The following is a 121895-nucleotide window of genomic DNA, read 5'->3' on the forward strand; positions in this document are numbered from 1 at the left end:
TTGGGCCAATAATATTCTTGCTGCTGTTATCGCATATAAAAAAAACTTACATTCTTTTCTATTTATATCACTTCCAACAATGGCCAATAGAAATGCTTCTGGTTTCTTTACAAATGTATATTTCAACATTTTTTTCAACTCATTATAAATCATCTCCCAGAAGCATTTCACCTTTTTACATTCCCACCACATGTGATAAAATGTTCCCTCTTTTTCTTTGCATTTCCAACATTTATTACTAACTTTATACATTTTCGCTAGCTTAACTGGTGTAATATACCATCTATACATCATTTTCATCACATTTTCTTTTAGGGCATTGTATGCAGTAAATTTTAAACCTTCCTTCCATAATTTAACCCATTCACTCACCTGTATATTATACCCAAAATCTTTGGCCCAGTGAATCATAACCGACTTTACCAGCACCAAAGTAATCTTCCATGGTGCACAAGGCTGGGCAGTGTGTGTGGAAGTCCTGGGCTGCCCAGATGACAAGGTTCCCTTCTGGGTCTCGCTGATGTGGTCCAAAGGAAAGCAGAGCAATACATTGAGCACCATCTTGACTGCAGGAGTTGCCAGGAGGAGGCGTACAAGGCCCCATCCAGCTGTTTTAGGGACTCCACTCCAGAATTGTGTAGGGTTTACTCCAGGGGTCAGCAACCTTTTTCAGCCGTGGGCCAGTCCACCGTCCCTCAGACCCTGTGGTGGGCTGGACTATATTTTGAAAAGAAAAAAAAAGAACGAATTCCTATGCCCCACAAATAACCCAGAGATACATTTTAAATAAAAGGACACATTCTACTCATGTAAAAACACACAGATTCCCGGGCTGTCTGCAGGCCGGATTGAGAAGATGATTGGGCTGCATCCGGCCCCCGGGCCTTAGGTTGCCTACCCCTGGTTTACTCCATAGCCTTTCCTTCTCCTGAAGATATCCCACAAGGCAGTAGAGGTTTAAGATCAAAGTTTTCCTTCTCCTAGATGGACTACCTTCCTAGGTTGATGAGCCCAATCTGAAAACACATAAAAACCATCTGAAAACAACAGGACAGCAGTCAGGTAAAATACATGCAATAACAAAAGATTTCTGGCTGGATAATGTAACTGGAAAGAAAAGAAAGGGACTTTCCAGAGGAGAAAATTCAATAGCAGGGGGCTGCTACTGGAAAGGTCCTGTTCTCTGTTTCATTTTTTTAGGACAGCATTTTCCAATCTGGTGCCCTCTAGATGTTGTTGGATTACAACGGAGCAATGGATCCAAACTACAAGAAAGAAGATTCCACCTAAACATTAGGAAGAACTTCCTGACAGTAAGAGCTGTTTGACAGTGGAATTTGCTGCCAAGGAGTGTGGTGGAGTCTCCTACTTTGGAGGTCAAGCAGAGGCTTGACAACCATATGCCAGGAGTGCTCTGATGGTGTTTCCTGCTTGGCAGGGGGTTGGACTCAATGGCCCTTGTGGTCTATTCCAACTCTATGATTCTATCTTGCATCATCCCTGGCCATTGGCTATGCTGGCTGGAGCTGATGGAGGTTACTGTCAATTAAAATGTGAAAGCCACATGCTTGGGGAAGGTTGGTCTAGGAACATATTCAAGATCACTTGATTTTTTAAATATGTTTTAATGGGGATCCTTCTGCTGCCCTGTAATCCGTAGTCCACTTTTCCAAATTACATACGACTGCTCTCCCAGCATTCACACAGGTGTGGTCCATGCAGCTGCCTTTGTAAATTTCTAAAGAGTCTCCTTCATAACTGGCTGTGACATTCTGTTCACCATCCTAAAATTGGTGCAGTACAAACAATAACCTTCTGCCAAATATGTTTAGTAGTATTCTAGATTTACCCAGCTCGACCATGTGCTGATTCATGTGTCCTACTTTGCAGAGGACAGTCCTCTGTTTCAAGGTATCTTTTATTTAAAAGCCTGTTGAGCCAAAGTCTGATTCAAAGGTAAAAATACCATTAGAAGGGAGAGCAGGGACCTTAAAGTTGCCCATGAGTTGTATGAACCTGGATAGCAGACTGAGCAAGCACACGGATTACCTAGTCAGTTTCCCCCACTGCAGTGAAATGCAATACAGTTCTATTTAGAGGCATTATTCCTACATTTGCAGGGATATGTATGAATTAGCATATGCAAATTTAATGCAAATCTTTACCTTATTTTGTCCTGCTTGTTAACTTTTCCCTTTTTTTGCAGAGCAAAAGTAGTCATTCCATAACTATGAAAAAAAGACACTGATGGTCTGGTCTGGCCTGGTCTTGTCTGTATAACCCCATTTTGATCTGCAGATATCAGCACATAGTGGTTTTTCATTTGCTGATTGTCTGCAGAACAGATTGTTTTGAAAGACAAGGAGCAGGGGCTAATAAAAGCTTCCATGGAGAAGCTGCTGCTAGCTTTCTGAACTATGGAAAAAAGTGGATGAAACCCACTATAGCTATAGAAGAGATCCTTGTGTCAGAGAGACCCTACAGTCTATATTGCAAAAGAATAGGAAATTAAACTCTCTGGGTGAAATAATTTTAATCCACATTGGTTGTGGGAAATTCAGACTTGGCAGTCATAGCTGTTCTGGATTACCATTCACCTTGTTAGCTAGGGGTGCTGGTGCCATTGGAATGCTCAAGAACAAGCGAACATAGCATGCACTGAAACAAGAAATTAAATTGTAATCAAGTTTAGGGGGTCACGGGTGGCGCTGTGGGTAAAACCTCAGCGCCTAGGACTTGCCGATCGTATGGTCAGCGGTTCGAATCCCCGCAGCGGGGTGAGCTCCCGTCGTTCAGTCCCAGCTCCTGCCCACCTAGCAGTTCAAAAGCACCCCTAAGTGCAAGTAGATAAATAGGGACAGCTTTATAGTGGGAAGGTAAACGGTGTTTTCATGTGCTGCGCTGGTGCTGGCTCGCCAGCTGCAGCTTCGTCACGCTGGCCACGTGACCCGGAAGTGTCTTTGGACGGCGCCGGCTCACGGCCTCTAGAGCGAGATGAGCACGCAACCCCAGAGTTGGACAAAACTGGCCAGTACGGGCAGGGGTACCTTTACCTTTTAAGCTTAGTTTGAATTACAAAAATATTAAAGATCATTAGACAGAAACCTATTATCAGTATACATCCAGGCATTTAAGAACTTACCGGTAATAGATTCAGGCATTTATAACCCTAACAGATTTGACATGTGGGCTTTCTGATTTCAAGTTTTGACAACTTTTGTAACATAGAAACAGATTGCTTTTAGACACAGATTGTGTATGGATAAATATATTTGGAATCCATTTATAAAATTATAATGTCTTGTTAATAATGTTGAATTTAATGGAATAATTCTATTATCTGTATGCCCATATACTCTATCATATCAGTTTCAATTTTGGGTGTTTTTTTTCCTCTTTTTCTTTTATTCTTTCATATTACTCCCTCACCGAAAACTTTTAATAAAAATATAAACCTTACAAGTTTTGATGGCATTGCTGATTCTCATTGTATCAATGTTGTACCACAGTGGTGTATTGCTATAATTAATCAAAATAATTATTTTACAAACTACCGTATACACAATTTCCTGTAGATTATATAAAAGTCCAGCATGCCACATCTTGGTATACACTGCCATCTGGTGATAGTATTTTATGCAGGGTTGCCTTTTAAAATTATTCTCTGTTAACAAGTAGCACTTAAATAAAAATTGGGTGTTTTTTTTAAAAAAAGGTAATTCAGAGTTTTAAAATTAACCTCCAATAATAGAGAATAAATTCCATAACAATTGCTTTCTTTTGCATTAATAAAGGTAATTTAGGCTTTTTTGCATGGCCTTTTTGAGCTATGTCTTCTCCTTTGTGCATCTCCCGCAGCAATAGTGCATTATCAATTCACTTGCATCCAACAGATGAGGGGAAAGCCTTGATTCAGGCACAGAGGATGGCACATTAGGGTAAATGGGCACTAAATGAGAAGCCTTAAGTCTACTGGCAACCACCTGCCCGCCGAGGGTGGCTCCACCTGTATATATTTACTTCATAACTATATCTCTTTGCATATCCTTTTGTATATCCATTGGCTTTCTATTTTAAGTTAGGTTTACAGTGACTGGCATTATATTTTAAGTTAGACTTTGCAGGGATTGTGAGATGTGAGAATGCCATTCTGCTTTCCTTATGGAATATTATGTCAGTTAATAAAGCTTCCTTCTGATACCCAACAGTCTGCTTGCCCTCCATTGATGGAGCTCCAAGGAACATTTTTGCTTGCTTGGTGGTTGCTACTGGCCAGATGACAACTAGCCGGCAAGACATATGCCCTGCCCCGCCTCAAAATCCTCGAAAACTCTTTAGAATCGAGTGTGAGCACAGACGCTTCACTTCTACATTATGTAAGAATGAGAGACCCAGGGTGTATACTTTTAATTAGTTACGTTTCAAATACTGGTGGCATTTAGCGTTCAGAAAGATAGCATGCATTGCTGAATAGTTTTTACGTGCGGTTCCTGTGTGCCTATTATTTTATAACCCCTGGGCCATATCCAAGAAACCCTATCCAACCCTGAAAGCGGTACAAAGGATGTTGTTCCAGTTAACATCGGAGTGCAAATCGAAACATATCCTCGAAGCTCCTGGGGAGATAGAAGCGAGGGAAGTGAGATAAAGGAAGGCATGTCAACATCCTACCCAAGGCCTAGTTGCGAGGCGATGAAAATGTGGCATTTGAGACCATAATTGCAAGGGATCAGAAAGCCATAAAGAGCCATACACCGGTTTACCAACCCATGACCTGCAACCTCTCTTGGTGTATGAAGGATGTTTAAGAATGATTTTTTTATGATGTGCTACGCCTATAAAAAAAGAAACCCTTGTTCTGATGCTCCTGGCGGCAGACCTTCTTTCTTAACTGGCTAGAACAAGCTCCTTAAGTCCCTCCTGGAATTTGCTGGAATTTAATTCATTTCCTTGGCTCCTTCCACGTAGTATATTCATCACCACCCCATTTCCTTTATGACTAAAACGAATCTTACTCTTTTATCAAATTTAATAAATAAAAATAGGGGCAACTGGCTTGCTTCATTTATTGGTTTGCTTTGGCTTGTTTTAGGACGTGGTGTGTGGTTTTTTTGCATTTCCGTGTTGCACTTTTACCCTTGTGAGCCGCCCTGTGCTACACACAAACCCCATATATAAAGGACGCCTGACAGTTGTCCAGTCACAGACAACTCTGGGGTTGCAGTGCTCATCTCGCTTTACAGGCTGAGGGAACCGGTGTTTGTCCGCAGTTTTTCCGGGTCATATATATATAATATAATTGTTGTTGTTGTTGTTTAGTCATTTAGTCGTGTGTGACTCGTGACCCCATGGACCAGAGCACACCAGGCACTCCTGTCTTCCACTGCCTCCTGCAGTTTGGTCAAACTCATGCTGGTAGCTTCGAGAACATGTCCAACCATCTCGTCCTCTGTCGTCCCCTTCTCCTTGTGCCCTCCATCTTTCCCAACATCAGGGTCTTTTCCAGGGAGTCTTCTCTTCTCATGAGGTGGCCAAAGTCTTGGAGCCTCAGCTTCAGGATCTGTCCTTCCAGTGAGCACTCAGGGCTGATTTCCTTCAGAATGGAGAGGTTTGATCTTCTTGCAGTCCATGGGACTCTCAAGAGTCTCCTCCAGCACCAGAATTCAAAAGCATCAATTCTTCGACGATCAGCCTTCTTGATGGTCCAGCTCTCACTTCCATTCATCACTACTGGGAAAACCATAGCTTTAACTATACAGACCTTTGTTAGCAAGGTGATATCTCTATTTTTTAAGATGCTGTCTAGGTTTGCCATTGCTTTTCTCCCAAGAAGCAGGCGTCTTTTAATTTCGTGGCTGCTGTCACCATCTGCAGTGATCATGGAGCCCAAGAAAGCAAAATCTCTCACTGCCTCCATTTCTTCCCCTTCTATTTGCCAGGAGGTGATGGGACCAGTGGCCATGATCTTCATTTTTTTTGATGTTGAGCTTCAGACCATATTTTGCGCTCTCCTCTTTCACCCTCATTAAGAGGTTCTTTAATTCCTCCTCACTTTCTGCCATCCAGGTTGTGTCATCTGAGAATACTGTCATACAATTCGGGTGCTTGGGCCTTCCCACCGTTGGGCGCCTAAAGCACTAGCAGCTTCCTTTCGCGTAGTATATTCACACACACACACCCTTTAAAAAAAATATTAGCAACTAAAATGAATTTATTGTACTCTCGGTGCCTGAAGCATCGGCTTCCCGCCATTATCCCCGCGGGGCCTCTGAGGCGTTTCTGAGGCGATTCCCCTCCCCCCTCCCCCCCCTTCGCTTTTCCTTTTCCCGCCGCGCCCTCCCCTTCGGGCGTTTCCGTGAGGGGCGGCTCGGCTCTTTCCGTGCGCCTGAGAGCGGGAGGGGGCGAGCGGGGGGGAGACGGAGCGAGGAGAGCCGAGGCAGGCTCGGCGGCGGCGGCGGCGGCGGCGGCGCTTGCTCTGTCTCTTTCTCTCTCTCTCAGAGTTCCCCCCTCCCTCTCTCTCTCTCCCTCCCTCTCCCTCTCTCTCTCCCTCAGTCGGCCGCTGCCCGCCCGCCCGCCTGCCTGTCGCCGGGGCTGGGAGAGCCTGGGAGAGAGCGAGCGCGCGCGTGTGTGTGTGTTATGTGAGTGACGCGGCGGAGGTGTAGTTTGACGCGGTGTGTTACGTGGGGGAGAGAATAAAACTGCGGCGAGAGCCTAGGCGCGAACGAAAGCAGTGACGGAGCAGCCTGCAGCCGGTAAGAGGAGAAAAGCAAAGGAAAGCCAGGAAGGGAAGAGAGAGAGAAAAAAAAGAGAGAGAGAGAGCAGGAGAGGAAAGAACCAAGAGGAGGAGGAGGAGGAAAAAAAACACAACCAACCCCCGCGCGCGCACACACAAGGAGGGGTGCCGGCCGAGGGGCGGCTGAGGCCGGGGCTGAGGCGGGCGGGAGTCGGTGGGACGGAGGGGAGCCCTCGGGCGGGAAGGCGGCCGGGAGAGAGAGAGAAGCCAGGCCTGGCCTCGCTCCGCGGGAGGGGCGCCCGCCTCTTCGCCGCCCTTATTTCTTTTTCCGTTTTGTTCCTCTCTGTCTCTCTCCCCCCCCCTCACTTCTCCGGCCCCATATGACTCGAGATGGAAGCGGGCCTTCTCGCGCCCTCTCCCCACAGATCGCCCCCCTCACGCGCCCTGCTGTTCCCGCCTTGCCGAACCCGGCCGCAACCGCCACGAACAAAGAATAATGGCGGATGGAGGCGGCCGGGCAAGGCTGGCGGCGGCGGCGGGAAAGACGGCGCCGCCGCCGCCACTGCGCTTCCACCTTGTGGGGGGGCAACATAAGACACCCCCCCCGACCTCTACTGCCGTTGGGGGTGGGGAGAAAGGGCCTCAGGAGAGCGTCCCCCCTCCATACACTTTTCGTTTTAGTAGGTAGCCCTCCCCGTTGTGGTGGTTCCCCCCCCCCCGGTGAGGTGCCTTAAGTCGTTATTTGGCAAAGGCGCGCAAAAAAAATTAAAACCGGATCGCCCCCCCCCTACAACAGGCATTCGTGAGGGATGGGGGGCGGCGGGGGGGGGGCAGACACGCGGCGCGCGCTTATTTCACAGCCCTACGGAAAATAGGGAAGCTCCCGCCGCCTGCTGCCTCCCTCCTTCCCCAGGCGCTTTTGCCCCTCTTCTGCCCCTGGGGCGGGCGAGGTAGACCTGAAGGGTGCGAAACACACACACACACGTGTTTTATTTTCCCTTTGTGGAGAGCAGACGGTGGTCCCGATGCCTCCCTCTTCCCTGGTTCCTCTCCTCTCTCAGCCTCCAGCTCAATATCTCCTGGGTCCCGCAACAGACACATTTTGCTTTCCCGCCCCTCCGTGGGCAAGGCAAGTTCCAGATGTTTGAACCCGCAGCCCTTGGGGGTCCAACCCGGGTTGCTCTCCACAGCTAGATAGCTGATTTGGCAGGACCGCCCTTTGAAAAAGGAAAAAAGAACGTTGTTGTTCTATTACGGAAAGCACCGCTTTAAAAGTTGTGCTTGAGCAGTGCTCTTGAGGTTGCAAGGCCTTCCGAGTTCCTTTTTAATAAAAGTATTTTGGATCAAAACTGTATTCCTGAACACTTTGTTTTCCTCTCAGCTCTGTGCCTAGAATGATACAATGAAAGCCTGGGCCCACTGAAAACAAAGTTCCTATCGGCTTTGGGGACACCGGGTTTAATCCTGGCGCCCCAATTCCACTGTTTTGCACTTCATTTGCTCAGTACTGTAATGCATGGTGACTGCTTATGAAGAGAGGTGTATAAATAAAGTTCTTATGGCATTAATAACTTATAAGTAGAGTAATACATACATTTTATTACAGCATCTGGTTGCAGGGCACTTGGCAAACTGATGGAAGACCAAGGGGTTGGTTATTTAAAATCTGGATTTTGAGCTGGGGTTTGAAGTTTTGAGACATTTGGGTGATACAAATATATGATGCATGACAGAGTAGGCCCAATTGGAATGTCTAAATTTTGCAGCAGTAATCTCCATCCTTATTGGTTTTCAGGGAAATGGACTTGATACTTGAAAATACCTTAAATGAGGCTGATATGACTTCATGAAAATGTAGGGAGGCTTGCATCACACTTATATACAGTTGTATATAACATTCTTTCCCATACTGAAAAGTGAATTTCATCGCAGGTGTTGAGTAGCAAGTCTTAATCTAGGTCTCACTGTGATGTTTGCAAGCATTGTCCCTGTTTGCACTCTCTAACATACTTCATACCCAGGCAACCGTATTTCAGTGACCACCTAGTGATTGGTTTTGTTTATTCTATTTCTTCCTTTTTTAAGTACAGAAATTCTGCATGTACTTATTTAGGTTCTTTAGTCTGTATCCAAATGCAACTATTTTGTATCTTGGGGAATAATATTAACTTGTATAATCAACAATAAGATCAATTTTTTAAAAAATGCAACCTAGAGTCTTTGTGGGTCTAAAAAAACCTAATAGTTATTACAACATACTATTTGTGAGCTAGAACCTACTTACATTAGATGCCATGGACTGTTGCCAGTGATGGAGTGAAAAGTTCATGCAAGTCAGGGCACATGATTTTCAATGAGCCCTGGAAGTTTGGGTCCCTCTGGAACAGAAAAGGATATGATACAGTAGTATAGGAAGCTGCCTTATACAGAGTTAAACCACTGGTGTATCTAGCTCTGTTCTGTCCATGCTTCCTTGCTATCAAAGGTTTCAGATGGGGGTTTCCCAATAATTTCAGGGGATTGCAGCTGGGATCTTCTGCATAGTAGATCCTGTACCACTGAGCTACAGCTACAGCTCAGTGGGAGGAAGAAGAGAAAACCAAGTGTCCCAATTTGTGTGTGCAGAAGCATTTCTACTAAAGTTAAGTCACCATTGGATGCAACTCATGAAGTGTTACCCTCAATTGACAACTGGATACATACCGGGGAGGGGGGGGACACCATATATAAACAGCCATGAAATGAAAGAGGTACAGTCACTGACTCTCTTAAGAAAAACAAACCTTATTTTCTCCTTTCCCTCCACAGTTTATGTCAGTCCCTTAGCGCTAAGGTAGAAATTTGTCGGAGGAAAATGTGCCAGTTGTTTTTTTAAAGAAATTAGGCACACAGTGTAACAGTAGGAAGAAACTACAGTGGTGCCTCGCAAGACGAAAAGAATCCGTTCTGTGATTCTCTTCGTCTAGCGGTTTTGTTTTTTCGTCTTGCGAAGCAAGCCCATTGACGGATTAGCGCTTTTAGCGGCTTATCTGCTGATCGGATCAGCTGATAAGCGGCTTAAAAAAGGGGGGGGGAGGGAAAAAACCAGCAGGAACTCGCAAGACATTGTCGTCTTGCGAAGCAAGCCCATAGGAAATTTGTTTTGTGAAGCACCTCCAAAACAGAAAACTCTTTCGTCTAGCGAGTTTTCTGTCTTGCGAGGCATTCGTCTTGCGGGGCACCACTGTACTTGACTGAGTGTCACCAAGAAAGGGGAGTTGGTTGTGTATCCATCATACAATTAAAGCACACACCCCAAAGAATCCTGGGAACTGCAGTTTACCAGAGCTACACTTCCCAGGATTTTTCCCAGGAAATTCCCAGGAATTTTGTTGTCCCCGAGAGAGGGCAATGACAATAAAGATATTATTATTATTATATTATTATTATTTTGGGGGGGGTGCTTTAGCTGTATGGTGTGTACACAGCCTTAGCTTGTCTTAGCTTTAGACCATGTGGTTCTTCTCTAAAGTAGATCTGTAAAGTATGCATGTCTTGGGGATTGCATCATTTATATCTAACCTGGCTTGCTTTGGTTCCGTTTGTAGGGATGGCTCATATACTAAGCACCATATACCCAGGATGCATTTAGTGACAGTATTCTTCACAATGCAAACCAATTCGTTTGTTTTCCATTCTTCCCTGATGAGATCCATGGAGAACTGGATTATGTGCTATGTCTAACAAGTATTTGACCCCCTAAACATGCATCTTAAACAATTTTGTTTGCCAGTATGGTAGTGATGTGAAGTCCTTCATATCACCTAGTTCTATACGTATCTCATCACAGAACGACCATTTCTTTGTGCAGTTGCTCATAGTGCTAATTTTTCATTGGATTTCCCCTTTTGCAAGCCATGAGTTGTCTTAAGTTTATTTTTACTGTAGGAAAACTAGCACTGAAAAGCCTTGGAAGGATAAGATGGGTGGGGAATTATATTCTGGGATATGAGGAATTACTGCAGAAAATGTGAACCGGTGTTATATTGCATCATTTCCCCTAGTGTTGCAGCAGGACTGTAATGGACCACTGGGTTTTCTCATCTTACAAATGAATGGAGCTCTTTTCACATCTTACGTTTATTTTGTCACATATTATGTAGCTGGTTAACACTTTTGCTTTCTGTGCAATATCAATGTGAAGTAATTATTAAATGTAGCACTTTAGTCATGCACAGCAATAGTTGCTCAACCTCTTGCTGGAAAACCTGATTTACGCACCCTTTGACTGCTTTATCTCCTAGTCTGGATCTCCAAGGTGTCTTAAAGGACTTCAGGGATCCCTTCTTTTGACTCATGCCACTTCCTACAAATCCCACTTGATGTCTGACAAATCCAGAATCCTTCCAAGGCACCCTTTTCAGTTTGGAATCAATCCATATTTGATGCACAATCCTAGTATAGTTCCATCTTTCTCCTCTTAACCTAAGGTGAACAAAAAGGGGTATTGCACTACTGGTGTGATCCCCTTGTGGGTTGATGAAGAGAACGGCTATAGTTCAGTGGTTTGCTGCCTTACAGAATCTGGGACATTGGAGGGTGTATTTTCTGTTCCTGTGAGATTCCAAATACACCTGTTAAGCTTCATGGTTGCCCTGCATAAATGGAATGCACCCTAGATTTCGTGTTTTTCTCAAGCTCCCCCCCCTGCATTTTTGCCTGTAAGACCACCCCTCCTGTTCCACAGCTTGGCATGCAGATAATCTTGTATATACAATAATGTATATGTAGCCTGCTGCTGTGAGCAAAAATCTGAATGGGAGCCTTTATCCAGCACTGAACTCTGATCTTCATAACACTGCATAAAAGGACAACGCAGTAGCTTTTTCAGATCAGGTTGGAATGATGAAGGAAGTGAGGGAGCAGAGACCCAACCCACAAATCAGGGCTATTCAGCTCACCTTTATCTTGGATGGTGGTGGGAAGGAGGTTTCACCTGCCTCAGGATCTTACTAGTTCCTGAAAATGTGAATATTCCTTCCAACTGTCCCACAATTTGAGCACCACTACTCTGTTGCAGTATAACACTAAAGGAAGATTAGTAATGCAGATTAATGCAGATTAAGATGTCTTTCAGGAAATATTCTTTGCTGAACTTGTTGAGAAATGCTTCGAGATTCCAAGAATTCTTAGGGTTCCCTGAAACATCAGTCAAAATCACTGCTCTTGTCAGTTCTTTTTAGTAGGGCTTACAGTTCTCCATACTGTAATCATGCTTATCTAATTGCATGTCTAAGCCTGTAATCTTATGATCACTTGGAAGTAAGCCTTATTAGATTCAGACTTGTTTCTCTGTAAAACGTACCTAGGACCATACATGTCAGAGTGAAAGTAGTCACACTCGTTTCCAAATAACTTCAGTTAGACTTACCTTCATTAGGGAGAAAAGGAAGAGCCATTATGTATTGCTGTTTATTCATCAATGGCCTTGTGGTATTCACTATATATTTTGAAGTATCTACAGATAAATTATTCCTTCGACCTTAAAATTACAGTGAATGTGAGCATCTTAATTTGTATGGTATATTTTGTGCCCTGGTTTTCAAGTTCCTGCAGACAACTGAGCTGGCATACTACAATAAAATGAATGCTGGAATTCTGAATGAATTAGCTTTCTGCATACCTGAAAAACAGCACATATTTTCCACTTAGCTTGCAGTTTCAGTATACGTAGGTTTTCATACGTGATGTCGAGGAAAGAAAGATACTTGCCCCATGACAAACTTTTCTTTTTATGACTTCCCCACTATACCTGCATATTCATCTTCATTCGGTTTTCTCAGTCTTATTTTCTTTTAGCCAGCAACTGGTGAAGAACTGAGTTTTAAGTTGCTCATGTTTTCATTGGCTATATTATATTCTATAGTGATCACCACTATAAAAGCAAGCAGGAAACTTCTGTAAATGGTTTAGCAACTTGTGCAACATCATTTTGCTTCATCTGCATAATCTCCTGTTCTTGTACACACAAATGCAACATTGAATGAGCTGCAGGATCATGATAGTTGCTCCATAGCAAATACCATGATTCTGGGGGCGTTTCTTCATCCTCCTGAGAACAGTGTTGAGGAACCTTTCTCACCCAAGTGCCACATGCCCTCATGGACTGCCTTCCATGGGCAAAACTCAAAAGAGGTTTCTGCACAAACACCACCACCCATGTTTTCACAGTTAATGGCACCTTCCAGCCAGGCAAAAGTACCAAAGGAGGACTAGACTGAGCTGGTGACAGGTATGGCCTGGAGAGAATCTTGAGGGTATTCTAGAGAGGCCCGCATCTGCCCCTTTGGCCTAAAATTCTGCATCCCTGCTTTAAGAGCATGAAAATTGCTTCTTTCCAATGACTGGGATTGCCCAGGGCCCACATTTGGGTATATGAGCATGTGTGCAGGAATGCCAACAAAATCTTGGAAGAAGCATAGTTCCTGTTCAAGTCATAGCCTATATCTGAGAATGCAAGCTTCTTCAGAACCAACGGTTGTATTGCAAACATGAAATAAATTTGATTACATTGGTATTTTGCATGTTTTAATAATGTACAATATTTATGTTTGGGGGAGTATCACTTAGATGGGTGTAGATGTCAAGCTACAGCTAGTAGGTGTTCAACCCTGCAATAATTCTACTGCTCTTGCTTATTCCAAGAGGAATACATCTGTTTCATAATGAAAATACTTTTCCTCAGAAATAGTGGAAACAGTTTTACCTGGCTTCTAATACTTATGTAGGATACATTAAATTCATATTTTCACCACCTTTAGAGCTGCAAACTTTAAATAACATGAAAGCTGGAGTACTAATTGTCCCAACAGCCCTGAAATGCTATCAGGCACTGAATTTGGCTGGCGAAACATTTGATGCTCATCCAGGCCTAGTGTCTGAGGTCCTCTAAGGATAACCGATAGTAGATCCTTAGCTAAGTAGGAAGGACTCTTTAAGGAGTAGGCTCATGTGTTTTACTGAAAGGCAGAAGGCTTACGCATTCCTTGCTTCTAATCTGATGTACAGGGGGGCAGCTACCAAGTTTATTCCTAAGTAACTGAAAGCCTCCTCCTAAGTACAGTGGTGCCTCGCAAGACGAAAAGAATCCGTTCTGTGATTCTCTTCGTCTAGCGGTTTTTTCGTCTTGCGAAGCAAGCCCATTGACGGATTAGTGCTATTAGCGGCTTTTAGCGGCTTATCAGATCAGCTGATAAGTGGCTTAGCGGCTTAGAAAAGGGGGGGAGGGGAAAAAACCCACAGGAACTCGCAAGACATTTTCGTCTTGCGAAGCAAGCCCATAGGAGATTTGTTTTGCAAAGCACCTCCAAAACGGAAAACTCTTTCGTCTAGCGAGTTTTCCATCTTGCGAGGCATTCATCTTGTGGGGCACCACTGTAGTGGCTAGAATTGAATAACCTCCCTCCAGTATAATTTAGGGGCGCTAGAAATTAGTTAATCCTCCCTTTAGCATACATAAGGATAGTTTTGTCCTTTGTGTTTCCTTGAACAGTTGAATATTAAATATGCTACAGAGGGGGGAAACCTCCCCTGACAAAGTAAGTGTTTTGCACCCAACTTAATTTTGTTGTTGACAGCAGCATCCTGTCTTGCAAATATTAGCTTGCAGAGGAGGAGCACCAAACCTGTGTTAATACCAATCATACCATTACAATTCTTTAAGAACTGAATAAATGGATTTTCATAGTCTTTGAAATTATTAGTATGTCTAAGTCTTGCTTGAATGTAGAACAAATAAAATGCAGAGGCAGCATTCAAATAGTTTTTAAGTATGCACGTGCTGTGTTGGGGAATATTTCAGAGTTTTCTGGGATTTTCCTACTTCTGTCCCATCCCAGTCCTACGAATTAGGCTTTCAGTTCCTTTTTTCATTTGACCCCTTTAAGTCAGGCTCAGCATTTTACCCATGTCTGGGGTTCAAAGTTGCTTTGCCAGTCTTTTCCTAGTGTCCCAAGTCCTGTTCAAACAATCCTTAACTCTCCTTCGGTGCATCGCAGGCACAAGTATCTACACACCTCTTTATTACAGATTTACACAAATTTACATTTATTAATGGAACCATAAAACTTGTAGCAAATAATACAGCCAGGTGTAAATCGCTTTAAAATTCTTTTGATTTAAATTTGAGAGTTAAGCACATGGTGACAAATAATTGCATCTCTGAAGCATGCCTTTTAATTACACCACACCCTGCATTGGCAATAGGAAGACAGTTGCATACACAGCAGATTTCATTAGTAACAACAAAGTCATTCCACTGTGATGCCGAAGATTGTTAAGAGCATGCATGCAAGCTACTGATTTGATTTCTCCACTGTATACCACTTTGCTAACTGACCAGTTTGAAAAAGGGTGTGTGTGGTTTTTCAGTCATGTTCAAGGAATGCTTATCTCATTGGCCTTGCACGTGGACCATGTTAACTGCTCTTGTTGAATTTGGAAATTTGATACAGCAAAGAGCGATACTAGTAGCACACAGTAACATTTGTCAATGAATTTCACTTAGATAACTATGCCAGTATTACGTAAGGTTGTCATATTTCAAAAGGACACCCGTAAATTGTTGAGTTTTTTAAAAAGGAAATTAAGATCCAGCACAAAGTGCTGCCTTTCGAAAATTCCACGTATGGCACCCCTAGCATTACAGAACAGATACCAACTATTAGGCAAGATTGGCAGTTTCAAAGTTTTTAGCTTTGTTAACTAAATGCAAGTAAAGCAAAGTATATTAAATCACTGTCTAGGGCATCAGAATGTACCCCAATGCAAATTACCCTAATCTGCAGTTTTAATCTGAAATCTTAGGTGCAGTACTGCGTCCAGAGCTCAGAAACTGCTCACACTAATGAAATTCCCTGTTGCAAAATGCACCTAGAACAATGGGAGTATCAAATACTGCCGTGATGCTTGGACAGACATCAGAGGAAGTGCTTTCCCTTTTCACAATGAACTGCTGCATTCAAATCCCAAAGCGGAGGAATATTAATCAGTGACTCCACCCAGGATTGGGTGCAAAGTTGCCCCAAGTGGTTTATAGAATAATGCTGCAAGTTTTTATTATGGAACGCTGCAAAGGCTTTTCCTGTTCTCCATGGTTTTTCATAGAATCATAGAATCATAGAGTTGGAAGAGACCACAAGGGCCATCGAGTCCAACCCCCTGCCAAGCAGGAAACACCATCAGAGCACTCCTGACATATGGTTGTCAAGCCTCTGCTTAAAGACCTCCAAAGTAGGAGACTCCACCACACTCCTTGGCAGCAAATTCCACTGTCGAACAGCTCTTACTGTCAGGAAGTTCTTCCTAATGATTAGGTGGAATCTTCTTTCTTGTAGTTTGGATCCATTGCTCCGTGTCCGCTTCTCCGGAGCAGCAGAAAACAACCTTTCTCCCTCCTCTATGTGACATCCTTTTATATATTTGAACATGGCTATCATATCACCCCTTAACCTCCTCTTCTCCAGGCTAAACATGCCCAGCTCCCTTAGCCGTTCCTCATAAGGCATCGTTTCCAGGCCCTTGACCATCTTGGTTGCCCTCCTCTGGACACGTTCCAGTTTGTCAGTGTCCTTCTTGAATTGTGGTGCCCAGAACTGGACACAGTACTCCAGGTGTGGTCTGACCAGAGCAGAATACAGTGGCACTATTACTTCCCTTGATCTAGATGCTATACTCCTATTGATGCAGCCCAGAATTGCATTGGCTTTTTTAGCTGCCGCGTCACACTGTTGGCTCATGTCAAGTTTGTGGTCAACCAAGACTCCTAGATCCTTTTCACATGTACTGCTCTCAAGCCAGGTGTCACCCATCTTGTATTTGTGCCTCTCATTTTTTTTGCCCAAGTGCAATACTTTACATTTCTCCCTGTTAAAATTCATCTTGTTTATTTTTGCCCAGTTCTCTAATCTGTCAAGGTCGTTTTGAAGTGTGATCCTGTCCTCTGGGGTGTTAGCCACCCCTCCCAGTTTGGTGTCATCTGCAAATTTGATCAGGATGCCCTTGAGTCCATCATCCAAGTCGTTGATAAAGATGTTGAATAAGACCGGGCCCAAGACAGAACCCTGTGGCACCCCACTAGTCACTCTTCTCCAGGATGAAGAGGAACCATTGATGAGCACCCTTTGGGTTCGGTCAGTCAGCCAGTTACAAATCCACTGAGTGGTAGCATAGTCAAGACCGCATTTTACCAGCTTCTTTACAAGAATATCATGGGGCACCTTGTCAAATGCCTTGCTGAAATCAAGGTAGGCTACATCCACTGCGTTCCCTTCATCTACCAGGCTTGTAATTCTGTCAAAAAACGAGATCAGGTTAGTCTGACATGACTTATTTTTCAGAAATCCATGCTGACTATTGGTGATCACAGCATTCCTTTCTAGGTGCTCACAGACTGTTTGCTTAATGATCTGCTCCAGAATCTTCCCTGCTATTGATGTCAGACTGACTGGGCGGTAATTATTTGGGTCCTCTCTTTTCCCCTTTTTGAAAATAGGGACAACATTTGCCCTCCTCCAGTCTGCCGGGACTTCGCCTGTTCTCCAGGAACTCTCAAAGATGACTGCCAGTGGTTCTGAGATCACATCTGCCAGTTCTTTTAATACTCTTGGATGCAGTTCATCTGGCCCTGGAGACTTGAATACATCTAAACTAGCCAAATATTCTTGTACTATCTCCTTAGTTATTCTGGGCTGTGTTTCCTTTGCTGAATCATTTGCTCCAAATTCTTCAGGTCGGGCATTGTTTTCTTTATCGGAGAAGACTGAGGCAAAGAAGGCATTGAGTAGTTCAGCCCTTTCTGTGTCCCCTGTTTGCATTTCACCATCTTCTCCTCTGAGTGACCCCACAGTTTCTTTGTTCTTCCTTTTGCTACGAACATACCCATAAAAGCCTTTTTTGTTGCTTTTAACCTCTCTAGCAAGCCTGAGTTCATTCTGTGCTTTAGCTTTTCTGACTTTGTGTCTACATGTGCTGGCTATTTGTTTGAATTCCTCTTTGGTGGTTTCCCCCCTTTTCCATTTTTTGTACACATCCTTTTTTAATCTTAATTCAGTTAAAAGTTCTTTAGATAGCCACCCTGGCTTCTTTAGGCACCTTCCATGTTTCCGTCTCATTGGTATTGCCTGACGTTGTGCTTTTAGTATCTCCCTCTTAACAAACTCCCAGCCATCATGAACTCCCTTTCCTTTTAGTATTGTTGTCCATGGGATCTCACCCAGCACTTCCCTAAGTTTTATGAAGTCGGCTTTCTTAAAGTCAAGAAATTGAGTCCTAGTATGCTTGGCTGCTCCTTTCCGCTGTATAGTAAACTTCAGAAGAGCATGATCACTCGCGCCTAATGATCCTTCCACTTCTACCCCACTAACCAGGTCATCAACATTGGTTAGGACCAGATCTAAAATGGCTGTTCCTCTTGTTGCTTCTCCCACTTTCTGGACAATGAAGTTGTCTGCAAGGCCAGTGAGGAATCTGTTTGACCTTATGCTCTTGGCTGAGTTTGACGTCCAACAAATATCCGGGTAATTGAAGTCCCCCATTACTACTATCTCCCTTCCTTTTGCATGCTTGGCCATCTGTTCCAGGAAGGCACCATCTATGTCCTCCGTTTGGCTTGGGGATCTATAGTAAACTCCCACAATGAGGTCTCTGTTATTCTTCTCTCCCTTAATTTTGACCCAAATGCTCTCACTTTGGCTTTGAGGATCTAAATCTTGGATCTCTTCACAGGTATACACATCCCTGACATATAACGCCACTCCTCCTCCTTTCTTGTCTGGTCTGTTTCTCTGAAATAGATTGTATCCCCCCATTATTACATTCCAATCGTGGGACTTATCCCACCAGGTTTCAGTGATGCCTATTATGTCATATTTAGTTTGCTGTACCAAGAGCTCAAGCTCATCTTGTTTATTTCCCATGCTTTGCGCATTAGTGTACAGACATTGAAGTCCATTAATCATTCCCCCGTGTCTCTTATTTAAGGATTTTTTCCTCCCACCACTAGGTCCGTGTGCTGTTTTCTCCATTTGGTCTATGACATTTGGATGATCATCTTCATTAATTGATAGGCTCCTACCTTCAGGAGCACTGTCTCCCTCCCCCACATTAGTCAGTTTAAAGCCCTCCTGATGAGGTTTCTGAGATTTTTGGCAAAAACATTTCTCCCAACCGTTGCTTTAATTAGAAGTGTATTCTTCATAGAAGGGGCTACTGACAAAATCCATTTCCCTCACGTCCTGAAGTCAGGTACGAATAAAGGGTGCACTACTGGACATTTATGGATTTGAATTCCAGTAGTAAAATTACTGACAGAATGACTTTATGCTACCATGGGTGACCTTGATAAAAACAGGAGAAAAGCATGTTTCTCAAAGAGGGATTGCCGTCTTATCACTAATAATGTCTGCAAGCAAAACAGTAATAGATCATACACTGTTAAGAGCTTTGACATCTAGATAGCAGCTTCCCATTGGCTGGCTTCCAGAGCAATCCTATGCTTGCTTACTTAGGAATAAGTCCCATTGAGTTCATAGGGTCTTGGGTCCAAACAAGTGTGCATAGGATTACATCCTCAGTTGTGTTAGATTTAAACAGGAAGTGGTTCATAAGAGAAGAGAGGCACACAAGTGAGCAGCTTCAGCATCACAATCATACTGTGCTAACCACATACTGTGGATATTGTGATCAGTATTCAGAATCTCCCAAGTGTGGATATTACTGGTCACAAAGGGTTAGCAGCACAGTGTTTTGAGTAACAACGAAAGCAAATCGACAGTAAACTGAAATCTGGGGTGAATGTAATTAGAACCCAAACCTGTTCTTAGCTGGCCAATTCCCTCTCTCAATTCCTGTCAACTGACCAAAGTTCCCACTACCACCCAATTATCTTATGCCCTTTTCAGCCTCCCCCTCCCCTTTTAACATTCTATACTCCCAATGGATTTCCTTTCCCTACCCTCAAAGCTCAAACTCAAAATATGGTTCATTACACCAGTTTTGGGCTATGCTGCCCTTGATAAGTTCCTGGCCTGTCTCCTGGACTGGCAGTGATCAGCACAGAAACTGATGCTGCCTGTGTGTGATTTATGGGTCTGTTTTGCATTCAGAGAAATCTCTGTCTGGAAACAAGATTAAACAGTATGTCAGAAGAGTAATAATGTGATGAACACTCCTTTAGCTTGTAGTGTATCACTGAAGGAGGATGTGAATGTTTCCGCCTGTACTCTGAACCTTAGAGGTGGGGAAGATTGAAGAGAAATTATTTATGTTTATTACTTTCCAATTCATCCATTAACGAGAATGGCTACTAACTTCTCATCAGGCTTGTAATCCAGTCATCTCATCTGCTCTTGGCCGGATTGAGACAGCAATTCTAGGTCTTCATTTTGCTTTTAATAATCAACAGTATAAACTAGGACCATGGTGTGCCATGGTGGTACCTATCAAAATGATGGCAGTGTGCTGCTAATGAGTAACCACGCTAGGATTATAAAACTGATTTATGAAAGTCAGTTCCCAACATTCTGTTCCACTTAAGTGTCACCAAGGGATGAATCCAGGTTCAAGGTGTGCAGATAGGAACAAGCTTTAATAATAGTTGGGGATACCAGCCCCCTATCCTAATGTTCTTGAATGTACCCTGACCATCTTCCACGTAATAGCTATTGTTCATTCCACAGGGACAGGTAAAGTTCTGCCATTGACATCCTGTAGCACTGCCTATTGCCCCTGATATTGGCTACAGCCAAGAAGATGAGGGGGAGCAATGTTTCTCCTGAGGTTCTGAGGGTAGGATGGCTTTTCCAGTGCCTTTCCCCACAGGAGACAAGTGGGAGTGGGGGTGAAGCAAAGCTGAATATTGTTTCCTTCCCCACCCAAATCCTGAACACAAGTCCTGGTTGGAGATGGGGGTAGTTTTTCCTCTTTGGCTTTCTTTGGTTGGTTAGTTTTCGTTTGGGGGAACAGCCAGGTTGGGAAAAGATGTGTCTAGGGCAGTTGCCTCGGTGATGAATGGGAGAAGAAGAATGGGGCTGGAATTATTTATTCTTCCCTGATCCTCTTCCACTGGGTAGTCAAAGAGGAAAGTGGTGACTCTGTCATACTTTAGCACAGGAATGGGGAACCTGTGTCCCCCCCCCCCCCGGTTTCCAACTCTTATCTTTATGCGCCCCCTTGCCCAGATTGTCCGGAGTTTTGGGCTGGGTTGTCATCAATATGCTGATGAGACCCAGCTTTATCTGTTGATGGACGGCCACCCTGACTTGGCCCCGGACACACTGACCAGATGCTTGGAAGCTGTGGCTGGATGGCTGCGTGGGAGCCGGTTGAAGTTAAGTCCTTCAAAGACAGAGGTCCTCTGGCTGAGTTGGGACGACATGGGGTTGAGGGGGCCAACTCCCATCTCTTGAGGGGGCTCAATTAGTGCCGGCACCTTCTGTCAAGAGGTTGGGTGTAACCTTCGACACCTCCCTTTCCATAAAGGCGCAGGTTGCAGCCACAGCAAAGGTGGCATTTTCCCATCTCTGCCATATCAAGTAGTTGGTCCCTTACCTTTCTCGCCCTGATCTGGCCACATTGATCAATGCGACAGTCACTTCCAGGCTTGATTATTGTAACTCACTCTATACGGGGTTGCCCTTGAAGCTGACCCAGAAACTCCAGTGGGTGCAGAATGCCGTGACGAGGCTCCTTATGGGGTCCTTGCCGCAGGATCACATTCATCCAATGTTTTACCAGCTGCACTGGCTCCTGGTGGAGTACAGGGTCAGGTTTAAGGTGCTGGTTTTGACCTTTAAAGCCTTATGCGGCCTAGGACCCTCGTACCTATGGGACCGCCTCTCCTGGTATGCCCCGCGGAGGACCTTAAGGTCCACAAATAACAACACTTTGGAGGTCCCGAGCTACAAGGTGGTTAAATTGGTCTCAACTAGGGCCAGGGCCCTTTCAGTACTTCACTTGGCTGCTCTGTAACCAGCTCTTAATCTTGGTTTCAAATCCTAGCTAAGGAGTGAGCCTTGTTTTACATTAACCCAGATATAACACTGCATTATATTTAAGGGCAGCCTTGGAAACAACACTGAGCTTCTGAACGTCGGGAGGAAGGCTTTGTCAATGCCTTCTTACCTTTTGCATTCGCTGCAGGCCAAATCTGACAGGTGAGCAGGGCTGCTCACCTGGCAGTCACCTGACATCACAATTGTGTCATCTAACCCATTTTTCTTTGTTGGTGAGATTTTAAATCAAACTAGGCAAAGGCTTAGCACTTTGCAAGCACCAAGAATCAGCTGATGGTTTGTGCGTGCCAAGCTGTGTATCTTTGCAAGCACTGCCATGATGGCTGTTCTTGCAAAGGCAGAAAGCTTTGCAGGCTCCAGCAATCAGCCTGTCATTGGCATTTGCAAAATGCTACGCACTTGTGAGCACCACCAATTAGGTGCAAACTCTGCTTTCAGCAGGGAGCCACATTTCTACTTGACCCGTCCCTGGTGTCAAATATGGCCAGGTGAACATGGCTTGCTGGAAACAGTCTTGTTGGTCCAATGGGGAGACCTGGCAGGTTCAATTAAACCTTCAGGGGGCCTCACACCTTGTTTAGAGACACAGAAAGATCATATCTGCTGTGGGAAGTTGTCAACCATAGAATGGCAACCCAGCTTCGTGGGTTGTCAATAGTTTTTCTTACTAAGAAAAAAACATAGCATGGCTTACGTAGCAACCAGGAAGTACACAAACTATAAAGATCAGAGAATCCAGAGACACAGTAGCTGGAGGAAAAGGGCAGGGCAGAGCACAAGTATAATGGAAAAAGAGATTAGGAAAGAAGAAGGGTCTGATAAAGTGAGATCTGTGGGGAAAGCTAGCATGGCCTACAGAAATGAGAATTTTATATTGTTGGCAGGAAGAGGAGAGGGGAGAGTGGTGAGCAGACAGGGAAGGCGAAGCAAGTGAGAGCTGATAGAGGTTAAGATACCAGAGAAAGTAGGAGCCTAAGGAAACAGTTGGTGATAAAACGATAGTCAGATAGTCGTCGGGGTGGGCAAGTAGGAGATGCGTGTGAAGCAAACAACACATAAGGCCTAGGGGATTTTTACAGCCTTTGAGGCTCCAGTACCTTTTCCCTGCGTGGGATGGAAAAGTATGCTTTTGCCCATCACAGCAGAAAAACCACGTTGGTGTAATTCTTCTGTGCAACTGCCAGAGGCATTCTCAGCGCATGGATCTTAAAACCCCAAAGGGGCAGCCGTCCTCTGACGCAGGGGAGACCAAGTGAGTGAGCAGAATTTCACAGATGTAGCTGAACTATTTATCGTTAGGAAAGAGATTCAAAAATAAAAATCTGCCCATATCATAACTATACAGTTCTGGTTGCCACACCTCAAAAAGTGGAGCTGGAAAAGTTGCATCACCTCAAAATTTTGGAAGGGTCAAATCCTGTGCCTCTTGTATAATGCCAACCTAGAAGTATGAAATAATCTGAAATGAAGTGATGGCAACAAACAACTTCCCCACAATATTTTTCCCCTGCATTTTTTTCCTCCCTCATTATCAGAGAATTGGGGGAAAATGAGCAATAACATATTCCAAATAATTTCAGAAGTAAAATGTTCTAGTGTTAATGCACATCATGCAGTAAAAAGTGTGTTAAACATATTTCAGGGTTTCCTTTTCTCATTAACATTTTTAGAACTTGCCTTGCCCAAGAATGTGTGGTTTCGAAATTCAGTTCTTGCGTTACAAAGGTAAGAACCATGTATTTGACTCTGGTGATCTGTCCTTAGTCTCTTGATCCAAGTGCAAATCAAAATTTATTTTAATTTATGAATTCACAGCCCACTTTTCAACCAACATTCTTAAACGAAATATAAGAATTACAAAATTAAAAAGTTAAAAAATAAACCATTAAGGAAATTACTGTTGCAATTTCCTCTTCAGCACAAATCATAGTTTGCCATGACATCTCAATTAGAAAACTAATTAAACTGTGGTTTCCATTTCTGGTTTGGAGGGATTAATGAATCATTGCATGGCCTTCCTAGTTTGCATTAAAAGTGAGGCAGTGTGCAGGACAGGGGAGCACGGTTTGGAGGTTTTCTGGAAAAGCCAGTGACAGCCTTTGCAAAAGATAACCAGACAAGGATTCAGAGTACATAGGCAGACTTGGTGAAAGGATACTCAGGGACTTAAATAGCTTTTTCTGTTCTAAGCACTTCATAGGGACGGAAGGTCAGGTTACACCAAGAGAAGGGTGGGCACAGGCAGGAATACATCCTTGTGGTGTTTTCATAATCCTTTGCAACCATGAGGGCTGAAAACATTTCTTATATGCAAGTTGAGTTTCTGAGATTTAAACAAGAGAATCAAAGATTTCCTCAACCCAGTGGATCATGTTCCCATTCACAGCCAGGTGGACTGGAGGTGGCCATCTGTGTGAGAGCAAGTTGAAGGAGCAGACATCATTCAGGAAAGTAAATCAAATGCCTTAGTTTGTATATTAATACTTGTGCGGCAGTCATTTCGCTTTTACATTTCAGGTGCAGCGCTAATACAAACACACAAAGTGAAATTCATATTGTATAAAGAATGCTTTGTGATCTATACGTTAGCCTAAGAGATAGATACATGGGGGGGAACATTCTCTTTTCCTTCATAAAAGTTGTTTTTATTTGAGGGACATGTTCTTCATTGTTCACGTAGGTGGAGCTTACAATCAAATAATAAGGTAGTATCAAGAAACTATAACACCGCCAGCAATATGCACTTTTTAATGTACTTTTCAACAAATTTCCTTGGTTAGCTGCTGATCACCTCAAATCTCAACATACTTTCAGTGAAAATGCTTCTTGCTAACTGGCAGAGATGTTTCTGACACCATTTCTCCCTCCCAAGTTTGGTTTCACTTTTATTTCAGGGGGAAACACTCTTAACATCTGGTTACTAGACCCACTCATCTTTCCTACAATGGCTAGTGTGCACAGTGAAATTCTGTTGTTTGTAGTGGACTAATGTACATTCCAGCTAGATCACAAACCTTTAAGTTTGCTAAATATTAAAAACAGTTCATCAAAACCACTTCCTATCTAATCCTGTGGTTCATAGATCATTCCATTTAATTTTGGGGTCCATCAGATATTGCATGAAGGTGGATGCTGTGAAAGGAGGCAAGCGCTTGTTAGGGATAGCCAACCAGTCATAGAGAATCATCGTTTCAGTTGTAAAGCTCAGGCCAGAAAGTCTTAAGCTGGCATTAGCATTAGCTGTAACTCAAACTTTCCAGATATATTTTTGCCATATATGCTGTAAAGTATTTTGGTACTTAACATTACTTCACTCTTTATTATGACCAGCCATGTTAAGTGTTCTGCTTTTGGGGAAACAATCTTAAACACACTTACTAGGGAGTAAACGTTGCTGGGTGTATTTCTGAGTAAAAGTGCGGAGTTGTATTACAGGGTGCTGTGAACGCATCTGGAAACCTGATAAACTTGGGTTCACCAAACACACATACAACCTAAACACATTCACTCCCCAACCGTGATATGTGATGTTTTCAGTGGCTAGGAGTTGCAGCTGGAGAGGTGAGAGCTAACCCTTCCCCAGCTGTGACCATCCCTGAAATAGCCCCCCACCCCACCCTCCTGCGCCACAATTAGCTTTGAGAAAAGCCTTCTGTGGGCTATAATACAGTGGTGCCTCGCAAGACGAAAAGAATCTGTTCTGTGATTCTCTTCGTCCAGCGTTTTTTTTGTCTTGCGAAGCAAGCCCATTGACGGATTAGCTCTATTAGCGGCTTTTAGTGGCTTATCTGCTGATCGGATCAGTTGATAAGCGGCTTAGAAAAAGGGGGGGGAGGAAAAAAACCAGCAGGAACTCGCAAGACATTGTCGTCTTGCGAAGCAAGCCCATAGGAAATTCATTTTGCGAAGCACCTCCAAAACGGAAAACTCTTTCGTCTAGCGAGTTTTCCATCTTGCGAGGCATTCATATATATATATATATCACACACACACACCTGCACTGCGGCAAAGGACAGAGTGAAGGAGAAAGGCCTTGGCAGATGTATGTTCCCCTGTGGATGCTGGGTTGGCAGCCCCTGTGCTATTGTTTGTACTTCCCGATTAGTTTGCATTATTTGCGACAAGAACTGTAATAATTATTACTTTCTGTAGAAAGCAATCATTATGTAAATGAGAGGGAACTTGCAGCATAACATAAGATTTCTGGCAGATAATCAGGAATTTATTGTGCAATACAAATTCTGTAATTGAAACTTAAATATGGCAAGAAGTACACCGGCCCTGTAATAGTAATGCAAATCATTACCGTTGTAGGTAACTAAATGACCATGGAATCTGGCGCAGAGAACCAACAGAGCGGCGATGCAGCTGTTACAGAGGCAGAAAACCAACAAATGACAGTACAGGCCCAGCCACAAATCGCAACGTTAGCGCAGGTACAAAGTTGTTCTCGACTGATCTGTTGTGTCCTTAAGCAAATGTTTATAAGAGTAACTTTAACATCTCTTACAGAATCTAAAAGGTTTAAAGGTTGTTATGATTTGTTACAACTATTGCAGCTAAGAAACACTGAGGAGCCACAAAAGAGAATCATGGTTTTTTTACCTCTACATGCATCCCTGTCTCTCTTCCCTTCGTGGTAGACCGCAATTAAACCTGGAAGTCTCCTGCTTCATCCAAAAGAGAAAACTGTGTTTATTCACTACAGAACAAGCTAAACACAGCTTGTTCCAAAGCTGGCAACTGTAAGTTTCTCAGTTTGGATAGAACAGGAAACCATTATTCATTGGCAGCTTCTGAATTTAATTGCTGCATGACACAAAGGGAGATGAGAAGGAGCTGCATGCTTGAGCAAAAAGCTTGATCTTAAGCAGCCTTTAATTAACGTATGCTTTGGTTGGAGAACAAAAAAGATCCTATTTAAAACCACCAGTATCAACTAAATCAGGTTTTTTATAAACAAATCCAACTTATTAATAGAATTATGAATTTGTTATTACACAGCTGTGTAATAACTGTGGTTTGCTGTTAACAAAGCTGTGGTTTGTTAACTGTGAGTTGTCTCACAGACGCCCCAACAAACTGTGGTTTGTTTCATTAATGTTTGGTTTCTTTGCCATCAGTTCTTTCATTGGGCTTTTGTAGCTTAATAAGCATTAGATAGGTGGCCAAAAAAACAATGGTTAAGGAAGGTTCCTGGGTTTGCACCTAACAGCAAGCCATAGTTAATATAAGTCAAGGCTCATAAGTCAACAATAAGTTGTTCCTGCAGATAGTGGCCTCTTGTCAGTAAATAAATCATAGTTAAGCCACTGGACAGGGTTCAGACACTCAAACAAACCATGGTTTAATGAAAAATAATTTGTTAGTACATAAATTCCCATTATACATGGGAGTGCCTCTGAAGAAGGTTCAGAAATTTCAGCTAGTGCAGAATTCAGCAGCCAGGTTGCTCACTGAGCACATAACACTGATCCTGTCCCAACTGCAGTGGCTGCCAATTAGCTTCCAGGCCCAAGTGCTGGTTTTGACCTATAAAACCTTCAGTGGTTCAGGGCTGCAGTACTTCAAAGGCTGTCTCTCCCCGTGTGAATTGACCCAGACTCTGCGATCATCATCTAAGGCCCTTCTCTGTATTCCTCCGCAAGAGGTCCACAAGGGGACAACACAAGAATGGGCCTTTTCTGCGGAGGCTCCCCATAAGGCTCACCTGGCGCCTTCATTACCTATCTTTAGGTGTCAGACAGGTATTGCTTTAGTTTGTTACTTTGTTATGTATTTTTATATTGTAAACTGCCCTGTGATCCTTGGAAGAAGGGTTGTATGGAAAATAAATAAATAAATATTAATGTGAAATCTGTAATCATGTAAGTTCATTATTTGTCATAAATACTTAAGATGAAAAACGTGAAAGAGGTGTATAAAGTAAGTGTAGTCATTTATTCTTCATTAGTACCTGATTCTTGTGTTGAAAAGGTTTGTTAACTCTGTTAGTACATAATAGGGAGGAATGAAGGATTTAAGACATTAGTTCTGTGGTTTTAGCATAATGATTCCTTCTTTCTTTCCTAGGTATCTATGCCAGCAGCTCACGCAACATCATCTGCTCCCACCGTGACCTTAGTACAGCTGCCTAATGGGCAAACAGTTCAAGTCCATGGTGTTATCCAGGCAGCCCAGCCCTCAGTTATTCAGTCCCCACAAGTCCAGACAGTTCAGGTACGTGAAAATGCCTTTCAAATAACCATGTTATTTCCTGAAAAACAGAAACATTGCCTAAACTGTTGTACAGTGGTGCCCCGCAAGACGGAAAACTCGCAAGACGGAAAACTCGCTAGACGAAAGAGTTTTCCGTTTTGGAGGTGCTTCGCAAAACGAATTTCCTATGGGCTTGCTTCGCAAGACGAAAATGTCTTGCGAGTTCCTGCGGGGGTTTTTTCCTCCCCCCCTTTTTTCTAAGCCGCTTATCAGCTGATCCGATAAGCCGCTAAAAGCCGCTGATAAGCGCTAATCCACTAATCCGTCAATGGGCTTGCTTTGCAAGACAAAAAAACCGCTAGACGAAGAGAATCACAGAACGGATTCTTTTCGTCTTGCGAGGCACCACTGTATCCTGAGCTTTATTATCAGCATGCACCGTTTTAAGTTTCTGCAAAGAAATTCTAAACAATACCAATTTGCCTTTGCCATTTCATAGTTTATAGGTAGTTCATGCTATGCAAGATGAAAAAATGACTTCAAAACTGCTATGTTCAGGACAGGACTAAAAAGTTCAAACAGGCTCTCTCACCATTTCCATCTCTTCCGTTTAAAGTCGCTGCACTCTCGTTTTTGTTCTTTTCCACCTCCACTGATACAGCAACAAAAATTTGGTTTCTGCTGGACATAGGCATGGTCTGGCCTGAGCCACAACAGTATTTCTTGAGATAACTATTATAGCAAGAAAAGGCTGCTTGCTGAAGGATACCCAGAAGCTGTTTGGTTAGCCTTGTAAAGGAGATGTTGAAAATGTATGTATGAGGGGAAAGAGTGTTCAGGGTAGACTCCAGTTTAGTTCCAAGGAGCATCTAATCTGGCCCGTCCGAATGACCATGAAAAACCCTAAAGCCTAGCCAGTGAAGGACGCAAGGCCTTAGTGGAGCTCCTGCAGCAGCAGCACCGCAGGTTTGGCAGAGATGGGAACTGCAGACTGATCTCTATGAGGATGTCTTCTGACTTGGCAAGAGCCACATCCTTCATGGAAGGGAGCATGTACAGCCAGCACAGCCAGCCTTTGAGACCTGGGAGGCATCAGCTGAGGAGGATTCCCCTGTGGGTCAGTTATGGGGCCTGGCTTTATAACTCCTCCTTTTCATATCTGAAGCCTTCCAAGGGGAAGGGGGCAGCTGGAAAATAAACGCTCTTAAGTTTTCATTCTGAAGCAGTCCACCATATCAGAAGAATAGCAGTTTATTTAGTTTCTGCTGAAGGGGGGGGGGTGTTTAGGTGACTGGAAGACCTGCACATACATAGGTGTTGTCTTGAAAGAGGTGTTCATATTCTGATGTGAATCAGTAACCGATTTAGAACAGCTAGTGTATCCTCTACAGCAGAAAGCAGCTGCCCACCCTTGGCTTAGAATAAAAGACTTAAGCAGTTCATTATGCTGCTTAATTAGTGGTATTTAATATGGTTCTTTCCCTAAGCAGGTTCCAGAGTACTCTCAAAATCATTTGCTATTAAGCATGGCAATAGGAGGGGAAGCGGGTGGCGCTGTGGGTAAAACCTCAGCGCCTAGGACTTGCCGATCGCATGGTTGGCGGTTCGAATCCCTGCGGCGGGGTGAGCTCCTGTCGTTCGGTCCCAGCTCTTGCCCACCTAGCAGTTCGAAAGCACCCCCTAAGTGCAAGTAGATAAATAGGTACCGCTTTATAGCAGGAAGGTAACAGCGTTTCCGTGCGCTGCGCTGGTGCTGGCTCGCCAGAGCAGCTTCGTCACGCTGGCCACGTGACCCGGAAGTGTCTCCAGACAGCGCTGGCTCCCGGCCTCTTAAGCGAGATGAGCACGCAACCCTAGAGTCGGTCACGACTGGCCCGTACGGGCAGGGGTACCTTTACCTATGGCAATAGGAACAATTTAGATTGCCCTGGTGTGTTCTTCCTACAAGCATGTAGCTGGCAATTCTTGGAAACAGAATGCCGAACTAGTTGGAACTTCGGTCTGATCCAGAAGGGCCCTTCTTATGTTCTTAAAAATGTGAGACAAATGTAGGATGCAGCCCTAAGGTCACCAAGGTGGCGTCCCATAGGCCGTAGGCTAGATGGGATCTACCTCTGTGACAGATCCTTCAAAGCCCTAGCCCAGCAAACATTGGAATTCTGAAGTCAGCTGGGCGAAAAAAAGAGATAGCAGCTTTGATCCAGAGACATCCTGGTCGTGTGACTTACCCTCAAATGAGGGAGAAATTTAGTCACACGCCTAAGCAGAACTAAATCTTTCCTCCTATTGTTTCCAGTGGTATGGAAATATTTTTTTAAAAAAACAAAACAGTCAAAGGGATACCAGGGTTTTCCTCTGCCTTGTACTCCTGCCTTCCACCTTGAGCCATTGTGCATCCACCCAGGATTGCAGTTTCAGAGATTTCTTATTAAGAATCAATATTCAGCAGATAGACTTCATAAGTCTGTTTATACGGTTGTGTAAGCGGTACTAGGTTTTTTAGATCATCTTGATAAGGATTCCTGTTTGCTGCTTTACAAGTTCTGTCGTTTTTTCTGCCTATACTTCCAGTCACTAAAGCTAGGTTTATGCTGTTTGTCATGTAAAACCCTTCAGAGTACAGATGACACACAGGAATTTCTAACCATAGTGAAACAAGATAAGAAACTGATAACAAAAGTGCTTGGAATTTAGGAGGACAAGATTAAAGGCAAGAATGCAGTAGGAATGCTGAAATATTAAGAAGTGTTTCACAATCCTGAAATCCTGGTTATGCTGAATGTTGACGGCGTACCTATAGATCTTTGAGCAATTTATGTTCCACAAGTGAAGGCACCTGATAGCCTTGCCAATATCTACACATGTTTGGTTTTTGCTTGTTTGTTTTTTAAATTTAAAAACATTATTTTCTTTTTGGGGGAAACAGACTTTTACTTGCTTTTTCTTTATTGTGTTTTCATATTCACCAGTCAACCAGGTTAGCAAGTGCTAGCCAGATACCACCTATGGATCCCATAACTGCCTTCTGCTACCAAGAGCGTCAATGACATCTCCTTTTTTGCAGAGGCCAGGTTTTATAAAGTTCCATGTTCCTCTGAGCATGTTTGTTCAGAGTAGATAGGAGACCACAGTTTCTTACACTACTTGGGTCTTCAGATTTTCATGTATAGAAGAGGACATCATGGTGTGGTTTTGCTGATCATATTCTCACCTTTACATCTGTTTTTACTTATGTTTGTTTAAAACGGTAACATTACTGTGCTCTTATACCTAGATCTCCACTATTGCAGAAAGTGAAGATTCACAGGAATCCGTGGACAGTGTCACAGACTCCCAGAAACGCAGAGAGATTCTTTCCAGACGACCTTCTTACAGGTAGGAATTTAATTTCTCTTACACACATGCAGCAAATCAGCTTCTTATAATTACTGTGTAGTAAGTGACATAATAAAAAAATTCCTTCCAGTAGCACCTTAAAGACCAACTAAGTTAGTTCTTGGTATGAGCTTTCATGTGCATGCACACTTCTTCAGATACACTGAAACAGAAGTTGCCAGATCCTTCTATATAGTGAGAAGGTGGGGAGGGGTATTACTCAGAAGGGTGGTGGGAATGGGAGATTGGCAGGTAGCTGAGATGAGCCTGTTGACAAAAAACAAAAAACAGCTCAGCTACCTGCCAATCTCCCATTCCCACCACCCTTCTGAGTAATACCCCTCCCCACCTTCTCACTATATAGAAGGATCTGGCAACTTCTGTTTCAGTGTATCTGAAGAAGTGTGCATGCACACAAAAGCTCATACCATGAACTAACTTAGTTGGTCTTTAAGGTGCTACTGGAAGGAATTTTTTTATTTTGACTATGGCAGACCAACACGGCTACCTATCTGTAACTGTGTAGTGACATGTCAGACAAAAGTCATTTAGCTTTCAGTTTTCTTAACAACCAGTTTCTTTGTTGTTCTACAAACTCCAGTACAAGTTATAGTCATACTGCATAACTATAATGTGTTCCAGATGTTTGGCATGAGGCTTCTCCTGACCCGGTTTGAAGAGAGGAAGTGAAATCTTGTTAGGCTCTCACAATGATTTGGTTCAATACGGCCCAGTGCACCTAAATCAGTTGGATTATCCCAAACTGTACCATAGGGACAGAAATCCTTTTTGACTTCAGCATACAGTTTGTTGCTAAGAGATGTTAATCTTGAAGTGTTGTGTTCAAATCCTTGGGTATCCATAGGTCAAGTCCTGCTGAGGAAGTAAGAGCCATATTCAGAGGCATTTCACATCTGCATACCTGTTGCTATAGGAGCACATGGTAGATGAGGCTTCATGCTCCTAGCTAACCACTATAGGGAACAGGATACTGGAATGGATCTGATCCAGCCAGGCTTTCCTTAGGTTCTTACCCTGCCAGTGTGACAGCCTGGGCATTCCGTCTCTGCCCTTCCAGTTATACCAATTCTCCTGCCCAAAAATACAGAAGCTACGAGAACCTGGTGAGATTTCTACAATATTCTTCCCTTTTCAGAAAAATCTTGAACGACTTGTCCTCAGATGCCCCAGGAGTGCCAAGGATTGAAGAAGAGAAGTCTGAAGAGGAAGCAACAGCACCTGCCATCACGACTGTCACGGTGCCAACACCAATTTACCAGACAAGCAGTGGGCAATACAGTATGTTGCTTGTGTTTCTCATCTGATAAGTGGAGAGGCAGAATACTTCAGAGATTTGGTTTTTAAAAGATGGCAAGAATGCTTAGTATTTATATTATGAATTTTTCCCAAGTGCTCAAAACGCGAAGCCCCACATTTGCCACTCCCAAGTTTTGAAATTGTGGTGTCAGAAATGCTGGAAGGAGAGAAACAGGAAATACGTGGGAAGAGGCCAAAAGGTAATACAGACAGGACACAGTGCTATTTTTCTAGAAAAAGAGAACCCGCCATGAGCTCCTTCCTCGTTCTCTTAAAATGGCAATGGCACCTACCTGAGAGGTGCTGGAACCCACCTGAGAGGTGCCGGGACTGAGTTCCTGTGAGTTTCCCCTGGGGGGGGGAGTGCCCTTTGGACGCAAAGGTTCCTACTTTCACCAAAGGCCAGCTTCCTGATCTGGCAAAATAAAGAACACTTCCTTGATGCAATGGATCGGTAGAACAGGGGGTTTCTTGAGCAGCACACAATTTGAAGTGAGCACAGCCAACAAAGTCTGTTTATATACAATTCTGAAGGTCTTTTTTTCAGCCCAAACACCCTTCCCTTGTCCTAGCTGAAGGTATATTATTGGCGGGTAGGGGGGGGTTGCCCGTACATAGAATAGCTTTGTCACCTTGTGCCATTATGACTACGAGGGACGAGCTGACTCAAGCAGTTGAGGTGGTAGTTTATCAAGTGATAAGGTGATTGTATTCCAGTTTAACTCCTATTGACGCTGGCTCTGTGATCATTGCTTTGCAGTAGCTATTGCATGCAAGCATGCTTCCATGTTCCAGTTGAAGTTTTCATGTGAGAAGCATTGCCATGTGGATTGTCCTTACTCAGTAAACTTTCAGGGCTGGAGTGGGGGGTGGGGCAGATGAAGAGCATGGTGCTTGCAACTGTTTTTTTGCCCTGGTCCCCAGTGTGGTCCTGATTTTCTTTTAGGGACTGGTGTTGCTGATATCAACCATCAATATGGCAATGCTCTGCATGCAGGTATTGTCTGCATGAATGGACTTGTGTAAATGTGGAGGAGCTGAGGAGCCTTGTGCTAGAAGCGCTGAATGAGGGGGCCGTGTGTGAACGGTATTTGTGCTTCCGTCTGGATGAGGTGGAACAGACCGAGGGACTTCATGAAAGAGAATAGACTCATGAAATAAAAACCAGAAGAGAAACTGTATGTGAAGAACGAAAAGGAACTGAGATAAAGAGACGGAGGAATGCTAGAATGGAGATCTGAGAAAGGGGTGTAGATTAAAGCCTAACCGTGCATGGTAGAGAAGAGGGGGAAACAAAATGAAAAAACAAAAAACCTTAATCATTAGAATGGGCAGAGCTTGATAGAGGCATGTCAGAAGTAGATTGATAACTTGGATGAGCTTTATGTCATTCGTTATTTGTAACTAATATTCTGTTGACCTACACATTTTTTCATATTACTGAAAATCTCACATAGTAAATACCTCATGATCACCAAGATCAATATTTAGAGGGTCTCATTGTTACTCTTGAAATGTAAGTTGTAAATATTTATTTTGCCCATAAAGTAGATATTTTCACTCTGCAGGAGGAAATTATTATCTAAATTAGGTTGTTTAAAAAACAAACCATGGTTTCAAGGAACAGAAACATGTTGATGACAGTTTTTTAACATTGGCCTGTGTGGTGATTGCAGTCCCAGGTGCTGGGGTTTCAGTCTCAGGGCAGTATCTCCCTGGACTGACAACGGTAATGGCGCCACATCCATAAAAAACAAGAGTCTTGAAACGGACTTAATTCTCAAATTGTTGTTTTGACTAAAGGACTGAGGACAGTTGTGTGTATGGCACTGAGGAGGTCAATATTCTCATATGCTGACTCGCATCTGCCTGCTTTCAGTTGCCATCACCCAGGGAGGTGCAATCCAGCTGGCTAATAATGGCACCGATGGAGTCCAAGGCCTGCAGACGCTCACCATGACCAACGCCGCGGCAACCCAGCCTGGTACCACCATTTTACAGTATGCACAGACCACGGATGGACAGCAGATTCTCGTGCCCAGCAACCAAGTTGTTGTACAAGGTAAAGAAGAGCAGTTTTAAGCAATTTGCTCAAGTTTAGCACTAGATACATGCCGTGTGTGGAATTTTTCCCCCCATAAGGAATCACTGTGCACATGTAATATTTGTGAAGCACCATACTTTTAAGCAAATACCTGTTTCTAAGAAAGCTGCAATACACTCTGCTGTTCTAGCGATAGCGGGCAATAGACTAAAGTAGTTAGTAATGGGCCAGAATTCTGAATGCTAATCGCTAAACAAAAGCATAGTTTTGTTTTTGGTTTTTTAAAAGTGTCCTTCCTTCAAGGTTTTGTTTCTGGTGCTGCCAAGTAATCTTTGGCAACAGTAACCTATCAAAGGTGGGGACATTATTTAATTTTGGAGCAAAGAGCTATCCAAAAGCTAATTTGTTAGGTGGGGGTGCCCAAACTAGAGTTTACTCTTCTTGCTCCTTGAAAGTCCGTAGGGTTACTTTTAAGTTTAATTGAACATGACTGTTCACTAACCCACACAAAAACAATTATGTGCCTGGCCAAGCCTGATGAAAAAAAAGAGCAATGGGTTTGAAGAATAATATGTGGAAAATAAGGAGTCAGGGAGAAACACAGGAGGAAACAGCTGTGCGCGGCAGAAGCCTATAATTTGACAAAGGTTCTGGGCAGGAGGAGCAGTAGCAATGGCTTCAGATAGGGATGGTGGAGACTGGGAAAGGGTTGATTGTGAAGAGTCAGGAGAGGCCGTTTGGAAGAAGCAGTGCCGGCAGCCTGTAAGTGGGGTGTGATCTATTGAATTGGAGAAGGGTCTGGGCTAGAGAAGTAGAAGAGAGAGCTAGGGTGCGAGGAGGCCATATGAAACAGGATCAGAAAGTAAGAACGGGCAGGGATGAGCAAAGCAGCAGAGGCAAGTAAGATGGGGAGAAAGAGGCAGACGCATCATGGACACGTTACGTAAATATGTACATTTAGCCCAGCCACACAGGCAGAAGCTTTACACGTTTGCAGCACAGCACGGAAGCAACACAAAGGTGTCATCAACCCTGCAGCTTCAGGTAATGCGGGGAGAGGTTCTTCGTTTGAAATGACAGGTCCCCATTCCCCCCAGTGTAGGCTTCCAGAGCTGCCAGACCTAATACCCCTGCATTCCCTGATGCTTTTTTCCCCCCTCTTAGCTGCCTCAGGAGATGTCCAGACCTACCAAATTCGCACAGCACCTACAAGCACCATTGCACCTGGTGTCGTGATGGCATCCTCCCCAGCACTTCCCACCCAGCCAGCAGAGGAAGCAGCGCGGAAGAGAGAAGTCCGCCTAATGAAGAACAGGTTTGTGTGCTCTGGAGGACCAGCAGACCCACCCCCCAACCCTACCCAGCTCCCCATAGTCCTGCAGAAGGATTTGTTACCAGGTGGAACTGAGGGTGTGGCAGAAATTTGGCTGTGCCTGAAAAATAAAATAAGCAGAAATGTGGCTCCGAAAGGTAGCTTCAGTACACACCAGTCTTTATCCCTCAGCATGAAGGGCAAGACAAGTTGTGGTGTGTAGTACCTTCCTCCTCTCACCACACCCCAAAATTACCTAGCTAAAAAATCAGTCCAAAAAGGAAAATAACACCAAATGCAAATATTCCTAACAATTTGAATTTAAGCCAGAGTCCATGCAAAAAGGGAAAATAACATCAAATGCAAAATATGTACCATACAGTTGAATGGCATATGTGAAATTACCTCCCATTGCTTCAGAAGGTTCCTGATATGTTAGGCAAGCAATAGTGATTTGCCACTGCCACAAGGAAGCCTGTTGCTCTCCTGTCTGTAAAGAAGAATTGTGTTTATTCTACTCCCAAACAAACAAAAAATATTATGCTATTCAGTTAGTTCTGCCTCAGTTTTATCAGTTTAAAATCAGTGAACATATTGACTTGAGCTTTAATATTCTGTTTTGCCTACAGGGAAGCAGCGCGCGAGTGCCGCAGGAAGAAAAAGGAATATGTCAAATGTCTAGAAAACAGAGTGGCTGTGCTTGAAAACCAAAACAAGACATTGATTGAAGAGCTAAAAGCACTTAAGGACCTTTATTGCCACAAATCGGATTAATTTTAGATCCCCATTTTTGGTTTGTTAATGTCAGAGAAAGACTGCTTTGGTGACTGCCAGAAAGACAAAGTGGACTTTTTATTTTCTAAACATTTCTCTCTCTTTTTTTTTTCTACGCGCAAAACTGCCTGAAAGCAACTGCAGAATTTTATCCGTCTGTGCTTTGCATTAAACTGTGAATGTTGAAACACCTGCCTCCACTTCTCCCCCACCTTCCCTCTCCCTTCCCCCGAATTATTTTCACCACACTGCATCCTGGTTGAGAAGAAAGAGAAGAGACTTCCTCATCTCCCATCTTCTTCAAGGAATAATAACGTTCACTTCTGAAGCTGGGTTTTGTTTTTTGTGTGCGCGCGCAGCAGGGGGTTATTTCATAATGCTTTCAAGAATTAAAACACAGAGCTCGTCTGAATCCCTCAGAGATGGTTATCCCGAGGCTCTGCCCTGAAGTATTATGTGGGCTGGAATGCGTACCCAAGGTATGCTCTGAGGAAGCTATGGTTGCCAAATTGTTGCATGGTTTCAAACCTCCATTATCAAACATTACAGTTGCAGCTACGTGGTAGAATGATGCCAAAAGACATGTACTTCAGGTATGTAGGTATGTACACAGTAGGAATTAAATAAGCATATAGAGAAGGGTTGGGGAGAAGGTGGGATAGTCACCTGTAACCTCCATCTGTTTTTTAGATAGTTTTCTATATGATAAAAGATGATTCCATTGATTTCCTGGTTTTTTTATATAAAAAAAGGAGATTTCATGTGTTCAGTCTTTTGGTTGCCTGTAAAGAAATCATCTAACGCTTATGATATCCTAAGGGGACATGGACTCCTAGCAAGCAGTAGAGCAGGAACGGTAACGTTCTGCTTTAGCTTAGAAGTCCATGAGATTATCATAAAGAATAATTCATTAAAACACCATTTTTGTTTTGCATTATCCAGAGGCGATGTTATACAAGGCAACCGCTAGCAGTGCATACTTTAGTGAAGAAAGGAGTGAATGTTAACTTTTTCAAGCAGGTAGAGATTTTTTTCCCCCTAAATCTCCCTATTGTGCACACAGATGGTGTGAAATTGAACTTTGCTGACTTGTTGAACCTACGTCATCAGCCAGACCTGCATCCTAGTTAAGCTATCTGATTTCAGTAGGACTGTGTGTCATTTAGGGATCTAAGTAAAAGTTTCTCATCTGCAGACATTCAAACCCTAAGGAGTAAAAAGAAAAAAACTTCCCCTAAAGTATGTTGCAGGAATCAGTAATGTGATTAATCTGTATAATATGATTTAAGGCAGCAAATAAGCCGTTCAACATTAGAAATTCCTTTGTTCAAGCTACTTTGGCTACGTAGAGGTGGAATCAGTTCTCCGGAGGCAAAATGGACTTATTTAAGAGAACATGAAGTTATTTTGAATCTCTAATCCCAGCAGTTATTTTGATCCTCACCTATAAAAGCCTGCACATAAAATAAGACTGCTCCTGAAAGAATATTAGTGCACAGATCTTCTTAAAGGTGATAAAACCAACATGGCCTATTGCAATGTTTTATCAGTTAAATCTAACACCTGTAGCAATAATTTAGCTAGTAATTTTACTTAATAGTGCATTTGTTTTTTATGAAAATAAGTGCAAATCTTTATAATTTACCCTTTTATCAGATGAAGACAAAATTTGTTTGTAAGGCATGTCACAAAATCTTTAGAATTAAAGAATACAAAAAGCCTCATATTTTAAGCAGCTTATTTTTATTTGCAAGGCAAACTTTTCCTCCTGCTATTGGATAAAATAATACAGACATTCTGAACAAAAATAAGTTCTGCCATTTTAGAAACCCTTCAATTCTCACATCATAATACATTTTTTTTAAAAAAACAAAAGCAGATTCCTACAAAGAAACGGGATGATAGATTATGGAGAACTCAGATCCACTTGTGAGGTTTGTTCCCCTTACCCCCCGAAATTTTGGTAGAATCATGATCTCTGCTGATTTTCTCGAATTGCTAACCTCATTGAAAACCATTGCATGTGTTGATCTTGGTTTGAGAAAGCCTCTTTCAAAGCTAGCTGTGGATGTGTCAGGTAATCTGTTTAAACATTATGTAATCATCTAAAATTCGTTCATCAGGAAAGCAACCACCAAAACTCTCTGCTTGCTGTGTTCTTGGCATCTCCGGCAATTAGCTGAGAGAGTTGCATTTCAGCAAGAGAGCTCAGCAGACAAATGGGTTGTGGTGGGGCTGACCCTACGCTTAATTTCAGCCTTTCCCAGGTTCCATTCGGTCAAAGGAGGCTCAACATGAACTGCTTGCAGAATCTAGTGTGGCTCGTCTATAGGTCAATTCAGGGTTTTCATTCTGGAATCTTTCACCAGCAATAAAATAACATCTGTCAGTTTTTACTTACCCAATACCGAGATATCTGGCATTTCTTATGAAATGCAACAATTTCCTATTTCTTATGTTTTCGGTAACCCAAGTTCAGACTTTACTGGTATGTCCTTTGTAATTCTGACAGCCAAAAGGAACTGAAGAGAATGCGAAAAACAAGCAAACCCTTATTTTGTATATTGCTAATTTATTGAACAAACAGCAAGATTGTCTTACCTTGTTGTTTTGCATTTGGCCCCTTTGCTGCTCAACAGAAATTTTGCTAAAATACTAAGCTGGTTGCCAGGCTTAATTGGGGAAGAAAAAGGTGTAGAAAGGGCTAGCTCCATTGTAGTCATCATACATAGGTCTGGTTTCAAGTACAGTTTCTATCTTTTACAAAATAAAAGGTACCATGTAGGCAATTGAAATATTGCCCAGGGTGCTCTTCTAACAGATATTCTTGGAAAATGCGTATGTATAAAATATGTACATATATAAAATATATATACACAGTATATAATCTATAGCTCTGAGAGCTTTTAAGTCAGGAATGCTGAGTATTATAGTATATTGAGGTCAGAAAAAAGTTTTACTCTGTGTGTGTGAGAGAGAGAATGTGCATGCGTGTTAATATACACGCTTCAGCCTCTTGTTTGAGCTACATTCTTCTGGCGCTTATTGATATGTTGTACTGTTGTTCACTTACCCATATTTAGTGATTTTATTTCACTGCAATTTGTATTTTTTTAGAAAGTGAATTATGGAATTATGTCAGCCGTTTTAAGCTCCTCTCTTCCCCCAGATTGTTCACTTTGTGCTTTGTCTCTTCGGCAGCTATACATTAAGGCAAAAAAATAAAATAAAAGGAAAAGATTTGCTTTATACAAAGGGAACTAATCACCCACCCACCCACCCCTTTTTTTTGGTGAGAAAAATATTTTTCCAGTTTTCTTGCTTTTGTGTGGTTTCTAGTATCTTATTCCAGCATTGCTTGAGTGTGAAAGCACACGTCCGTCTAAACAAGCCTGGTGGTTCTATAGTGTCTCTATTTCAGAAACAATTATCTGAAGCTAAATAATTCCCAGTAAGGTGAGAACTTTTGTGGTATGACCAAAATCAGTTTTGGTAATGAGCTCAAATATATGACCTGCAGCCTTGGGTGCTGTTGAAGGCTAGAATGTACAACTACATGCTTCAGGTGGAGATTGAATGTTTGATTGTGCTCCCACATGTATTTTTAAAAATCCTGCCCATAAAAAACTAGTGTTATGGAGAAGGGTATACTATAGCCTTCCACTGACATCTTAGTTTTTAATGTTTGGGCAAACATTTCAATTGCCATCTGCAGTGTGAAGTGGCAGTACAGTTCAAATTTTGCCTTTGAGGGTATTGATCATGCAGCTTGGCTCTTAATCTGAAGAGCGTCTAGCATATTTATTGTGGTCCTGCTATTTGTATATATCTCATTACTTTTAGCTAATCCACTGACTCTCAGGATAAACTTTAAAAGAGGCAATTCTTGCGGGGGGGATCTGCAGTGCAGGACCAAAAATCTACAGTCTAGTGGAAGTTAGGAAGATTACAGTCCTTTTAATGACATTAGAAATGTGGCAGAGGATTGTATTTAATTATTGGAACAATCATATGAGAAAAGGGGAAACTAAATTTTGGTGATACTAAATTCATTTTGTAGTTTGTGAATAGGACTGGACATTTCAAGGATAGAGTCCTGATGAAAAAAATGTAAGATGCATGGATTTGTTTTCCTTAAAGAGTGAAGCTATACATAACACACCCAGATTTATCAGAAAGCACAACTCCTGAGTATTTCCTGCTGGCAATTAAGATGAGTTGATGTAAAGTTAAAGACTCTTAAAATGGGTTTATTTTTATATACTATAAACCCATGGTTGCATACTTTATGCCTATGGATAGATTTTATCAAGTCTTCTAAATTTTCCAGATATAAAGTACACCAACCTCTGTTCTGAGCTCATTGAGAAGCACAGCCAGCTGGGAACTGTTAAATATATGGTGCTGAAATTTTAGCAGTGCATTGTCTTGTGATACGTTCATCTTCCATGCTGACTATAGCTTAAGAATTATTGCATGGCTTCACTGCAAGATGAGAAATCGGTAGACGGCATATCAGAATGCAATCCCAAATATTTCATTCTGATATATTTGCATCCTGAAACATTGGAACCTCAAAATGTATGTAAACCATAGTCGTAGGTGAACGGACAGGCTTTTTTTTTTTTAATAGCACAAATGTATTTTTGGTACTGCAAATGCAGGTCCCTGCTAGCTTGAAGTGAGCGGTCGTACATTTTAAAGTCATGTTTACAGAGTCAGAAATGATGAGGGTTTGTTCAGGATTGTTATTTTGAATCCTGCTTATCCTTGCTTATACCTGCAAGGAATCTCACCGCATCTTACTGTACCCTTTTACTCACTTTCTCAGGGTTTGTGCGCACACATACGTTTTCACCGATGCAGCATTTATTTCCGAGATGCTTGGTGTCAAGGTGTAGCTTACCCCAGTGTAATGAGACAACTAAGAACCACTACGCTGGGATTTAGCTCGTTAATTTATGGATACGTGGCTGCAAAAATTAAGCACCGAGGTCCTATGGTTGCCATTCTTTTGCAGCGCTTTCTGAATATGACCCAGTCGTCACTGCCTACCACAATAACTATGCTGTATTGTTTACATGCGGCCTCTTAGCCTCACATTGAACCCAAGGCACATCAAACCTCTCTAATTATCTGGAGGTTCTCCTCCTCACTTGAATTTCTCCTCCCGATTGACCTGTTGATAATGGAATCAAGTTAGAGATTGGTGCAATTTAAAAACAACCATTGGCTGTGTCATTCTAAGCAAGATACTACTGTATCAGTCAGTCACTTGAGCCGTGGCTGCAAATTGATTTGATGGACAATCTGAGGCAGGAAGAAAGAGGAGAGGAGACCTAAAACAGTTTGATGGTATTCAATAAGGTCATGATAAGTAATTGGGAGATTGTTTTTAAAATGTTTTCTACCGGTTGCACTTGAGCCAGATACCACTCCATATCTGTGTAATAGAATTATTTCTGTTTTGAAATAAGAAGAAACTAAATGCTAGACCTTCAGTTCTATTTACGACCCTACTACTTTATGTATGACCATTCTGCTTGCAAGAACACACAGAGAGAAAGTTGTGCAAGTGAAGCACCTTCTCTAAAGCTCCTTCGTTACGTTTGGAAGGCAGTTTACACATGAAGAAATCACAATGCAAAATTTCACATTTCTGGAATGGGGATGGCTATGCTATTTTTATTTAAGAGAAACTAAAATTCACCCCCATTTCTGATTCTTCACCCAAAACAATCAGCACAAAACAGGGTATTGAACTTTGAAAAAAAGTTTCCTCTTGAAATTAAATTGCTGAGCAAAGAAATATGAACTGGGGGTGGGTTAATTTCATTTGAGAATCCTCTATTTCCTAGAAACACCCCTGTTTTAATTTTGTAATTATTGTTTTGTGCGTTTATTCCCCCCCACCCCACGTACTGAGTTACACTGCTTTTTATTAACATTGTGTACATACTAACTGCTTTGTGTTTCAGAATGCTAGTAATTGCTTTGTATATTAAAGTGATCCTTGTGAATTTGTGAATTGTCATAAAAGTGCTTTTTCTTACTGTAAAGTTTGTGGTATAAACTGTCATAACACCCTTTTTACACATTTATGTGCAGACACATAAACATGCTTTTAAAATCATCTTGAAGTCTCTTTTCTTCAGAGAAGGAGGGTCATTTATCTTGATGCCGTTGACATCACCAATACCTGCTGCTTGACCACATAAAACAGTAAAATAGAAATGTTCTGAGGGCCCAGTCATATGTATACTTTCTGGCGAGGGACCCTAGGATGCAGACTAAGGGCTGCTTTGGGGGCAAAGACAGATATGCTAGCAGGAGGGTTTATGCCACCAGATGTACTTCAGAACATCTGTGGAAAGCTCCCTTAATATAGATGTATCAGGGGCCCAACGGGACATGGGGAATGGTAGAGATGGGCACAAAAGTGCCACATCTAATTCCCATTCATGTCCCTGGCACACCCACACAAATGATGTTACCTTTCATTATTAATGGGAAGGGAGGAAATGGGGGGGGGAGCTGCTCCTTTGACGAGGAAATGGGGAGGCTGGGCTGAAGAAATTTGTAGAAACCATAGCAACGGCTCCTCCTAACTTCCCAGCTCCACATTTTGCACCAGAATAATAGCACAGATCGCTTGTGCCACTTTCCTCAAAATGGCACTGATAATGCCAAGGTTGCAGGCTTTTCCCCGCATAAAAGGACGGCTACATATTCCTGCGTTGCAGGCGGTTGGACTAGATGATCCTGGAGGTCCCTTCTGATTCTACGATTCTACACAAGCTTCCAGGGGTAGATGCTTATTGTCTCTGCCAGGGTGGGGTGGGGCAGGTCATTAGGGTTTTTCAGCGCGTGCTCTGCTCAACCTTAGATCCAGCTCAAACTGAGCATGTGCCCTAGGATGGACTGTCGAATCCTACAGCACAAAAGTGCTCCACAGGTTACAGGTTGCAATGGAATGGATTTACTTAGGCTGGAAAAGCTGAAGACTGAATTTGTGAACTGATTCAGTTCTAAATCCCAGAAAGAGCTCTTTCAAAAAAAAAACCTTGTTACTTTAAACAGCTGCTTTTATTGCTGTTAGGTAGTGCCTGAACCGAATAGGACACAGGTGGCGCTGTGGTCTAAACCACAGAGTCCAGGGCTTGCCGATCAGAAGGTCGGCGGTTTGAATCCCCGCAGCAGGGTGAGCTCCCGTTGCTTGGTCCCTGCTCCTGCCAACCTAGCAGTTCGAAAGCACATCAAAGTGCAAGTAGATAAATAGGTACCACTCCAGCGGGAAGGTAAAGTGTTTCCGTGCGCAGCTCTGGTTCGCCAGAAGCGGCTTCGTCATGCTGGCCACATGACCCGGAAGCTGTCTGCGGAAAAACGTCAGCTCCCTCAGCCAATAAAGTGAGATGAGTGCTGCAACCCCAGAGTCGTCCATGACTGGACTTAATGGTCCGGGGTCCCTTTACTTAGTGCCTGAACCGTAGGAACCAAAGAATGGTGCAGCTTAAAAATGAGATTGTGAAGATCTTTAAAGATTTGTTCACCTTTGTTACATTTGCACAGTTGATTTCAAGATTGTGCTTCCCACTTTTTAGGAAGTTTTGGGAGTCCCAAAGCATCTTGTTACACGCAGGACGGGAGTTGTTTTGTGTTCAGCTAGGGACACTCTTGTGCCTCTTGGATGGTTTTGGTCCAAATGTTCTCTTCTACTGCTGCACATGGAATCACGAGGACTGCTGCAGAACCTCCCAACTAGAGAATTGCTCTTCTGCTCCCACTGCACATGCAGCTCTTTTCAGTTTGCTCACAGTACTTGGGATCCACTCCAAGGAACCACAACGCAATTGTGAAAATTCTGGCTTTCTGGTTAAAAGTTGGACTCTGCTGATTGGGATGGAATTTGGCAACTCACTCTGGAGGCATGTTTAAGTGGAGGAGTTCAGATTCAGAAGTCACGTGAGATTACCCGTATTTTTCGCTCTATAACACGCACCCGACCATAACACGCACGTAGTTTTTAGAGGAGGAAAATCCGTAGGCATGCCACCCATAGGCATTCCCTCCATAACACGCACAGACATTTCCCCATTACTTTCTAGGAGGAAAAAAGTGAGTGTTATGGTGCAAAAATACGGTACCTCTTGAGTACACCTGCCTGGTTGTATCCTTCTGTTGAAAAACTAGCCAAACATGGGACATTTCTTTGCGAAACATCAAACATTTTAATTGACTTTCTACTTCTGTGGAATGATTTACAACTATCAAGTATTGCTATCTCTATCAGGCAGTAACAACTTATTTGTAAGAACTTCTTCCACATGAGAGTAAGAATATTGGAACTTTGCACCAGAATTTTACAAGTCACTAAGCAGATAGTGCACTTTATCAATCAGATCACTTTCCAATTGCGATGATAGACAATGGACGACACACTCACTTTCTGCTCTCTTCATCACATGATGTTTGGGTAAGAAATGGATTCATCGTTTTCTTTTGATAATTTCAGGAGTAAATCTAATCTCATGGAAAGCTTTCGAGGGAAGGGTCTATTTTTGAATTGCAACAGAAAGCATCGTGACTTTAAATTACACCTTAACTAATTCCAAATTTCGAGACAAACTTTAATATAAGACAAACTTACATGTTATATATATATGTGTGTGTGAATCTAATTGTGGACACAGATAAGTTTACTGGGAACAGAACTTTAATTGGATATAGACACCCATAGACTTTCTGGCCATTTAAAAAACTATTCAAAGAAGATCTTACTGTATACGTACTTGATGACCTTGGAATTACGTTTGAAAAAGACTTCAGTTATTAGTTGACTTCTGGCTTATTTATGATATCACGGTTTTTACTGTATTTGGACTTGCATACTGATAACTGATGCTGGATTGGGGGGTGGTTCTGATTCTACATTGACAGATTTGAATTAGCAGAGGGGAAACATTAAATGTAGATTAGTGATTTACTTAACTAATGTATTACAATTTTACTTTTCGATAAAATAGTAGGGATCCACTTAAGAGACTTGATAAATAAAATTATTGGACAGCTTGAATGCGCACTGATGAATTATAAATTACAAACTTGATTACTGAAAAACAACTAATGAAGCATATTTGTGAACATATTACAGAGTGAATTTCTAAGGAACTGGGCAACTCTAAATAATAATGAATGAATGATGTTAGACTAATTAGTTTCATGCGAAATATCTAGAAGAATTTAAACATTTTATTAGGAATGCAAATCAATAACTCCCCTTATGTTTTGGTATATTATTTCTCTATTGCATGATTGATCATTGTTCCAGTTAGCATGATAGAAAATTGCTAACTGAGCCATTCTCTCTAAGCACACAAACAGTAAAAACTGGTTTGTTTTTACATAATATAGCCAAATATTTCCCTGTGGATATCACATCCCCACCCCCCAATGCACTGCATAATTCATATTTGCTGTTCAATTGGAGGAAGTGCCCTGAGATGTAGTTCTGAGCAGCATAGCTTAACACCAGTGGGAAACAGAGGTAAACTGTTACTATTATTAATCTAATTGGATTTTTCCATTTACTTGAAGCCAGCAGGTCCTACGTTTCCTCAATGGCAGGCTTGGCCCTTGCACACTAATAATTCATTGGTCCATGTATAATTTGGTTGGATTATCTGAGTTACCATGATCGGGATGGGAAAAAACAGGAGAAATGGCTGGACGAAAGGCCTAAATTAAGTTGTTTGGTCCAGGAATGATTGCAAGTGGCGGGAATGAGCATACAAGAGTTCACAAACTAATCACAGATCTGCTTTCTGGGCTTTCCTCTGTGCTCTGAATATATGCACATCGTTACTAGGGTCATAGTGCACCTCGTATACTGAAAACCGCTCCTCCAACATCTTCAGGAACTTGTGGTCTCGCTCGTAACGGAGGCGGCATGATAGCAGGATCACCGTCTGTTCAGAGCAGAGATGGTCCAGCGTTTCAAGGAGATCGGCAAACGTTTCTTCCAGGTAAACAATGTCTGCTCCCAAGATAAAGTCATATACTCCTGAAGAGAAGCTCCCCAAGTCTCGGCCCCAAGTCAGTTCCTTTACTGCTGTCCTTGGCCGGATCTCAGCAGGTAAATTAGCTTGGACGTTTGACTCCAGTAGAGCCAAGGTGGCCTTCCTGTCTGTGATTGTCACTTGAGCCCCTAACGTGCCAAAAAGGAGGAGGAGGAGGAAGAGAAGAAGGAGAAATCAAATGCACGAAGACAAATTGCCATGTGGCTCCCTAAAGTGAAAGTGGTAAGATCACTTGCCAACTACTTGATAGAACTGACGGAGCCCAACTTGAGAAGAGCGTTTGCTATGGCCCGTTTCCATTCTATACCCACGACCTTCCTTCAGAGGATTTACTCTAAGACCCCTATTACTTAGGGTCTATGTCCATGCACAATGAATGAAGTAGAGGACTTCATACATTTCTTTTTCTACTGCCCTATGAGCCAATAAGATCTAAGCTCCTCCTCTTGATCCCGTCCACCATTACGTCTAAGGAAGACTGTTTGAAATTGCTTCTTGTGGAAGCAAATCCCCAAATTTCACGTGGGGTGGTAATCTTCATAGTGCAGGCTCTGAAACTCAGGGCTACTCTGACTGGGTAGTGAGTCCTAGACCTGGACCTGTTTTAATTCTTTTTATTACATTTTATTATTTAACTCAATGCGCCGAGCTTATTTTGGGACCATTTTATGCTTTATATATATTCGCATATTAGATTTTTGGCGCTGGCAACTAAATCTTTGTCTTAGGGTAATTTAAATGTCATTACGCCAGCAATATTGCCTTGAATTTTGCTTGGTTGCTTGTCTCTAGTATTTTTGTATTGTCTTATTTTGCTATGGCTGTATGCTAATGCAATAAAGGTTTGAGTGACTCCAGTAGAGCCAAGGCGGCCTTCCTGTCTGTGATTGTCACTTGAGCCCCTAACGTGCCAAAAAGGAGGAGGAGGAGGAAGAGAAGAAGGAGAAATCAAATGCATGAAGACAAATTGCCGGTGTCCAGCACAACTTTCAAAACACAGGTTTATTTCCCCAAACAACAAAACCATTTCTCGGGTTGATTCCTATGTAAACTCATGTTCGGAATTATTATTATTAACGTTCAGTATGGCCCAGTCATGTCATTCAGCCAAGCTATCAGACCAAGAGAGTGTTCTAATGCTCAATAAAAGAACATTGTACTACCATCTTTCTATCACTGCATTGCTATGCTAATCCATTATCAGCAAGTCCCTGTTAATAACCTTGCAGCCCCATTTTGGGTCAGCTGAAGTTTCTAGATCATTTTCAAGGCAGCCTCACAAACGCCATGCAGCCGTAATTCAAGTGGTTGCTATTCAAGAGTTGAAAGGTTATCTTGGTTTAGAGTCATAAATGGTATGTCAACTGAAGATGAGTTGGACTGGACTTGCACCCAGATATGTGTATATAGGATTGCAGTCTGTAAAGGCAAAATCTTGGGATGGCTGCAAAATAGACATGTCTGGTATAATCCCCTAACACCCCCCCCAAAACAGAAAACACAATAAAAAGGGATTTGTGCTCTGCAGTGAACAGCACCCAAGGAAAACAATGTAACTCAGAATTACTGTCAGATGAACTTAATAGGCCACATCAGTCCCAGTTTCTGCAAAGAGAAACTTACCAAGCAGTGCAGCTACAATTCCCAGCAAGCCTGTTCCGGCTCCTAACTCAATCACCAAGCGTCCTTGTAGATCAATGCCTCCCATCTCCAAGAAAGTACACAAAACCACAGCCTGGGCACCCGAAAGGGGGAAAAAATCTAATTAAAAAGAATGCTTATTTAGGTTAATGCCTAATCACAGCATTGCTCATGTGGGTCCCATGACAAGCTTGCAGAAAAGTTGAGGGCAACAAACCGCTGTGAAGTGAGGGCAGACCAGAATATTATTATTCTTTGGACCTAAATACTCAGGGGGACTGGGGAGGTTAAAACTGGAAGTCTGGGTGTCCCTGCCTAAAATGAGGATTTAACTGCAAATTATTAATTTCTAGTGACGTTACTCTGCTCAGTGGATTGTGAGCAATTTAAAACTGTACTTTTTGACAAATATACACTAAAGAGAAGAATTCAGTCTCCTTGAGGCCTGTACTAATGACCTATTTTTTTGGCTACTCATAAATTTTTCTTCTTCAGGTAGGAGGTGAAAACTGATTTTTTTGAAAGAAGGTGAGATTTCCAGTGAGATTTCACATCCCTGAACAGATCACACCTTGTTAAGAGATGATGAAAGAACTAATCTTTCTGTTGTGTACAATAAAATGAGGACAGCTTACAACAAGAACGTTTTTCCAGCACTCAACAGAAAAACAAGAAATATCAGGGTTTTATTTTTATTTTTTTAATGGGGCATCACCAATGGTTCATTCCGTAAAAAGACTGTACCATCAGCACCCAAACAGACGGCAGTGTGATCCTATACATGTCTATTTAGAAACAGGTTCTGTTGAGTTCAACATGACTTACTCTCAGGTAAGAGTGTCTATGACTACAGTGAAGTATACTGTCATCTGAAACTATGCCAAAACATTAAGAACACAGTATACAGTGCATGATAAATGTGTAAAGTGTTTCTTTAAACATTTACAGTATGACTTTCATCCTCCATGGTCTCTTTTGAAATGTGTGGCTTTGAAGATCAACAGTTCAGTGTGCAGAGAACATCCATATCAGATTTTATCAGTTTCTCTGCTACCCAAATAATAGTTTAAGCAACACCACAACTACAGATAAGATTCCAGTTACAGATAGGTAGCCGTGTTGGTCTGCCATAGTCAAAATAAAAAAATTCCTTCCAGTAGCACCTTAAAGACCAACTAAGTTAGTTCTTGGTATGAGCTTTCGTGTGCATGCACACGAAAAGAAGTGTGAAGAAGTGTGCATGCACACGAAAGCTCATACCAAGAACTAACTTAGTTGGTCTTTAAGGTGCTACTGGAAGGAATTTTTTTATTTTTACAGATAAGATTATTAGGACAACTAGATTAGACCATTGTTACTATGGCAGGACTACTATACAATAATTTGGAGGTAAATCCTACTATATCCATTATTAGTAAGCACGCACAGGATCAGGCTACAAAAGCATTGAAGAACTACTGATTTAGGAATTGGAGTGGGGTGGGGGGCTGGAAAAGTGACTATTAATGCCCACCTTTAAACAGCAAAGGATCATCTTTAAACAGCAACAGTGTCAGAAAATGAGTAAGTGCAAAATGATACGGACCGCATCCCACACAACAGCTGCAACACCCAGCTGCTTCCAGTTCTGCTGGATCTCGATGGTGTGGTTGGCAAAACAGTATGTAGAGGAAGACTTGTGCAACTTCTGCATCCCCCAAGCAGCCGTGTCATCGTAAGGAACCAAGGCCATCTTTTCGTCTATCAAACCAAATGGAAGTATAGCATTAGGGGGAAAGTTTGTACAAAAGGCTCTTCGTACTTCTTCAAATTCCATTGGCAAAGGTTGACTCAAGTTTTGCCCCACTCCACAATTCACTTATTCTGATTTTACACTCACTCCATGCCAAACCTTGGTAACTGAAACGTAAAATATTCACACTGGGAATTTATCTCTGAGTTTTACTTCAGTTGTGGAAAGCAGACTACCGGTGCTTCCGGAAGATGCCAAGAATTCTTCTCTATAGGCAACCTCCTTACACTTGCTTGATGCTTAGCTAGCAGTCAGATCTATTTTCATTTTATCTTCATCTTCCCATGCCAAATTAAATCAAAGAAAAATAAAATGTATTTCATGACTTTGATCTTATGAATTTCTATCAAGGGATTATTATTGACAATACTTGGCATACATGGATACAGTATTTCTGTCCCAAAACGTTAAGTATTAGAAGTCTCCTTTAACAAGTGAATTTTTAAAGCCTGTCTGAAGAGAGGGAGCCTGATGGATCTCACCAGAGAAGGAATGTCAAACCACTGTGCCACCACTAAAAAGGGCCATGAAACCACGCTTTTAATTTCTACTAATGATGGCACATAGAAAAGGTTCTGAAGCTGAGCTCATGGCTTGATCAGTTTCATATGGGAGAAAGTTGGGTCAACAAAGGCTCTAAACAGCTTAATAGCAACATTTTGAAATTCAGCCTTTTAAAAAAAGGAAACTGGTAGAGATGAAGTAAGATCAGAGGTATACGTTCTGACGTTCCAGCCAGTTGAATTTTGGACCAATTGCAATTGAATGAGCCTCATGGAAAGAGGTCATACAACCTGGAAGATTGCATGAGTGATTACGCTCAGGTCCAAATTCCCTAAGAAAGGTTACGGCTAAGCAAACTAACCTGTAAAAATGACTCTCGTCCATCACTTCTACTGGATATCCAGGATCGCTACCCTAAGCTGCATATCTGATCTTGCAGAAGGAGTACAACTCCATCCAGAACAGGGTTGTATACCTACCATATTTTTCGCCCTATAGGGCACACCAGCCCATAGGGCGCACCTAGGGTTTTTTTTGGTGGGGGGAATAAAGAAAATTTTTGTTATTTCCTCCCAGGCACGGGGCTGGGGAGGGGGAAGCCCGAGCTTCCCCAGCCCCCAGAACAGGCTGCTATCCGCAAGCCTTGGGAGCCCGGCGGGAGTTCGCAAGCTTGTGGTCAGCTGTCCAAAGCCCGGGGTGCACAGCGCTGCGCTCCCCGGGCTTCAGGCTGCAGGCAGCTGTGCGCAAACCTGCGGAGCCTGGCGGGAACTCCCGCCGGGCTCCCAAGGCTTGTGGATAGCTTCCTTAAGCCTGGAGAGCAAGAGGGGTTGGTGCGCACTGACCCCTCTCGCTTTCCAGGCTTCAGCGAAAGCCTGCATTCGCCCCATAGGACACACACACATTTCCCCTTCATTTTTGGAGGGGGAAAAGTGCGTCCTATAGGGTGAAAAATACGATAATTCCTGGTTGGCAGAATTCCTGACCGAAAGGACATCAGCTTCAGGCGATTATTTGTCACCAACCATTCCTGAACTGACACTGGGCACTGGTTTAGAGTTTCCATCACCTCAAAGGGATCAGAAGGTGAGAAAGAAAGGGAAAGCAGTATGTCCTCAGCACACTCATGATCTCAGACAGCAGTTTCATGTATCGTGTGAGCTCCTGCGCTGAAGAGCGGTATAGAACTCTTAATAAATAATTGCATGTGCATGTTTAAAAGGACGAGAGACAGGCTAGTATCCTTTGGCACCCCACAAACCAAATCCTAATTGGCAGGACAGCAGTCCCCCAATTATTATTGTGCGATTCCACTTATGCACATGGGGGCCTGGAACGTAGCTCCTCCCTATAAGTGAGGAGTCGTCTATATTTTGCACACAACCACCCTGTGAGGTGGGTTGTCAAAAGTTCAGTTTTCACAGATGCGGGGGCCCTGGAGGCAGGCAGTGTGCCACCTTACCTGGTTCTTTTACACATTGATGGGATGGAGATGGGCACATACCTCATGTTTTCCTTTCCCACTGGAGGTTGGATAGATAGATGATAGATGATAGATTAGATAGATGATAGATAGATGATAGATAGATAGATAGATAGATAGATGATAGATAGATGATAGATAGATAGATAGATGATAGATAGATATAGATAGATAGATAGAGATACAGATAGAGAGATAGATAGATAGATAGAGATGATAGATAGATAGATAGATAGATAGATAGATGATAGATAGATGATAAATGATAGATAGATAGATAGATAGATGATAGATAGATAGATAGAGATAGATATAGATAGATAGATAGATAGATAGATAGATAGATAGATAGATGATAGATAGATGATAAATGATAGATAGATAGATAGATAGATAGATAAGATAGATAGATGATAGATAGATGATAGATAGATAGAGATAGATAGATAGATAGATATAGATAGACAGATAGATAGATAGATATAGATAGATAGATAGATAGATAGATAGATAGATAGATAGATAGATAGATGATAGAGATAGATAGATAGATAATAGATAGATAGATAGATAGATAGATAGATAGATAGATATAGATAGATAATAGATAGAAAAATAGATACATAGATAGATAGATAGATAGATATAGATAGAATTGTAGAGTTCGAAGGGACCCTAAGGATCATTTAGTCCAAGCCCCTTCAATGCAGGAATATGCATCTGTCCCTTGGCATTATTGGCACCACACTCTAACCAACTGAGCTGTGTGTTGTGTGCGATCCAATGAAAAAGGCTTTTTGTGTATTTCTCTTATTAACTGTAGCCCAGAGAAACCTTAGCCTATTTAATGAAAGGGCCGATGCCGTGCTGTTTGCATTGCAATTATTTGTATGGCTTTAACAGATCTTACATATGAGCAGCGTTGTCACGCTGGCCACGTGACCCGGAAGTGTCTGCGGACAGCGCTGGCCCCCGGCCAATAGATGTGAGATGGGCGCACAAACCCCAGAGTCTGGCAAGACTGGCCCGTTCGGGCAGGGGTACCTTTACCTTTACCTTTACATATGAGAGAGAGAGAGAGAGAGAGGTTTTTAATTCCATCCATGTTTCACGGTTTCTTGGGTGTTTCTGCTCACCCCCCCGTTTTTAGCTGTCCTTATTTTTATCTGTAAGCTGCCCTGCCAAGGAAACGGGCAGGGTTAATAAAAATAAAGACAATAGATTCTCTGTAGCTCATGCATCTTTTCTTGGCTTGGTGATTTAACTTTGCCATTAGACGAAGCGTGTCTGTGCTTTGCTAACAGCATGTCTGTTATTCTGAATAAAAATTATATTATTTGGAATTGAAGAACAAAAACGTCTAGCTCGTTCATTTTCTATGCTCGCCCTCCCCGCCCTCCCCTTAGTTTATTATTATTATTATTAAATAATAATAATAATAATAATAATAATAATAATAATAATAATATATTGGTTAACCTTCAGGAGAGGGGTACCTGGCCCCCTCCCTCCTTGTTGCTAGGGAACCCAAATCTCCTCCCCCCACTGACCCTCCTTTGCTCACGTGACGCGGGGTCTACGGAGACCTTCCACTTGTCCCGGGAACCAACTTTCGGCGGCGCGGGAGCACCGAGCATGCGCACAGCAGCCAGCACGGCCGGACTACAGGCATAGAAGGAAAAACGTGTAGAGGTATGCACTCGGCTTTAACTTCCGGCTACGATTTCTTTCCTTTCTTTTTTTCAATGGAGTCATCATTCTGTCCCTTCCTGCGTTTCCAATATTCTGAATCTGCATGGACTCAAACCGGAAGAGTTACACAGAGAGCTTTAACTGCCGGTTGCAATGTCTTCTCCGCTTTTTTAAAAAAGCAAAGGCGCCAATTATTCTTATTTACTGTACTTTGCAGCAGGAGCAATCGCGCCCTGGTTTTTTTCCCTTTTTAATAATCAGTTTTGCAATTATGCAATTAAAGAAAAACTGCATTGGCTGCGAAGTAGAAGCATGGAAGGTTCCCCAAAGCACCCTCTTTGCAAAGATCTCGTAACTTTTTGAGCTCTGCAGTCTCTCTGCGCGCAAGTAGCATAGGATGCCCGGCGCGTTCCTGCAGTTGCACTCAGGTCCAACGTGGGGAAAGGGTGCCTGGGGCGTGTCAGACAAGGCACAGGGATGCCTGCCTCTTAATTACAGCATCGCTTGAATGTTCTTGGAGGTCAGATCCACGCACGTGCCTCCCGCCTGCCCTCCAATGTTTCCTCTAAAAATGCCTCTTGCTGAATTGGAGGTACAGTGGTACCTCGGGTTACATACGCTTCAGGTTACAGACTTCGCTAACCCAGAAATAGCGCTTCATGTTAAGAACTTTGATTCAGGATGAGAACAGAAATCGGGCTCCGGCGGCACGGCAGTAGCAAGAGGCCTGTTACGGTAAAATCTGGGTGCAAGACTGCTCTGCCACCCAGCTCGTCGGACTAAGTCCGCGGGTCCCTGTGGAGGAAAATGAGCTCAGCCGGAGACAGGAGCAAACTGCAGAAGATCCAAGTTTATTGCGCAACAGGTTCAAGGCGAGATTGAACCGCGAGAAAGGGGTGACATGAACTTTTGAAATTTCCCTCCATATCCCAGAATACAGTGCAAAATACATCCCAGTTAATACATTAAGGTTGGGTTACACAGATTACATCACGAATACATTAGGAATAGGTTGGGTTACACCGGATTAACATAGGGAGGGGGGAATATGCAGAGCTGGAGATATGCGCAGATAAGCACATTCTGAGAAGACAATGGTCCATGTATGCATAGTCTGTCACCTGGCATCGCCCGGAGGAAGGGCTTGGCAGAGCGATTTGACCGGATTAGGGTCTTGACACCTTGCTTGAGGGATTATGGAGGACAGGGGAGGTGTCATGGGGTCCTAGAGAAATTGAGCAAATTGGCACGTTGATTTTCTATGAATTTTATAGATTTTAGTCCCTTTCGACATTGACAATTGGAAATAAATGGATATATTGTAGCGAAGAAGGAGGTGAAGAAGACATGCCCCCCCCCTTCCGTATCAAGGCCCCATTAGCTAAAGTGGTGCTTCAGGTTAAGAACAGTTTCAGGTTAAGTACAGACCTCCGGAACAAATTAAGTACTTAACCCGAGGTACCACTGTACTGTTGGTCTCCTTCCTTCTCTCAGGGGAGACATCATTTTGTGGTACTCTCTCTTCACTAAACACTCTCTTCTCCACCTTTCTCCTCAAAGCTGCAGTTCCTCCCTCCACACAACTTCAGATCTTCAAATATCCCAAGGGCTGCCTCATGGAGGATGGTGCAAGCTTGGGGTTTTTTCCTCCCGCTCCAGAGGGCAGGACTCGAACCCATGGCCTCAAGTTACCAGAAGGGAGATTCTGACTAGACATCAATAAGAACGTTAGGATGGTAAAAACCGCTCCATAGTGGAGAGGTGGTGGACGATCTCCTTCCTTGGAGCTTTCGAAGCAGAAGTTGGATAACCATCTGTCATTGATGCTGCAGCTGAGATTCCTTCATTGTAAGGGGTTGGACTAGATGACCCTTGGGGGCCCTTCTAACTCTACAATATGAATCATTGATGCCTATAATTCTTGGGCTCTGTGATCTCTGCAGATGGTGACAGCAGCCACGAAATTAAAAGAGGCCCGCTTCTTGGGAGAAAAGCAATGACAAACCTAGACAGCATCTTAAAAAGCAGAGACATCACCTTGCCAAACAAAGGTCCGTATAGTTAAAGCTATGGTTTTCCCAGTAGTGACATATGGAAGTGAGAGCTGGACCATAAAGAAGGCTGATCGCCAAAGAATTGATGCTTTTGAATTAAGGTGCTGGAGGAGACTCTTGAGAGTCCCATGGACTGCAAGAAGATCAAACCTCTCCATTCTGAAGGAAATCAGCCCTGAGTGCACACTGGAAGGACAGATCCTGAAGCTGAGCCTCCAATATTTTGGCCATCTCATGAGAAGAGAAGACTCCTTGGAAAAGACCCTGATGTTGGGAAAAATGGAGGGCACAAGGAGAAGGGGGCGACAGAGGACGAGATGGTGGGACAGTGTTCTCGAAGCTACAAACATGAGTCTGACTAAACTGCGGGAGGCAGTGGAAGACAGGAGTGCCTGGCGTGCTCTGGTTCATGGGGTCACGAAGAGTCGGCCACGACTAAACGACTAAACAACAACAACATAATTCATGCCCATCAGGGGCTCACTTCCTCAAAGCTCACTGGAATTCCTCCCCTCTTCCATTTAGTGAGTTCTGGTTGGTGCTGATGCTTATGAAGGACCTGTGATCTTCGCCTGGGAAATTTCGCATTCCACAGGTGAATATTAAAGAGCAAATTAGTCCTGAGCCAGACAACACGGGCTGCCACCACGAGCCCCACCCTCCTCCGCGGAGGACTGAAGCCAAAGTCAGAAGGGAAGGAATGTCAGGGCTGGGAGGGCGGGGCTTAGGCATCAGGGTGGGGCTATGCAAATAGAGGCGGGTTTCTTTTAAAAAACAAACCGGAGAAAATCACAGAGATAGAAACGTTTAGAGCAGTGTAAGCCTCAACTGAATTCTGAGTCTAAATAGTTTAGACTAGCTTTCCCGCTTGATACGAAATTGGAAAAGGGTTCTCAGCACACAGACCTGCCTCCCTGAGCACAGGAAGAACCGGAGGTAGGTGGTTGGAGTCGTGTGTGTGTCTGTGTATTATTTATACACATATTTGTGTGTGTGTGTGTATGGTTTTGTGTGTGTGTGCATATATATATATATATATATATATATATATAGTTGTTGTTGTTTAGTCGTGTCAGACTCTTTGTGACCCCATGGTCCAGAGCACGCCAGGCACTCCTGTCTTCCACTGGGTCCCACAGTTTCGTCAAACTCATGCTGGTAGCTTCAAGAACACCGTCCACCCATCTCGTCCTCTGTCGTCCCCTTCTCCTTGTGCCCTCCATCTTTCCCAGCATCAGGGTCTTTTCCAGGGAGTCTTCTCTTCTCATGAGGTGGCCAAAGTCTTGGAGCCTCAGCTTCAGGATCTGTCCTTCCAGTGAGCACTCAGGGCTGATTTCCTTATGAATGGATTGGTCTGATCTTCTTGCAGTCCATGGGACTCTCAAGAGTCTACTCCAGCACCATAATTCAAAAGCATCAATTCTTCGGCGATCAGCCTTCTTTATGGTCCAGCTCTCACTTCCATCCATCACTACTGGGAAAACCAGAGCTTTAACTATACGGACCTTTGTTGGCAAGGTGATGTCTCTGCCTTTTAAGATGCTGTCTAGGTTTGTCTTTGCTTTTCTCCCAAGAAGCAATACTTATATATGTGTGTGTGTGTGTGAGAGAGAGAGAGAGAGAGAGAGAGAGTGTGCGCGTGTGCCTATGTATGTATGTGCATAAATATGTGTGCGTGCATATATATTTTTGTGTGTGTGCATGTGCATCTAACTGTGTGTACATATGTGTGCCTATGCCTGGTGCATATATTTATGTGCGCCCGCGCGTATCCGCTTCTCGACCCCGCCCCCATCACGTGGTCCGGTTCCTGCCGCCCGACCCCTCGCCCCCCCCCCTTTAGCCTTCAGATGCTGCGTCGCTGGCGCGCGCGCGGGGTTTGTCACGTGGGGGCGTGGAGCGCGGCTGGCGGTTGGCTGGCGCGTGCGCAAGGGCGTCGCCGCCGCCGCTCCCTCCTCCTCCTCCTCCGCCGCGGGGACCGTTGGGAAAGCGGCTTCTTCCCGGGTCTTCCGGCTGCGGCTGCTGAGGGGGCGGCGGCGGCGGGAGCGGCTTGGTGGCGAGCGGGGCCGGGAAGCGAAGGCGCAGGGCGGCAACGGCGGCGGCGGCGTGACAATGAGGCGACGCTGCTGCTGCTGCTGCTGCTGGCGTCGCCGAGGCCTTCTATAGCCGGGCTCGGGCCCAGCCCAGGCGGCGGCGGCTGCTCTCCCGCTCCGCCATGGGGAACACCGTCACCTGCTGCGTCTCTCCCGGCGCCAGCCCCAAGCTCGGCCGGGTCCGCGGCTCGGCGCTGAGAGCGGCGTCCGCCGGAGGGGGCGGCGGCGGGAGCGGGGCGGCGGCGGCGGCCGTGGGGCTCGAGCGGAGGGCGGGCAACTACCGGGAGGTCACTGAGGCCGAGTCGGGGGACTCGGATCCCGGCGGGGGCGGACCCCACCTGCAGCACATCAGCGACCGCGAGTTCCCGGATGGTGAGTGCGGGGGGGGGTGAGGACCCCCGGGGGGGGCTGAGGAAGTGCCGCTTCCCCCGGAGTGAAGCGTCTTTCGTTCCGTGGCTCCCCTGGAGCCTTCAGAATGACCCTTACTCGGAAGTAGGTCCAGCTTTGATCAGCAAGGCTGTTATTTCCAAATCCCCGCTGGGTGAGATCCCTACAGCCTTTCTCAAACTCTGCTCCCCAGATGTGTTGGGACTACAACTCCCATCAGCCCTAAGGATGGCTCGCAAAATTTAAGTTGGAAGAGACCTCAGGGTCAATCTGATCACCAGCCTTCTGGTTAGTAGCCAGATTATCCCATCATGCAAGGAAGGGGGCACAAAGGTTTCAAGTGCCTGTGATAGCATAGTTCTTGCGCCCAGTGTTTGAAATTAGCGGAGCGCATTTTGCACCTGACTAATTGGTCACTTGCGACGAAGTGAAGATGCCAGGATGGCGCCTGGCATGCCAGGGGATCATTGGATCTGGACTGTTTTCACACATTAAAATCACATCCTGTAGAATACTAACCGCTATATTTTATCTGTACAATCAGAATGAATTTCAGGAAGCAAAATGCTTTTTTCTGTGCAGCCTGCGTAGGAGCAGTGAACAATGTTGTAGTTAATTGTTGTAGCTTGTCTTCAGTTACCCCACAGTTGTGAAAAATATTCCTACATTATGAATGATCTGTGTCACCATTAAGAAAAAGAGGTAGGAATAGACCAATATATAGGTGGACTGTTCCTGGATCAAGTGACTTCTCTTCTTTAAGTTCTCAAAGTTCTTAACCTAGCTCAAGGTTGTAATCACAGAGTGTTTGTTGTGGGGGAGGAAGGGAAAGGAGAATGTTACCCGCTTTGAGACTCCTTTGGGTAGTGATAAAGCGGGATATCAAATCCAAAAATCTGAACTAGCGAGATGTTTAACTGATAATCAATCACAGCCTGTCCATCCTTTGAAAATAAGGCTTTAGACCCATCTTGCTCCAAAATGGCAACAAGACATTTTGTTTTGGCAACGGCAACCTTGGATTTAGGAGCCATTTGGCACCTAGTTTATACAACTGAGTTTCTGACACTGGTCACAAAGGGTTAACAGCACAATGTTTATTTGAGTAACAATGAAAGCAAATTCACAGTAAACTGAAATCTGGGGTGAATGTAATTAGAACTAGTAATCTCCCAAACCTATTCCTAACTGGCTAATTCCCTCTCTCATTTCCTGTCAACTGACCAAAGTTCCCACTACCACCCAATTATCATCCTATGCCCTTTTCAGCCTCCCCCTCCCCTTTTAACATTCTATACTCCCAATGGATTTCCTTCCCTTACCCTCAAAGCTCAAACCCAAAATATGGTTCATTTATACCAGTTTTGGACTATGCTGCCCTTGATAAGTTCCTGGCCTGCCTTCTGGACTGGCAGTGATCAGCACAGAAACTGATGCTGCCTGTGTGTGATTTATGGGTCTGTTTTGCATTCAGAGAAATCTCTGTCTGGAAACAAGATTAAACAGTACGTCAGAAGAGTAATAATGTGATGAACACTCCTTTAGCTTGTAGTGTATCACTGAAGGAGGATGTGAATGTTTCCGCCTGTACTTTGAACCTTAGAGGTGGGGAAGTTTAAAGAGAAATTATTTATGTTTATTACTTTCCAATTAGTCCATTAACCAGAATGGCTACTAACTTTTCATCAGGCTTGTAATCCAGTCATTTCATGTGCTCTTGGCCGGATTGAGACAGCAATTCTAGGTCTTCATTTTGCTTTTAATAATCATCAGTATAAACTAGGACCATGGTGCACCATCAAGTTCCCAACATTCTGTTCCACTTAAGTGTCACCAAGGGATGAATCCAGGTTCAAGGTGTACAGATAGGAGCACTGTTTGTGCCTACTTGAAGACTTGGAGTCTAAATGCAAAGCTGAGAAGGAGTAGCTTAATTCCAAGTGAGAAGTGGGAATGCAGAATAGCTCAGAAGTGGAGTACTTCACTGCTGAATTTAATGGGAATGCTACTTGGGGGGAAATGGGTGTGGATAACCCTTCTGTTTCCCTTAGAACAGGGGTCTGCAACCTTTAAGACAAAAAGAGCCACTTGGACCCGTTTCCGAAGGAAAAAAAACTGGGAACCACAAAACCATTGTGACATTTAAAACAAATATATCTCCGGAGCCGCGATCTGACGGCAGGCGGGAAGGCGGTGTCGGGACGGTGCGTGACTAACGCATGCACCGCCCCCATGCGACATCACAGCCAGTACAGCGCCCGCCACAGTGAGGAGTGTCGGGGCGCACAATGCGCCTCCTCCCCTCGCTAGTATCCGCCCTGGAGCCGCGGCAAAGGTGTAAAAGAGCCACATGCGGCTCCGGAGCCGCGGGTTGCAGACCCCTGCCTTAGAAGATAGGCAGTAGTTGCTGAAGAAGAACAATGGAAAAGATTGATAATAAAAGTGCCTGCAGAAGAAGAGATGACCTGGTGGGTTGGTCTTGAAGTCCTTGTTCTTGTTGTGTTTCCTTCTGGTAGCAGGTCCCAATTACAGGAGTGCCATCCCTACTTACGGTACTTATTTTTTTAAATATATGATGTTTGTTTACTTCATTAAAACCATTGTGGGTTTATTATGTAGGGTCCCTGGCCTTCTCCCCTATAATTCCAGAACTGGTAGTAGATAGCTGTGTTTTGAAAGCTTTTCTTGCTGTCTTTCTTAGTATCAGCCATTGTTTTTCATCGTCTTCATGGAGATTTTTTGCTGCGTCTGATAGGTTGAAACAGTACCTTTTCCAATACTGGGGCTGTTTAGAAAAGCTAAATGGCAGCAGCTCTCATTGCACACAGGCTGCATAGTGTTGCTGCTTGTCTTTCAAACGTCCAGTTTATGGTCATCTGTTCTTCTTTCTTCCAAAAACTATCTTATAGAGAGAGCTGCAATCCAGCCTCAAAGTTAGTGTTCACACTTCTCTCATGGTCTTCTAGTAAGTGATGCATTGAGAGCAGTTGGATAATTTTTATACAGTATACAACCATATAGTATAACATGGCCCCAGATGAGCATCAGCTGTCCATTAAAAATGGGAACAAGCACAACTTTTCCAGAGTGATCTGACCATTTTGTGGAGTATATACTTCCACTTCGTGACATATAATATTTGGGGGGGGTAGACTTTAACATTTGTGTATATCTTACTAATCTGGCAAAGCATCTTTGGACTACATTGAAGTAGTTTGTACTCCAGTATGAAAGAAGGGATTCAGATCTCAACTAAAGAATCTGGGCAACTCTTGGAGAAATCTAACCCTTCTCCCCTACTTCCCTGGCAATTCCTTTGAATGTGACTTGTTTACTTTAACAAGAAACTGCCATTGATTTAAGAACTGGAACTGTAGTTGTGATGGCATCTTCCTATAATGATGTTTGGAAGCAAAATATGCAGTGTAAGCAAATACATTCCATCTTAAATTTGTATAATGCATACCAATCCCAGAACTTATTTCTTGATGGGGACACTTGATACCTTTTTAAAACCAAGACATGCTGCTTGTAATAACTAATATGTAGTTATGAATTGTGATACAAAAGTTATGTTCAGAGTGCAGGTGGCAAGGCAAGTTTGAGTGACTTAACCATTGAATTTTCTATGTGTTTATTGGAAGGAAGGAAAAGGGTGGTGGAACAATGGAATTCTGGAGGCTAACTTAAAAATGACATAATATAGCTGGACAATGGCAAGCTATATCCAGACCAACAGGAAGTTAAGTTACAGCAGTAAAGTCAGACATCAGCAACCCACTCCCACCCAGCTCTTTTTCCATGCAGGTTTCCTGGAAAAAAAACCTTAAGTTATGTTTGCTTCCTGAACCAAAGGAATAATACTAAAATTAGTTGTACCTATCAAAGAGTACTTTGACATGGGAAAATATTTAGCAGTCTTACTCAGTTTTAGCAGCTTTCTGATTTGTGAACAATCTTATTGGTTAATCTTCTTGATTGATTGGTTGGAAATCTAGTAAGTGAAGAATGATAAATGTGGCCAAATTCTTCAAATGATGGCTAGCCATCTGTGTGGTTGCCTTGCTGTATGAGTTTTTTGACTGTCATAATGGCACAAACAATAATTTCTAAAAAAGTGCAGTGGGGGCTTCAGTAAATTTTTATTGATACTTAGGTCAATTTAGTTTCACACTAAATAATAACATTAAAAACCAATAATCAGGAGAATCGTAATATACAGTTGGCAACATAAAATTCCATAAATACCTGCATAGTAAAAATTACAGGCTCAGAAACTTCTAAATGCAGTAATAATAGCAGCAGAAAAAAGCAGGAGCAATAAAAACAGATAAAATTAAACTACAATATTGTTAGAAAAGGGAAAGCGCTCCTTGTTAAAATTTGCAAGTGTACAACTCTGGAAAACAGTATGGGTGAAGAAAGGGGAAGCAAACCTAGCACTTCACAGTTACCTTCAAAGTATTCAGAAGGGTTAATGCTTAGTGCTGAGCAGCTTTTTCTTCTGGAGTAGCTGTGACAAGTCTAGGAGCGAAACAGGCTACAGCTTGCTCTTGCAACAGAGCAGACGTGAACAAACACCAGGCCTTTCTCACAAGGCGCCTCTCAGAGGAAAGGATCTGCAATACTATCAGTTCCAGCTCGAAAATATAAAATTACATGTGGGCTTTAGGCCCAGTTTTAGAAGGGTTGTCCTGTGGGATGAAATATGTGGTAGTAGTAAGGAGCAAGAGGAATATAACTGTGTTGATTCCTTTGGACCTCTCTAGGCAGCTTTCAACATTGGCATCCTTCTGGTTAGACTATTTTGAGTTGGAAGAATTGCATTGCGGTGGCTCCACTCCTGCTTGGATGGTTAAGACCCTGGTGGCGTTGACGGGGTTATTGCTCTGTTCCTTGGCAAGTATATTATGGGGTCCCACAGGGTTCTTACATTATCTCCCATACTGTTTAATATCTACATGTAATTGCTTAGAGAATTCATCCACAAATTTAACACTGGTGTTGTCAGTAGACACAGATGATACCCAGCTCTATCTCTCCTTTTCATCTTTCACCAGTGCCTAGGTACAGTAATGCCCAAATCTAGATAAGATGATGGTTCTGTTACGTGGTGGTTCACCTGCCCGGTGGATGACTTTAACTTGTTCTGGATGGTGTTGCATCCACTGTAAGGATCGGATTCACAGTAGATCATAGGTCTGGTGTTATCCCTGTCAATGCAAGTAGCCTCAGTGACATGAAGTGCCCTTTATCAGCTTTGGTTGATCTATCAGCTGTAGCCCTCTCTGGACAAAGATAACCTTGCTACAGTTACCTATGTTCGTTCTTATAACCTACTGCTTGGAGTAATGTGATATACCAGTGTTAGAAACTGAGATATGAAAGCTAGGAGCTAAATGGTACCTTAAACCTAGTTTATGGGTGCATGGTTTTTTAATACCAAGAATACAAAGCTGAAAATGAATGAACTGCAGCTAAAATATTACGTTCATTTTTCACATGGTCTAGTCCTTCCCTGGCCCACCCCCCTAATATTCTGAAGAGGGTCTCTTCTCCAGTCTACAGAGAATAACTGGAAGTGGGGAGGCAGAAAAAGGTCCTCCTTTCCTTCCAATCTGCAGTTTGAATCTGAAATCTTAGGCACAGTACTGCGCCCAGAGCTCAGAATCTGTTCGTGCTAATGGACTTCCCTATTGCAAATTGTGCCTAGAACAAGTTTTGAACACTGTATTATACACAAGGTTGCCTCTGAAAAAGATCTGGAAGCAACATCAAACATCTGGAAACAACCCAATCCTAAACAAGGCAGCAGGGTATCGGGGACCCAGCAATCTGGTCATATTACTGTGGTGTTTTCCCACCTGCACTGGCTGCTATCCTTCTCTGAGTTCCGCTGCTTCATGGGGTGTGTCAGATGGCTACTGGGGAGAGAATATTTTTGGTACTGGTGCCCTGGTTATGGAATGCCCTCAGAGGTGTACCACCAGCCCCTGCCAGGGGTGCAGGCCTCGAGGGGCACAAAATCACCTATCAAGACTAGGGAACGTATGAGGTATGTGTGCTTGGCGACACTGTGTGGCAATACACTGCAGCACAAAGGCGTGCAATTTTTTCCATCCTCCTCAGTCCGGACACTTCAAGTACTCGGGATGCATAGCATGTAGCAGTTGGGTTGTGCAAAATGTTATTTCTAATGTGGCTATTGTAAAGTGATTCCCCCACCCCCTGGTGATGGCAGGTGGGGCCCTAGGTACGCCTCTGGCCCTCCTCAGAGAGACTTGCCTGCGCAAGTGCTCAAGTCATCCTTTTGATGCCAGGGTTTATATTTTCCTTTATATTTTTATACAAAATTAATTCGATCTTTTATTGTGCTTTAATGCTAGTTTTACGGCTTGCTGCCGGTGGTTTATCACTTCTTTTACTGTGATTATTTGTCTTTGTCTTGTTGCTTGTTTTTAATTAATATTTGGGCAGAGGCTATTATTTAAAGAAGCTGATCTTCCTACAATCCTACACACATTAAAGTAAATCCTACTGAAGCCAGTGAGACTTGCTGATGAATTATGCATAAAATCCAACTGTAAGAGACTTAGGGAAAGACAGACAAAACGGAAATGGCAGGGAATACAATACATTTTCCTTGTTCATGAGAATGATGGGCAACTAAACTTACAATATACAGGCATAGCTCACTTCATTGCGCCTTGCGGATATTGTTACCTTATGAGGACACAGGTGCAGCTGCAGGCAGCCTTACCATTCCCAGGGGAAGGAAGCCCCCTACCACCACTGCCCCTCTTCTGGTTATGAAGGTGGAGCCGGCTTGGGCTGGAGCCAGGGTTTTGCCCTCCCACCCATGCAGCCAAGGTGGCCTGGCTTACTAGACTACTACAGTATAGTGTAAACAGAACTTTTATATGTACTGGGAAACAAAAATATATATGGTATGACTCACTTTATTGCGATACTTGCTTTATTATGGTGTTCTGCTACCAAACCCCCAATATCTCTGATGTACAGTATGCCTGTACAGTGGTGCCTCGCAAGACAAAAAGAATCCGTTCTGTGATTCTCTTCGTCTAGCGGTTTTTTCGTCTTGTCAAGCAAGCCCATTGAAGGATTAGCGGATTAGCGCTATTAGTGGCTTATCTGCTGATCGGATCAGCTGATAAGCGGCTTAGCATCTTAGAAAAAAGGGGGGGAAAGGAAAAACCAGCAGGAACTCGCAAGACATTGTCGTCTTGCGAAGCAAGCCCATAGGAAATTCGTTTTGCGAAGCACCTCCAAAACGGAAAACTCTTTCGTCTAGCTAGTTTTCCGTCTTGCGAGGCATTCGTCTTGCGGGGCACCACTGTATAAGCATTTAATCTCGGTTGGGTTGCCATTTCACTTTGCTGTCTTCCTGTAAGTCATGGGGCTCAAGCTGGTCCAAAGCAAAGGACAGCTAGCTTTGCATATTCTGTAAAAGTTAGTCTACAATATCTAATAGGAAAAGCAACTGGTCTTTTGAGTTATATCTGAGTCATTTAAGACGGCTTTTAAAGTCCACAACCAATTCTGAAAAATAGTTCAGACAGTTTTAGCCATCTAAATCAGGGATCAGCAACCTTTTTCAGCCGTGGACCAGTCCACCGTCCCTCAGACCATGTGGTGGGCCAGATTACATTTTGAAAAGAAAAAAAGAACGAATTCATATGGCCCGCAAATAACCCAGTGATCCATTTTAAATAAAAGCACACATTCTACTCATGTAAAAACACCAGGCAGGCCCCACAAATAACCCAGAGATGCATTTTAAATAAAAGGGCACATTCTATTCATGTAAAAACACCCTGATTCCTGGACTGTCCGCGGGCCGGATTGAGAAGGCGATTGGGCCGCATCCGGCCTCCGGTCCGTAGGTTGCCTACCCCTGATCTAAATGTTTTTGGAAAGCGCAGCTGGGTTTTTGATTCAGTGGACCTTTTTTTTTCATTCGGTTTTGCTTTCTTCCTTAGGTCTAGGAAATATGTGCCTGAAGTTTATAATGTATTTAGAATTTGGGAGCTATTACTCCAGAGCATCTAAGGGACGCGGGTGGCGCTGTGGGTAAAAGCCTCAGCGCCTAGGGCTTGCCGATCGAAAGGTCGGCGGTTCGAATCCCCGCGGCGGGGTGCGCTCCCGCTGCTCGGTCCCAGCGCCTGCCAACCTAGCAGTTCGAAAGCACCCCCGGGTGCAAGTAGATAAATAGGTACCGCTTACCAGCGGGAAGGTAAACGGCGTTCCGTGTGCTGCGCTGGCTCGCCAGATGCAGCTTTGCCACGCTGGCCACGTGACCCAGAAGTGTCTCCGGACAGCGCTGGCCCCCGGCCTATAGATGTGAGATGGGCGCACAAACCCCAGAGTCTGTCAAGACTGGCCCGCTCGGGCAGGGGTACCTTTACCTTTACCTTACTCCAGAGCATGGATAGAAATCATTGGCTTGTCTTAAATTTTGGTTACAAAACAGTGGGAAAAGGCATGCATGTTTGGGTCAAGCATTAGGCATGCATGTTTGGGTCAAGCATTATAAATGTCATAATAGGTGATGTGTTGTTTAATGGCAAATCATGAATACTTATGACTCTATGAACCAAACATTTTGGATGCTTCTTCAGTGAGATCGAAAGTAAATGGCTTTTGTTGCGTAACTTCTACCCCAGTTTCCAGAAAGTTAGGGTGCTTAGGACAGGATTATAAAATGGGCTTGAACACATCCAGTGGCTTGATTTAAATCTGTGGTTTTAACTTGCTTAAGTAAAGATTAATTTAAATCAATTTCCCCATTGTCTAAAACATACTTCCTGAACAGCCATACCCACTACTTGGTTGCTATGGCAGTTAAAACACTTCAATTAAATAAAGCCTTTATACTACCTACAAGCATAATCCGAAACCTTTGGTCATGCAGCATGCATTCTTTGTACACTCCACAATTGTATCTCTTTTAAAAACAAGGGAAGTGATTGTGAAGCTACTGGATTTTTGTCTGGCTGTGTTCACATGGCAGCATCACTCACCTGAAGACAAGAGCCACAATCCAGTACAGAATTAAATACATTAGATTGTGGCCTAGGTCTTCAGAATTTTCCAGAAGAAACCGGACCAGTGTTCTTGCACGTTAGATAGAAAGTGGATGTCTTTCTTTTTAGTTGATAGTTACAAATGTCAATCATTTCTTCAACAATAAATGTGTTCCATTGTATCATAATTATAAGGTGTCAGATTTTTTCCAGGCAATATTTATTTTCACACTGATTCTGTAAGTGTTTGTGAGTGTGCATCATAATTGGGCTTTAAGAACTGTAGAATTTAACATGCTTTATTACATTACAGATTTTATTTCAAATCAAGCTACCTTCAGAAGTGAAACAACATTATTTAAAATTACAAATCCATCTTAAAACAGAAATGCAGTGAAATAAATGGGTTTGGCACCCTATGGCAAGCCTTTTAGAAGCTTTTTATTATAAAATGTCATAAGATTTGGCAGCAGCTTACGACAGCAGATGCTGCATTGGAACTAAGAAAAGTAATTCAGGAGAGTCGTTAAAAACCGACCAACTTTAAAATATTAGTATTTGTTATGTAGAACAGTGTTTCCCAACCTTTTTTGGGCAAAGGCACACTTGTTTGATGAAAAAAATCTCGCGGCACACCACCATTACAGCCCCGTGACGTCAGCGCGCAGCGTCACGCCGGGAGGGACGCACGAAAGTGAAAGTTTTCAAATTTTTTCCCTCCCCCTTGCCGGGGAACCTCCAAGCTTTGGGGGTGGGGGGGGAGGAGGCAGCAAAGCGAGGGACTGAGGGACCCTAACCCTAACCCTAACCCTCACCGATCACCCGGGAAAGCATGCGAACGAGGAGCCCCCGTGTCCTGCTCCCGGCAGCGGACGGCACAAAGCGAGGAGGCCTGGACAAGGCAGCACGCTCCCCGCTCTCACTGCATCGGGGCTTTTCTCCTCCAGGCCGCTTTCGAAGTCCCCTTCTCCGCTCCCAAGAGCCGGAGCCGCTGCTTCCAGGCCCTGTCCGAGCCCCGACTTGTGGCCTCACTTCGAGGAGCGCCTGTTGCTGGGGACAGGGCTGCATCCCCCTCAGCCGCCGCCTCGCTTCCTTCCAGGAGACCCGGCGGCTCCCCCTCTCCCGCTCGCCCTCCTGCGCCCGCAGCAGACCGAGACCTCCCCGCCCCCGCCCGGCTCGGCCCTACCTGGGCACCTCCAAGCCCAGCCGGCTCCGCGTCGCGCTCCACGCCGGGCAGCTGCAGCGGGGGCGCGCGGCGGCCCGGCTGAGCGCGCCCCAGAACCGCCGCGCCGTCGCTCGCGAGTCCCTCCGAGAGCCCTCAGGACTGACTCCGGAGTCGCAAGGCGGCGCGTCGCCCAGGGAAGGGGCGGCTTCCCACAAGTCCTCCAGGAAGCAAACGCCCTCGCCCGCCTCCCTCCAGGCAACATCTCGCGGCACACCAGGCAACATCTCACGGCACACTTGTGTGCCGCGGAACACCGGTTGGGAAACACTGATGTAGAACCTCTATAATCTGAGCTGGTTCACATGGTATGCTAAGCTATGAAGTACAGGCAATACCTGATCCGGTCATGACAGCCAGATAGGTGGCTCTGCAACAAACTTTAGCTGCAGCTCATGGTTAGTGAGGACCTGCTTACCTGAAGGAAACCCCATTAAATTCAGTAGGACTTCTGAGTCAATATCATTATGTTGTTAATGTCCTTGCATATCTGCATGGAGCGAAATGGAAATTAACTTCTACATATGTGCAGTCCACCTTCTGAGCTTACACATGCTACGAACTGATCTTCCTTTAAGTTTCATAGTAATAATTATGTGTGTTTTCATGTCCAAATCTGTGTTTTTCTGTACAGTACTCTTAAAAAATCAAGTTCCTGTAAATCGTGAATTGCATGAGGTATGCAGGCTGTATCAGTAGAGGTTTGGGATTTAGCTTCTACTTCATTGTAAATCAAAATTACTCTGATGTAATTGTATACTAACCAAATGAGTGAATGGAAAGCTTGACTTAAACCAATAACTGTTTCCTCTTTTTTGGTGTCTTAAATTAATTTCCTAACCCTCACCCCCATTCTGATGGGAGGTTTGATGTAGAACTTTCAATATTTTAATGACTGTTTCTACACATGACCTCTTTTTAATTCAGGTGTAAGGCAGCAGTGCCATTTCATCTGTTCCCTGAAGGACTATGTAGATTAGCAAACTGTCTGAAAGTATTTCACCGTTACTGGTACTTATAAGTGCTTTTGCCCTTACTTTGCATGGACAATGGAGTCATCCATCAGTGTCCTGCTGAATGGCCAGGGAGGAAATCTAAGTCAATCCAAAGCAGATGATTATATGAAGTAATAGCTTGCTTTTGTGCTGCATGAGATTGTTAGTCAGGATGGAGAAGGCAATACTTTAGTTCCCTATTGTAATAGGACTTTGCTTGTTATGAGACATTCAGGAACCTGATGTTCAAGGACCTACCATTTGTGGTCAGTTCAGAGACAGAAGAATTAAAGAGATGGAGCTTTTCCTGAAACATACCACTTCAGGTGGTGCAGTTGCATATTTCAGTGCCCCCTTTCTCTACCATTCACTGAGGCCCAACTTAAATAGGATGCAGGACATAGGTTTAGCACTTGCGTGTCTCCAATCACGCCAGTCATTTTCAGATCGTTGGCTTGTTAACGTGTTACATTAGCAGGTCAATGATTAGCGGCCAAACAAACATGCTGCGTGTGTGGAAACATGACAGGGTGTGTGGGGAATGTTCCAACTCTACAATGCTAGGACAGAAATGTAACAATGCCATTCATGCATTTGGTATCCAACTTCAGCTCAGAACTCTATGATTTATGATTATAGCCATGTTAGTATGTCAAAGAGTGAACCTGCAGTGCCTTAGAGAGGAAATTGTCTCATTGCAGCATAAACTTTCACTGTCAGCCGTCCAAAGGCATACCAGTATGTCTACAATTTAAATCCCTTGGAGCAGCTGTTCCTCCTTGGCAGAGACTTGGGCCATGCTGCTGAAGATTCCCCTCTGGTAAACTGCAGTGTATTCTGTTAATCTGCAGCACATGTGGTTCCTTTGTATTTAAGTCCGTCTGTAAAATTACTGCTGAAGTACAAGTGAATCCTGTGTCTATATAGCATAGGTCATTTTGTGGCCAACTATCTTTGCAAGCGTGCCAGAAATCAAGACCCAAGTGCGAGAGTCACTCTGGCAGACAGTATAACACATAAAACAGCTGCTACACATTTGTGGTATGTTTTTGCCTCTAGTGAACTGGGCTGGGGGAAAGGCAGCTAGGTAGAATAGGAAAGGTACTTATATATTATATATATTTATATAATTATATATAATTATAATTTATATATATATTATATTTTAAAAAGCTACAATAGTGTATTCATTATTTTTTAAAGTTAAGTAATCCTGACCTGAGATGACCTCATAGCATCGAAAATGCCTTGTGGTTGGGTTCTCCCCAACTCAGTATCCTTTATGTGAATTTCTTAACAGTTTCAGTATTTACAAGCTTTCTGGTGACTCATGTCTCTTAGAAGTAAATCCAACTTCAATGATCTAAGTGTGAAATAATGTGTTTTAATGTGTGTTTCCCATTCATACTTGGAAAGTGTTCTTAACCAACTTCTTGAAATTCTTGGGGACTGCCTGTAGAATTTTAAAGATTTGGCATAATTAAAGCTACTTTCTTTGTTTACTCAGAGAGGAAAACTAAACTACTGATGGACAGCTGGATGCTTTTAGGAAGCCATCTAGCATTAGTCTAGCTTGTCCACACTATGTACTTGAAACAGCCAATCTAGCATGGCAATATTAGAAATTCAAATACATAATCTAATCGCCAAATGGCACTTTAAACCTAGGTTTCACTCGCCACAACAGAATGTCTAGGTGCTCTTTTTTTCAGCAATGGGATTTATTATTAACACATTCAGTCTCCAAGGAAGATATATCAGAAGTGACATTTTGCTTTAAACAGCCACCAACTTGGTATCCAGAGATCTCCACGTGGTGGCTATTGGACCTGCACCAGTCACAAAATGCACCTGGCTAATTTCTAACACTGGGCAATATTATATATGGGCAGTGTTATATATGTAATGAGGGCTGCTCATGCAGAAGAGCTGAGGCAGTATCGATGGTCTAGCACATGGTGTCAGTATGGTATCACATGATTGACAGGTGGATTGCCCCATCCACATGTCAAAATCCCTTGCACTTGTGCAAGGGATTTCACAATGCTCTTTGCAGTAGTCTCTTCCCATCTCTTTTAAAGATTGCTACAGCAGTCTTCAAAGGCGCAGGGGAGACTGCTGCAAAGAATGTGCAGCACATGCTTTCCAGCAGTCTCTTGCCCCCCACTTTAAAGATTGCTCTGGTGCTCTTTAAAGTGGGGGGAGCGCTTTCAAAGAGTGCTGCAAAGCAAGTGCCTGCTTCTTCATCGCTGCATGACAGAACGCTTTCTGTCAGAGCCTGTATCTAAAGCAGACATTGGTTCTAGCAATGAAAATTGCATGCTGGTTTTTTTTTTTTATACCCCCTCCCCAAAATATGTTGATCTTCTTCAAAGGTTGAAACAGCCGGCATGGAGCAGACTTTCCAAGAACATCCTGTCCGTTAGTTGATGGCACCAGTGACATCAGCTGATGGGCAGGTGGTTTAGAGAAATGGCAGGCACAGATTGGCCCATTGGCCAGAGTTCCCCACCCCTGATCTATTCAGAGCAGGCTGATGACTCGGACTTCAAATCCAACTGAATGGGGTAAATACCAGTTCAGTATGCTCAACGTTAGTGTGGTAGCACCCTGTTGATTATTATGAACTACTGTATGAATCTTTTTTTTTATTATTATTCTAAGATATGGTTCTAGTGTTTGAATGTATGAAAATGTACTATATAGATACTAATTATGTAACTGTTGGGAAGTATGGGATAGGTAGGATGTCTAGGAGTAAGTTCACTTTTCTTGGAATATAGATGTGTTTCCCAAAATAAATCCAAACCTAGGAATAGCATCCCTTCTGTTTCTTTGTTTCAGATTTAGCATTGGAGTCAAATCCATCTGACCATCCTAGAGCAAGCACAATTTTCTTGAGCAAATCCCAAACAGATGGTAAGCTATCTTTTGCTCTCTTAAAACGAAGGAGAGGAGGATATGATAGAGTGGATGGATTTTGATTGAGAAATGCCGCTGTCTCCTTCCACTTCCGTCAAAATACTGACTCTACATCAACATTTTTAGCTGCTCTTCATAGCCATTTTCCAAGGCATTTAAAAATAAGCTTTTAATTCATCCATTCTTTTGAAACACTTGCCACTCATTAGAATGAATAGGAATGATTGCATTTCTTATTTAGGAATGGTTTAGGATGGTTGTCCTATGACCAGTGCTTGGGGAAAAAATCTACTTAGGTTTATCCTGGCAGAGTGTGTGCCTTGTAGCTTGAAGCTCGGTAGCTTTAGATAACACAGCTCGTACCAGCATTTATTTTTGTAATCACATGTTCTTCGTGGTATAAAATTTCAGTGCAGTTGGATTAGCTCAAACTTAGCAAGTAAATGCTTAAAGCAGTGCTCTCTAGTGATGAAATACCAAGAGTCTTGAATGCATTTTCCCTCATAGGATGAACTGCTGCAATAACTCCCTAGTCTTTGCAGAGCAGAAGGTTCTGTTGCTTTGAGTGGCACTAACTCTGTGTCAACCTTTCTTGTATTGGGAGTAAATGTTAGGTTTCCCAAAAAAAGCAGCATAAAGTTTCGTTGACACACCCTGGAAGTAATAAACTGTCCTCAACTGAAAACTAATTTATTGTCAGATAAACCTTGGGTGGTATTTGTTGGCTTTGAATGTTTACTCCTAGCAATTAAACAGATTTCATTCTAAAATACAGAATGCATTTAGAAGTTGAAGCATTCATTAATAAAAGTGTTCACTCCCTTTTCAGTGAGAGAGAAGAGGAAAAGCAACCACATCAACCATGTAAGTACATCTAGTAAATGAAGAAAGGTGTAAGCAAAAGCCCAGCTAGTTACATGCAGGAAATGGCAGCAGTGAGCTTAAGAGTTTCACTCCTTGCTATTCCAACAGCTTACTTCAAACGTCTAAACCATTCACTGCATATTTAAGTTCCTGCATTTGCAGGGGATTGGACTAGATGACCCTTGGGGGCATTTCCAGCTCTGCAATTCTATGATTCTCAAGTTTCCTTTTTCCATAGCACAGTAGAACACAATCCTAGCTGGTGTTGTTGACTGCACAATATCTCAGTCTAAGCACTCACGTGATATAATTGTTTCAAGTGCAAAAGCATATTTAATAAGTGAGCATGAAATTTGTCTCCCACATGGCTAATGCTGTGATGAAGAAGGAGCATTAATGTGTGCTTCAGTGGGAGCTGCAGAAGAGGGTCACCTGTGACTAATGGGATTAGTGGTGATTAATCCGTTCAGCATGTCACTTCCATATTTTTTTGCCTGCCAACACTTGATAGAACAAGTGCTCTGTGCTCTGTGCTTCTGTTTCAGAAACACTTTGCAGCCAAAGTAGAATTTCCGTTGAGCAGCCTGTTAACTGCCAGTTGCTGGAATTCCTGCGGATTACAGGACTGGGTGGGCCTCAGCCTGAACATTGCATCTTCAGGAACAGTAGATTTTTTCTGAATTACTTAAAACAGATTAGTTATATTTTAAATGTTAAGATCCTGAGGATGTGCTTTGTTTGTTTAAACAACCCACAGGGATTCTAGTACAGTAACAACAAAATATTCTGCAAAACACAGTTCATCCCTGCCTTAAGATACCTGCTACCAACTTTCACACACTTTCCTAGAATTGTTTGGTGGGATGAGTAGCTTTTTGATGTTCATAGCTTATAACTGTTGAAGTATAATATTGATGGCACATGGTTGTGTAATGTAATGTGCTCATGCTCACTCTCCTAGGGTTGCCATATTCCCAAAAGTGAAAATCCAGACAGAGTTGTTGAGCTTTAGTTGCTGTTTTTTCCCTGATTCCGCAAAAATTTTTTCCCTAAAATGCCTGGATGTATCCAGGAAAATCTGGTTGTATGGCAGCCCTAGGCTCTTTTCCCAAAAAACTAAACACAATTAATCATTGGCTTTAAATGGGGGAATATCTGTAGCCTAAGTAACCCAGAATACCTTCCTTGAGCTTCAGCAGAGTCGTTTAGCTTCTCTATGACACACTGCTGGCACATGTTCTCAACTTTAAACATGTCATTTCTTGTTTATTCTCCTCTGCTATTTACAATAGTAGCCACAAGGGAGTCCAGACCTGGAGAAGGACTTGCGATGGGCGGCTGGTGTGTGTGTGTGTGTGTGTGAGAGAGAGAGAGAGAGAGAGAGAGAGAGATTTTCTATGCCATTCAAGTATTTTTATCTAATGTATCTTTGCTTTCTTTAATAGAATTTTAATGCTTAATTCTTAAATATGTAGGTTTGGATATGGGTGCTTACTGTAAACCCATAAATAGCTGTATTGGAAACCATTTTTAAGAACACTGCTACTTTCCCCTCCTCCTTACAGGTTTCTCCAGGGCAGCTTACAAAAAAGTATAGTTCATGTTCAACAATATTTATTGATGACAGCACAGTAAGCCAGCCTAATCTTAGGAGCACAATAAAATGGTAAGTACCACTGAGTCTTTAGGGAGAAGGTACACTAATGAACCATGTTCACCTCCTCTGGAGAGATCAGAGGAGTCAGTATTCTTTCTAGTGAAAGTGATTGATTCTGATTTTTATAAGTTGAGCAGGAAAGTTTTCTTTGCCCCCAAAGTACACAAAGTAAAATGCAGCAGTTTTATGAAACCTTTGCTCTGGTAACATTCTGTATAAAACGCAGAGTAAATTGTAGCCTCTTGGGTTGGCCTGCCATCTAGTGGCATGAAATTATTCCTTAACCACAGTACTTGATTCCAGAATTCTTTGATTCAGGGAAAAGTTACCTAATAGTTAAACTTTTTTTGTATCTTCATCTTTCTTGATTCTCTTATGTAGACTCCAGAGCTCTCATACTCCAGTTTCTATTTTTGCCCTCTCAGAGAATTGGGTATAAAATTAGCTTGTAACTTTAAAATGTTTAGCTGATAAAATATTGGAGTGCTTGAGACAATACAGTAATTAGGAATTAGGAACACAAAGCCCAGATTTGCCATAGATTGGCTCATGTAAGTCACACAGTGTGTTTAGGCCATAGAGAGCTGCAGGAGGAAGTTGGATTCGCAGCTGAAGCTGAGAAGTAGTGGAGATTTTAAGTACAACATCATGCATCATTTCAGATTGGGTCCCTTGACTCAGGGTTGCCAGAATAGCAGCAATGAGGGGAAGAGTGTTGGAAGTACCCTTCATTTTCCCCCTTGAAAATTTATTTCCCCTTACAATTAATTTCCTATACTGTTGTTTGGCTCATCGACTTATTTTTATCCCTGTCTTATAATGAAATTATACTATAGCTTAAAAGTAGAATGGGGGGCACGCTATAAATGGAAAAGAGGTTTATTAAAGAGGACTGTATACTGTTGAAACTCTCCAGCATTGTAGGGTGAGCTGCTTAAAATACAGGGCAAGCTGCTTAAGGGATGATTCCATGCAAATGGATTTAGCCCATTTATAGGTGTGGCCTCTTAGAAGTGGAGCCACCACCACCCCGACACAGTTTCCTCCACCTCTGTAATAGACTCTGTGCACCATGAGCATAAATATTCTCAGGGCTTTCAGACTGGAGCGAGTGAAGAGTTGATCTTGCACAGTGGATGTAGGAGGTCAGACCTTCCCCCTCCGATTCCTCAGCTGGGCTGTGTGGTGTGGTAAGCCTAAGGAGCCATGGGCGATGGTGTTCTTTTTTTTATAAGATATTTATTTTAAAAAATTGGATATAAGAAAAAAATAAAAAATAAACATACAAAATAATAAACAATTAAAAACACACATTAATTTTCAATGACATAACTTCCATACCCTTATTTCCTCCGACCTCCTAATACTTCCCTTCTTTGTATTCCAGTTCAATTTGTTAGTTCAGCAAATCCTTACCATTAAACTTTTACCCATTTATAATCCTTTTTTCATGTCTCCTAAAGCATTACAGCTGGAAACCACTTAGTTTCTGTCCAACATCTTTCTAACATTCATTCATTTTACAATATTTCTTTAAATAGTCCTTAAATTTCTTCCAGTCTTCTTTCACCGACTCTTTTCCCTGGTCTCGGATTCTGCCAGTCATCTCAGCCAATTCCATGTAGTCAATCACCTTCATCTGCCACATGGGCGATGGTGTTCTGTATCTGTCAGAGCATCAGCCTCTTTTGTCTAATGAACCTTTCCCCACCTCCCACCAGCTGAATGCAGCGAGGACAACATCTCAATCTCTGCACTGGCAGCATCAAGATGTGACCACAGGTCTGCCTAGAGAGAGCAGCGTCCAGTTGCTTGGAAAAGGAGGAGGCACAGTCACCAACTAACCCACCTATCTTATCTTACAGCAAAAAAAAGATAAATGGCCAGAAGATTTTAGCCTACAACATCAGTGTGGTGATACCCTGTATCCCTCCTAATATTCAGTGTTATTCAATAGTCCCCCCTCTGGTGATATTGGTGTACCGCTTGGGGTCTCTTGGCCAAGTCATCTAGACAAGCTAATTTTGTTGGTCATTTTCTTACTAAATAGATTACAGGTTTAATCCAGATGCTCCATTATACGATCCAGTTCCTGGCATTATAAAGATTTTTTAGTCTTAGTTCAGGCAACCTTGTATTAGAGCATGTTGAATTTCAACACGTATATCTTTAAATGAGTTCAGTTGAAAAAGGGAAAGAAGAAGAGGCAAAAGTTTCTAATGTGGTTTTTGTCATAAAATCTCTTTTTGTCTCGTAACAGCAATCTTGTATCAAAATTAAACTTGCAGAACCACTAACAGTGAAATGACTTTTCTCTCTCCTCACAGTGTTACATTAGCAATATACTATCACATAAAGAACAGGTGAGCACCATTTAAAACTCTTGTTTTGCAAGTCGTTGCATTGATGATGACTACAGCTAGCCATTGGTTACTGAGGTAGCTGTAGCTTGTGTGTTTTATTAATTGGGGCTCTCATGTTGGAGAGGCAATGCTGTTAAGAATCAAAAATTTGTTGCGTGAATATGAAATAGCAAGACTTTAAAACGGGCAGGTATTAGCCACATTTTTCATACCTAAGAAATTGCTGGTGGCTGTAAAGAGCCCTGGGGAACTGAGAGAGAGAAACAGATGCACACACAAACTTACCAAATTAAGGTCTTGGAAACAAAAATCAAAGTGCAACAGATGCGAGTTTTGCATTCAGTAACTTAATTTTTATGCCACCTTCTGTTCATAATGACTTCATAGATAGGGCTGGGCTGCAAATGCGTGCTCCTTGTCTCCCCACTTTCTATGGCTGATGATGAGCTACTTCACTGCAGGAGATTAATGTTAAATATAGCTCTCTGGGGATGAAGGGAGTCTCTTTGAAGACAGGAGCCACAGTAACAGTCATAACACAAGCTTTGTATGGGCTTCTTTGAGGTTTTGCATCCCTTGCAATATATGCATATTGTAATTTATGGCTAGGGGCTCAAAATGTGTTTGCAGGAGGGATGTGTCTTTGCTCCATATGGTTTCTTTAGCACCCCAGGTTGTAACCAGAGTTGTCAAATGGAAGTCTGCTAATGCAAGGTGTCCATTGCCCAATTTTCACTTAGTCCTCCTTTGCACTCCAACACTTGGTACCACATCCCACCCCATTCAGGAGAGTCCTCCGATTTTTCTGGGGGCACAGGAGGCTATAGCGAGGAAGAGATAGGAAAGCTGTGTTCTACTCACACTACTCAAGATCCAGCCACTGAATCCGCACACACAAACACACACCCTTCGGACCATATGCTTACTATTACTCATTTGTCCAGACATCTTGTCTCACCTTAATGCAAGTGCTTGCTAAAAACTTCAAATTTGGCTCATGCTGAGTATCTTGGCATTGGAAACAAGTCTACAAAAGTTATTGATTTAGGGGGGGGTGTTTGTTTGTTGGGTGTAGATGTTTTGCTTGTTTTGTTTGATGACATTGCCAGTTTTGTTCCGTGAAAGGGGTATATTGTGGTTCCCAGGACAGTTTCTTAGATTTCCAACAACTGCAAAGCATACTGTAATGCTGCTGTTAAAAGTTTATTCCAGTCATACCGTGGTTGCCGAATGCCTTGGAACTCATACGTATTGGCTCCCGGACAAACGAAAGCCGTGTCTTGGTTTTCGAACAGTTCCGGAAGTCGAATGGACTCCCAGAACGCATTCTGTTCGAGAACCAAGGTACGACTGTATATAGTTTTATAGCATTTTTGAGTTAGCATTTAGTGCACAACATGGAGGGGAGAGAGCGGGCAAAGGAGATAAAGAACAGGGTATTGCCATATTACCAATTACATGGGTAGTCCTCCTCATCTTATGATGTATTAAAATGCTTCTTAAAGGAATGCAAATGAAAGCTTTACTAACAGCAGTAACATACATTCTCCTGTGTTGCAGGGATTCTGATAGATCACTGGATATTTTTGATGAGAAATCACATCCACTCACGGTAAATTTGATTACCTTAGTTTGACTTGATTGCTTGAGTGCATCCCATATGAACAGGAATAAACCCTGATACCTAGGAAACTGGTGTCTATTTCAGCTTGCTTATAAGGAAAGCCAGATTTTCAGGAAAATAAGAGAGATTTCTTGTCTCTTAGCTTCTGTGCAAAGAAACATTTCAGCCTATACAAAACTAGATTGCTATTTGGCTTCTTATACTTTAAAAAGTGATGCTGCAGAGTGTAATCCCTGGCCAATTGGTCCCGTTCTACATTCTGGCTGTGGTGCAAGACAGCTGATACAGTTTTTGTTTTGTTGGAAGAGCAGTGTTGGACTTCTATAGCTTTGAGCTGGAATCCAAAGAGGGGTATTTATGAAAAATATTTACCCATGCTCATGAATCAGTTTCTCCCTTCTGGTGGTAGCTTCTTGAGTCCCCATAGAATATAGTTCTAGATTGTGTCCCCTATTTTTGAGAGAAGCTAGGGGGCTCCAGTAGGGAGAGGCCTTTAAGGAACTCCTGTGAGCACTCAGCCATTTGGATTCCAGCCTTTGCATATAACCCACTGACCTATTCATGCAGGATATTTTCACAGTACTAACAGCATGATCCTGTGCATGTTTGCTCAGAAATAAGTCCCGCTGTGTTCAGCTTAACTTTTAAATTACTTCTGAACTGTGTCCTGTTTCAGCGTGAAGAGGTTCCAGATGACTACTTTAAACATGACCCTGATCACAAGCACATCTATCGCTTTGTACGTACCCTGTTTAGTGCAGCGCAGCTGACGGCCGAATGTGCAATAGTGACACTGGTAAGCCTTGGTGGTAAGCCCAGTTACCACCATCTTGCATTTATTTATTTTTTTTAATCGGGTTTTGTGAGTTAGATTCATAAGAGTCATAGGACTGTAGAGTAGGAAGGGACCCAAAGGGCATTCGAACTAAACTCCCTGCAATGCAGGAATCAGAGATGGAATAAAGTATGTCTCACGTAATGACTCCTTGTCATTTTTACCTTGCAGCAGTCAGAACTTGATACAAGAAATCCACTAGGTTGATTGCAGCAGTGTCAATAAGCTTGCACCTAAGCTGCCTGTTTGATAACTGTTAGACAAATCCATTGCAGAGGTCGGGGGGCCTGTTGCCTTCCAGGTGTTGTTGGACTTTGACTGTCCATTCAGCATGCCAATGGGAATTGGAGTCCAATCACATGTGAGGCTACTTGATTCCCGCATCCCTTCAGTTCTCTTGTGCTGCAGAAATAGAGGGTAAACGCATTGGGCTACATCTTCTGAATTTGGAATACTTGTGCAGGTAAGTAGCTGTCCTGTAGCCAGTAAGTCTGTCATGACTCGGAACTGAGGCCCTGTTTCAGTGTAAGATTTGCCTCCTCTGCTGTGTTTTTGGAATGGTTCCTGTGAAGGGCTGCAGGTGAAAAATTCCACACAACCTTCAGGAATCTTTCAGTAAACTAGAACTGCCAGAAATGGAATATTCTGCTTCCAGTGCTTTTCTGTATTGAAACAATTCCTGACAGCGCTACGCGTGTGTAAGACTCTAGGAATTTTTCTGAAAGCATTCTGTCGTGTAAGAAAGCAACCGTTAAAAAATTTGGTCACTTAAACATTAAAAAGTTCATCTGCCACTAGTTGGCACTGTTTCACCATGGAAAGGAGCAAAAGTTTTCAGTCAGTTGGGAGTTACCTTTCCCGCCTTCTGTACATGATCTTGAAGCTGAAAATATGGCAGTGCTGTGAGGTTGCTTGATTCTAATGTGTTTTAGCTAATGGAGTTCATTTTAAATTGGTGAATAAAATGTATATGTAGATGTGTATCATGAATGTACAGTGAGTGTAAACTCTCAAACACTCGTGAATAGGGAGCATATCAGTAATTAAGTTAGCAGTGATGTTGAGTACCGTATTTTTCGCCCTATAGGACGCACCGTCCCATAAGGCGCACCTAGTTTTTTTGGGGGGGGGAAATAAAGGGGGGGAATTATTTCCCCCCCAGGCGCGGGGCTGGGGCGGGGGAAGCTTCCCCCAACCCCAACCCACAAACAGGCAGCTCTCTGCAAGCCGTGGGAGCCCAGCGCTGGCTCTCGCTGCTTGCTGAGAGGTCCGCAAAGCCTGGACGCGCTGAGCTCAGCACGCGCAGGCTTCAGCATGCAGGCAACTCTCCGCAAGCAGCGGGAGCCCAGCGCTGGGCTCCCGCTGCTTGCGGAGAGGTGCGCAAAGCCTGGAGAGCGAGAGGGGTTGGTGCGCACCGACCCCTCTCGCTCTCCAGGCTTCAGCGAAAGCCTGCATTCGCCCCATAGGACGCACACACATTTCCCCTTCATTTTTGGAGGGGGAAAAGTGTGTCCTGTAGGGCAAAAAATACGGTAGTTTTGATTAGTCTTGGTTAAGAAAAATGCAAATTCTTAAAATGTGCAATACTTTTTTTATTCATCTTCACTTTACAATACCACCCTTCATAGTGAGTGCAATATGTTTGGTCTGCTTGAAAACAAAAACATTTCTGGTGATGTAGATGGAAGAAGTTGCAGGAAATCAGACTAAAACTACTCCTTCAAGTGTTTGACTACATCATAGATTTTACTTGATTGAAACATTTACTGTGCATGCTTTATTAGCCCTATTCTGGTGTCCTTTACTCCTGTGTTCAACAACATGGAAGCAAGGATCAAGATCACGCCAAGTAGCCCTGCCCTGGGTTTTGTGTGTTTCTGCTTTGACGGCTTTCTGCTCAGTGCAAACATCAGTAGCAAGGGGAACCTCACACATACAGTGGTGCCTCGCAAGAATCCGTTCTGTGATTCTCTTCGTCTAGCGGTTTTTTCGTCTTGCGAAGCAAGACCATTGAAGGATTAGTGGATTAGCGCTATTAGCGGCTTTTAGCGGCTTATCTGCTGATCGGATCAGCTGATAAGCGGCTTAGCGGCTTAGAAAAAGGGGGGGAGGAAAAAACCAGCAGGAACTCGCAAGACATTGTCGTCTTGCGAAGCAAGCCCATAGGAAATTCGTTTTGCGAAGCACCTCCAAAACGGAAAACTCTTTTGTCTAGCGAGTTTTCCGTCTTGCGAGGCATTCGTCTTGCGGGGCACCACTGTATAACCCTGAACTATTACAAATTCTGGGGATTCAAGCATAGTTGTGAAACCTCTTTGCTACAGATGTTAATGCTGTGTGCATGGACATCAGAGGAGACATGCACAATGTTGAGGGCAAAGGGCTAATCTAAGCAGCCCCGCTTCTCATTTCCAAGTTGCTCAATATGGGAGCAAAGAACACCCAAAGAGGACTCTTGGGTCATTACAATCTTAAGAACAGTTTTCTTCATCTGCAGGTTTACTTGGAAAGGCTCTTAACCTATGCAGAGATTGACATTTGCCCAAGTAACTGGAAGAGAATAGTTCTAGGTGCTATTCTGCTAGCTTCTAAGGTGTGGGATGATCAGGCCGTGTGGAATGTGGATTACTGCCAAATACTGAAGGATATTACAGTTGAAGACATGTAAGTTGCAAGCTTTAGTTAAATTTGCTCATCTGTGTCTTAGCCCAGATAGTTTGAAAATACACCTTTACTCCATGATATATTTAGTATGTAATATGCCTTCAACTAATTCAAATCAGGTTTTGAATGGTGTGCATGTGACTTCTTGTGGTTTTCTTTGTGTAACAGTAGTTTGTGAGCACAATTTTTATCAGACCCTGCAAGTTGCAATGAGCAGTTTGACCCGGGCCTAGTAATATGGTGCTTGTTCCTTAATACTTTTGCGGGGGGGGGGGGGGGCGGAGAGACACAAATCCAAACTTGTTTGGTTTTCACTTTAATAGAGCTCTGGTCTTGGGAAAAAAGGACTTCTGCTTGCTATTCACTAACTTAGGCTGAACAGTGTGGAATTTCATTGGTCTTGTTTATCCGAATGAGCCACTGGTACATAGTGCTGGGGAGGATTCGGTGTTCATGGTGCATGTTGGCACCAATGACATGGGCAAATGACATCCTGGAAGCTAAATTTAAGTTGCTAGGTTGGATGCTGATAGCCTGGACCTCCTTTGGCATCCAAGGGTCCAACCATCTCTCTAGACTGTTTCCTGCTACTGATACATTTAAAGAATTTCTTCTTGTTGGTCTTAATGTTTTCAGCCATGTGTTCCTCAAATAATTTTTTGAAAATTCCTTACTATCTGCTTGCATTTGGGGGAGGGGGTTTCGCGTTCCTTTTTGTTTCCTTCATTTGGACAAGGCTTGAAGGAAGCCGCCTTGCCTCCAATAGCTTCTTGAACCCTTGCTTGTTAAACAGAACTGGCCATGATGGACCAGGAATGAGACCTTCACAATAGATAGCTTGATGAAGATGTTGCAGCAGCCATGAAAAAGGCAAATTCCCTGCTAGGGATCATTAGGAAAGGAATTGAAAATAAAGCTGCGGGTATCATAATGCCACTATAGAAATCTATGGTGCGACTGCATTTAGAATACTTTGTACAGTTCTTGTCACCTCATATCAAAAAGGATATTGTGTAGTGGGAAAAGGTTGAAATGAGGGCCTCCAAAATGACCAAGGGGATGGAGCGACTCCCCTGTGAAGAAAGGTTGCCGTGAATTGAAGTTGCAGGCATCTGTGAGAACAGAATGTTAGACTAGATGGGCTATTGGCTTGATCCAGAAGGCTCCTCTTAGGGTCTTAAAGTGCCTCATGCCCAAGTCTGTCACCCATCTCCTCCAGTGCAGCAGCTGAATTTTGCTTACATTATGTCAGGGAACTGACATCGGAGCAAGAGGCGGAGGGAAGGCTCTCTCTCTGTGTCCAGTTCTGGGCACCACAGTTCAAGAAGGACACTGACAAACTGGAACGTGTCCAGAGGAGGGCAACCAAAATGGTCAAAGACCTGGAAACGATTCCTTATGAGGAACGGCTAAGGGAGCTGGGCATGTTTAGCCTGGAGAAGAGGAGGTTAAGGGGTGATATGATAGCCATGTTCAAATATATAAAAGGATGTCATATAGAGGAGGGAGAAAGGTTGTTTTCTGCTGCTCCAGAGAAGCGGACACGGAGCAATGGATCCAAACTACAAGAAAGAAGATTCCACCTAAACATTAGGAAGAACTTCCTGACAGTAAGAGCTGTTCGACAGTGGAATTTGCTGCCAAGGAGTGTGGTGGGGTCTCCTTCTTTGGAGGTCTTTAAGCAGAGGCTTGACAACCATATGTCAGGAGTGCTCTGATGGTGTTTCCTGCTTGGCAGGGGGTTGGACTCGATGGCCCTTGATTCTATGAAATGATGCTGGAGAAGGGCCCAGCAGGGAGAGAGGCAGCTCCGCAGATGGGGAAGCAAATCAGCGCAACACCAGGGATATAGAGGGGCTGATGGGGGAATCGGCGAGAGGGCTCCAGGACTCTTCACTGGACACCAGCGGGGAGAGCACGGGTCCTCCGCTACCCACGCCCACCCTGCGCAGAAGACTTCCGCGCAGAGAGAGTAGGAGGAGACTGGGTGTCAAATAACTTTTATGTTGGAAAAGATTTAAGAAACGCCCACTGACGGATTCTGCTAGCGACTGAGGCAGCCACGAAGTGAAGGGCTGCCCAGACTGAAAGGTTTAGCAAGGCAACAAAGCCTGGAGAGGCGGCAACTTACGCATGAGCAACCCATACACATTATAGATTAAGCACAGCTTGTTGTGTTGTCCAAACCTTGGCAAATTGTGGCCAACCTTAACTATGGCTTCTTAAAACAATCCAGGTTCAAACTTTTTGTTGATCTTAAAATGGAAGTAGAAACTTCTGCATCCTTTGTGACTACAGCACCATATTCACTTAGCTATGGTTTAGCGTTATTGTGTTGTGTCTGAAATGAATTCTCAAACTTGTAAAAACAGAACATAAAATATTCAGAGGTGACCCCCAAAGCGAAATGTATTTTTGCTTTTTAAAAAACTATTTTTTACCTTGTACTTGTAAATGTTAACTCTGAATCTTGAGACAAGCATCTAGGAAGGAGTTGTCCAGCCGCAGCAAGTTGTCCTTTTTCTAGAGCGTGCATTGAGAAGCATGACTTTTAATTTGTGATAAGATGATTAATGAAAAAGAGAAGTGTTCTAGGCAGATGAGGGAGTTAATTGGGTTTCTTAAAAGATCTGCCTCTTAGTTTGGGGGGGGGGAGATGTATAAAGCTGGCCAACAGAATAATGCATCAGAATTTTCCTTGCACTGCACTTCTGATTCTGTAACAAGAAATCTGAAATGAGGAAAAGGGAAAATGTTGTTTGTTGAAACCCTTTGCCATATAAATAGCTGCTTTAATGGAGTGTCTTAATAAGAGTGGGAAAAACCTCTAGCCACGCAGCTGCTAATCCTGTAGATTACAGTGTGCATAAAAGAGGGGACATGCTGTTCATTCTTGGGCTACATGTGATAGTAAATAAAGCAACACAAACACATGGGGCCTTTTTGCCTTTCCTAGCTTCTAAACCCTTATTAATAGACTTGTTAATCCGGCAAAGTATTGTAATTTTTACACAATTAAAATGTATTAGCGAGCTCTGTACAAAAGGGGCAAATGAAGCCCTGATCAGCTGATCATCCAAACATTATCTGATTTACATTTCTATAAGCTTTATGACCATATGAGCAGGAAATTAATTCTGGCAGGGGGCTTAATGGTCCTCCTGTCCATCCTGCTCGAAGCAGACCACACAAAGCTCCTATTCTCATTGAGACTTGCCATCTAGATGATACATTCCTCTTTGTTTTCTGTCTCTTCAACTAAAATGCCAATATAAAAAAAGAATGATACTTCTCCTCATCTCCCCCCACCCTGCAAATCTTTGTGAGTGAGGAAGAGTTAACAAGAAATTGAAAATTTGACATGCAATTGTGAGTTATGCAGTTCCCGTTTTTTATGGGGAAAACTCTGTTGTCTTGGGTTGATAGGCGGCTTTTGATTTGCTCAGAGTTAATGGAGGTGGGGTGGGTTTTTTGTTTTTGTTTTAACCAGATTTGCTTGAAACTGGTTTAAATATAGTGATAAATATGGGCTGTCGGCAGTGTCATAAGGCAGCAACTGTTGTCACTGGGATGTGCCTCTGGGCCTGAAGTTTCGCGCCTCCTCTCCTTTCTACACCTTTGCCTTGCACTTCCCATCCTCTCTTGGATCTCTGTGGGGAGTACCAGCATATTTCAGAAGTACTAGAAAGCCCAGTGCTTTGTTCTGGTTTCTTACGCAGCAAACACTTTGGGCATAGCTTTTTAAAACATTTTGTCGGTCACATGAAAATCAGCCCTTGTTAATGTTGACATTTCATGTGTTCGGGTTTGAAGACATTTCTTCCCATCCTTGTGACTATGCTAATTTGGGCTAGGGAATTATTCTATATTTCATTAGGAGATGAGCAAATGAGTTTAGTGTGCTAATAGGGTCTTAACACTGTATTTTAAATGTAAATGCGTAATAGTGGAAAAAGCACACAATTCCACTGCTTTTGAATTGGCAAAAAAAATAGGCGCATTCAAATAAATGCAACGTACCGCACATTGTAAATCTGTATTCGACCGAAAGTAGAACCATGCCTTTTGACGTTTGGACCGATGGAGATGTTGCTATGTATCAGCTCATAGTAAGATTCTGTTTGGGATATGAAGCAAGTATTACTTTTGAGACCCATTACCGGTTCTGATTTTTTGCAAGTACTCTTCTAACCATTCTGAAGAGGTGCTGCCCCGCACCTGAATCCATAGGATAGATTTCAGTAAAATAGCATGTAAGGCAGCCTTTAAAGAATTCCTCCTCCTGTCTTGTGCTGATATATATCCTCCCGGGAGTCTCGGGGCGAAGAACTCCTTCGCCTACCTAATGCTGCTTGCTTGCTTATTTATTTATTGCTGGAGATGAATCCATGTTGCCTCAAGAGGCTTTTTACTCCCAGATAATAGCAGCAGCAGCTCTTCAGAGATCCATTTGTTGCCGTGGTGATATGCCTACTTCTTTTGTTGGTCCGCCTCTACTTCAACAAACCCCCTTCCTGTTATCAACCTGGTGAAAATGTCTGCAAGTTCTTCAGAGCTAATCAACAGCACACATCATTCTTTTCATCTGATAACTATAGCGCAGGGTCTTGTAAGAATGAGAATGGAGTATGAATTGTGTACAGCTGTGCTAATGGAACTCTAAAGGACAGCGCTTCTAAGTCAGCAAAGTGAGTGCATGACAGAACATAACCTTTTCTCCCGAGCTGGAGGTCCCAGAATTCAAATTGCATCTAACATGATGAGCACATTCACTTTGTCCCATTAAAAAAAATAAAAATGCTTCAGATGCAATCAACATTCATTTTCGGGGGGGGGGGTTGCTTGCAACACTGAATAATATTAAGATGCTTATTTTGTCTGTTTCTGTCATCACTTTTACCCTAGGAATGAAATGGAAAGACACTTCTTGGAGCTACTGCAGTTCAATATCAATGTTCCTGCCAGTGTTTACGCCAAATACTACTTTGACCTTCGCTCCTTAGCAGATGACAACAACCTGAACTTTCTGCTGGAGCCCCTTAGTAAAGAGCGAGCACAGAAACTAGAGGTAATGGTCTGAGACTTGGTGTGCTGGGTACTTGGTTTGCGTTACAACAGCTTCTGTCCCTTCTTAATCACATTAGTGTGGCTTGCTAAGCTTTTTTGGTTTTGTTTCATTGGAGGGTTTAACCTCTTAGTTGCAGGAATCCTTCTTTTAAAGGTAATCCTTTCTTAGGAAAAGAGTAAGAAAGAATAGAAAGGTCAAGAAACCAGACAGAGTTGATTAAGACAATTATGACTCTGTGTGCTGACCAACGCATTCTGTTCATAATTGTACATTACAACATACATTCTATAAAAAAGGTAAAGGGACCCCTGACCATTAGGTCCAGTCATGACCAACTCTGGGGTTGCAGCACTCATCTCGTCTATTGGCCGAGGGAGCCAGCATACAGCTTCTGCACAGAAACGCCTTTTACCTTCCCGCTGGAGCGGTACCTATTTATCTACTTGCACTTTGACGTGCTTTCGAACTGCTACATTGGCAGGAGCAGGGACCAAGCAACAGGAGCTCACTCCGTCGTGGGGATTCGAACCGCCGACCTTCTGATCCACAAGCCCTAGGCTCTGTGGTTTAACCCACAGCGCCACCCGCGTCCCGTTTACATACAGGCTTTAAGGTGTCACTAATGATACCTGAAGAAAGCATGGCAAAGCCTCTTCTTGATCACTTCACTTTGTTAACTTAGGGAAGAAAAGGACACGTGAATTACGTTAACTCACACCCATCTGCAGGTTCCATAACTTGTGTGTGTGCGCGCGCACGCCCAGTCCAGTCCAATGCATGTCTGAAGTAAGTCCCACTGGGTTCTGCTGGGCTTATTTCCCGGTAAGTGGATATAGGATTGCAGTCTCAGTGAACTTTAGTTATCTGCTTCCCAAAGGTGACTTGGCTTTGAGCCTCGAAGAAGAAAGGGTCAACCTGTTGGAATAATTTCTGTGTTCCCTTATACTTGTTCCTGATGCTATACATCTCTCTCTCTCTCTCTCTCTCTCTCTCTCTCTCTCTCTCTCTCTCAGCTGTTTCACTTATTGTGAGAGAAAAAATACAATTCCATCTTAGAAAGACATGCATGAATTGTAAGGACTGAAGTGTGTAGTGCACGTTTTTTTCTCAGCTGCAATTATACAAATTGAATGTGGTGCAGTGGTTATGCTAAGGCTCAGGACATCTTGGTTATGTGGGGCATATCCTACCTGGAGGGCTCTCTGTGCAAACAGTGTGCAGAATAATCTTGAGCTGGAGGGAAAGAGGAGATCCCTTCACATATCCAGAACAATGTGAGCCAGTTTGGAAGTCAAGTAGAAGTTCTGATGGAGTGGTGTGGCTTCTCATGTCAAGATATATGTTATCAAAACAAGAACCTGAAAGGTGTTGAATATAGTCCCTGCCAACATAGCGGAATGCCCATTGTTTCTCCTGAAGTTGTGAAAAAGATATGTAATGAACTTGGCAAGACAGACTGAACCACAGTGCTGCTTTGGGTGCTAAAAATCACCTATACAGATTAAGCAAATGTTTCAAAGGGAGTCTGGGTATTGGTTCAAAAATACTAAGCAAATGAAGCTTTACTTGGAAGTATGTTGAATGTGCAGCCCTCTAAAGGGACAGTGAAGTTATTTACTGAAAAGTAGTGTCTTAAATCTTCACCAAATGCAATTAAAGTGTCCATTTTCAGGCAGGTGTGTGATGCCGTTGGACGCTGCTGCTTAAAGAATGTTTCCGTTTGAGAATTGAAAAACCTAGTTAGTAAATTGGCCTGGAGCCTGCAGAAGAAGCATTCAGATCAATATGAGCCTAGGTTTGTGGTTGGTTTTTTTTTTGTCTGCTACTTCTGAATCAGTAAAGTGAGAGGTAATACAGTTAAACAGATGCTGAGAGGGAGTGCCTGAGATTCCTGGTTCTCATCCTACTGAGCTCATATTTCTGGCTTGAACATGTTTTCTAGGCTATCTCCAGGCTGTGTGAGGACAAATACAAAGATTTGTCAAAAGCTGCTATGAGACGATCATTCAGTGCTGATAACTTAGTTGGGATCCGCCGTACTAACGCCATCCTCTCTTGAGTAAGATGGGAAGCTGCGATCTTGTGGCGCCAGGATTCCTATCGGCCGGGGATACCACCTCCACTCCAAGCTCACAAGTCAACAGCGATGGCGTCTTCCAGCCAGCGGACGGGGTGAGCACTGCAAGCCAAGGGAGCCCAGAGCCAGAGGAGCGTGATTCCAGGTGGAGGGGGGGAGAGATGGAACCTCTTTCCAATGGGCACACTCCATTAAAAACCAAGAGGTTAAAAAACTTTTGAGTCTTCCCCCCTTTTCTCCTCACTGTCCCTCACCCCCCCCCAAAAAAAAACCCCACAGATGTTTGCTTACTGTGTAGGCCTATAGCTGTGAACTATGTGAGTTTTTAATAATGACTAGTTTTACATTTTAGAATTTGAACATTAACACGACAGTAGTCGCGACGTTCTTCCCCCTCTCAGTCATCCAGGACCAGGCTGCAGTTGCCTTTCAGTGCAGTGTTAAATGCTAACACAGTATAAAACCAGTCTGGGACTAATGCTACGGCATTGACCAGTGAAGGGTTCTTCCCTCCCTCTCCTCACCACACATTTACTAGCAAGACTCTTGATTCCTACACTGGAAAAGACCAAGGAGCTGCTGAGCAGCAAGCTGTGCTAATGGTTTAAATGCAAAACCCGACACTTGAGATGGTCGAGGGACTGGAAACCTTTGGGGACAGGAGCAGAGAAATGGTCTTCCGTGTTCACTGATTTGAAAGCCAGTTCGTCAGGGTCCATTTCTTGTCAACTATGGTGCTTCTCACGTTCTTATACTTCTAGTTGAGCCCTGGGAGAGACGCAGTCTGCATAATACACTTTCTTTTGCCTGAAGCGCTGAATAGAGCTGCATTGAAAGCTTAGCCTGAACAAATGTACTGACTTGGCGATGAACAGACAATAAGGCTGCTCTGCTAAACACTTCCACTACAAACAATGGATATGGAGCAAGGTTTTCTTTTGTCCCGTGCTGCCAAAAAGCTTTAAATTCACAATGGAGAACTATTTTGAAGGTGCTGGACGTGTTGATGAGGGAGGTATGATGATCTTCAGTTCATATCATTACTCTTGAAAACACTTTTTCCCCTTTTAAAACCTACTATATAATGTTCCTTGCTCTGGAAGTGAACTTCTAAACATTGGCTTTTTGTGTAAATTAATTTTGCTTGTCCAGAATGGGAATTTGGGGTGAATCAAGTTTTCTGCTCCTAAAAGTAGGAAGCAACCTGGATTACAAACCTTCACCACTCCAAGTCAAATGATCTAAACAGTTTATACATTGAAAGCAGTCCCTATTGCAATCTGGTACCTTTTGCTATTACTTAATATCCAGCCCAACTTGCTTCTTGAATTGTCAGTGGCACTTGGACTGTTAGGCCCCATCTGCATTTAAAGCAGTATCATACCACTTTAAACTGCCATCATTTTCCCCCAAAGAATTCTGGGAAGTGTGGTTTGTTAAGGGTGCTGAGATTCATTAGCAGACCCCTTTTCTCCCTACAGAGCTACAATTCTCAGAGTGGTTTAGCAGGCAATCCCTCTTTCCAGGGACCTCTGGGAATTGTAGCTCCTTGAAGAAAATAAGGGTCTTCTGACAACATTCAGCACCTTAAGAAACTACAGTTCTCAGCATTCTTCGGGGGATGCCATGACTGTTTAAAGGGGTAGGAAACCATTTTAAATGCAAAGTGCAGATGGAGCCAAAGTCTCATGCTGTATTTTAACCTACCAGCTCTAGGCAGGCATTCTACAGAGTCTGTGATTTCAGGTATTAATCACAATTCAGTTTTGAAACAAATGCTACATCTTCAGGTGGCTTTCCTTTCTCATGTTTGTATTAAAAGAGAAGCTAATAATAAACTCTATTTTAATTAAGATCAGGTGGAGTTAGTGTGCTTTGTATGTCTCGGTCCCAAGTTTCTTGGATAAAAATGTTCCTTGGGAGGAAATGTAGAAGAGCCCTGAACCAAGGTGCACTGAAATAGTCTTTAGTGGTGCCTGCTAGATTGCATCCAATGTCTCAATGTTACTACAAAAGTTTTCTGCCTGATTTTTCAGTCCAGAAGACTCAATCCAGAGCAGCCTATGCTAATCAAACAATGAAATCAGTAGTACCAAATCAACGACACACAACAGCCTCTGCATAAAGCAATAAAAACAGCTGGATATAAACATTCACAAGATCTAGAAGGCTAGATCAGGATGTGGAATCTGGCTCTTCACAATGATGTTGGGCTTCAGCTCCAGCCAGCATTCCCAGTTAGCAGCAATAATGGGAGTTATAATCCAGCTATATCTAGAGGGCCATAAGTTCCCCATTCATGGTCCGGACAAATAAAGCCATATTTTCTGGCATCAAAAACACTTCTCAACCTCAGAGGTGTCCTGCAGAGAGCATTCCATACATGGAGACAGCACCACTGAAATGATGCAATAGCCATCTACCACTCTCCTCTCCTCTGAAGGTAAGAGGGACTTGGAGAAAGGCCTCTGAGCATTGTGACTTTTTAATTTTGTCTCCCAGCTTGCTACTAGGCACAAGGAAGATAAGGGGGGGAAATTGTTTCGTCAAAAGCATATTCTCAGCGGAGAGTCTACTAGTTTTGCCACTGTGTGTGTACTTACTTGGAAGTAACTTCCCAAATTCATTCCTGGAATGTGAAGCAAGCTGGAAATGCCATTCCAAGATGTCTAATGTTGTCCAGCTAGCCTTTAAGTAAAAAACTACAGAGTAAATTATTAAACTAATTTCTGTCCACCAGAACACAATCAAGCTTTCCATGAACTCTTCAAGCTGATCATAGTGCAGCTTCAAGTAATATAACTGCAAAATGTTCTTTCCATTGGGAGCACACCAGGTATTCACGTCCAGTAGGCATCCAGCAAGGCGCCGGACTTGAATTGCACTTTATTCAAAAAGTGCTTGTTCAACAGGTGGGTGTGAGTAGGGACAAGCTTAGTGAGAAAGTAGGGCTTGAAGGAAAAGCCCATTAACATCTACCATAACATTTTGCAACAGCACCCTGCACGCAGCTGCAAGGGGGAGCGTGTGCGTTTTCACTTACCAGATAGACAGTTGCCACTGTTTGGAGAGGAGGGTGAGATGTCGCACAGTTTACAATGAAAAGGTATATTCAGAAAGTAGAAACTACAGTAAACGGAACATCTCACACTCTGCCAAATTCATCTGTGTTCTCAAAGTGCTGTAGTGAAATTCCATTTGAGTTGCTGATTCAGTGATAACGTCCTTCTGATACAGGAAAGAGCTCTTGACAGCGAATGGCGAACCAGCAACGTACGTGCTAGTTTCAGCGCAAAGTGTTTCTCGTATGCTCACTTTGCCACGTGAAGATACGTTTTTGAAGAGGAGCCCAACCTTGCCCATTCATTCATATGTTCTTAACAGGAAGTTCAGGGACTGGTCAGTGTTCAGCTCCCTTGATTGCTGCTGCCATATTGCCTCTTGTGTATAACCGTTTGTTTTTGTCTCCAAGGCAATTACATATTGAAACCTCTTCAAATAGGTTTGCCAGGTAAAAGGACCTGCACTTGAACAGCAGAATAAATGTTAAGGGCTGCTGCTTGTTGCTGAGCAAGCAGGTAGCTGTCAAGGAAGGGAAAGGAGAGAGGGGAGTGTTCCAGTAAAGGTGAACAAGTACCTGCTAAAAGGCTTTGTTCTTAAGCGATGAAACTGTTGCTCCTTGTACTGGTGTGGTTGCTTCTTGGGAGAGGGGTGCCCAGTGACCAAAAGTGGCAAAATCTTGGATCTAATTGTGAGTGGTGCTTTTTCCTGACATAGCAGGACACCTGGGTGCTGTAGACAAGCTATAGGAAAAATGGTAAATCTCTTCTGGATGTGCTGGACTCAGCCTCCACCTGACACTTGAGTAACAACAGGAATCTGTTTGATGGTTAATGGGTCTGTATTTCTGTGACCTAAAGACACTTGGGCATACGTGTGTTTGAATTACATTTCTCAAGGAAGCTAGGAGCCATTTAACATGGGTATTGTGGTGGTCTATATGGGACTGATTCAAGGTCATCTGGAAAGATGCAGGGCTTGAGCACAGATCATGAACTTGGGGGCTCCAAGCCTCTCATTCTTGACCTTTTCCACTTGCCCTGCCTCCTTCTGATTCGTTGCTTCCTGTGTCTGAAATGGGGGGGGGGGAGCAGCAGTGATGCTGGCGAGAAGATTGTTTTGCCACCAAGATAATGGAAGATGGTACACTAGAACATAAACGTGTTTTAGATGTTAATCACTAATCCTGCCCCCCCCCAAAAAAAAAATCAAAAGCAGTGACTTCATTTCGTATCAGGCGTTTCTGGGCATTTGCCGGACTTGAGAGCTTGGTGCCCCTGTTCATAGAATCTTCATGTAATGTTAGTTTCTGAAAGCTCTGCTTGTTTTCTGGAGCGAACAAGCAGCAGAATTCGGTGTGGGCTTAAACTGGTGAATGGAGCAGGTCTCCGTATATATGTGCATAAAGGCATAATGAGCAAGCTGGATGGACCGCCATCTATGACAGCTAAAAAATGAGATGCTTGCAGCATTCACAAGGTTGCTTCTGGTAGGGATCCAGGTTCCTGGGTTAGTACATAACTGCCTTTTTTACTTTTTCTCCCTAGGAACGAAAAGCCCAGCTCCAGATTCTTCTCCGCTTCCTAGATAAGGGGATAGCTTCAAGCTTTGCAGCTTGAAACACGCTTAGGGAGGGGAGTGTTCCGTGTTTGCCTAGTTCTCTAAGCGATGCTGCAGCAGTAACAGCAGCAATCTTCCTTCTAAAAAACTGTAAGACATGTCTGGATCTCTCTCACACACAGTTATCTCTGTGTGCGCAAGTGCTGAGCATTATCATAAATGAGCATACTAACCCCTTCCTTCCTTGTATTTTAAGTCTCTTCCTGAGCTCTTCCAAAGATTTATGACCTAAAGAGGGATTTCCTTCAAAGGAAGAAAACTTCCAGTTTGCCTCATGTGCTGTGTTGTAGTGGAGAGACCTTTGCTTACAGCACCGTTTGTGTCTCACAGCAGCCCTGGGTGATAAACTAGGTTCGTGAGTAATAACTAATCAGTGCTCATTGAGCCTTACCCAGTCAGCTTTGTAATGGAGCCGACGTTTGAGCCTTGGATTCCCCCAAACATACAATGTAAGACCCTTTAGCCGCCACAGCCCATTGGCACAATCCTGAAAATACATGCCCAAAATCTGAGTGACAGCAAAGCTACCTTCTTTTTGAATATCTGTGCTTTTTATCCTGCCACAGACAGGGTTTCTTATCTTCCCTTGACCTGTGTTTTGGCGAGAGGGAACTGTCTTCCCCTGTGTGTGTTAAAAGGCGTCTGATAATGCAGAACGAGGGGCCACTGCAAATGAAACAAATGTTTCTGTGCCTCTTCACTGGACTTGAGGGCAGTGTGAACGAATGAAAGACGTACGTTGTGGTGACAAATTAAAGACAATGTGTCGTAGGCGAGGGGGGAGATGGGCATTATTCCTTGGATGGGAAGTGCAAATGGTTAGCTGTGATGTAGCCATCTCAAAGCATTGCCTTCCTACTCTAACAGTCTTCTGAGCTGGTTCCAGTACTTTTAGGAGCTGCATAAACTGTAAGGACATGGGCAACAGTTCTCGTTTCTCCCTTTGTGGGACGTGAGCAAGCAACGCACATGGTTGGCATATTAGGTTTTTCTGCTTTTGTCCTTTTTCTAGTGGCCTTTGGTTCCTTGAAATGGAACATCACACCCCAGGATACAACTGGTTGGGGAAAGGCTTGCCTTTGGAATTTTGAATTCTCGTGCAATTTCAAACTCCCTACTGCCACTGGCCCCTTGGTAAAGACGTAAAGGATGCTTACAACCTTCTAAAAAGCAGGATACAAAACAATTTGGGGAGTTGCTCCTTTAGAATTTCAAAGAGAATACATTTTATTCTTAAAGAAATGGCAGACCTGGAAGTTACTGAACTATGATTCCACAAGTTGAATCCCACTGTGAATTTACTAAGTGGCTCCAGGCAACTCAAAACCTTTAAGCCCCATCTGCAATATGGGGGCGGTAAGACCGACATTAATCATCTTTACAAGCCTGAATACAATGGTATATTCGAAACCATTTGAATACATATATATGGTGACAGTAGCAGTACTTGTACGCAGCAGCAGAGACTGCCTTGCGTCCACCTAGAATAGAGGTTAGTCACACTTCATGTTTCGGAAATATAATCATGGTTGTCTCTGAAAAGAACTTGGGAGTGCCTTGTTAATTTTCACACTGCATTTGGAGTGATTTGTCTGGCATGAGCCATTTTTAGTTGTGCTGCTGTTCAGTAAAGACTGCCTGCTACAGTACGTGAATTCAATATGCAAGCCTAGTTGGTTGCATAAACCAGTCATTGTGTGATGACAAATTAAAGGACTGTGGACTCAGTGGCAGTCCATCACTCAGCTGCTGGGGGCTCTGGTATTCAGTCTCTCCACTGTCTCGGTAGCTTTTCTTCTGCTCATGTATATATAGCAGTTTCAGACTCAAACTGCTGCTGAAATCTTGATTTGAGAAAATCATATAAACGAGGGGGTATCTTGGATCGGTTTTAGCTAGCAGGAGCTGGGATGAGCTTTTTTTAAAAAAGTGTCAAGTCTATAAAGTGGTCATTTGTTAATTAAGCTGTGTTTGGCTTAAAACTCTTTTGGGTTAACTCTTTGGCACTGCAAGCATTAACCTCCTAGAAATGATGCGCTGAGGAAGGAACTCCAGCCATGTTCTGTGGAAAAGGTTCTAGGCTTTTCTCCACTTCCAAGCCAAAAGCCTGTTACCGCTTAACAGAACTTCCTTGATGGTTTTATGTAATGGTTCTTTTCCCAGACAGAGAATACATTCCTGTAATTTTTGTTTTGTTTTTTCAGTTCACCATAATCACAAACTGGAAAATAAAGCTATGGTTTGCTTTGTTTTCTTGCAACTCTGTTTTCTTGGGTTTCTTTTTTTATTTGCATAAAATGTATGCCGCAGTTTGTTATACTTTAAAAAGATCCTTAAAACGTTGGCCCTGGAATGAACAGGATGGAGAACTTTTCGAAAGCCACTTCTTATCGAGTTGCTGTGGCTTGGGATTCTGTTACACTATCTGTCTCTGTGTAATTTCTATGCAAAAGCTGGAAGTTTGGTACAGAGCTTTTGAAAAACCAAGCCCATCATCAGCATTTTCTTTAAAACAGCCCTGTATATCAGAGTACAACAGCTAGTGGCCTGTGAAAGGTAAAGTTGCATGCTACGGACACACACACACACACACAGAGAGAGAGAGAGAGAGAGAGAGAGATTGTTCACTTTTCATATAGAATTATTCCCTAACCATGCTTGCAATAATCATGTTTAGGCATTTATTAAGGTGGCAGTTTGAAGTTGGTTTATTTCCTCTTAAAGCTTTTTACAGAATCAACAATTAACATCATTTGGCATGGTATTTTCATAATCATATTGAAAGTAGTATGTAAAAGCTTCATCCCTCCACAAGGCACAACTGAAAAAAGCAGCCTGACCCAAGCATGAATCCAGTATCAAGTACAGCCATTTAATGCCCCGGACTTCCATACTGTTTATCTGTATCCAAAGCTGCCTTTTTGTCAGTGAGAATTTACAACCTGCTTCCAACCCGTATCAAAAGTTCACTAGAGATTCAGAATATATACAAACTTAATTCTTTTAATACAAATATTTACATACTATAACTACACGGTGCAATTCTGTCTTGGAACATGCCGGTGTACACAATGTCTCAATGAAAAAGAACCCTGTAAGTGTCAAAACGAATGACAACTTGTACACTGATGTTTTCTGCATTTCAAAAGGCAATGTTATGCAATATATTAAGTCCTCCTTACTTTTCAATCTCTTCCTTTTATCATCTGGCAACCGTTTTAGCTTCCTTACCGTAAGCAGTCATGTTCCTAAACTACTGCAAGCACAACTTTTTGATTCATCAAGTTATTGCATTAGACTACAAACGTCGTATTAAACCAGTAAGGTTGGGTGACTTTAGAAACCACCTAAATTAAAATTGGGCCTCTCAACAGCCCATGTTTCATCCAGCTCCTTTCCTCAGCTATTGATTGCAGTCTATCAGGACTTTTGATAAACCTACTTTAGCTGCCTGCCTGCAATGACAAACAGGCTGATTGTCAAGGCCATGTTTTGGCTGGGTGTTTCACAAATTGTGCAAGGTGAGCTGTTTCAAACTTTAACCAGAAGGTGCCTGTACCTTCTAGCAAAGTTGCAACGAGCAGATTTATTTTCCCTGTACTGTATCGCCATTCCACTAGGTACAGAATTGGGTGGAAATAAGAATAGTAGACACAATAGGCGAGATGAGGATTTTCAAAGCAGTCACCCATACATACAAAAATGATGTGCATCTGCTACAGAGAAATATCTTGTATCTTAGCATGGTTTGGTGAGGAAAGTAAAAAATATACAGCTGGCCTCTTTCTCCCCGTAAGACAGTTTACGTAACCACTGCCGATCTACTTGGTAAATCAGTACAGTGGTCTAGGAAACTGCAGGTAATGAATGGAAACATGCACAGCAAAGTCTGGAAGAATGCCCTTTTCATTTTTGCACTGAGTTTGGTATAGAGGAAGCTGCAGTGAAGACCAAATCCTGGGGACAATGCTAAAATAAGTATTGGCAATTGAAACCTGCTTACTGCACAGATGATAGTGGGAGGGAGAAATCATGAATCTTGTTAGCATATGACAAATGTAAATGAAATTCAGTATTTTCTACTTCAGTCATAGCTTGGCTAGGTAGTGAAACCAGTTTGGGGCAGGGGAGACAAAACGAGCAATAAATTTGCTCATATGCATTGCTCAGTTGGCTTGGTGTCTCTGATGAAGGTAGAGGAGCTAATGGCAGTTTAAGCTAATATTTCAAAGAACATCTTTTCCATTGTGCCATTAGCAAGAAATATTACATGATATACTTCTCCTTTGTGGGGGAGGCAACTCGGGTTAACCAAAATATTTACAGTGGTGCCCCGCAAGACGAATGCCTCGCAAGACGGAAAACTTGCTAGACGAAAGAGTTTTCCGTTTTGGAGGTGCTTCGCAAAACGAATTTCCTATGGGCTTGCTTCGCAAGACGACAATGTCTTGCGAGTTCCTGCTGGGGTTTTTTTCTCCTTCCCCCCCCTTTTTCTAAGCCGCTAAGCCGCTTATCAGCTGATCCGATCAGCAGATAAGCCGCTAAAAGCCACTAATAGCGCTAATCCGCTAATCCGTCAATGGGCTTGCTCCGCAAGACGAAAAAACCGCTAGACGAAGAGAATCACAGAACGGATTCTTTTCGTCTTGCGAGGCACCACTGTATTGTTCTACAAATTAAGGAAAGTAACCCCAACACCGTTTCCACTTAAGGCCATTAATTTCAATGGATTTAAGTGTGCCCTAATGCCACATTAGATTGTGAGCTAAATGTTTAATGCTGTCAAGGTGAACAAGTCATTTCAAGTGGTCTGCACTGTTACAGCATTTAAGCTCCCTAAAGCAGCTGGGCAAGGGGGGGGGGACGACAAACCTCACTGCGGCACAACTTTAATAATTTCCTCAGAAAGAAAACCGGAAGAAAAATTGCTCGGTAATAATGAATATGAACATGGTTGTTTTGAAGGAGTGATACTGTGCTGGAGCATTTTCCACCAAAGTCCTTTGGAAAGGAACAATGCAGCCTAGAAAAGCATACCAAGGATGGACATTGGCATTAAATTGAGTGAGGCTGCCATCCAAAATGACCAATGCCAAGCACAGAGGTATAGCAGTAGAGTGACCCCTCTGCATCACCATTGTGGCCAGTTGGCAGCTTCCAATTCAGAATCAGAAGTTCAGGCCAAGCATCCCTCTAGCCTTTTCCTCCTGCAGTACACTAGGAGTGGCAGGCCCATAGATTCTGGAAGGAGGTCATTCAACCACTGCCTTCAAGGTAGGGTCTCCCACTTAATTCCATGACACCCAGCCAACTCTGTGCTAAATAAGACGGACAAACAGCACAACCGGAAGGAAGGAAGGTGCATATGCCGCAGAAGCAGCCAGAGGGGCAGTGGTTAGATCCTGATCGCTGCTCTCTTCTCACTGCATCCACCACAATGAGGCTCACCAGGAGGCTGTGGACAAGTCACTCAACCGACCACAGGGTCGCTTTGAGGGTAAAATGCTATTTGCTCCAAGTTATGGACTTCGAGGAAGGATAGGATGCAAACCATTTTAAAGAGAGTTACTAAACTTGTCAAGGAAAAAAAGCCCCTCCTCTTCCCCCCCCACCTCCAGAGGAAGTTATAGTCTATGTCAACCCGCATCCTGGTTATTTTAAGATGCCAGATCCTTGTCAGTTCTCTGACGAGAAGCCGAGTTAAGTGAACCCTGTAATATTTTGGGTAGTGTTAATTTTTAAAAACGAGCAACTCTTTAACTCAATGGATGATGTCTGCAAGCTGGAGCTACTCTGTCCAATACTTAAAAACTGCCTGTAGAAGTACAGCCAAATTCCTTCAAACAGTTCTGCCCCTGCAGTTTCCTTCTGCCTTCCATGGGCTCCAGAGGAAAAGGGGAAGGTTGCTAGTTCCTGTCCAGGCCAAGTTTCCACCAGCCCCTCCTCTCTTGCCTCCGCCTGCTGCATCCATGTGTATGCTTAACATTTGACACCACACAGCCATCCGGTCCAGGAACTGGATGTGTCCTTTCCCAGGTTGCACACTCCCTCCGGCTAACGCCCAGCAGTAGCAGCAGATGGGGGAGCTGAGCATCCGAGGGAGAAGGACGCTCTGGCATCACCTTGCAACCCTCCTCCCCACATTATCTTGGCAGCAGGCGGGGAGAATCATAGAATTGGAAGAGACCACAAGGGCCATCGAGTCCAACCACCTGCCAAGCAGGAAACACCATCAGAGCACTCCTGACATATGGTTGTCAAGCCTCTGCTTAAAGACCTCCAAAGAAGGAGACTCCACCACACTCCTTGGCAGCAAATTCCACTGTCGAACAGCTCTTACTGTCAGGAAGTTCTTCCTAATGTTTAGGTGGAATCTTCTTGTAGTTTGGATCCATTGCTCCGTGTCCGCTTCTCTGGAGCAGCAGAAGGGAGGGAGCTCCATCAGCATAGCTGTTTCCTGTGCCGCTGGGCTAATGTAAGAGTCTGATCCTGTTCACACTTTTCCCCATCCAGTAAATGAGATGAGAAGAAACCTTCCTAAGGGAAGGCACTGGGGAAATGTTCCAATTGTAGCCACTGCTGGGCAGGTGCGCGTGAAGAAACAGAGGCTGGAACAAGTGATCCTGGAAAGAGTTGCTTTTGTTCAAAGTGACCTCATGGCGGCCAATGGATACCTTAGTAAAATAAATGCATTGGCAACTGGACAGAAAAGATGCTGTTTTATTTTGAGAGGTGAGGGCCAGCCCCGCTTAAATTCTTTAAACCATGTTACGTCTACTCAAGACATAAAAGCTCAATGAGTTCAAACAGTTACTCCATGGTAAGTGTGCGCATATATATATAGAATTGTAGCCTGACGTCCTGTTGCTTTTGAACAGAGAGTGAGTTAAGCACATACTTAACTTCCCCACTGAAATTGGAAAGCCAAAACCATTGGGCGGGGGGGGGGATGGTTTGGGAAGTGATGTGGAAAACTTTACCACTTTAAGCAGTAATGGATATCCTTCACAGGCCCAGGTCACACATAATCCTGCAGTTATCCAGTGATAGTTGTGCACATGGAAACCAGCACTTAGAAAAAGGCGCTTTTTTCTGGGTTAGGGTTTTAGCATGGGCAGGATCAGTGCCAAAGCCCTAGCTAAATGGGAGGGCAGTGGATTTGCTTCCCCACAAACCTAGGTGGTCATATCCACACCACACTTTAAAAGCACACGGCTGCCTCCAATGAATCCGGAGAACTGTAGTTTGCTGAGGGTGCTGAAAATGGTGGCTCTTTGGGGTGTAAGCTACAGTTCCCAGGGTTGTTGGGGAAAGCCATCTGCTTTAAATGTGTGGTATGAACGCCACCCTTGTATGGAGGCCAAAGAGGTTTGGATTCTCCAGAGGTTGCCCGTTCACAAGCTGAGCAGTTGAGTAAATCAGAGTTCAGGAGAAACTCGCCAACCTCTTTGTAAAGCAGATCCAAATGCAATATCCTGCCCCCCCCAAAAAAAAAATCTTATTACCAGAATGAAGTTTTTTTCCATATAGAACTGAAGTGCTAACACTTTTCACTGAAAGAGGTCTGGCTCCCTCGACAGAAACAAACACACACATAGAGCGCTAGGGATCTACTGCCATATCTAATATTGTTTCGGGTTAATACAGAAGTATCAGCAGTTAAGGTTTAAAAGCTGAACAGCTTTCCTTAGAAGGTGACTTTTGCCACTGCTTCAAAGGCTAGAAATGGAGGTGGCCCCTTCTGCAAAGAGGGAGGGGTGTTGATTGTCTTCCCTACAGTTGCAGCTGTTGTTGGGGACACACACACACACCACATTCAATCTTATGGGGATTGCGCTGGGGCACAGCTCTACTTTCTAAGGGGGGGGCGGAGGGGGAATTAGCATTAACAATACCTTACAAATACATACCCAGCCTCACTCAGGGCAGCCATATGTTAAAAACCTGTTATCCAAGAACCATTGTTTCAGTAGATTGGGGGGGGGGGAGAGAGAGAGAGAGAGAGAGAGTAGGGAACCAAAACATGCCCAGTACCTTTTCAGGTAAGTCCCCTTACACTCAAGAAGACATACTGCTGAACAAACCTGCAGAGGATCAGACTGCTAGTGTGCCAAGCCATAAATCGATTCTTTGTGGTTCTTTATAGCTTTACCTCTTGAGCAATTCTTCATACCTTGTGTCAACTGATTTTTCAGTCCCTCGAGTCAAAAGAGAATTTGCGGTGAAATGAATCTTAAGAAAACTTGTTGCTGTTATCTATCACCCCACCAGGGCAGGTAGAACTGGAATAGGAGAGACAGAGAGACTAACATCTTTGAAAATGACTATGGGGCTGAAACCCTCTATCTACTTTCCTGGGAGTAAGCCCCATTGAGTTCAGTGGGACTTAGTTCTGAGTAAACATGCACAGGCTTGCAGCCCCCAAGCACTTAGAGTGAAAACACAGTAAGAAATGCACAGTCCTCATTTGCAAAAGGAGGCGAAATCATGTACAGCGCTTAACAAGGACTTCTGGTCTGCATCTGAATTCATGCAGCCCATTCTACTTTCATTTTGAATGCTGAAGAGAAACTAATACTCACACCAATGGCTTTATGAGGCCGCCTGGCAAAGGCATGCGTAAAAACTGATGGTGGTGGACTTACGCCATCCAAAAATAAACCTGAAACCAGACTCTGCTCAATCTCAGCTCCACAACTCGCCCATTTTGAAAGTAGAGCCTGCCTCCAAATTGATACTCCTTTATATCTGAAAACTTCAGTAGCACGTTTTGTTGAAACAGACAGCATAGCGAGAGAAAGTTCTGCTACCAGGAAACTTGACATTTGCCTGACTGCAGCTGCCCACCCCAACCTAGTGGAAAGGACTCTGAAATTATCATTTCACCAATTCAATAGTAAGTGTCCTAAGGACCAAACTAGATTGTGTGGGAGACACACAATACAGGAGACACTTGGACCGAGAGTAAGCTGCCCTCAAAGGATGTCTCTGAAAACTAGTTGCTGGGAATCGCACGGGACTGGGGCTGTTCTGGCTGCACTCGGGTTCTGCTTGGCCACTGAGAGCTGGTGCTGGACTGCAGGTGCCTTTGGCCTGATTCAACAGTGCTGTTCTTATGCTCTTAAGCACACACACACCGACCTCAATGGGACTTGCTTCCAAGTAAACATGTATAGGATTTCACTATCCTGAATAGGAATGCAGACACCAAAGAACAGTGGATGTTCCTTTTCCTGTCATTTGGTCTTCCTCAGCTGCTTTCCCAATGGTGCGAGGAAATTGATTGGGATGGGGGGAGGCGGGGGAACGGAAAAACAGCAGGAAGAGAAAGGCTAAAGCAGCCCCTGCCCTTCAGAACTGCCTCCTCCAAGACTGCTTTTTTCATTATACCTGGAAACTAATTCACACATACCCCACGTAAAGAGTTAGATCTTAGCTTGCTCCTTCCACGCTTCCCCAGGAAGGACAAAATGCATTCCCAAGGCTGTAGCGTGCTCTTAGTAAACCCTGCAATCTTGCAATATGGGCAAAGCAATGTGTCCATTCCCCCCCCAAAAAACAAGCCCCTCTTTTGTGTCTCCATCAGGAGATGGAGCAAAGCGTTTCACAACAGACAGACCAAATGACAGGTGAAAAACAAAGCTCCAGGGGTTATTTCAAAACCTTTTTGCAGTTGGGAGCTCAAGTCACACTGTGCTTACCTGCTCCCAACTACGACCAAGTAAGGTGCTTTGGGGGTTTTTTGCTCCCCCTCCCTTTTTTCAGACGTGGGACAGTGGGACTTGTTTGTGGTAAGGAGCAGGGTTAGGGAGGCCACTCCTGGTCGTCAGAGCTGCGCTCGCTTCGCTGTACATGCCCGTGCTCCCAGGCTTCCCGCTCCGGAAGCACCTGCTTGTGAAGCGCCTCCAAGACTCGAGGGTCTTCCCCGACCAAATCCAGACCCCTGAGGTGATGCCCACCACCAGGCACATGAAGTACTTCAGCATAAAGACAGCATAGTCGGGCTTGACCTTGGGCTTCTCCCCAGGGCAAGAGCAGTTTTGCGCCGTCTCCCACTGTGACCTGTAGTGCTGCTCATAAATGTAGCAGGCCACCACTATGGTGGCCGGGACAGTGTAGAGCACGGTGAAGATGCCAATCCGGATCATCAGCTTCTCCAGCTTGTCTGTTTTGGTGCCCCCTTGCTTAATCACACTCCGGATCCTGAAGAGGGACACAAAACCGGCCAGCAGAAACATGGTCCCTGTGAACAGGTACACCACCAAGGGAGCCAGGACGAAACCCCGCAGCTTGTCCAGGTTCTGGTTGCCCACATAGCAGATGCCGGCGACCGGGTCGCCATCCACCGAGCTCAGGGCCAGCACTGCGATGGACTTGACGCTGGGGACGAGCCACGCAGCCATGTGGAAATACTGGGAGTAGCTAGCGATGGCTTCGTTGCCCCATTTCATCCCGGCAGCCAAGAACCAGGTGAGGGACAAGATGACCCACCAGATGGAGCTGGCCATGCCAAAGAAGTAGATCAGGAGGAAGACCACCGTGCAGAGGGCAGGGCCCGTGGTCTCGTAGTGTATGTGGTTGTAATCTTTATTGCAAGCCACGCTGGCGTGGCCCACCACCAGCCGGATGATGTAGCCGATGGAGACGAAGAGATAACAGGCGGACAGGAAGATGATGGGGCGCTCCGGGTACCTGAATCTCTCCATGTCGATCAGGAAGGTGGCCACCGTGGTGAAGGTGGAGATAAAGCAGAGGACAGACCACAGGCCTATCCAAAAGGTGGCAAAGGTCTTCTCGTCCTGGGTGAAGTAGGGCTGGAAGCAAGGGACGGCGCAGTTGCGGACGTGGCCTGTCTCAATCTTGTTGTAGAGCGGGTGGGACTCTTCGGAGATGAAGACCAGGGGCTCCCGGCACTCGCACACCCGCTTGCAGCCGGCCCCCTTTAGCGGGGTCATGTTCCGGTGGGCACCTTTGGAGGGGCGGGTGGGCTTGGTGAGGAAGGGTGGCAAGGTGGTGGCGGCCTCCGTGCGGTTGTAATCCATGCACAGCATCTCGGCGTCGCCCAGGACCGGCAGCTTGTCGCAGTTCATCCTCTCGGGCCAGGCGAAGCCGTACTGCCGCATCAGGGGGGAGCAGCCCGCCTTGGCTCTCTCGCAGACCGAGCGGCACGGAGGCAGCGGCTTGGCGTAGTCCAGCAGGCAGATGGGCGTGTACATGCTGCACAGGAAGAACTTGAGGTCCGGAGAACACTGGATCTCCACCAGGGGCCAGAACTGGTGCACCTCCAGCCCGGCCTCGTCCTGAGTGTCGTGGTTGAACTGGTTGGGCATGTAGGTCAGGTTGTAGCCGATGCCCTTGCACATGGGCACCGTGATCTCCTGGCACACGATGGCCTTGGAGGCGGCAGCCGACGGAGCGGGAGCCTGAAGCAGCAGCAGCAGCAGCAAGAGGCTCAGCCACGCGTCGCGGAGGCCAGCCATGGGGAAGGCGGCGCTGCCTCCCGGGGGGGGGGGAGCGCGCTGGGCTTAGCTCTTCGGACCGAGTCCCGGGAAGGAGACCCGGGGGGTCCCCGTAGCAGCAGCAGCAGCAGCAGCAGCGTCGCCCAAGGCGCACATGATACGAGGCGCCCCCTCGCAGTCCGCTCCGAGCTCCCAAAGTCCTTCAGCGCCGGTTAAAGGCGCACCTGGGCGCTTCTGTTCCCCGGCCGGCCGGGCGCCTTAAGGGGGGTAAAACCCGGCGGGACGCGAGCAAGCCATAGCAAGGCGGCGGCGCGGGGGCGGCTCTCTCCCGGCTCATGCTCGCCAACTCCGCGCCGGCTCCGCTTCACAGCTCCCCCGACGGGATCGCCAGCGAGAAAAGTTTCTTCGGCGAGGCCACGGGCGCCGCGGTGCCAAAGTCCCTCCGCGCCGAGCGCACGCCAGCCATGCAAGCGGGACGCGCGTCCTGGCCCGGCCCGGGGGCCGTCACTCTCCGGCGGGCAGCGATCGCCTGCGGGGCTCGGCCAGCGCGCTGGGCTGGCCGCGTGGAGTCGCCGAGGAGCCGCCGCCGCCGCCTGCCATGCCGCCCTGGCTGCTTCGGCTGGAGGCTCCTTCCGGCCGGGTCTCCCGACGGGGCGCTGCGGGCGGAGGCTCCGGCACCAAGCGCCACGCCGCCCAGGCTCGGGTCGCTGTCTGGACGCGCGCAGCCCGCCGAACGCGCCACCGGCGGCGAATGAAGCGCCCAGCCGGAGCCACCTGCGCTCTAGTGCCTGCGCGCCAAGACCGCCCACCCGCCCCGACGGGGCCCGCCCACCCGCGCCGGAGGCCGGCCGACGCACTGGCCCCGGAGCCGCCCCCTCCCCGGGCCGGGAGGGAGACCGAGAAGGCTGCGCCGCCGCGCCAAAAGACGCGCGTCTGGGCGCAAAGGGCCCGCGGCACCCAGACGCGGAAGGGGGGACCCTCGCCCCCTGACCCTCCCAGCACCCGTGGCAAATCCCAGTCCCCACCATGCTTTATTTGAGGCAGGGGTCCTTTAACTGCAAAAGCAACACCACGGAGGGCAGTAGTCACCACGAGGTTTGCCCCAGAGTAGAGCCGTCAGTATTAATGACCATGACAGAGTTCTTGGTCCGTGGACTTCCATAGGTCTACTCAGCTTGGACCTTCGTTGACTACGCGGAGACTTCACCCCGTAGTAAATGGGGTTGCTCTTTAAAGTGCCACTAACTTTGGGCACTGGCTGCTGCCACGAGATGTGAAGAAGACGCGCCGGCTTGTAAGGGAGAATTAGGAAGGATAAGTAACTCCCCCACTTAGCCAACGTGGCTAAATGAAGCCAGGTCCAGGTTCAGAGCAGAGGACTGCCAGCGAATTGCAAATATATAGTACTATAGTACTATCAAATGCAATGCAATAAAAGGAGCGACAACAATATGATTAACAACCAACTGCATCTAGCACAGCGCATTGGGATTGCTACAAAAGGCGGGGGGGGGGGGGAATCATCAGGTGTTCCACCAAGACCATTAGTAATTTTCAAGTGCTCCATCAAGATGGGGAGTTTTAAACTCTCGCTATAGAATTTTTGCTGGTCTTTCAATGCGCCCCAAAGCTCTGACTGTTTTCCCTTCAAATTGTGTTATTGCTGCTATTTATGTATTTGATGTTAACTGGCACGCATAGCACTTTGCAGAGGAATTTAAGTAAATAATAATAATAATCCCCCCACCAGTGGAGAACAGGAACTGTCTCTGCGCATGGCCTTGATGCTGACTTGGAATCTGGCAGCATGAAGGCAGAGCATAGGCACCATCCTTCAAAGTGCACAAAACCAGAAAACTGCACAAGCAAACTATACCAACAATCTGAAAAGTGTGTGCTATGAATTCCTTACGGCGGCTTTTTGGTGTGTGCACAAACCCAGAAAACCACACAAGCAAAATTCCAGCTGCCTGACTGTGAGCTTTTGCACTCTTCTTGGGTGTGGGTTTTCTTTCTAAATGTGTGGGCACAGATAACTGTGTGTGTGCCACCTCATTGGCACAATAGAATCAACAAATGCGGCAGGGGCAAACAGAAAAGGGGGTGCCTGCTTGCAGAAACAGACAAGACTGAAGTTCCTCCTCTTACCCAAATTCAAATACAAGCAGGTGTGAACTGCTCCAGTCTATTCTGAATGGAGGAAGTGGATTAACATAAATTGTGCTCAATCCACTGTGTCTTGTAGCACCAAATTCCGTAAGTTAATTTTGCCCTCGGTGAGCAAGTTTTTATTTTTTTGTTATAGGAAGGAACACAGGAAGCTCCTTATACTGAATCAGACAAATTGATCCATCTCACTCAGCAATGTCTACACTGACTGGCAGTGGCACTTTGTGATTTCAGGCAGAAGTCCCTCCCAGCCCCTGCCAAGAGAGGCCACTGATGGAACCCGGGACCTCCATGAATAGCAGGAGCATTAGCCCTGAGCAAGAGCCTTCCCACAGTGCCTCCCAGTCTGGGGAAACCCCTGCCCATTGATTTCGAAAAACAAGGCAAGAGTTATTGAGATAACATCAATGCACGAACTATTACATATTCCAATGACTTCTTTTGTTTATGCTTTATGCTCTTATCAGTTTCTGTAAGTCACTCTGGGACCTTTTTGTGTGTAGCAAGGAACTAATAGCGGTAGAATTTAATAAGAAATGGAAGATGGATAAACAGAGAGGGATTTCCCCATCCTTGTGATTTTGTGGGGGTGGAAGAAGCATCTTTCAGATATGTGCCACTTTTTGAGATTGACGGAGCCTTTTCCGCCCTTCGGTTAGTTCAGAGCATGCAATGTATTCGAGGCTTTGCGCACACCTGGCCTCAGCCTGTGTTTGGAAGTGGTAGGAGGAACCTGCTAGGATAATTGGAGGATGAAGTATTGAAACTTCATATTCTCTAGGTGGCGAACTGGGGCAATTGCCAGCAACACAGATCTAGGGCAATTTTCCTCCTGTGGCTTCCCCTAGCAACAGTGGGGGGCTGTCCTTGCATTGTCCAGAGAAATCAAGCCCCATGAAGAGGTGCTAATAATCCTCTTCAGCTTGCAGCACTTAGCACCCCTTGGGTAGGTGCTAAGTGCTGCTAATTAAAGGGCTGTTTGGAAATGGAATCACCTGTGGAGTCCATTGAGATGTACAGAAACAATCTAGGGCTTCTAGTTCGCTCCACACACTGATCTTCACTGGTCCTCCTCCTCCTTTCTGGAGAGGAGAGTGATTTCCTCTGCAAACAAGAGGCTATGAATGGGGGGGGGACCCCCATCAACTGGCATCTTAGTTTGCCATCCTCTTACCCATAGCAAGCAATATAGGAGACATATATAGGAGACAGGAAGTGTATGGATACTGCTTGGCAGTTATCTAGTGCTATACATTATAGAGGTTCCCCCTCCCATATTCCTTACCTCATTAACGAGAGAAGAGAAATGCTAAATACCTGTAAGGATGGAGGACATCCCAGCCCTGTTCATTAGAGCCAACAGGAGACAAGGTCAAACAAAGGGTGGCTGATGCTCTGAGCAACCCCACAGACACTGTGTGGGGTCTGCTTCTGAATAAACACGGGCGTGATTGCACAGGAACGCAGCAAGTTCCTAACAGGTATGGGGAGGATATTCAGATGAGGAATCAAGATTTAATTTACAAAGGTTCCAGCTGCCATAATACTCTGATTGTAGCCTGCATGCTTTGTGGGGCATTACATTTCATCTGGGGACGCGGGTGGCGCTGTGGGTTAAACCACAGAGCCTAGGACTTGCTGATCAGAAGGTTGGCGGTTCAGATCCCTGCGACGGGGTGAGCTCCCGCTGCTCGGTCCCTGCTCCTGCCAACCTAACAATTCGAAAGCACATCAAAGTGCAAGTAGATAAATAGGTACCACTCTGGCGGGAAGGTAAACGGCATTTCCGTGCGCTGCTCTGGTTCACCAGAAGCAGCTTAGTCATGCTGGCCACATGACCCGGAAGCTGAACGCTGGCTCCCTTGGCCAATAAAGCAAGATGAGCGCCACAACCCCAGAGTCGGTCACGACTGGCCCTAATGGTCAGGGGTCTCTTTACCTTTACCTTTCATCTGATGTCTTTCTGTGCTCACCGTACACACGTAGGTCCAGATTTTGATTCCAAGCTTGTCTCTGAGGTTCCAACCACGGGAGACAACTCTCTGGATCTGGATCTAAGAGGTTCCAGGGCTCTTTTTGTGGGGGGCGGGCAGTCCTCTGGACCCCCCTCCTCTGTTAGTGACGTAACCTGGTTTTGGTGGCCAGTGGCGTAGCAGGGGGGGCCAGTGGCGTAGCAGGGGGGGCTGGCCACACCAGGCGCAACATCTGGGGGTTAGGGTTAGGGGGCACAGATCCACAGGTTAGGGGGCGCAAATCCACGGGTTAGGGGGCACAAGTTACTTGCCTTGCCCCGGGTGCTGACAACCCACGCTATGCCACTGTTGGTGGCAGTTGGCTTTAGTTCACACATTGAATTTCCCATAGAGCCACAGCAGAATGATCTATCTAGCTTTGCACTGTGGGATTGTGGGGCTGAGGGCTGGGGGAGGAATGTAAGGGCCCCCCAGAGGGACATCAGATGTGAGCTCTTTCACGGCCACAGTGATCTGATTCTAACCCTGTGGCCAAGTTTGGGTCATATCTGAACTGAATTTAGACCTTACTACTGCCGTGACGACCACTACTGATGCTCTCTTCATTTGTCCAAGTTAATAGCTATTAGGCTAGAGGCAATATGTGCTTATTTTTATCCATTAATGTTCCTGTTAGGCTGTTTTTGTTGCTTTTAGCATATGCAAGAGGAAGGGGCACCTTCTCACCGAAGACCCACACCAATTGGGTACTATTCCACTATGTTTTACTGCAATTTGAGTGGCTCTGCTCTATGAACATGACAAGCTAGGTCTATTAACTGCAGTGGGTCTGCTCTGAGTAATGCCGTGTTGCTCACGTTTCCGTGTAATTCTTGTTCTGAGAGATATGCCTCTTGTTCAAGAGAAGGTGTATTACCAATTTGCAACTCATACACACCAGGGATGACTGAACACAGACATGACAGAATTATCCTCACCTGATTCACAGGTGGTAAGACCCATGCAATTAATCCTGCGGCCTCGTCTGTGGGTGGCTACCTTAAGCCCACAAGTCGACTTTAACTGTTTAATTAATGTATTTCTCACAGCACACTAGGAGTTCTCTCATCACGCACTCAGTTTAAGAATCACTGCCAGAAAGATATCTGCATCATGCCCAGACAGATCCTGCTCACTGCCTGGCTTGTTTATTGACTTTGATTTGTAGGTGCCCCAACACTTGGGGTTGGTAAGGTTGACGTTTCCTTATCTTAATCCATGCAGTAACTCCCATTTTACAGAAGGACAACTGAGGCGGACTTGCTGAAGGCCACCCATCAAGTGCATGGCTGAGCCAGGGTCTCAGAACCAGAAATATTCAAAAAATGTTACACATCACTTGGGAAGACAGGCGAACTAATGACAGTGTACTGGAAGAAGCAAATATCATTCTTCAATACAGTGGTGCCTCACAAGACGAAAAGAATCCATTCTGTGAGTCTCTTCGTCTAGCGGTTTTTTCGTCTTGCGAAGCAAGCCCATTGACGGATTAGCGCTATTAGCAGCTTTTAGCGGCTTTTAGCGGCTTATCGGCTTACCGGATAAGCAGATAAGCGGCTTAGTGGCTTAGAAAAAGGGGGGGAAGGGAAAAAACCCCGCAGGAACTCGCAAGACATTTTCGTCTTGCGAAGCAAGCCCATAGGAGATTCGTTTTGCAAAGCACCTCCAAAATGGAAAACTCTTTCGTCTAGCGAGTTTTCCGTCTTGCGAGGCATTCGTCTTGCGGGGCACCACTGTATCAACTTTGTTGGACTGGTCATGTTGTCCAGATGCCTGATTATCGTCTTCCAAAGCAACTACTCTATTCCCAACTTAAGAATGGAAAGCGAAGTATCAGTGAACAACAAAAGAGGTTTAAAGCTGCTCTCAAGGCAAACCTTTTAAAAATGCAGTATGAGCACTGATAACTGGGAAACACTGGCCTGCGAGTGCTCCAATTGGAGAACAGCCTTTACCAAAGGTGTCATGGGCTTTGAAGATGCTCAAACTCAGGATGAAAGGGAGAAATGTGCTAAGAGGAAGACACGCTTGGCAAACCCTCACCGTGATCAACTCCCACCCGGAAACCAATGTCCCCACTGTGGAGGGGCGTGTGGATCCAGAATTGGCCTCCACAGCCACTTATGGACTCATTGTTCAAACCGTGTTTATGGAAGACAGTCTTACTCGGCTAAGAGTGACCACCGAAGAAGAAGGAAGCAGCAGCTCAGAACCAATCTGCATGCCTTCCTTCTAGGACAGATGGATCTCTTTGGCCCACTGTCCAATGCAACTTCTGCAAAGCAGCTCAGCACCGAATCCTCCGGCTTCCAAAACAGATTTTTAAAAAACGTCCCTAACAAAAACCCCACACAGGGCACACCCTGATGCAAAAGCACAATTGCCAAGACAGGCCTGCTTGCCATAATCTGTACAGAACCGCGTTACTAACATGTTTTTTTTAAAAAAATAAAACACACACGAAACAAAGCAAAACAAAGTGCCAGTCCTAATTCACCTCCAGAGTGTAAACAGCTTGAGAAAGGCTTAATGTTACATCAGTCTGATTTTTATAAACATGCTGTCTATTATGCTGGGAGGTTGGCTTAAAGCAGCCTGAATGGGAGAGAAGGAACACATCAAGTTAGTGAAGTGGAAAGGTTAAGGTACTGTATAACCTATTAACCTTTCAACATGTGCCTTTGTCCTTCCCAGTCTGCTCCAAGAAACTTAACTCTTTCACTCTTGCCCACCACTTCCGCTATCCAACAGTTGAGTTGTCACTTGCCCTAGATAGAAATGATTCTGTTTTCGCTTGCTCACACATGCCGGTCTACTCCAACCCAGTTGCCCATAGGAAGGAGTGTTCCTCTACTTATTTATCTTTCACACAGTAACATGCGTTTGTTTAACAGCCCATATTGTTCCTCCAGCTCAGAACAGATAACATTTCATTTCACTTCTGTTAATGGCAGATGCCCTGCAGATGCTGTCGGGCTCCGACTCCCATCAGGCTCATCTAGCAGGGCCAATGCTCAGGATGATGGGAGTTGTAGTTCAACAACGTCTGGCTGGAGCAATGTTGGCTATTTCTGAGATCACCTCACCAAAACCTTGTAACTCCCCGCCTCTCCAACACCCTCCCCAAAATTAATAAAAATACAGTGGTACCTCGGGTTAAGTACTTAATTCGTTCCGGAGGTCCACTCTTAACCTGAAACTGTTCTTAACCTGAAGCACCACTTTAGCCTCCTGCTGCTGCCGTGCCACTGGAGCACAATTTCTGTTCTCATCCTGAAGCAAAGTTCTTAACCTGAAACACTATTTCTGGGTTAGCGGAGTCTGTAACCTGAAGCGTATGTAACCCAAGATACCACTGTATGCAAAATAAGTGCCAGGGGTCACATTTCAAATTTTGAGACAGGGTTGGAGGCACCAGTCAAAAAATAGCTGCCATGGGGTGGGGCATAACAAAATTAGAGAGATAATTACCCCCATGCTTACCATGAGAAGTCAGGTATGTCCTGCTGGTCCTGATTGTGGAGATAACACAATATTGATTACACACACACACACACACACACACAGAGAGAGAGACACTTATGTTGTCTAATGACAACAGTCCTAGGAAAAATGGTCACCTCACACACAGTTGAATTTCACAGAGAAGGTACCTGCACATTTTGCCCCACAATTCTCTTCCTAGGAGGGTTTGAGACTTACTTAAAAAAACAAAATAATTAAAGCTCAATATCTGGGGCACCTGTGAAAGCCTTTGCAGGCACCCGCAGGTGACCCCTGCCTTTTACAATAGCAGTAACTGGTGATAGCATAATCATCTTTTTTATAATATTTTTTATTAATTTTCAGCAAAAGAAAAATAGATAAACATTTCCACTTTACAAATTTTATCCTTTTTTGGACTTCCATCAGCCATTCTGACAATCATCCGAATTAAACTTTTTAGTTACACATTTCCTACATTTCGTATTGCCTTTTGACAACCCTGTCCACACCTGTTTTCCTTTCTTACAATATTTCTTTAAATTTTTATAGAGCTTCTTTAAACGCCGCAAACGTTATTTCATTATCACTTAAACCTCCCCAATACTCAACAAATTTTCCCCAGTCCTCGATAAACTTTTGATCTCGTTGGTATCTGATCTTCCCTGTCATTTTATCAAGTTCTGCATAGTCCATCAGCTTCATTCTCCACTCCTCCAAAGTAGGTACTTGTTCCTGTTTCCATCTCTGGGCCAATAATATTCTTGCCGCTGTTATTGCATACTGGAAAAGTTTCATTTCCTATAATTCCTAAAAGGAAAGCCTCTGGTTTTTTAGGAAATGTATATTTCAACATTTTTTTCAATTCTTTATATATCAATTCCCAGAAGCTCTTCACTTTCTTACATTCCCACCACATATGGTAAAAAGTACCATCCTTTCCTTTACATTTCCAACATTTCTTACATGTTTTATACATTTTTGCAAGTTTTACCGGTGTAATATACCATCTATAAATCATTTTCATAACATTTTCCTTTAACGCAATACATGCGGTGAATTTAATAGCATAATCATCTTAGCATGCTAAGTGGGACAAGAAACTGTTATCTCTATTTAGACCAAATGAATAGAATCAAACATCAGTACTAGATTTAATTCACCTGACACACCCTGAAGTCTCCCTTTGAAATCTCCTTGGCAAATGATCATTCATTCATAATTTAGAACACTTCTATATCCACGGACGCTACTATTCTTCATCAGGGGAGGGTCAAAGGGAGATTAACCTCACTATGATTGTTAAACAGCCAGGAGTCAGAAATCCTTGTGAATCTTCAGCAAATCTCCCAGTTGATTTAGAAAACTAAGCCACACTTCAGGAAAGACAAAGGAATAAACAAGGGGGTGAGGGAAAGTGTGTGTGGTGACATTTCTCAACTCCTGCCACAGTTAATATTTTACACACACACACACACCCTAAGACAAGGGCACAGCCATTGTTGGGTGGGGCCGAAATGAGCAAGGGCTTATCCCAGCTGAAACCCACAATCTGTTTTCAGTGACATGGAAACTGCTTACTTTGTTTGTTTGTTTGGGTATTTGGTGTGTATAGTACTTCTTAACAGGAACTTTGTTTTATCAGATGTAGAGAGGGTTCTTGCTGGCCATCTATCATGCTTGCTTAGTTTAGATTCCTGCCTTGCACGGGGGTTGGACTAGATCAGGGGTCTGCAACCCGCAGCTCCGGAGCCGCATGCGGCTCTTTTACACCTTTGCCGCGGCTCCGGGGCGGATACTAGCGAGGGGAGGAGGCGCATTGTGCACCCCGACACTCCCCACTGTTGCGGGCGCTGTACTGGCTGTGACGTCGCATGGGGGCGGTGCGTGCGTTAGTCACACACCGTCCCGGCGTCACCTTCCCGCCCGCTACATTGTAAGGGGCATGTACGCTGGTCACTGTTTTGAAGGGGAGTGAAGAACACACAAAAAAAGGTAACTTGTTAATTTAATGTTTATTTCTATGAGGAGGAGTAATTATGAGGGGTCAAGCAAAGAAATAATAAAAAACTGACAAAAAAGTTATTTTTATAATGACGAGTTTTGCGGCTCCCAGTTTTTTTTCTTCGGAAACGGGTCCAAGTAGCTCTTTTCGTCTTAAAGGTTGCAGACCCCTGGACTAGATGCTCCTCAGGGTCCCTTCCAACTCTACAGTTCTACGATTCTATAATCTTAAGAAGATTTTCTTAAGGTAGAGCCTGGGTAGCAGTTGCTGTTCCTTCACCTTTTATATAAATAAGATTTCTTAGTGTTACGTGCATTGTCTGTTTTTTCAAGTTGTGTTTTCTACAGATCAGTTCCATTGGTTGTGAGATGTTAGTGTTACAAACAATGTTATGTTAGGAAGAAAAGGGGGAAAGAGGGGGAAGGGGGAATGGTGAGTGGGGTGGGGTCGGCTGGCAATGCTTTAATTCTTCTTCTTATTGTAGGTGTGGGATTTTTGTGTCAGTGTCGCTTGTGCGGGTTCTCTTTCCTATTTGCTTGTATTCCTTTGGTGGTGAGAGAGGTTGGGGGTGGCCCAGGGTGTGGCTGGTTGTCTTTGGTTGGCTGTAGTGAATTTGTTTTTGTGTGTGAATGGGGTGTGTGTGAATGGGGTGTGTGTGTGTGTGTTTGGATCAGGTTGGCTAGCTTGATTCAAATGCTGTTGGCGGGTTCTTGTCGTTGTCCTGTTGGGCTGTGTATGTGATAAAGGGGAACCAAACCGGGGTGAAGGCATCTTCTTCTATTTATCCCTGTGTCAGTTAATAATAATAATAATAATAATAATAATAATAATAATAATAATAATAATAAATTAATAATAATTAATTAATAATAATTAATAATAATTTATTATTTATACCCCATCCATCTGGCTGGGTTTCCCCAGCTACTCTGGGCGGCTTCCAATAAAACACTAAAATACAATAACCTGTTAAACATTAAAAGCTTACCTAAACAGGGCTGCCTTCAGATGTCTTCTAAAAGTTTGGGAGTTACCGTATTTTTCACTCTATAACACGCACCCGACCATAACACGCCCGTAGTTTTTAGAGGAGGAAAATACGTAGGCATGCCACCCGTAGGCATTTCCTCCATAACACGCACAGACATTTCCCCTTACTTTTTAGGAGGAAAAAAGTGAGTGTTATGGTGCAAAAAATACGGTATTTTTCTCTTTGACATCTGGTGGGAGGGCGTTCCACAGGGTGGGTGCCACTACTAAGAAGGCCCTCTGCCTGGTTTCCTGTAGCTTGTTTTCTTGCAGTGAGGGAACCGCCAGAAGGCCCTTGGAGCTGGACCTCAGTGCCTGGGTAGAACGATGGAGGTGGAGATGCTCCTTCAGTTTATTGGTTAGTTTTTCTAATAAGGCTGTTTCCCATACTATTTGGTACCATTGGTCTAGGCCAGTGGTGGCCAAACTTGGCCTCCAGATGTTTTGGGACTACAATTCCCATAATCCCTGACCACTGATCCTGTTAGCTAGAGATGGTGGGAGTTGTAGTCCCAAAACAGCTGGAGGGCCAAGTTTGGCCATGCCTGGTCCATGCTTACTCCTGACAGGTCTCTCCAGTGTCTGGCTATGATGCTTCTGGCTGCTGAGAGTAGGTGGGTTATGAGCTCTTTGTGTTGTGAGTGGGCATTATTGTCTTGGAAGATGTTTAGTAGGGCCTGTTCTGGGGTGACTCCTAATACTTGCTTAGTTATTTTGCATATTTCATGTATGATGGAAACTGCTTACTTGAATACTCAATTGTTGCCAGGGAATGGCATGCAATTGGGCACCTCATAGCAATCCTGTTATTTCTTTCTTCTTTGCTTCTCCTTTAGACTTATATCCTTGCCTTTCTGTTGGCAGTTAGCTCAAAGTGGCTAATGAAATTGGCATTCCACGAAACTGCGATGACAATTTAGCACCAAACCAATCCTACTGGAGAGTTTTCCTGCTGGACACTTGGAGAGCTGGATTTGGTACCTCAAATGCCCACCTTGACTAATGCCATTTTTAGAGGCCTTTCAGTGGCAGCATGAGTAATGGAACATGGAAGGCTGTGATTTGCCTGTCACTCATAGAAGCTGGTGGTCTTCTGTGAAAGCAATGAGGGAGAGCTGGCCCTCTTGGCTCTGGTTTTCCTTAGCTGTAGCCAGAGTGTGGCATCTCTGACCTGTGGGACTAATGAGGTTGCTTTGGCCAAGCAATGCCCAGCTGCAGGACCTTGCAGGCACCACTGGTCAACTGATAAGTGGCCCCTGCAAAATCCTGGGCTTGCAGAGAGATCTGCAGGGCTAAAAGAATGGAAATGGTTTATTGAATGTCTATAGACAAATGGTAAACAGATAAGGACATTGGCAGGATTATTGTAATCTGCAGTTTCACAATAATATCTATTTAAAGTAGATGAATAAAAGAATAAATTAATTTAGACTATGCAGGAAATGTAAAACAAATTTAAGGAAATGCAGAAAGAGAAGGAAGGAAGAAGTTTTGAAATATTAGAATGATTGTAAAACTATTGAAGTATATATAACTGAAAACAATTTAATTTTTTTTTTTAAAAAAAGAGATGTGCAGGGCATTTTGAAGTCCAGACAACCAGCTGATTATATGGCCTTCAAAGCGGCAGCACCAGGCTGTATGCAAGCATCAACAATTGGATGATCAATTTGATTATTTGGTGTGTGGTTTTCTAATTGGCCAAGCAATTGCAAACATTTCATAAATAAACAAATTCCATTTGAAGCTTTATTGAAGTCAATTTATCTTGCATGTTCACATTTAATACACAAAACAGATGAGTGGCTTTTGCTTCTTTTATCTATTAAATTATTATTTATTAAATTTATATACTGTTCTTCATCCAAGTATTACAGTTCCCTTTGCTTAATTTCCTTGCATTTTTGGCTGCCTGATTTGTATTTCATAGCATGGTTGGGGTGGGTGGGTGTGAACCAGATTTTTATTCTCATATATTTTTTGACCCAGTGAATCAGCAGCATTGACTCTCACTGTGCCTAGAATCAAGCCCTTTCCCCTTCCTTTGCTGTCACTTGAAACATCCATGTGTGCTTCAAGGAGGGGCTTTTCAAAGACATCTGCCCACCCACCCCTAATCCCCACCTCCGTCAGGATACTATAAGCTGTCTGAGCCTCAAGGAAGCCAATTCTCTGCTTCCATTTTCCTTGGGGGAAAAGAAAGACGCCCTCAACATTCCACGTCTCAACTGACTTTAACATTCCATAGGTCCTTGAAGTCACTAAACACAAGCTCTGCTGGGACCATTTATTTGAGGGGGGCCCCAAAAAAAATGTGTTTTTCATTACAAAGTTAGTAAGGTTCTTCTGTGCACCCTAAGTACGCAGAAACCACAACCTTATTTTGTGATGGGACTATTTTCACTTCCAAATTGATAGGCACCAGATTACCCAAATCTGAAATTAGAAGGAATTGTGAGGATGCAGATTCTCACACTAGGGAGTTCAGGCTAGAATTGTTCCATCAGCAGCACCGACACCCTCAGATAGCTGTCTGGTAGTGATGTTTGGAGCACAACTTCAGCAGCATGTTCCTCTGTGTTTCCATCGGTGTTCTCCTGCCACCATAAACAATAAAACGAAGTATTTGTATACTGCTCCCTGCACGTACAAGCACTACACAAATATTGTTTCTGTAATCCTTACAATGCCTGTGTAAGGAAGATCGGTGTCATCACTCCCCTGCTGGAGACAAAGAACTGAGGCTTAGAGATTGTGGCTTTCTTAAGGCCACCTGGTAAGTTCATGGGAACGGCAAAAAATAATAATAATCAGCCAGAAATGTTCTGGTTTTTATTCGTATGGTTTTGATTATTAATTGCATTTGCAATTAATTATTCAAAAAAATGTCTCAAGGCAACGTAAAAAAAAAAAAAGATGCCAAAAGAAAGCCAGATAGGTAAAACTAAAAGCTGAAAAAGGAAAGGAGAAACAGGGAGGACAAGTTCAACATACTTAGTCACTGTGCTGCGCTTTAAGAAAGAGCTGTCCTTAAAATACTAATAAAAAGGATGGACATTGCTGGAAGTGTGTGGTAGCTGTTCTTCACATGAACAGCTTGAGATGTGAATAAGGTCTCTTGCTTTATTTCAGCATCGTCATCTCTTTGGAGAGCCGTCAGAGGACAGACAGAGGATTGTCCTCCATTTGAGGGAGTCCTCTGTGGGAAGGGCTGCCTGGTCTAAGTCCATCTTAAAGATAAAGACCCCTAAGAAGGGAATGCAAAGACTTAACAGGCAGGTCACCAGTGCACAGGTGTATGGTACTGAATATATTTCTAAGTTGGTATCCATTTAAATGAGCAATTGCAAATTTTGTCCAATTTTTTCCCAGGTAATGCTTTTCCCTTTTTCCTGGAAAGTTGTCACACGGAATTTGAACCACCCTTCAGGTTGTGCCAGGAAGAGATACCCATCCATCTGCCTGCATGTGTGAATCAGACCTAATAATCTTCCTTAGTACTTTATCCTAAACTGATTTAACTCACCCACCCCTCCCATAGCAGCAGCCTCTGCAGGGACCAGAAAGTAAGTGCAGAGCCTAATTAATGCCCCAAACTGTTGCTATATCTAAAGCAAGCACACACACTAAAGGTAAAGGTAAAGGGACCCCTGACCATTAGGTCCAGTCGTGGCCGACTCTGGGGTTGCAGCACTCATCTCGTTTATTGGCCGAGGGAGCCGGCGTACAGCTTCCAGGTCATGTGGCCAGCATGACTAAGCCGCTTCTGGTGAACGACTGCAGCGCACGGAAATGCCATTTACCTTCCCGCCGGAGTGGTACCTATTTATCTACTTGCACTTTGACGTGCTTTTGAACTGCTAGGTTGGCAGGAGCAGGGACCGAGCAACAGGAGCTCACCCCGTCGCAGGGATTTGAACCGCCAACCTTCTGATCAGCAAGTCCTAGGCTCTGTGGTTTAACCCACAGCGCCACCCGCGTCAGCACACACACTACTGCACCTTTATTCAGCAATTCATCAGATAACTTGGAGAAAGGAGCAAAAATGCTTCCTCCAGTAAACACGTTCCACTAGCAATTGAACTGAGTTTATATCTGCATTTTCCAGGACGATTCACATTTCCATATGATGAAACTGAACATGAATATGTTGCTAGAAAAACCAGAAAAAAACAGTGCTTCATGTAATATGAGATAATCTAGCGCAGCAAATTTAATCAAAATCTGAGATGTGGTAGTTTGTTTTTTAAAAAAATAATAATTAGTGGACACCTGCCATGGAACAACGCCACTGAAGAAGGTAACCTTGGTTACCCAGGCTTTGTTACTCTTTGTGAAGGTACCCCCATAACAGTTCAAGCGTCAGGGTCCCCAAAATGTGGGTCTGCCACGGCCAGGATGGTTTCAGATTGGAGGGGGGACTGCGTGTTGTGATTCCTGCAATGCAAGGGGTTGAACTAGATCACCCTGGGGTCGCTTCCAGCGTCTATGGTTCATTACCCTCACCACCCCAGCTTTCATACCCTCCAACATTTCTCTGATGAAAATAGGGACGTCCCAATCCATAAGGATAATTTTACTATTTATACCCCACATATCTTACTGGCTTGCCCTCGCAGCCAACATATATAAAAAACATAATACAGCATTAAACTCTTTTTTTATTTTTAACTTCCCTATACAGGATTGCCTTCAGATGGCTTGGGGGTCGGATAACTCCACATCCTCCAACGTTCATCCAATGGAAATAGGGACGTCCTAAGGGAATATTCCAGGATATTCCGGGATATTCCAAGATCAAATCAGAAACCAGGATGGCTTCTCTAAATCAGGAATGTCCCAGGAAAATAGGGACACTTGGATAGGGTTACCAGATGTCCCTGTTTCCTGGTGACAGTCCCCAGACAAATTCCATCCCCGGAATGTCCCCGGATTTCATCTAATGTCCCCAGGAAATGCAGCAGTGGCAGTCTCAGCAGCCCGGAGCAGTTGGCTCTGGCTGGCTTCAGGAGCTGCTTGCAAGTCCCCATATTATGGGTAGTGCAGGGGCTCCAAGATGCAGCTTCCGGGCTGCCTCCACCCTCCCTGACCCCAGCAACTAAGCTGTGAAGGGAGGCTTCACGCTGCCTATCAGAGCTTGCATGCAAGCAGGAGGGGGCAGGGATCTGAGTTAGGCAATGGGAAGCCTCCCTTCCCAGCTG

At 44.0% G+C, this 121895-nt stretch overlaps 4 protein-coding genes and 1 long non-coding RNA gene across 14 annotated transcripts; 3 read left to right on the forward strand and 2 right to left on the reverse strand.

Moving 5' to 3' along the window:
* Window positions 1-6554: 6554 nt before the first annotated feature.
* CREB1 (cAMP responsive element binding protein 1) lies at window positions 6555-42936 on the forward strand. Of its 5 annotated transcripts, none has more exons than XM_082209216.1 (11): window positions 6555-6752; window positions 23454-23508; window positions 24170-24234; window positions 26098-26219; window positions 27856-28002; window positions 31256-31356; window positions 32513-32655; window positions 33620-33670; window positions 34553-34735; window positions 35882-36032; window positions 36659-42936. In XM_082209216.1, exons 4-11 carry the CDS (start codon window positions 26106-26108, stop codon window positions 36801-36803), a joined length of 1035 nt encoding a protein of 344 aa, XP_082065342.1. In that variant the 5' UTR covers window positions 6555-6752; window positions 23454-23508; window positions 24170-24234; window positions 26098-26105; the 3' UTR covers window positions 36804-42936. The 5 variants fall into 5 exon arrangements, with proteins under 5 accessions (XP_082065342.1, XP_082065343.1, XP_082065341.1 ...); XM_082209217.1 differs by having other exon boundaries at window positions 24170-24228; window positions 26096-26219; XM_082209215.1 differs by lacking the exon at window positions 24170-24234.
* Window positions 42937-45007: 2071 nt separating this feature from the next.
* METTL21A (methyltransferase 21A, HSPA lysine) lies at window positions 45008-54061 on the reverse strand. 6 transcript variants are annotated; one of them, XM_082209842.1, is made up of 4 exons: window positions 53861-54061; window positions 50106-50260; window positions 48503-48614; window positions 45008-47007 (listed from the first exon to the last, which is right to left on the reverse strand). In XM_082209842.1, exons 1-4 carry the CDS (start codon window positions 53931-53933, stop codon window positions 46610-46612), a joined length of 738 nt encoding a protein of 245 aa, XP_082065968.1. In that variant the 5' UTR covers window positions 53934-54061; the 3' UTR covers window positions 45008-46609. The 6 variants fall into 6 exon arrangements, with proteins under 6 accessions (XP_082065968.1, XP_082065969.1, XP_082065970.1 ...); XM_082209843.1 differs by having other exon boundaries at window positions 53847-53998; XM_082209844.1 differs by having other exon boundaries at window positions 53776-53891.
* A 4113-nt stretch (window positions 54062-58174) lies between these two features.
* CCNYL1 (cyclin Y like 1) lies at window positions 58175-91710 on the forward strand. Its single transcript, XM_082206517.1, has 10 exons — window positions 58175-58507; window positions 72628-72702; window positions 73535-73569; window positions 75135-75235; window positions 77554-77589; window positions 79150-79201; window positions 79890-80009; window positions 82546-82712; window positions 87618-87780; window positions 89723-91710. Exons 1-10 carry the CDS (start codon window positions 58258-58260, stop codon window positions 89837-89839), a joined length of 1116 nt encoding a protein of 371 aa, XP_082062643.1. The 5' UTR covers window positions 58175-58257; the 3' UTR covers window positions 89840-91710.
* Window positions 59953-62644, forward strand: LOC309525656. The gene is made up of 3 exons (XR_014216477.1): window positions 59953-60580; window positions 60920-61074; window positions 62167-62644. It is a non-coding gene; the product is annotated as an uncharacterized lncRNA (long non-coding RNA).
* A 9524-nt stretch (window positions 91711-101234) lies between the features above and the next one.
* FZD5 (frizzled class receptor 5) lies at window positions 101235-106288 on the reverse strand. Its single transcript, XM_082191353.1, has one exon. The coding sequence runs from the start codon at window positions 106015-106017 to the stop codon at window positions 104299-104301; it is 1719 nt and encodes a 572-aa protein (XP_082047479.1). The 5' UTR covers window positions 106018-106288; the 3' UTR covers window positions 101235-104298.
* Window positions 106289-121895: the final 15607 nt, after the last annotated feature.

This window comes from Podarcis vaucheri (genome assembly GCF_965113315.1).
Source record: "Podarcis vaucheri genome assembly, chromosome: 1".
Lineage (NCBI taxonomy): Eukaryota > Metazoa > Chordata > Lepidosauria > Squamata > Lacertidae > Podarcis > Podarcis vaucheri.

What these genes read in the sequence shown, in the direction of transcription:
- CREB1 (XM_082209216.1), top strand. Translation starts at nt 26,106, where the DNA reads ATGACCATGGAATCTGGCGCAGAGAACCAACAGAGCGGCGATGCAGCT. An exon ending in CACAAGTCCAGACAGTTCAG is followed by an intron (nt 28,003 to 31,255) that starts GTACGTGAAAAT and finishes TCTTATACCTAG; the next exon opens with ATCTCCACTATTGCAGAAAG. An exon ending in GACAAGCAGTGGGCAATACA is followed by an intron (nt 32,656 to 33,619) that starts GTATGTTGCTTG and finishes ATTTTCTTTTAG; the next exon opens with GGACTGGTGTTGCTGATATC.
- METTL21A (XM_082209842.1), bottom strand. Translation starts at nt 53,933, where the DNA reads ATGCTCGGTGCTCCCGCGCCGCCGAAAGTTGGTTCCCGGGACAAGTGG. An exon ending in CTCCGTAGACCCCGCGTCAC is followed by an intron (nt 50,261 to 53,860) that starts GTGAGCAAAGGA and finishes TTGGTTTGATAG; the next exon opens with ACGAAAAGATGGCCTTGGTT. An exon ending in CAGCTGTTGTGTGGGATGCG is followed by an intron (nt 48,615 to 50,105) that starts GTCCGTATCATT and finishes TCGGGTGCCCAG; the next exon opens with GCTGTGGTTTTGTGTACTTT.
- CCNYL1 (XM_082206517.1), top strand. Translation starts at nt 58,258, where the DNA reads ATGGGGAACACCGTCACCTGCTGCGTCTCTCCCGGCGCCAGCCCCAAG. An exon ending in CTTAGGAGCACAATAAAATG is followed by an intron (nt 75,236 to 77,553) that starts GTAAGTACCACT and finishes CTCTCCTCACAG; the next exon opens with TGTTACATTAGCAATATACT. An exon ending in TACTATCACATAAAGAACAG is followed by an intron (nt 77,590 to 79,149) that starts GTGAGCACCATT and finishes CCTGTGTTGCAG; the next exon opens with GGATTCTGATAGATCACTGG.
- FZD5 (XM_082191353.1), bottom strand. Translation starts at nt 106,017, where the DNA reads ATGGCTGGCCTCCGCGACGCGTGGCTGAGCCTCTTGCTGCTGCTGCTG.